This window comes from Desmodus rotundus, chromosome 8, assembly GCF_022682495.2.
Source record: "Desmodus rotundus isolate HL8 chromosome 8, HLdesRot8A.1, whole genome shotgun sequence".
NCBI classification, from domain to species: Eukaryota; Metazoa; Chordata; class Mammalia; order Chiroptera; family Phyllostomidae; genus Desmodus; species Desmodus rotundus.
Window position 1 is genome coordinate 13,770,569 of NC_071394.1, and position 144,179 is coordinate 13,914,747.

Sequence of the window (144,179 nt, forward strand, 5' to 3'; positions counted from 1 at the left end):
TTTGACCGAGTACTACGGTGTGTCAGAGGAAAGGCAAAGGGTTTTACCTAAAGAATTTCACTTAATCCTCACAGCATAGTCCATAAGCCCCATTTTACTGATGAGGAAACTGAGGCTTAATGAGGTTAAACGTATTGCTCACATTTTTATAGCTAGGAAGACAAATAAATTGCACCAGTCTGATGAAACTAATGTGCCTTACCACCACCCTGGGTTGATATATAAATATATATATATATATTTGTGTGTATATATATTTATATGTCAACCTATGGTGATATATTTATATATCAGCCATATTTGTATATATATACAAGCATATATACAAACTTATATTTATAGTTGTATATAAATATAAATATATATATTTGTAGAATGACATGTGACTCCTGCATCATTTTCTTGTGAGCTGATACTATATTAACAGTTACATTAACCCTCTGGGTACTGGGGGATGAAGTCCATATTCCCTGAGTGACAGAGGAGGCTGGTCAGAACCAAGCCCACGCCCTCCGGTCTGGCCGCAGCCTCCCACGCCCTGTGCTCTCACCTGCAAGGACTCTTTTCAGGCTGCCCAAGGCCCCAGGACAACTTTTGTGCACAGTGTTGTCTGGGTTGGTGATGTCCTTCTCCTCCTGGCAGACTTTTAGTTCTCCCAAACTGAGGGTGAGTATCACCCCCGTCCCTTTTCTCTAAGCTGAAAACAAACCGAAAGGGATACCACCTGACATGCTGGGTGGCCCCTTCGGCGACTCTGCAGACCTCCCTCAGAGCTGTCCTCATCACACTAAAATTCTGGGTTGCTGACTCCAGTTCAGGGCTCTCTTTCCCATCCCCCGACCCCATTCCCTTTCCTTTAGCACTCACTATCTGGAAGGACCCAGGAAAAAAAGGGGGGAAGGCTTGGAGGGTGGCTAGGGATGGACTCTGGGAGCAGCCTCAGGAACCCCTGGCTCGTAGCCACATCTCTGAGTGGCCAGTCTGGTTCCCATAGCATCCTTTCAGCAGCTGGTGAAGAGAAAAATTTAGACAGTAAAAAAAATAAAATAAAATAAAAAAGTAATCAATAAATTCAAGATATCTGTGGGTATCAATAACCACAACAGCTCTTATAGGAAAACAACTTCTAAGGATCGCTTTCCTAACTCAAAAAATTAAAATAATTATAGCTACTCTTGCTTTATATTATGCATTATAATTCTATGTTCTGCTGTAATGAAGTTGAGTTATAATTGTTAGGGCAGCCGGCCACTCAGCAGGGAGGTGGGTGGCTTGTGCATGTGGACGGGATGGAGATGACCCAGATTTCACTGTCTGGGTGGGTGATTGGGCAAATGTCTTATTTTTCTGGAGCTTCTGTTTGTTTATGTTGTAAAATGGCAGTAACAGCAGAGCCTCCTGGCATTGTCCGGGCAGCCGAATAACAGCATGACTGTGAAAAGCCGTTTGTAAACTGTAGCATGTTCTAGGGAAAAAATAATAAATGGTGGTATTATTTCTGAGCCTGTTAGAGGAATTTATATACTATAGGCCTGCCCGGGTTTAACCTGGAAATGCTAATTCCGGGAACTCATCAACAACACAGCAGGACACTTCTGCAGCAAAATCCTTTCGGAAACAGGGAAAGAATCCTACAGAATAAGGGAGAAATGGCAAAGCAAATCTCCCAGAGACTCTCCCTGAAAGACTGAGAATTGAAAAATTAACTTGGCACCGTTGGGGATGGAAATGTGGGCCGCTGCGCTGCGCGCCCTGTCTTTAGCCTCGGGACACTTTCCTTCCCCAAAGCCATTTTCGTCAAAGGTCATGTGTGAGTCTTGTCAAAGGCCAGCTTCCAATGGAATCATTGTCCCCCGGGACAGCGGCCCCCTGACTACATCTGCATTGGAGAACTCCCAAAAGCAAACGGCTCAGTGCAAACAAGAGCAGCCTGGGGCAGCTTTGCCGGGGCAGAGCTCACAGGTCCGCAGGCCCGCCGCAAGGCCGCGTCCGCCGCTCCGGGGCCGGATTAGGCTCCCAGACGCCCGCAGCATGACCCGCCGCGCCGATCCGGTACGGTAGGCGCCTCTCTCTTCCCGTCCTCCATTGCTTGAGCTCCCGGGTCCAAGCTGCTGTTCTGTCAGCCCAGCAGCCTTGCAAGGGGCCTCCAGATTTTCAGGAAGCCGGTCCCCGATGGGCTGCGTTTCTGTGCACTCAGCTGCGGCAGTTTCCAGGAGCGCAACGTGCAGAGAGCTTCACTCATTCCGAGTTTCCGCTGCCGGCGCACGTTTGGGTTTGTAAATCTCTATCTCGTTTCTGGAAAACGAGACGCTAGAACTTGCAGAGAGGGGCCGTGGACGAGTCTCGAACCTATGGCAAGTGGGAGTCCACGTGGGCACAGCCAGTTACACAGTGCTGTGAACTCTCTTCCCCCGGCGCCGCGAGCCGTTTTGTTTATTACCTGTCGGACAAGGGCTTTTTGCAAGAAGGATTTTTTAAAAAGCCATCTGTTTCGGTGAAGTTCCCTGGGATGCAAAGGAAATAGAATCATCTTGTAGATGGAGGGAGCCCTTTCGGCGCGGCAGGGTCCCCATGGGGGCTCCACAAAGGAAAGACGGCGATTCGCGTGCATAGAGCTGCGCAGCCAGTCTCTTGGCCTTTTGTACTGAACTATTTGAACAAGCCTTTCCAATGGGCCCGGCTAATTTTGGATAAGCGTTGAAGGGGCCTGGGGTCTCAGCTGAGTAGGAGGGCTTTTGATCTGGACTTGGAAATCTCCCAGGGCAAACAGAGCAGGTGGGGAGGGTCGGAAAGGGCAGTGGGCACCTCCTGTGTTCAGGTGCAAGTGGGGGGTCAAAGGGTTTCCGGGATGGCTGCCCTGCCACACTCTGGTTTCATTTTAACAGGTTAAGCCCAGAGCTGGCTCTCACTGATAAGGGCAATGAAAACAAAAGCCCTTCTAAGGCTCAGCAGAACAAGAGAGAAACGGGCTCTGGTGTTTGTTTATGTGTTCATCACACACCGGGGTCCACAGAGGATAGGAGGTTTCCCACATTTCCATTCATCAGATGTTTTCCGAGCTTCTGCTCTTCCCCTCCAGCTGCCATCTCCTCTTTTCCACTGAATTTTTTGAAAGACTGACATTTGCTATTTCCATGTCCCCACTTCCCTGGTACTCCACCCAGTTAACTGGCATCTGCCTTGGCTCCACACCTTGGCCAGGGCCAGCCAAGGCCTCCTGATAGCCAAACTCTCCCCCTCGTCTTCTCCTCGGCATTTTGAACTGCTGATCACCCCTCACCATCGTTTCTCCTCTGTCCCGGATTCTGTGGCACTGTGATTCTCTGGTTTCCCTCTGACCTATTTAATGCCTTTAAAGGACTTCGGTGTGTCAATGTCCCATTCTTCCTTGACTTTCCTTCCTTTTCAACCTGTAGCCTCCCTAGAAAATCTCATCCACTCCCTTGGCTTCAACCCCACATACCAGTCTGTAGCCTATCGTGTTTTTCTCCTAGGTATCACCCTCTTACACACAGCATTTCCTCTTGGACGTCCCGTGGAGCACCTGAAAGTCACCGTATTCAAAACTGAAATGTGTCTTCTCCCTCCTTCTCCCAAGCTGGTCGTTCAAGCCAGACATCAGAGTCATCTTAGGTCACGTCTTCTCTTTCACTTGTGACACCTCATCAGTCATCAAGTCCTAGCTACTCTACCTGCTTAATGCATTCATGCATCCTGTGTCTCCATCTCTCCTGCTACTGTTTTAGGTGAAGTCGGTACCACCCTAAATTCTATTCTGGTCCTAACTTCCCATTTGGAGCCAGTGCTGCCCACCCCCAGCCCCCACTCTTATTGCCGTATTGTGTTAAATGGCCTTTCTAAAGTGCCATGTGGTCATGTGGATCTTTTTTGAAAGGTCTTCAGTGGATTCATGTATTTTTCCTGTTGAGAATAATGTTGGTGTATACAGGTTATTGCCTTTTACTTTCCTCTTCAATCTCATCTCTTATCATTCACTCTCTCCCCATCTTCTGTGCACATTTTAATGTTATGCCCATTTTGTGCAGGTTTAGGCATATTAAGCTATTTACTAAACACGACTGTCCTCCTCATTCTTCTCTTAGGTCTGTGTCTAGCTTTATTTTTCCCTAAAGACTCAGCTGAGAGCCGTTTTCTCTTGGAGACAACCCAGGCCATCTGCTCCCTGTCTTCCAGAACTTCCTTTATCCCTTCTCTGAGAGCATTTACCAGTCTTCATTGCAACCATCTATTTCCATGTCTGTCCTACACTGGTCTGTAAGCTCAACAGCAGGAATCAGCTCTTTCTGTCTTACCATCCTTGGAACCTGGACCCAACTGGGATGCTCAGTGAAGTCTTGTACATTCTTGTGCACTTCTTGTCAGTGTCTCTTATGTTCGGGCATTGAATAGGGTGGCAATAATACACAAGTGTATCTGGAAATTGTCATCTATAATACAGTACGGTTAAAAAAGAAGAATGAAGATCAACCATGATTAACGGGAAAAGGCAAAGCCTTCCACCTATTTAACAAAGGAAAGGCTTACACGTCCTAGGTATTTGAGAAAATGTTCTAAGTCTCTGTGTTTGCCAGCTCCCTGTCCATTTCAGGTCTCCACTGGTGAGTTTCTCCTATTGCTACCTGCAACTATCCTAACCTTGCTAAAGACCGGGAAAAGCTGCATGAAAGGCTTTTTGCAATTTTGCTTTGGCTTTGTGAAGGCAAAGGCATCTTTTCCAGACTGCAACCTGGCATGGGAAGAGGCCTGAAGGTCAAGAAAGATTGGCTTCTAAGACAGCCTTTTGATAAGCTCTTATCAAAGGCAGAGGCTGCTATCTGTTGATATTAAAGAAGGTGTCCAGGGCCCTCTGAAGGAACAAGCAGTGAGATTTCAAAGGGCTTCCAGAGAATGATGGAGGCTTTGGGAGAGGCTTTGAGAGACTGGAGATGAGAGAATCCAGTTCTGATTTTCTAAAGAGGGAAATGTACATGCCGAAACTGTAAGACACTGAGGTGAATGATGATTAAGTGCAATAGAGAGTTGTTTAAATGGCAGGTTGTTCCTGTTTGAAGCCATGTTTTTTTTTAGATTTAGATATACATTAATTTCAGGGAAAAATTCATGATATGCAATACATGGCGCTTTTCACAACTTTCAGGGAGGTTCATACTTTGACCAAGGTCAAAGTCTTCTTTGGATCCCCTTGCTTGAGTTGCCATAAGCCTCAGGTTACTAATATCGAATCAAAGGGTTAATTAATTTAACAAATATTTGGGAGAGTAGATGGTGATTGATAGGAGCCAGCATAAATCCAATTATGTATATTTTTCTCTTTTAAGAAGATCCCTGTGTAATGTGTGGTATTGACCATGAACTTGGAGTCACAGGATCTGAGCTCATGTCCTTGCTCTGGCATTTACTGGTTGTAAGTTTATGTTCTCTCTGAGGGATAGTTTTATCATCTATTAAAAAGGGATAATGGGTGTTGGGAACTTTAACTAAAATAAAGTGTAGGAAAGCACCTGAAACATGGTTATACTCAATTCACATTAATCAATTAAGAATCTTGATTTCAGGAAGGGCCTAGATCTTGCGACTGGTTGAATGTGTTTATTAAAGGGGAGACGCCTAACAGGTAGATGAACAGATGGATGTCTTTGACAGTATGCTGTGGGGCTCTCTCTTCATTCTGATTTTATTAGATGTCATTGACATCTAATGGTAGTGGAAAAATACAGTAAAAATTAAATTAAAAAATAATGAAATATCATTGACATCCATGGACACATAGCACACTGGTCACATTTGCTCAGAGAACAGGCATAATTATTAGGAGTCCAAAGCTATCAATACGTTGTAGTCTATTTTGACTTTGTATTTTGGGAGAAGTGTGCAGAGATAGATATAAAATGTATTGTGCATGGGTCCTAAAAGTCAATTGCAAATTATTGGGTATGGGTTCATGAGAGAGAGGGGGGTGACAGGCAGTGAGAGATAGGGAGAGGAGAAGGGAGGATGAGTGGCAGAGAGAGATTGAGAGAGAGAGAGAGAGAGAGAGAACAGAAATTAGCTCACAGAGTCTGAGAAGTCCCATGATCTGTCATCTACAAGCTGGAGAGCTAGAAAAACTGGTGGTGTGATATAGTGCAAGTCCAGAGAATTACAGGAGCTGGCGGTGTCAGTCCCAGCTCAGGTGGAAAGAGCAAACTCAGCCCTCCTCTGCCTTTCTGTGCTATCTGGGCCCTCAGTGACCTGGATGATGCCCGGTCACCTGGGAGGGGCTTCTTCTTCACTCAATTTATTCAAATGCTAATCTCTTCCAGAATCCCCCTCACAGACACAGTCAGAAATGTTTTGCACATCCCCTAGCCCAGTCCGACCAACACATAGAATTAACCACAGAATCTTCACAGAGGTAAACAAAGTAAAGTGAGGTCATTGGGGTGGGCCCTCGTCCAATATGACATGTGTCCTTGTAAAAGAGGAAATTTGACACAGAGACTCACACGGGAAAGATGATGTGAAGCGACACAGGCAACAGATAGCACCTGCAAGCCCAGAGGAGAGGCCTGGGACAGACCCTTCCCTTACAGCCCTCAGAGGGAACCTGTCCTGCCAAACCTTGGTTTTGGTCTTCTAGTCTCCAGCACCGCGAGACAATCAATTTTTGTTGTGTAAGTCACATTGTTGGTGCTATTTTGCTATGGCAGCCCTAGCAAATTAATACAGATTTCACGAAAGCATAATCCCTTTAGCCTGGTTTCAGCTGGCAACATGCCACACAACATTATTTTGCTCTTCAATCAGCAGAGATTTTGCCGTTGTTCCTGGAATGAGGGATGACAGTGCATGGCCGTGTCTCAGTCAGCCAGGCATTTTCACATCCGTTATCTCCTTCGACCCGGACCCAGGCAGAAGAGATGGGACTTCTCATAGCTCTGTTTTAGGACTCGGGAGTGGAGTGGAGGCTCAGGCAGACTAAGTGAATTATTCACGGTTGCACAGCTAGGACGTGGTAGAGCTGACCCTCAAACATGGGCCTTTTGATACTATACTGTACTATTTCAATTAATTAGAACACAATGCCTTTCACCTTCATGGACACAGCACCCATCATCTTCCTTCTTTAATGTTCGAAAAGACCTGCATTGTGGTGTGCTGAGCTCTTTTTCCCCCCGAAACTCCCCTAAAAATGACTTTATAATCCTACTTGTTGGAAGATACCTGCTGCCCGAAGGCACCGACTCCATCCACGCCTTCTCTGTCAAATATTCATTGGGAATTCGGGCACCTGTGTGTATGTGCAGGTATTTTCTTCTCCACTCAGAAGCTTCGTTTACTAACAACACGGCCTTTCTCAGTACACAGCTTGACTACTGACTAATCTAACTGCAAGACTTCGGACATGTTGGATAGAATAGAGTTTTTCCGTCATTAATGCTACTCAGATGTTAATCCAACATAGTGACATGAGGGGCACCTCGCATTTTCCAGGAAGCTGCTTGACTTTAATCAGCAGGAATAAATGCAAGATTATTGCGCTTTTTCCTTGGGTGACCTGAGCTTGTTCTTGGCACCTGGGAGTGTAGAGCACTGAATGTCTCCTAGTGTTTTAGTGGCTTCTACCCAGGGGACTTATTAGTTTTGAACCTTGGGGATAATTCCATAAGAATGTAACCTTTTCTCTCTGAAAGAACAAAATGTTGCTTGTGTTTGGTTACTCTTGTTATAAATAAAATCAATGGTTCCCAAATTATGGAACCATGGGGGTCTATAGGCGGGGTTGTCAGATTTTGAAAAAAATAAAACAAAGACAACAAAATAGACAATAATAACAACAACTGAATATTTCAGTTCAATTTCAGTTTCAAATAAACTATGAATAATTATTTAGCATAAATGTGTCCCAAACATTAAAAACACTAAAAAAAAAAAAAGTAATGTCTCCTGCAACCCTACCTACAGGTTATATTGGGGGTAAAGTATTGATAATTTTTCAAAAGTCTATGAAAATTATACATTTACCAGAGGTTTCAGACCATCTCATGCTGACACCATAATTAAACTACCATTTTTGATGACTTGAATCCCAGGGATCACGCAAAGCATATACATTATCTCATGTAATCTTCAAAACCAGGAGTTGGCAAACTACAGCCTGCAGGTCAAATCGGGTCACTACTTTTTTTTTTTTTAATTAAGTTTTATTGGAACACAGCCACCCCCATGTGTGGCTGCTTTCACGCTACAATAGCGAACTGAGTAGTTGTGATACAGTACTTGTGTATGGCCCTCAAGACCTAAAATATTTATCATCTGGCCTTTTACAGAAAAAGTTTGCCTATACCCACTTAAAACCACCCTCGAAGGAGTCACTGTCAATCCCACTTTTAGAATAAAAGATGAAGGTCTGAAGAAGTTTAACTGGGCAAGGTCTCATAGTTCTTAGAATTCGAACCAAGGTCTGTTGACTTCCCCAACTTCTGCTCTTACTATAGCTGATCCAGAGGCTGATTGCCAGTTGCATTTGTCTTAAATGGGCTTAACAATGGGGAAACGGATTTGTAATTTTTATTAAAAATGTCCATCTCAAAGACAAGGAGGACTGGACAGTGTATTGGTTTAGCACTGGGGCTCTGGGGCCACACTCTTGAAGTCCCAGTTAAATTACTCCGTTTCTCTGGGCCTGTTTCTACCCTGTAGGTTACAGATGAGAGTGGTCCACAATTGTTTTTATTTCAAGAGTATTATTCCAAAGTAGGGACAAAGTAAAGAGTTTGGAAAGGTTGGGAGTCTCGACCGTGGTTGGGCAACAGAACAATTCTACAAGGAAGCTCCCAGAGCGCAGTGGCCCCTGCTTGGCAGAGAATAGCTACTAAAGATGCTTTTCCAGCTCCTTTGTAAGAGATGCCTTTGGCCTGAGCATGCCTTTTAGTCCTTGGCAGGCTACGTTTGCTTCGGGAAGGCGTGTTGTGAGATGTTACAGGACGTTCATCCAGTCTTTGCTGGACCCTAAACCTCTTATTACTGTTACTGCTGATATTTATAGTTCTAATATCCACCCCCAGTGGCTCCAAACTGACTGCAAATGTAGTCAGGCTGCCAGAGAATGACCTTCCTTAATAACATAAGACAAGCGATTTTCCTCAGCAACACCTCAATCTATAATTTGATCCTTAGGCACAAAACAAGGTGTGGGGGGATTAGTTTTTTACCAGGATTCCCCACCCTCCAAAGCATATTTTGGAATAAAATCTGTATGTAGTGCATATTACAATAGCTTTGATCTTTGGAGAAGATGGGGAGGTAAATTTGTTCCCTGAGAGATATGGGAATGGAAGGCTTGAAAAGACTAGAAAAATGTTCACCCTTGTAACAAACAATTCAATGACTAGTCAGTGTGGTGCCCGAGACACTGGGCTTTGCTAAAAGTGAAGCGGCATGAATGTGTACGGGCATCATCAACAGGACCTTATAATTTTTCCAGCATGTCTTGGAATCCAGAAAGTGGCATTATTTTCCTAGGCTTGGTGCTTAGCACTATTTTGGGGTCTAAAGAATTCTTGAGAACTTGGGCCAGGCTGGGGAGGGGTGGAGGGAGCAAGCCCCAGCAACCTTGCTGCAGGTTTCACGGAGAGTAAAGTTCCAGGGCAGTGACTGATCCCATTTCTCCTCTGCCTCAGTCCTGGACACTGGCTACATTTTCTTTCCTCTTTCTTTGCCATTCTCTTCCTTTGTTAATTTACTCAACCACTATTAATTGAGTGTCCCCACGTGCTAGGCACTGTGCTAGGCACGGAGGTAAATGGGAAGGGATGTAGACTTGGTCTTTAACCCCATGGAGCTTACAGTCCAGCGGGAAAGGCCCACATGGCAGGAGTTAGGGATAAGTGTGGCAAGACAAGAGGGAGGAGAGAGAGAGAGTGCCCTGGGGTGGGGAGGTAGTGTGATCAGGGAAGTCCTCTGAGCCGAGAAGTGAGAAGTCCGAGTCACAGTTTCCAGACTCAGCCAAGTAGTAAGTGGTAGGACTGAAGTTTGAGCCTAGATTTGCCTGACTCTAAGACCTATCTACTTTTCACTGAGTATTAACCAATATATATATGTATGTACTTGCTCTCAAAGTGTTTCCATTTAGCTGTGTTGTACTTAATGTGAGCAACAATAAGGAGAAAAACCATTCAGCCGTTCTGATAATTTATTATGGGTTAGCCAGGCTGTGCTTGTACATGCAAAGTGCAGCTGTGAGCGTCCCAGCTGAGGAGTGCTGAGAAAAGCGTTGTCAGGCCGGGGCGGGTGCTGCAGTAAGAGTCCGCCCGCTCTGCAGATTCATCACAATGCCCGCTTCACTCCCGCGGATTATGACCTTGATTAAAATGCAGGGCATGTGCAGTCCGACTTGGTTGTTCCTTTCATTCTTAGACAAACGTGAGTTTAATAAAGAGGCAAATAAGTCTGTCCAGGTACCAAGTCCTTGTGGAAAGGCGGGTGTTTTAGGGAGGTTAGGCTAATACTAGCAGGTTGCCATAGCATCCTGAACTTGGAGTCATTCGGCGCTCTGGGGTTCAAGGGTAATATCGCCCTCATTGCTAGTTACATACTGCAAACCATCGCCACGGGAAGTAAAGAAGGTCTGAGCATACTGGACAGCTATCTCTCTTGGGCATTTAGGTTTCTGTCTGTCTGTGGAAGGTAGCTGGTCCAGATACAAAAAGTTAACCACTTTCTAAGACAGATATTATAGAACTTGCAGGAGACGATGCAGTTCCTGTCTTGGAGGAACTTTCAGTTTAGTAAGAAGAATTTCCCATCTAATCAACTAAACAGCAGAGGCAAGAGGTGGTGGAAAGATCGGAGACGCGGAACCACTGGGTCTCAGTTTAAGTCCTTTCCCCGCCACTTGCCCTGTAGCCTGAAGCACATTATTTCATCTTTCTGAGTCTTGGTTCCTCTACTTATAAGACGGGATTTGATAAGTACTTCATGCAATTATACAATTATCCTAAGATGATAATTATTTTAATCATTGTTGCTGTATTTATTAATGTTATTATCAGAATATGGCAAATCTCTGTTTTGACACTGAGTGGGTGACTTTGGGCAAGTTATTCAACTTCTTTTAAATAGAATTATCCCAACTTACCTGTGTGATTCAAGAGCTAATTGCATTCTCTCATTATTCTGACCTCTGTATGTATTCTTCCTTCATAGCTCTTATCACTAATTGATATGTTATATATTCTGTGTCTTTTCCATTCAGTAAAATGTAAGCTCCACAAACAGGTATTTGGGTTCTTGCTCTAGTTGCTGGTTTCTTTTGGGCCTAAAACAGTGCCTGGAACACAATAGGTTCTCAGTAAAACATTTGCTGCATAATCCGGTAATGAATGCTAAATCTTCTGTTAAATGTCTACTGAGTGGAGGCTGCCGGCCCACGGTAGCTCTTACATTGCTTAGTATCATCACTAGTAGAATATGGTGCATATGGAGGGCGGAATCAATGCAGGAAGACTGCTGCAGCTCCGTCAGGTGCGACCTTTGTTCTCAGCCCTGGCATCTCCTCAGCTGTGCTGTGGTTGGGGTGAAATGACTAGGTCATTGTCAATAGTAAGGTCACATGAGCCTAAATGCAAAAAAAAAAGAGTTTCAGAATTTTAAAATCAATTCTCAGGAAGAAGTGGAAACAGCTGCAGAAAGGGAGGGAAGACTGGGAAAAGGAGAAAACAGCATCTTTTGCAAAATATTTTGTCACATGAGGCCACAGGCTATATACATCTGTGACTGAGGCTTACGCAGCCCCAAACCTGAAGGCGTGCAAAACCAGCTGTCTTGGTCAGATGACGCAGAAAGAGTCCGTGGGTATAGCGTGAAAAACTTCACAGAATCTGTTCTGTTTCTGAGCGGTAAAGGCATGAGAGACAAACCTCTCAACTGCCCTCCAAATGTGAGATGGGAGGACTTTTCTTTTAAAAGCAATACAACTAAATGTACCATGATGGTGTGGACTGTGGCAAAACCCCCTTAGTACAGGAAGCAACCTAAGTGCCCATCAGCAAATGAGTGGATCAAAAAATTATGGTACATTTACACAATGGAATTCTATGCAGCAGAGAGAAAGAAGGAGCTTATACCCTTTGCAATGGCATGGATGGAACTGGAGAGCATTATGCTAAGTGAAATAAGCCAGGCAGTGAGGGACAAATACCATATGATCTCACCTTTAATGAACATAATCAACAAAAGAAAAAAGCAAACAAAATATAACCAGAGACATTGAAATTAAGAACATTGTAACAATAGCCAGAGGGGAGTGGGGAGGGGATAGTGGGGAGAGGGATCTATAGGAGCTACTATAAAGGACACAAGGACAAAATCAAGGGGGAGGGTAAAGGTGGGGGAGGGAGGTGGGACTGGCTGGGGTGGGGTAGAGGGAAGGGGAGAAAATGCAGACAATTTTAACTGAATGAAAACTAAATAAATAAAAATAAAAAAATAAAAAATAAATGGCAAGTTTGCAAAAAAAAAAAAAAAAAAAAGGAAGTGGGACTGGTTAGGCAGACCTGAGTTTGAATGAACTTGTGTGAACTTGGGCAAATAAGTTAAACTTCTGTGAGTCTCTCAAAATGAGAAAGCAGTATGTACTTTGCAAGACTGTTGAGGGAGTTCAGTGAGATCCTTTCTGTAGATGTCGGTCACATTCCAGGTGCTCAGCCGATGGCGGCTGTTGTTATTAACAATTAACACTACGTGGGCTATTTGATTTAATCCCCACTACGACCCTGTGAGGAAGGTGCTGGGATGACTCCCCTTTTACCCATGAGGAACTGGAGCTCCAGAGTGGTTTCCTAACTCCAAGATCACACAGCCAGGGAGCATGTAAGCCATGACTCTAACTGAGCCTGGCAGCCCAGGATTTTAGTAATTAACAAGTTGTATAACATCTCTTCTAAAAGCAACAGAAGCTTAGCAGGACAACAGAAGGGCCAGGACTTCTGCATTCTCTTGCATAATACTCTAGTGGCAAGCTGAGGTTATTGGATTTCAACTTCTAAGCGGCTCTGTGTTTACGAAGGATTACGAGAGACCTATGAAGGCCAGGATAGGCAGCCTAAGGTCAGCTTGTCTTGGGCCTGTGTTCTAGATCAACCCAAAAGGATGTTACTTCATCTCTTGCTTAAGTCTGTCAAATTATTTTGTGAAAGGTGTTTCTCCTTTTCTTAGCCTAGCCCTGACTGGTGTTCTCTTTAATTGGCATAAATTGAATTGCACACATCAATTATATATCTGTCTGTACATTGGTATATCTATGCCTATATTTCCTTCAGGAGATGCACTGGTAAGAACAAGGTGTGTATAAGGATCCTTACCTTTCCTATTGATTTCTCCTGAAAAAATAAAACTGAGTTCTGGTTATTTAATTTAATTTGAGTAGCTCTTTGCTGGGCATTACAGAGAGAGGCCTCAGGTCCCTAACAGTTTTAAGAAGAAAGGAAAAGAACAGATGCCTGGATTTGGAAAGCACTTTATATGCTGTATAGCCAATCTTCCTCTGAATTTTGATACTTCCTAAGAGTTCCTGACCAGCAGCACCCAGCCTTTCCTGGAATAGTGGCTGTGAATTCTTGTTCTGTCAGAGAACTCTGGCAGCTCTCATTGCTAGGAAGTTCCTCCTATTGTGAAATGAAGCATGCTTCTCTGTAACTTTTCGTTTTGCCCAAGGAGGTACATGTAATCAAACCCATATGTCTCTCATTGCCCTTTGAGTATTGAAGGAAGACAACACACCCGCCCTCTGCCCCCATCCATGCAGGGCACCCAGGCTGCACAGTCCCAGGTTCCCCAGCCCCTGGCCAGGAGTCCCTTCTCGAAACACCAGTCAGAGTGAGCCTTTTGAAACAAAATCAGATTATGTCACTGCCTGGCTCAAACCCCTCCAGTAGCTTTCATCACGCCCAAAATGACACACTAAGGTTCCGCTATGACCTTCAAGGTCCTGCGAGAACCAGCCGGCCTGATCGCCTCTTCGCTGTCACCTGCTATTGCTCGCTCCCCACCTCTCACTCCCCGCCAGCCCCACTGGCCTCCCTGATCACACACGGCACTTCCCCTCCTCAGGGCCTTCCACTTGCTACTCCTTCTGAAGGCACCCGCTTCTTCCCTCACTGTATCCAGATTTGTGTTCCGTTGCCATGGCTTCAGAGACACCTTCAGTGCCGCTCAATTGAAAATAGTTTTTTCTCTCTATTCTCTTGCTCTGCTTTGTTTTGCTTATCTTTTATCAACTACCTGACATTGTATTTCTTCTAGTGGGTCCCTCTAGAATGTGGGGCCCATTGGACAGAGCATGTGTTCTGTTCACTTTGCATCCCCAAAGCCTGAAACATACTAGGTGTTCAACAAAAGCTGGTTGAATAAATAGACAAATGAATGAATCCGTGAGTGGATTGGGTAATATGGGCCCGTCATCATTCCGATCATGCCTCTCTCAATGCCCTCCAGTACTGAGGTCCTAAAATGAGACATCCAGGAGTGAACACAGTCCAGATGGATCTGGGCAGTGATTGTTTATTAAAGGAACCTAAGATGAAATGAGGTCATTTAGAGTCGTGGGCTCCTATAGAACTTGTAGGCAACAAAGTCCCCCAGGTTTCTTCAAGAAGAATTGTTGTCGATTCTGGACTCTCCTAGTGCAAATTTGTACAACTGAATCTTGTATTCTCTCTCAAGAATGTTATCCTAGACAGATCAACCTGGTTCTCTCTCCATTTCTGTTTCAACTCTTGATTTTAACCTGTTGAGAGATTTCTGGATTTGGATCAGTTCATGGAACACAGTACATGGTAGCTAGCTGTCACTGGAATACTGAGTCCAAGAACATACCCCGTATCCTTGATACAGGAGTCAAGAAGCTACCGTCTATATCATCTCCACAGACATCTGCTGATGCTTAGGATGCTCAAGAATGGACGTGGAAATCATAGTGCAGAAAACCTTCCACGTCCACAGTCCTGTTTGCCCAGAGAAACCACTAAGAGGAGTAGGAAAGAAGGACCCTGTCTCCGTTCCACACTCAGATCTCCTCTTGTGCATACCGACAATGCCAAGAGCAAAACATCTGTAAGACAAGAGGACCCCCTGGGGAGGGGTGGAGTAGAGATTGAGTGAGCTGGTTCGCAGGATCCTCCACATGTACCCATTACACGCATGAACAGTAGAACTCACGGCAGTGCGATTTAACAAACTGTTGACTTCCCGATCTCCCAATTAGAACATGCTTTCTACCTCCAAATCCCTGAGAGCAAGTGGTACTTGGCCCAGACTAAGCTGTCAATGAGCATTCGCTAATGTGGTTAGTGCTCACTAAATCTGCATGGATCCAGTAGTCCGTGAGTTTGTAAAACTCCAGATTTCCTAAGTTCAAGGCAGTTGTCTCAATGACAAGCATTCTGTTTGACCCGTTAGGAGCTTTGAAATGACATGGCTGTGATGCCCACTGTTCTTTTTGGTCACTTCCTCGAATTAGTAGCCAATTCTTCTTTTTTGGGGTCAAATAAGGTCAGCTTAGAATAAGAGTTTATCTGTGACTTCTGATATATTCTGAATTAGGAAACATTATCAGGTATTAAAGACTTATCAAACATTTATAGGATTCTCTGCTTTTAACAGACTCGAGTTTCTCCAGCAAATAGTTGAAATTCCCCTTCCTTTGAAATCTTGCCAGTTTTGTAATCCTCATTGGGAAGTCATGGAGAAAAGGCGGTCCCCCCCCCCCCCCCCCGCCCCCATTAGTAGGTACTTGAACACGGACAAGTGGCCTGATGTATTCGAGCTTGTTTTCTCACACGTTGACAATGACAGTGCCGTAAAGGGTTTTACGAAGATTAAATAAGGCAATCTATGTAAATGTCTCTGGCAGGTCAGCTGGCAGAGAGCAGGCAGTTACTAAATATTGGCTGCCACTTACAGAGTGTCTGCTCCATGCCAGGTATGGTATAAATTATGATACTTGCTTTTTTTCCTTTCCCTTCATCCTATTTGTCACTCGAGCTGTTTGATCTTCCTGCCAGAGGTACTTCAGCTCTGTGATCTTGCCTATGAGCGCCTTCCAGTTTTATTGATTGCAAAGTGGGACAGCTGAGCGAGACTTCATTCTTCTGACTCACAGGACTGTGCGCTTTTTTTTTAGAAGTGTTCTTCAAATGAAAGGCATTGTTCTTGTTTTAAATTGAATTATAATTGACACATAACATTATTCCCTTCCAAGTGCACAACATAATGATTCAGTATTTGCATATATAGTGAAACGATCACCTCCGTTAGTTAACTAACATCCGTCACTACACAGTTACAAGTTTTTTCTTGTGATGAAAACTTTGAAGATCTCTTTGAGATCTCTTAGCAACTTTCAAATGCGCAACACTAGTGTGGTTAACTATAATTATCATGCTACACATTCCATCCTCGTGAAATTTACTTTATGACTGGACGTTTGTACGTTTTGACCCACTTTATCCATTTCACCCACACTCACCCCCTGCCTCTGGCGTCCGGCAATCTGCTTCCTGTATCTATGAGCTTGGTTTTGTTGTTCTTGCTGTTTTTAGATTCCACATACAAGTGAGATCATGTGATATTTGTCTTTCTCGGTCTGACTTATTTCACTTAGCACAATGCCTTCAAGGTCCAACCACGCTGTTTCAAGGCATTGTTCCTAAGTTCCCATAACTGTCCCACAGACTCTGCTTGCAGTTTGTTGCCATTAAGATTCAAACTCTTTGAGATGTGTAAGTGAGAACTGGGTTGCTTCTTGGGCTATTTGATTTGAAAGTAAAGTGAAACAGGACACTCAAGGGAAGTGGCATCAGGAAGAGGCCCGGCATGCTCTGTGGAAGTCCCCGGAAGCCCCCTATTTTTAGGCATGTGGAGGGTTTCATCATACACAGGGGCTGGTTAAAATAGGTCCATACCATGACTCAAATGCTTCATTCTGTACATTGTTAGGTTTGGAGGGCAATTGAGGTGACTCTGGAGACAGCTTTGAAGGCACTGACCTGAGAGCTGAAGATCAAGGTTAATGTCCCTTTTCTGTGAAATCAGATGCTTTGGAATTTGCTTCCCTGCAGGGATAATCTCACTGGTTCTAGGTGCTCTCTCTCTCTCTCTCTCCACCCCCCTCTGTAGTTCTTTTGAGATATGGCTCTTAAGCCATAAGTTCCACCCTCTTAAGCTGTGCATTTCAGTAGTTTTGAGTACATTCTCAGGGTTATGCCACTATGTAATGTTAGAATGTTCTCATCACCCCACACAAAACTTCATACCCCAAAGCAGTCACTCCCATGTCATCTGACAGCCAATAATACTCGTTGTTTCTCTTGGATTTGCCTGTTCTAGATGTTTCATGTAAACGCAATCATATAGCATGTGGCCTATATGTCTGGCCACTTTCGTTTAGCATGATGTTTTCACTGTTCATGCATGTTATAGCATGCATCAGCATTTCATTCCTGTTTATAGCTGAATGCTATTTTATTGCATGAATATATTTCATTTTGTTTATTTATCAGTTGATAACTCTGCTATGAATGTTTATGTACCAGGTTTTGTGTGAACATATGTTTTTAGTTCTCCTGGAATTGCTGGGTCATACGGTAACTCTATTTGTACATTTTGAGAAACAGCCAAACTGTTTCCTAAATTGGCGGCACCCTTTTACAATCCTACCAATAATGTATGAGGATTACAATTTTTCCTCATTCTTATCAACACTCATTATTATCTCTTTAGTTTTAGTCATCCTAGTGGGTGTGAAGTGGTATGTCATTGTAGTTTTCATTTGCATTTCCTTAATGCATAATGATGTTGAGCCTCGTTTTATGTACTTATTGTCCATTTATATGTCTTCTTTTGGGAAATGTCTATTCCAATCCTTTGACCATTTAAAAGATTGGGTTATGTGTCTTTCTATTGCTGAGTTGCAAGAGCTCTTTGTATGTGCTGGATACCAGACCTTTGTCAGATACAAGGTTTGTAAATATTTTCTCACATTCTGTGGGTCATCCCTTTACTTTCTTGCCAACTTAGCAATAATGTCTTCCAATCCATGCACATAAACGTCTTCTCGCTTATTTGGTTCCTCTATAATCTAATTATTTCAGTGATGCTGCCTTGTTTTCACTGTACCAGTTTCACACGTCTTTTGTTAAATCTATCTGTAAGTATTTAAAACTTTTTGAGACTGTTGCAAGTGCAATTGTTTTCTTAATTTCACTTCAGATCATCCATTGCTAATGTATAGAACTGTAACTGATTTTTAAATATTTATCTTGTATTATGCAACCTTCTTGGACTTATTCATTAGTTTTAATAGTTTAAAATATGTTCATTAGAATTTTCTATATACAAGCTCATGTCATCTGTGAATTATATAGATAGTTTTACTCCTTTTGATTTGAATGCCTTTTATTTGTTTTTCTTGTCTAATTGCCCTGGCTAGAAACGCAATATTGAACAGAGCTGATGAAAGAAGACATCCTTGTCTTGTTCCTGATCTTAGGGGAAAAGCATTTAGTCTTTCACTGTTAAGTGTGATGTTAGCTGTGAGTTTCTGATAGAAGCCTTTTATCAGGGGAAAACAGTTCCCGTTTTTTTCTAATTTGTGAAAGTCTGTAGCTATCGTTTGATGGCCAGGGGAACCACAGAAGTGGCTGCTTTACTTCCTCCCCGAGAGGGAACCATGTTGCTACTCAGCCTGTGGAGATGCCGTTCCAATGGCAAGCATGAGCTTCCTTTTCGGTTTGAGCTCAAACATGTTTCTTGAGTTGCAGCTCAAATTCTTGGGGCTTTCCAATCAAAATAGAGGGTCCTTATTATTGTAGTTAGAACTTGTGCTCTCCAAGCTGCCTCCAGGGTCACCGTGCCCTTTGCCAAGTAAGTGCTGCCCATTTTCTCCTGGGGTTGGACAGAATGTGGAAAGAATGATTCATAACATTTCTAACTTTAATTTACATATAATTTCACCACAAGGAAAAGGAATTTTCCTAGGACCTATGTCACTACTAAGCACCTATTATGTGCCCAGCACTTCACTGAATGCTGAGAACATGATAGCGGATGATGCAGTCTTTGTCCTCTTGTGTATAATAATGGCTAATATTTGCGTGTTTTTATGTTTCAGGCATTGAGCTACTTGCTTAACATGCATTACGTCATTGGGTCTTCATATCAACCCTGGGTAATAAGAACTACCACTTTTTTTTTTTAATTGTTAAAAGACATCTGAGCGTTAGAGAATTTAAGCAGACCTCAGTTGGTCAGGTTCTAGAATCCAGGCTCTTTTTTAGTCTCTATGTCTAGTGGTTTCTTCCTCCTGTTCTCTGGGAATTTATGCCCTTATTGTTAACACATGAAACATTCAAATAAAACAGGGAAGCCTAGAGAGACAGGAGACCACTGTCTTGGGTAGAAGCTATAGGGTCTTGAATTGAGGCTGGTGCAGTGGGTGCCTCAGTTTGAAGGGGGAATGTCGTGAAGATGCTGAGCCTTGAGGAAGGATGTGGACTGATGAAGATTTGGATGAGTGCAATGGAAAGAGGAGGATGACGTCAGGGCTGAGATTCAGCATAAGTGTGGATGCAGAAATGAGCCTGGATGCTTTGCAGGAAGAGTTTGACTACAGTGATGGATACCATCACTCATGGAAGAAAGATCTGGCCTGAGGCAATTTGGGTCAGATTTTGGGATGGGTATACTACCCGGAAGGGTTGGATTTAGGAGAGTATTTAAATAGTGGGATTAATTTAGTTGTCGGTTGTTTTCTTTTCACTAATTGCACTCCTCGAATTTCCAGGTTTCTGCTAACATGCCTTAGGGAGAAGGGAGGGGCCCGGTTAGCTGGGGTCCAGGCTTCCCACCCCCACTTAAAGTAGAGCCACTCCAAATTTAAATGCTCTTATTCATTTTGAGATTTTATCGGAAAACAGGGTTTTAATGCTTTAAAAACCAGGGTTACAAACCACTGAGTTAGCCAATAATTCTGCTTTACAGATGAAGAAATGTGGGCTTGAGATGACACAGCCAATTAGTAAGAGAGCAAGAATTCGAGTTCCAATTCAAGTTTCTTCATGCCAAGTAACTTCATTCGCTAAACATTTATTGTCTGGCTATTATCTCCAAGGAGAGATGCAAAGCTCTGTGGAGTGCAAGGGTAACTGGTCCCTGCATTTGAACAATCACAAGGGATAGAGGTGCCTAAAAAGAGATTATAGACAAGGGAGGAGCAGAGTGAAGGAACCCATTACTTTGCGTGGGAAGGGGAAAGGCAGAGGGGTGGGAAACTGCACAGAGAGGTGGCCCCTGACCTTCGTGAATATGTTGGAGTTTGTCAGGGAGCTTAGGTGGAGAAGGGCATTTTAGGCCAGAGAAACAACACGTAATAAGGAATGAAGGTGTGGGTGAACACAACTTAAGGAATAGCAAGTATTTCTCTAATTACGAAACTTAATATTTATTCAGCATTCTTCTGTGCCAAGCACTGTGCTGGGCAGTTTGCTTGGATTATTTCCTGTAATACCCTTAAGAATCCCAGGACCTGGAAACCGATGAGAAAACTGAGTCTTAGGCTGGAGAAGGGTTACGTAAGTTCTCGCCGTTAAACCTGGTAGAGCTGGGACCTGGATCCAGGGAGCTCAGTCTCAGATTTAGAGTCCTATGTACTTTGCTAAGCAGTTTGGATTTTATTCTCTAGGTCAGTGATTTTCAGACTTGCATGGCAGTCACCTGGTGGGCTTCTCGAAACATGGATTCTGGGCTCTACCCCGGCCCACCCCGAGTTTCCGATTTAGTAGGTCTGAAAAGAATCTGCATTTCTGACAAGTTTCCTGGTGATTCTAACTCTGCTAGTCCAAGAATCACACTCTGAGAACTGTTGTGATGGGCAGCCACAGGAAGGTTTCGAGTGTGGGAGAAAAATAATCAGATTTGCATTTTAGGCAGGGCTCTCTGGTCGATGAATGGGAATAAGTTACAGGTTGGGTGAGAGAAGACTCACTGAAATGGCATTTGAAGGGGGCAGAGGACAAAAGAAGAGCAGTTAAGAGATGAACTTCTAATATACACTCACAGCGTGAAGATGAAAGGATGATTCTAAAAGTAAAAAGAAAATAATTTAGGTACTAACAGCACTCAGAAAGCTGTGATAAATGATGGCAATCATTGCGATTAATAAGTACAATAAGTATAGGTAGAGTGTCTGGTTAGAAACGAGGTGAAAGGACTGTGGTAGAATAGAAAGCAGTTTTAAGGTTGCCAGGAGCAGACTTGAAGCTGGCGCTTGTTTAGATAGCTGCGTCTCGGACGTGTCGAGTTGAGGCCCTCGTGTGGTGTGATAGAGAGACATCATACTGCAGTGGAAGGAAGACTAAGCCGGCTTAGGGCACCTGGTTTCTAGTCCTGCCTCAATCACTTGTCCTGCCCCTCTGGAGATGTCATGGGCTCTTTGAACCTGCACTTCTTCACCTGCAAGTGGAGCTGAGAACAGCTCCCCAGCCTGCCTGTGTAAGACTGGAAGGGGAAGGGTGAGAGTCTTCCACCCTGTGCTGAAATGTCGGGTAAAACATTCTTCTTTCTCTGGTCATATATATCCACCCACTCGTGCTCATGTATTCCACAGCCCACAGTGCACAATACACCCAAAGTTGAAAACTGTCACGAGGTTCATACACATTCTGATGGGCCGTCTTGTCAAATGGTTCCAGCCTTCTCCCATTAGCTGAGGTATTTAGCAGGCAGGTTTCAGGGCGGCTGAAAAAAAGTAGACTTAAGTTGAGTTTTCAGTTGTAAAATGTTTTATAACAAGGTAGACTTAGGGACAAGGCTGGGTTATTTCCTGGTGGTAATTCTTCTTGAAACTCAATCATGAATAAATGTATTTAAAGTGTTTAAATATAGCTCTTTAGCTATATTTAATATATAGCCAATATAGCTTTACTTAAAGTATAGCCAATATAGCTTTATTTTAAGTTGACTTCCTTTGTTGATTTTTAAAACTACTGACCAATGTTTTAAAGCTACTAGCCCGTCCCTTATTTTAGCTACTTAATTCTAGAGTGTTAGCAAATGGCTGTGTATATATATTAAATATATATACCCATGTCTTTCTTATAAGCCAATTAAAACTTAAGAAATGACTTTAATGAGTATGTATTTGGTCATCTGAATGGTTGAATATTCACTAACTCAGGAGTCATACTTTTACATCCTCCTGCCCCTCAACCCCCATACCCAATTCAATCCATTAGCAAGTCTTCACCCTAAATCTTCTGGGTCTCCCGCTCTGCACTATCACCATAACCTTTTCGGTGGGAGGTATCATGACCTTTTGTCTGGATTACTGACCTTGTTTCCAAACTGATCTATTGTATCCATTCTTGACTCCATTTCATATCCACATAGTACAGAGATTAGCACTTCAAAATCTGATTAAATTTCCACCTGCTTAAGCCCCTTTAAGCCTTTCCATGGCTTTTAGGATAAAGACAATACCACCTACTGTGACCATTGTGGCCCCCATGAGTTGGCCTCTCTACTAGCGTCTCCAGTCTCATTTCATTCCACGCTGACTTTTGCTTTCCCTCCACGAGTCAGACTGGCTGCCGTGGCATCGCAAGCGCGTGCTGAGGTCCACTCCGCACAGGGCCCTTGCGCATCCTGTGCCCTCTATCCGGAAGCTTTCCCTCCTCTCTCACCTCGTTAGCACCACTTCCTTTCCATCACAGCTCAATCGGTGCTCACAGTCCTCTCTGGCCCTGCTGACTAGATCAGTCCTAATCACAGTAGTCCCCCTTGTTCGTGGTTTTGTTTTGTACAGTTTCAGTTACATGCAATCAATCTCGGTCTGAAAATATTAAACTGAAAATTCCAGAAATAAAAAATTCAGAACTTTTAAATTCTGTGCCTTCTCCATGTACTCCTGTGTCTATTCGGTGATACGGAGAACTATGTTTGGTTCAGCTCCCTGCATAATACCAGTGCCCAGAACAGTGTTTGGTGCATAGTAGGGGCCTATGAATACTCGTGCAATGAATGATTATTCTGAGAGAGCTGAGATTGTTCTGGTATGGGGGCTTCTGCTTACATTCCATGGGAGCAAATGAAACGCATACAAATTTACCACATACATTGCAGTTATTGAAAGATGGGACAGTGTTGATTTCAGCTCTCAATTATGTAATAACTAATACACAAGCCCTGTTTGCATTTGAATAGTCATATGCTCTTTCTCAACTGGAGACCACCCCCTCCCCCCGCACCTGCTGACAGATTACTCATAGAACTTTGCATCTGTGGTTTAGAATCTCTAGTGGTGTCTACTTTATACACATTTGCAGTCCTGGGTTGCAGGAACGATTGAGCCGGCTCCTTTCTCTGTTAGCTGTTAGAACGTTTTGCTCAATTTAGATTGGCAAAAGATTGTTGTGTTTTCGTGCTGAATTTTCTTATAGCCCTCCACCAGAGCAGAATTGAAAAACAGGACTTAACTCAAAAAGTTTTAAAGTAGACCAGGAAGAATACACGTGGCTGTTGTCTTCTTACTTACACAGTGTGTGTGCTGTAGTTACTGCTAATTGGTACCACTGAGAATAAGGTGGTCAGCAATTGTGTAACATCGTAGTCTTAGAAGTATTCTGGGAATGGTGTTCAAGCCAAATCAAGGCATGTTAGTCCTGCATCAGGAGAAACTGGATACAGATAAAGTTTGAATCAGTTCATGAAGATTTCGTAATTACTGCAGGAGGCATAAATGACCACCCTCAACTCCATCTCTTTCAGATCTCACTGTTAACCTCAAGCCCTCTTACCTTAATCAGAGCTTGGGAACAAGGATTCACAGAACCATTTCATGAAAAGGTAGACTGTGCATTTGTATAAATGCAACTACTGTATTGCAATTAAGCAATACACACACTGCTGCTTTGTACCACCAGCAAAGTAAATAAAAGACCGTTCTGCTGCTCACAGTTTGGAGATGATTCCCAAGGAGGAGCAGCTGTGGCTTGTCATGAAGAGATCTAAACTTTAATGTCCAATTCGTAGTAAATGCTATTAATAATATATCAAAATTACATTATGAATCAGACCAAGCAATTCCACCTTTAGGGCATAAACCAATCAACACAGAGTAATTTATTCTAATGCTCCGTTGCTCTAAATGTGGCCCTTACATTGCTTGCATCAGAAGCCTATTGTGCCAGTTCTTGTCTGGCCCCAACCTCCCCCTTCCCGGCCCCTACCCCATTCACTTCATGAATCAGAATCTTGGGGAACAGGCCATAGGCGTCAACATTTTATACAAGCTCCGCCGTGGTTCTTATGCTCAGTAAAGCTTGAGAACAACAGAGCGATTTCTATGGCAGGAGACTGTCACAGATTTGTTTATTGTTCTGGGGTTTCCTCTGCCAGGGGGCAGTGTTTTCTGAAATACAGCTGGATTAGTAAACCACAATGAAAGTTAATTTTAGTTTTTCTCATACATTTTCTTGATTGCTGACCCAACCGTGGATGATCTTATACCAAGATCTTAAACCTCAGAGTAGGTGAACTTCTTAATTTGGTTTTGTTATAGAACATTTTGGACAATATTTCAGTCATTTTAGTTGGGTTTCTAGACCTGTGCATTATCGGGCTTTTGGTTTTTCTTTTTTTTGGACAATGAGCAGTATTCGTATTTTTTTGAGAGGTAATTGTATTTTGTAGTTGATTTGATGCCCAAGGTAGGGACTTTGGTCATCCTCCCGAGAATTAATGTATAGTGATATCTTGTAGTAAAATTCTGGTTGGATAGTGAGCATGTGTGCGTGTGTGCACTTGAGTGCTGACGTGCCTGTTAATGAATTCCACACGCACAATGACCCGGTGGAAGATAAGACTCTTTGGCAGAACCGTTAACAGCAATAGTGGCTGTGCTCAATCCTCTTAGATAATTGGTAACAAGCGCTGTACGGAAGCCAATTACGGATCAACTTGGCTATTACACTTACGGCTTTTTCTCCCTGCACAGCTACTCTGCATGTCCAAAAAAAAAGACAATGTTCAGCTTCTGAGTCTAATTTTATTTTCCAGGCAAGACTTCATTATCCTCAAGCTGAGTTTCCACAATCAAATGTCAGACAGAATCTCAAGCTGTCGGACTCCGGCAAGGGCTGGGGAGGTTGCAGAGACAGGGAGGCAGGTTTTTAAGAACATTTGGAGCGTGGTGGCGTATGATGCAGTCACAGGATTCCCTTTTCGGTTCATAATGTGTCTCTGTAAAGACAGTCTTGCATCTTGAAATTTAATATAAGTAGTAGAGAAATCTTACATGAGGTTAACATTTTTCATAAGCCTTGCTAAATACCCGACTCCAAATCATTTCAGTATGGCACACAGACTAAAGAAAGAGACTTCTATAGAAAAAAAATCATGAGCCTACCATCTCGCAAGAGTGCACAACTAAGGGGATTTTAGAACGGCGACTTAAACTTTGCCAGTGCTTTCTTTTTCTCAATGAGCTCTTACTAAATTCTAGAATATATAATGCGGCCCAGGCTTACTGTGCAACCCACTCTAATAAACCAATTCTTGCTTTTGTGCTATCCTGTTTTATTTGAGCAAAGCCCCCACTCCGCTGTGTGGTGAGTAGTGTATTTGTTTACGTACACCCATGTGCTCCGTGCCCCAATGGCGGTCACCGGGCTTGGCAAGAGAAAAACCAAGGACAAGCCTTCTTCCCTCATTTGAATCTCTTCCCTCATTTGAATTGTAAAAGCATACGAAATTTATATAACTTTCAGATTGAGACCTCTTGATTTCTTTTAGAAATTTCCTGGTTGCCAAATTGCTTAGGAAAGAAACTTCGACACTCACCATAGTTGCAAAGGGCGCAGTTTTGAGGGGCTGGATGATAATTTAACTGGAAATTAACCAGGGAAGTAGTTCTTTAATGCTGAGTTCTTGCACCATTGAGATTTCCTTCCTAAATTCAATCACTAATACAGCTTCCCTATCCACCCCACCCCCAACCCGTCCAAAAAACAAGTTGACAGTTTTTTTGGAAAGAGGAGGCAGAAACTGAAATTATTTTGTCCCTCCTCATAGGGCAGAGGGCTTTCCGCTGCTTAGCTGGCATTCCTGTGTTTTGATAAAAGTTACTTCTCTAAACTCTCACAGCACGGGGAAAAATAATGCTATCTCTTGTGTTAGTTACAATCCTGGTAGATTTCATCGTGAGAAATATTTGAGGAGTCAGGAGGAGCTGAGAATGTGGCACTAGGAACAGGTCGCTTAAAAGGCCAGAAAAATAAATACATGAGAAAGACAGGGAAAGTTATTAGGGTTATAAATTATAAAACTCTCCTTGTTTTTTTTTTTTTTTAAATAAAGCCGTGAGGTTGACAACACTGAATAACAACATTGTAAACCTTCAAAGCTTAAAACTAGTCTAAATCCCTTTCCAGTTCTGTTCCTTTTTTATTGGATAAAATACATTTGGTTTCTTTTTTAAAAACCATGTTTTTGTGAGGGAAGGAAAATGAACATGAGCTGTTACTGGTAACAGCAACACAAGAAACCCTCATGTTAGCAGAGGAAACCACATGAAAGTCTGTGTGTTAGGGGAGGGACCGATAAGGGGGTGGAGAAAAGGAGGGTGATGTTTCCAGCCTCTTCTGCTCAGAGCTACGATTCGTGAACCAACTGTGATGACATCAAGCTTTGGACAAATCAGAGCAGCCTGTCAACTTCCCAGGTGGGATTTCTTGTAGTTAATAGACGGAGCTCAGAGCCCCAAAAAGCAGTGCATTCAGTGGAGGCAGAGAACACACTGCATAAAGCCTTTCCCAGAACCCTCTGTCATGGCCCGGAGTGGCACGTTCCAGGCACGTCAGATGGGAGAAAGTGGGAGGACAGGGGACAGCTTTGATCTTTAGAATCGGTGTCTGATTTTGGTTTTCTTTTTGTTTTAAGAAAAAGAAAACACAACTCTTTATGGTACATTTTGGAAGTTGTGGGATTGGTGGTGATATTGAAGTCTTGTCTAGCTATTTTTGACATCTCCATCTCTTATTCCCTTAGGTGATATCTCTGTTCACTTTTGCTATTGGAGCCAATATCTGCTTAGGATTCACAGCGAGTCGAATTAAGCGGGCAGAAGGATGGGATGAAGGCCCTCCGACAGGTAAGGCTAGCAACTATTTGCATTTCCAATCTTTTAAAAATCAGTAGAAGCTCATCAAGAAAGTTGTCTTTAAATGATTTTGCAGTTTAACTAATTTAGTCCTTGTTTTCTCCAGAATACAACCAGCTCTGTGTATAATTCAGGTGAGAGAACATGGTTTTATTTAATTAGAGAACATTTTTGATGGCTTCATGATAACTGGCTATTTAAGTATTTTTACCTTGAAATTCATAAAGGTTAAGACAAAATTAAAACTCCTGTGTAACAGACAAGGCTGAAATAGAAATGGTGAAGACAGATGCTGGTTTAATACGGGAGACAGGTGACTCTGACTTACTGTTATGTGGCATTGGATATACCATTTATCTCCAGAAAGTTCTGACTTAGGCAAAAAGAGGAATGGGAGTAAAAAAAGGCCATGAGCTGACTTTATGAAACTTTAGAAATTTAGAACTGTCCGATTAAGATTTACCTAAAAGAGGAAAAACGTAACAGGAAGGAGGTGCTTAAAACCTGACCTCACTGTTTTTTCTTAAGGCATAAAAAAAGGCGAGTTTGAACAGTGTACCTTGACTTAACTAATAGAGCCGAGTGAAAGGGTTTCCTTTTACAATGCGCTGTGCCATAGGCAGTGTGGGGATTCTTATAAAGGAGCTCCTTGTGCAGACAGAGGGGGCTTAACTGACCGGGTCTTAAGTAATGAGTTGGTTAATTTCCTGGAAATTGGAGCTGCTGATGGTTTTATAAATAAAAATTACATATTAAGTAATGGGGACTCTAGGGGGCAATATTTTCTTGACTTTCCCTGACATCTCAGCATGCTTGTCTGCCTCCCTGTGAATGTCGTATTTCTCTGTATTTCTTGCCCTGATACTCGGACACTGACTATCACCTGTCTCCGCTTAGCCAGCGTGAGCTTTCGTGAACCAAGTGATGATACATCTATTGTTGGTGTACTGTCTTCTTCACATCAAGGGAATTCCTTTTGTGTCATGCCAGAATTATATGAGAAGTAGTTGAGTAAGTCATAGTGGGATGTGGTTGGGGTGAAAAGTGAGAAAACAAATCATAAAAATTGCACCCCCGGGGAACCAAGTGGACACAATGAGTTGTCTTCTGTTGGGAAAGGAGAGGAGAGTGGATCCAGGCTGGAGAATCCCATTTTTATTGGTAACAAATGCTCTCTTCAAAGACCTCTTTTTCTTGTTCCAGACAAGTATGACTCCCATTCACACCAACTGTAGCTGCACAGACGGGAAGGGCCATCCCATCCTTAGCGCGGCCATGTGAGCCAGCCAGCCGCTTGACAGCCTTGCTGGTTCTCTCCAAGGCGCCCTCACAGGAACTTTTTCCTGTTTTGTGTAATATATCGCTTTGGCTAAAACTGCTATTAAAAGCCGTTTTCTTAATGAATGCATAAAATCCAGCCACTCATTATTTTCACAGTCAACTTTTCATTTTTTGGAAACCGGTCACGAAAGTCCTGGACCTGGCACCCTGAATTCATGTAACTTGCTGTGTGGTCTTGGGCAAGTCACTTGTGAAGTCTGTTTCCTTAACTGTACAATGAGGAGCGGGCCTGGATGATTTCCAGTTTTTCTACTGGACTGAAAGAAAAAGCCCATGGTTCTGCCTACTCTGTTTCATTGCCTCTGATTTTATGTGCTTAGACTCCACTGGAGAACTTGAAAAGTGTAGACCCCATTTATGGAACCTTGAATATATTTTGCATATAATACATTGCTTCCGTACATGATAAGAAACAACTATAAGAACTAATGAAATAATGCAACTTCTTAGAAAATAATATAATTTATATTATAGTAGATAAATCTAACTGATCTTAAGTGTACTACAGAATGTTTGCTTTTTGAATTATTTGATTAAATCATGTATTATTTTAGGCCTCTATGGAATCTTCTAAAGTAATTTATTAGTGAAAATTCTACCTATAGGAAGCTTAGTCTTGGGATACAATGCCGTTTAAGTCTGAGTTGTAGGAATTTAGTATGCCAGCACACTTTTTAGTTTTGATTTTTCTATTAATGTAGCTTGCCTGCTGTTTAGGCAAGACCAGAGCTGTACTTTGGCAATTGGGTGAAAGCCTAGTGCAGAGACTTTAAACATTCTTTATCTTGTTAAACATAATATGTGCCTCGAAAGGGCCTCCCTCAAATAACACGTGCGGCTGGTTATTCTGTCAGCCAAGGTTTCACATCAGAAAACACTGGGTGAACTTTTCTGTGCATATGAGAACAAGATACTAGGAAGAAAGGCAGCTATGCCTGTGTTTGACGACACTTTTATGTTCAACGAAATCCCAGGAAGCTCAGTGCTTCTAGGTTGTTTCACAAAATAGAGGGACACAGAGGGCATTAATATGTGGCTGGCTTCAGACTGATGAGAGCAGATCACCCACTGAAAAGCATGCAGGTTCTTGTTTGGTAAACACGGTTCTTCAGAGTTCTCAACGATAGCTGGGAGCATTCTACACCCACGCAGCCCCTCGCTGCTGTACTATGGACTGGGGTGTTAGTTTCAAGGCTCTGGCAGTGCAAACACACTGTTATAATTAGTTAACCAGCACACTTGTCAGCTGGATTTATTGTTGGGACCTAGTGATCTATCAGACGTAATGGCGGAATGAGATGTCTTCTACCAGATCATAGAAGATCAATAGATTTAGTAGAAGGTCTGAAATGAGCTAGTTATAATTCCGTTGGGTAAATGTGATGGGCAATCAGGTAAATGAGACAGCGGAAATAAATTTCCACAGAAAATGGAAGTAATAAGTGCAATTTAGTTTGACGTCTCTGCCCCATACGTACATCTGGTGCTGCCAGCTTGATTCACCTTTAATGTTGCAAGGACTTTATGTGTATACAGGTGTGTGCGCACTTATGTATGTGTGCATGCACGTGTGCTTATGATGGTATTGTCTATTTTTACTAACGTTTGTGGTAGACACTCTCAGTCTCCAGGTGAAATTGGGATGTCCTCTGAAACATAAGTAACTTTATACTTGAAAGATGAAGGGAAATTTGTAAGCTTGCAAATATCTGGCTAATAAACTTGAGAGTGCAGTTCAATTTATTATCATTTTTAGTGGCTTGGAACTTTAAAAGTATGCAGATGTGCATGAAATTCGTGGGTGTAAATGTGAAGTGAATCTCGCTAACAACTCGATGAGCAAAGCTTCCCTTTGTGAATCATAGAGAAACCAGACAATGATAACAGGAATGCGAGGGTTCGTGCCCATTGGATAACTTGAGGAATCTCATTTTACAATGAAAATGAAAAGCCATTTAAAAGATGGGCCAGTACCATTCAGGAAGCTGCAAAGCTGGCAGAAATATCAGCCCTGCTCTGCAAGGAAAACTATCTCAGGGTGTCATAGGACTTTATGTTAAATTTACTGTAGAAACCAGGGCGTTTCAGTCCACGGACTGAAATGACCCAGATCCGAATCTAAGGAGGGCATAGATTTTTCAGTTCTTTGTTACATGGGGCTTTAGGGTAGTAATTTTTCATTTATCTTAAAACTATATGGAGTCCTCTATCTCGTTTGTGTAAACAGAAAGTTCAGTCTTCAACAGTGTTCAACATAGATTCCTGAATCAACAAAAAAGTCAACAGATCTTCTAAAACCATGTCTTAAAAAGAACATCTGAAATAATTTGGACCCTATGTACACAGTTTCATGAAAACAGCACTGTAGTTATATCCAGATGATCTAAACTTTCACCAGGCCTTTGCTAGCTCAAATTAGGCCTAGAGATCTGATTTTCCAACTGGAAAAATGGAGATAATGTTGCCTCTCTGTTGGAAAAGATTCTTGAAAGAAAATGCCATATTAATGCTGATGACAACAGAAGGTGTTAAGTATATAATGCTATGTTTAATTTATGTTCAATTAACATTTGAAGGCCAGTTTTTAAATTTTTATCTTATCGTTTTGACAATACCTGAGATTTAAATACGACAGTGTTTCACTGTCTGGCAGCAGATTTGCAAATAATTCAGACTTACACTGCTGGCTACCATCACAAACGCTGCTTGAATTTGTGATGCTGCTTGCATTTGGTTTAGAGGTTACATTCAAATTTTTAATTTTTAAATTGGAGTTTATAGAGATCTGCTTTATTCTAGTGTATAAGGTTTTCTACATGAGGGTGTTGTATTTATAAGTACATGGGAAGTACAGGTGTTTGTGAACTTCCCAGGCAGACCTATTTATTTAGAAAATGGTCTATGAAATCTGGCCCGGCAGCCATGAAGAGAAGAGAACAGTGATGCTGGCAGGAATGGGTGTTTCTGGAAAGTGGTGTATTTAGGAATCAGGCCTGTATGTGAGTGCTGTTTACTAAAGCATGAAGTCAAAAATATCAAGAAAAAAAAGACAACTTCACTACAAGAAAGTATGACCAGGAGGAAAGAATCATACATTCCAGAAGAGGCATAAGACATGTTAAATTCTAGAGCTGGGTGGCATCTTAAATGCCTCCCAGTTTCTCAGCCTCCTTTCCCTGCCCTTTGTGCTTCGGAGAGGATTGGTGAACATGGGAACATGTTCTGGTCCAAGTCTTGGGATTATTGGATTCAAGGTGGTACATGGCCCAATCCATCTTCCCCCTTCCCTTCCCGCCTTTGTCACCTGAATCCACATTAGCCAAGAATGAATTTTGACATCTGTATCCCTAATTCACACATGCCTGGGAATTTGATCTGGAAGCCGTTGGCAACCCAGTCTTGAGTACAATGCTTTTCAGAAGATACATCTTAGCCTTATGAGTGTAAGGGCCATTCTTTCTTAACAAAGCTGCCTTCAGTTTAAGGGTTGGCATGGAAAATTATAATTCAATGGAGTCAGCTATTGCGTGAGATTTAGTTATTTTCAAAAACAAAGTGAGGGACAAATTTAGAGAGTGATTAAGAAGATAGAAAACATCCCATTGATAGAAGGAAGAAAGGTTAAAAAATGGCTAAGAATTCATATAAGGATTTTGAAAGGAAAGAAAGAGATAGTGAAGAGATTAGAGGAGGGAAAAGCAAAGGACATGAATGGAAGGAAATTTCAAACATATTCTGGGATAACATAAAGAAGAGGAGATAGGCCAAGTAAACAACTGTACACACAGTATTCGGAGATTTCTTCACATTATCTCAGCTCTAAGCATAGCTAAACATATTTATGTATGTAGCTCATGGGAATTTATTAGTCTCCTGTTGGACTTCTAAGGAGCAAACTTAAAGAAATAACTCAATGATAAGCATTTTCCTTATCTTTATTTTCACTACAAAGACTTCCTTCCTTTTTTCACATCTCAATTCCCCTTCTCCCTCTCCTCCAGTTTCTTCTGGTCCAGTGTGTGCTGTTGACAGGTTGGCCAAAGTCAATAGAAAAATGTGGTGTATGAGCCGGAGGGAAGGTATTGCTTTGGAAACCTGACATTATTTCCTAAACTGAACTGGCGTGGTTTTGTATGTACAATTTCAACATCCCAGAATCAACCGAGCAAAAGCATTTCTCATCTCATGGTCTGGTGAATCTGTTTGCTTTAGTCGAACGGATCTGATGCCATAAAGGGTAAAGTGGGTGCTTCTGACTTCAAAGAGGACAGAGGAGTAAGGGATGAACAGGATGTTCAGATAAATGGCTTTGATAAACCTAGAAATGTCACTTAGCTTCTGCTGTCCCCTGTGCATCTGCGTTTTCTTGATTTTAAAACTAGTGCGTGCTGATTATAAAAAGTATAAACATGTAAATAAGGAAACCAAATTACAAATTGCATGTCATAAATAACATTTATTAGGATATTTATATTTTATCTTTTTGTTTATTGCCTTTTTTATCCCAGTTATAGATACTATTTACTATTTTAACACTGTTCTGTACTTTAATCTTTAAAAAAAACTTGTTTATATATTTTGTAGATCTTTCCATGTTAGCCAACATGGATCTGCTCATTCGTTTAAGGGCTGGGCAATATTCCACTTATGGCTAGAGTGATTCTTTCTTGTACATATATGTCTTGACAAATTTTTGCAAATATATATGAGAGATAAATTCCTAGTAATAGGATTTCTGAGTGAAAGATTCATATGCATTTATAAAAGTGATAGGTATTTCTAAATTGTGTGATACTTTACAACATTTTTTATATCTAGCAACAGGTATGACACTGCTTATACATTCTGTTCACCAGAAAGTGGTTATTTTGTAAGCGAGAATGAAGAGCCAGTTTTATTTTTTCCGGACAGCAAGTTATTCCAGCACTACTCGCGGATTAAACCTTCACTTACTGATTAAGTTTTCATTCTTCCTTTGATTTAAAATGTTACTTTTCTAATACAAAATAATATTGAATGTAAATTGTAATTTTAAAAAGTTAAAAAATTACAGTGTTACCTTCATTGTAAAATAAATTCTCAAATAGTTGGTCCTGTTTCTTGTCCCTGCCCCAACGCTGATCTACTCATTTTCTAGTTACCAAACTATCATAACTAACTTCAGAACATGTGTTACTATCTAGGTCTTCGCCAAAGTCCTCTCCCTTTTTAGTTTTCTCTATTTTCATATATTTATTTTTGATAAACTTTTAATATTCTCTCAAGTTTCAAGTAATCTTATTGTGAATGCATGGAATCTTTCGGTTTATTTAGGAAGAACTGATATTTTTATAATATGGATATTTTTATGTTCAGGATGGTATGTCTTTCCATTTAGTTAAGTCTTTTAAAATATCTTTGTGTAAAGTTTTAATGTGTTCTTCATGTAGGCTCTACACAGGTCCTGTTACATTTATACCTAGATATTTTATATTTTAGGTACTATTATGAATTAAACTGCCATTTAAGTTTTGAACGTATATTGCTTATACACCACAAATTTGTGGAATTTTTCTCACTTCTTCCCCCACTTTAGCTGATTCTTAAGATTTCTAGTTAAACAATTATCATATGACAACGCTGAAGGAGGGTTTGTTTCTTTTTTTGACAAGCCAAGGTTGTCAAATTCGTGTTTGTGCAACTCTAGTTACGAGCGTAGATTTAACGGCTGGGAGAGATTGAACAAGTCTCTATTCCAATCCCGTATGGTCAGACTGTTCTCAGAACATTTAGGCTCAATTTTCCTTATGAAAAGCTGTGGCTTTTAAGATAGGGAAAGGAGCTCTCATTTCTCAGTATGTGTATCGAAGTTCTCTTCTGTCCTGACGTCACTGGCATCCACAGAGACACTAACCTGCACAGATTCATAGTCACAATTGTAAGAAGTAATAAAACCGACAGCCAACACTTGTCACACTTTCTATATGTCTGACTACCTGCTAAGTGTGCTCTACCAGCGTTCTGCATGGATTGTTTCATTTAATTCTCATTATAACCTCAGGTGACTTTTATGAGTCCCCTCACTTTACAGATGGGGAAACTGGCACAAGGAAACTCAACAACCTGCCGAGGGACCATGCCCAGCAGGTGATGGAGCCAGGCTGCTCAGCCAGAGTGTGGCTGTGTCACGGCACTGTACCGCTTCCCATGCCACACCCCCCCATGGTGACATGACCCACTTCCCAGTCCCATTGTCTTTGTCTCTGTGTCTTGCAGTGTTGTCAGACTCCCCCTGGACCAACACCTCCGGATCTTGTAAGGGCCGATGCTTTGAACTTCAAGAAGTTGGACCTCCCGATTGTCGCTGTGACAACCTGTGTAAGAGCTACAGCAGTTGCTGCCATGACTTTGATGAGCTTTGTCTGAAGACAGGTATGCAACTTTTGAGTCCTCCGGCCTCAGTTAGATGGCTTACAGCCCCCTGCTGTTGTACACGCTGGCACTGACACCCTGCTTTGGCCGAACCAAGCTGTAGGTTTGGGTTTTGTTTCTGTTTCTTGAATGATTGTCAACGTATAATAAGTGCACCTGGCATAACCGTTGTTTCCCACAGGGCCCACCAGAAGGAGGTTTTTTGCAGCTATAGTCATTTCCTGGTTTTGGAAATACTTGTGGCCAGGCTTTTTTTTTTTTTTTTTTTTATCTCCATCATTTCTCTCTCTTGCTGTCAATTCCCACATTCACTGCTAGGGCACATGGACTGAAATTGTACACATTCTCAAAGCGTTGGTTTCCTTTTTTTTGGTATCTATTTATTTTGCACAGTTTCTAGCATTTCTTTATTTCATCTTATCATATGGTGACTATTGTTCTACCCTGATGCTATTCCCCGTTCTCTGTGCAAGTGGAAAATTGCTCTGGAATTCTACTTGGGAGCACGTGCTCAGGGTAGCACTCCAATCTCTTCCTGACTTTTCAAATATTTCTTCTCTACTAGAACAGTCTGTAGAATATGTAGACTTTTGAGTGAATGCACATGAGTTGAGAAGAAGCACCTTGGGAGACATTTACCATTCTGCATGCTCTGTTTGCAAAGCCCAGCACTTCATGTAGAACTTTGGAGATGCCTTGCAGGTTGTCCACCACGCCTCTGGGCAACATCACATTCACACTCTCTGAGGAAGATGACGACCTGGGGCTTCAGACCACTGGGTGCACAGATTCCCCAGCTCCACGGACAAGCTGTTACTTGTTTTTGGACTTTTATGATAAGATGATTCTTTCAAAAATCTACCTTCTATTATCATTGATGTTACTCTGCTCTTTCTAATGACATCATTAGAAACAGAGACATTATTCTTCTCTACTAAGGAAATAACCCTTAATTATATGAAAACTGACATCAACTTCTTTTCTAGTTCTGATTTATTTCTTTCCCCCAAATAAGAAAAGTTTTATAAGGTTGTGTTTTGCACAATACATTTTCTAAACATTTGGCCCCTTTTCTTGGGGGGGGGATTACTCTCCTTTAGAACTCCCCCCAGTTTCCTTAGTTGTAACTCTGCAAATTTAAATGCTGAGAACCTTGTAAACTGAATATATGGATGGAACAGATGTTCCAGCAGAGTCCTTTGGCTCTAAGACATTATTCAAGCCAGTGGTCTGTGTTTGCTTGGCACTGAAGAACTAACTAACATTTGACGTTTCCTTTCTACCTCGAGCACCTCATCCCTGACACATCGTCTCAGCCCTCAGGACTCCTGATCTCCGAGCTCCTTGCAAAGTTTAATGAATCTCCTGGCTCTGGCTTAGCTTTCTCCGAATGTAGCTCATGTCTTTCTTCCCAGGTTTAATAAATATGGACTACAGTAACATTTTTAAAGTCATTTATTCCCTGTGCACAAGGATAACGTATGCCAAATGTGGAAGAATCAAATGTCAAATAATAGCAAAAAGTTAAAGAAAACAGTCTTTGAGATTTCACTTTGCTGACACAAGCACTCTCTGGAAATAAGCACAATCAATATTTCAGTGTAAACTCTGACTACTTTGTGTGCGTGTTTAGAACGTATGGGTGCACGTGTATTTACACATGGGAGTATATGCAAGTACACATGTGAGGAGAGCCTTGTGAGGATGTGTCTGTATTTGTATATCTCTGTACACATCATCCTTTGAATGCCTACATAGTATTCCACTGAGCAGCTACAACCTACTTCGCTGAGTCATTGATTAGCACTTATATTTCCCCCCTTTGCTATTGTTAATATATCAATGAACGTTATTCACGCATATTTATATTTTTGTCTATTTTCCTTAAAATTAATTCCTATAAGTTGGATTTGGGGATCAAAATGTACACTCATTTTAAAGAATTAAAAATATATTACAAAATTGCCCTCTCAAAGTTTATATTTTTCTCAAAGGGCACAAGAGCTTTTCACTACTGTCTTTTCAGCAACTCTTATTTAAAAAAATTTATATGCCCATTTTGAAGCCTTTTTCTGATCTGATAGGTAGCTTTCTTACGGTCCAATAAGGTTAAATGCTTTTTATGTTTATTCCAATGTTTGCTTTGAAAATTATGCAATTGATTGACTCATACCTTGCTTATAGTTCACGCCGAACCCTGAGTTTTTTAAAAATTTCATTCTTATCTGAAGTCAGTAGTTCCTCAATAAGTCTAACTTATTAATAGTGATGCTCTCTGTTAAGCAAAGTGATTTTCTTATGGAATTAGAGGAAGAATAAAAGTATGTTGGTGGGTCAAATTAACCTTGAACTGGGGGGAAAAACCCATAATCTCCATCAGTCAAAGTAACCTTGGAAAAGTGGCTGTTTGGGGTAGAAGGTCTGGATAAAGGAACCCCAAGCATTTAATCTGCTTGGGAGGAGAAGGCAGTGAAGATAGGGGAATGGAATCAGAGAAAGGAATCAGGATGCACAGGTTGGTCTGAAAGAGTGGAAATGGACATGGACATGAAGGACAGTGTGGTGATTGCTGGGTGGGGAGGGGCATAAAGGGGATACATGGTAACGGAAAACATACAATAAATTAAAAATCAGTAAATAAATAAATAAATAAAATAATGGAAACAGTAGTGGCATGATTTTCTAGAATGGCAATGAATAGCTCTTTACCTGCTTTTTCACCTAACAATAGTATATCTTAGTAGAATATTCTTAAAGAACAGCATTGCTTTCTAAAATCATTGCCTTCCACTTTTGACATATTTTAAGAGATAATGACTTGAAGTGTCCTGTAGCTCAGAGAAGGCTTTCTTGACTGTTCCTTCTCAAGTAGCAGCCCCACCCCACCCCACCCTATCACCCTCCGCCCATGCCCTCCCGTTCTTTCCGTTAGCAGCGGCACTCAGCACAACCGACCTTATCATGTTTCCTTATTCACTTGCTTCTGGTCTGTCTATCCCAGTTGGAACGTAAGTTCCACGAAGACAAGTTCTTCACAACGTCCCCAGCATCTGGACCGTGGAAAACATAGTAGAAGGATTTATTGAATAAATGAATTAACTATAAAGCTTTTCAATGTGACAGTCCTGAATTTAAAGAGTCATACTTTATTTTCACGGTAATTTTCAATCAGATGCAATAAATGTTCATGGAATACCAAGCATGTGCTAGGCACAGTCTCGGGCACTGGAGATAGAATGGTGAAAAAGGTGCATTTTCCTGCCTTGGAACTTAGAGTCTTGTGGTCAAAAAAGCCAGGCAAAAATAAAACATGCATTTTAAAAGGAAAATATTACTTTTCTGAAAATGTCCTCTTGGGAGAGTTGAGCTGTGAGCTCTCAATGGAGTCCGCTCAGACAGAAATCCACCTCGTCCACGGGCCCCCTCAAACGTGGGGACTCTGACCTCATTGTAGGTAGGGCCCAATTTGGTCAATGATTGGAACTGTGAATGTTTTTAACATCCATTTAAGAATCTTTGTATCTGTTTAGGACTTTAACCTCCAGGTGCATCTTATAGTAGGTTGAGGCCATTTAGTTGCACAGTCATTTATTTTTAAATCAAGCTGATTTAAATGAAGTAAAGCTACTTTGGAGAATAAAAGAGCTGAGCTATAGTGACTACACCTACAATGGTAAATACCCCATTACAAACCTCAGATACCATACATTTCATTGGGTCTTTTAGGAGAGTTCACCGTCAGTAAGAGTTCGTTTTTCCCAAAGGAGCTCAATTGTGTTTGGCTTTGTACTCTGACTTAAAAATTAGACGTTCGTTCTATTTGTAAGTCCTCCAAATATCGTCTGGGCTTCAGGCCAACCCTAATTTCACAAGCAGATTAAACAATGTGGGATTTTCAGCTCTTTTTGTTGGCAACCCTCATAAGCAATTGCGGCCTCTTTCATTTGGTTTGCGCGAAGCAGTGAAAGTGTTTTCTTGTGCCGACTTCAGCTGGTGGCTGGGAGTGTACGAAGGACAGATGCGGAGAAGTCAGAAATGAAGACAATGCGTGTCACTGCTCAGAGGACTGCTTGGCCAGGGGAGACTGCTGCACCAACTACCAAGTGGTTTGCAAAGGTACCCGTTTCCCTGGAGTGGCTTGAGCTGTATGAGAACAGAAACTGGAGATGCTCCAAGACATCCTGGATATTGGGGATGTAACAGCTTGGATAAGGGCTCGAGAGGAGGCAGTGAGATGTGCCTTTAGATTTCTCACATTTCTTTCTTAGTTTTGCTTCCCTGAATGTCACCGATCTGAAATAACTAGGGAACACCCCCAAATTCCCTACTTAGATAGAGCCACTGTAAGGAAGAGATTTCTAAAGCTCCTGTCTCGGTCTCAGGTCTGGTTTCCTAGAAGCAGAGCCTGAGAGAGGAATCCCATACATGGGATTTACTGAGGGAATACTCGGCAGGAAAATTGTGTCAGAGAGCAAGGGAAGTGGAGGTGAGGAGGGGAAGCGAGCAAGAATGCAGCCTCACGTAGTTTCTGCTTGGGCTGCTTCACTGCAGGCTCTGGGAAGTAAGTCCGAGCCCTTTCCCTTGAGGCCAGGGGTCCTGACAGCTGTAAGCCGAAAACTAGCAGCAGCTTGAGGACAGGGCCCCAGCGGCTCCTGTCCTACCCCAAAGCCGTACGTGTGTGCGCTCTGACTTTGGATGCTTGACTGTAGAATATGATGGTTTTATTCTGATAATAAATACTGGTCAGTGGGCTACCAAAAATGTAAAAGATGCAGTTTCTGTCTTCAAGGAGTTCCAGTTGCCATGGTACCTACTTATAAAAGTTTATGGGAAGATCCAAGAACCTTTATGAAAAGTTTGCAAGTCACTTTTTAGTGTCTAACTTAAGTCCTTTTTCTTAGCGGTGGTGTGGAACATTCAAGAAGAGTTTCTGTTCAGCGCAGGGAATATAGACAATAACATTGTAGTAACTGTGGATGCTGTCAGACGGGCACTAGACTTACTGGGAGGATCGCTTCATAAATTATATGAATGTCTAATCACTGTGTTGCCCACCTGAAGCTAATATAATATGGTATGCCAACTGTACTTGAAAATTAAAAAATAAAAGTTAAACAAAAGATTTTAGGGAAAAAGCATATCACTTCTGAAACATGCGTAGTGCTCAGTTTTGGCAAGACGGTATTACATTAATCTTAGGTTTGGAAAATTTCCCCTATCTAAACAATCATTGTAACTGTGGATAACACATACCTTTGAGAATTTGTTGCCTCTTCCCTTTTTTTCCCTATGTAGTAACTGTACCAAGAGGCCACAAAGACTATTAGATGAGAAAATAAAGAAAAGGTCCTAGGCGTCCTTGGTCATTGAGTCATTAAACATTGGCTTTTGTTGACTTAAAACTCTAGTTTCAGGACTTTTGTGAAGCCCAAGTCTGCCCCCTGGGTTATTTCACGTGGGGTGAAGCTTCCTGTTTTAAGGACCACGTCTTGCACAGTCATCACTAGTTAGATTCTTGTTGACCAGGGAGGTTTCCGAGGCTGGTTACAAAGGAGCAATTTCATCAAAGTATTGGCCACAGATTTTACTTATGTTTAAGATTCATGATTTTTGTATGTTTCACAACAATTTAAGGTACAGTATTTTGCCATGTATAATGCACATCCATGTTTTTGGCCCAAACTTTCAGGAAAGAAAAATCTTCCGTTTTCATTTTTTAATTCAATTTTTTATTTATTCCTATTTAGAAAGAAACTGATGATCATGTTCTAGGGTATTTTTTTTGCATACAGATATCATTGTTGCTTTCTAGAGTTACACTTTTAATGCATAAGCATAAATAAAAGACTTAAAAACATTTATATATATATATAGAATTAGTACTACCCATGCATAATGTGCATCCTTATTTTTCCTTCAACCATTTGGGCAAAAAAGTGTGCATTATACATGGCAAGATACAGTAAATGGTTTTGATAATTTTTATTTCCTCTAAGGGAAGCCACAGTTTTGATCTGAGTTCTTTCTCTTCTCTGTTCTCCATGGGGTAACTTAGGAGAGGGAGGGTTATGCTCTGAGATCTTGGTGGAAGATAAAAGTGAAATATAGCGTTGATTTTTTTCCCTTTATTTTTATTGTTGACACTATTACAGATGCTTCTATTAAGATAGCATGCTTTTTATTCCTGAATTCCAGGGCTGTACCCAGATCCACTGGCAAATCATCTATTGCATCCATCATCCCTGCACATTCTATGCCCTGTTCCCCAATCTAAGGGAAGTTGTGCCATACTTTGTATGGCTTTGAGATGTTTGGTGGCGGAGAAGAGAATGTTCCATCTAATGGCCAAATAGTTTATTTCTGGAGGGAAACATAGTGTTTTATTCACTGACACCACTGTTGTTTTTATCTAGAAGCCATTTAGACTCCGAAGGCTTCCATAAACACCACTTGGGATTATTAAATCTTAGCTTTCTCATTGTGTATGAGTGTACTTTAGGAAGCCAAGCCAGACACGAGGCTGTGTTTCAGTTTCTTTTTAGATGTTGTCCCATTATACACGTGCCAACCAAGATGCAGGCCCAAGAATGGTACTTGTCAAGCCTCTGGATGGCATTTTTCATTTGATTCACCAATGAATTTACCCATTACTCTTCTAGGAGAGTCACACTGGGTGGATGATGACTGCGAGGAAATCAAGACACCAGAATGCCCTGCAGGGTAAGTGTATATCATGAAGAGTCTAAAAATGCACTTGGTTAATGAAATATCACTGGATATAGAGGGATAAATGGTTAAAAAGGAGGTCAAACTGAAATCCTCTTATACAGGCAAAGAAACATATGTCCATCTTAGCTGAAGATTTCACAAAGTGAATCTAAATATCGCTTAAGAGGGCAAGAAACTTTTTCCCGTTTTTTCCCCACCGAAGTGCGGCTTTTGCCTTTGTCAGGGGGTGGGGTGGGCAGAGGGAAAGATGCTAGAAACTGTCAAAAATGCTGCAGAAACTTGACAAAGCACCAAAGTGAAGTGACACCCCATAGCTCAGGTGTGACCAGCATAAGGCACTTATTATGCCTTTCAGGAAACTGTTGAAAATTCATGGCCCCTTAAAAAGCAGGGCAAAAATAAATTTTCAACAAGTGTGTTTTCATAAATGCATTTGTTCGAGTGCAAGTTTTGTTTGAAACATAGCTTGGGGCACGAAATCCAAGTATTTAGATACTGTCTTGATTTTGATATCCTTTTTAATGTTCATGAGCCACCTGAACTTCTTTGGATTTTTAGAATGTCAGGGCAGTAGTTTCTGACTGTCTAAAACATAGTTATTTTTGAGGAGAAACCATTCCAAGTGACACGAGCCTTGTTAAATAACAGCAATGATAAGAATGAACTCTGACTGGTCATTGTTCGAAATGCCTACTATTTAAAATATTCCTTGCTCTTTATGTGGCTTCAAATAAACTCCAGCCTATGCTTGCTGGATTATCATTCAGCTACTAGAACCAGTTTTGTATATAGGTTAGTACTCTCAAGTCTGATTCGACAACTATATATTTAGAATATAACAAAGGGCCTATTTTATCAGATCCTGCCCTAGATAGATGGCTAGTCTAGTCCTTTATTAATGAACTTTTTATAGGTTTTCAATAATTTAATTATTTTTGCAATTATTATATAATTAAACCTAAATTAATTTTTACTAGTGCTTAGTTCTAGTGGCAGGAATGCTACTGCTCTTAATTTCATATTCATTTGTTCATGTGATAAATATTGATGTAGCCCTACTGCGGGTCCAGAAAATAGAAAAATGAGTAAGGCGCAAACTGTGCTTTTTAACTAGCGAAGGAGATAAACATGTTAACAGAACAGTGTACTATGAAAAAATATATGTAAATGATAAAAGAGGTATGAATTAATATCTTAAAGGAATTCAGAAGTGTGGGCAACTGATATCATAGAAGAGGAAAACTTAAGCTGGGTTTTAAAGAATGAGTAGAAGTTTTCCAGGTAGCAAATGAGAGAAAACATAGTCTCAGCAAATGTAACAGCTTTTACACTGGGAAAAGCCTTGTCTGCCGTGTGAGAGGCAGCTGTGGAGGGAGTTCATTAGGGGGAGTCAGTCCCTTCCCTGGCTACTTCATGACTTTGGTCACTTAACTCTGAACTTCAGGCGCCACAAATGGTACGTGGCTGGAAGCCCGGGCTTGTACAGATCTCTTCATTTGAGGTTTCATCTTGGAAACCCTTGGTCCCAATTGTTGAGAATGACTTGGCTTCATGGAAACTCTGTGGCGACGATTTTTCTAAAGCTTTAATGTGGTACTGTTTAAGGTTCGTTCGCCCTCCATTAATCATCTTCTCCGTGGATGGCTTCCGTGCCTCCTACATGAAGAAAGGCAGCAAGGTCATGCCTAACATTGAAAAACTCAGTAAGTCACTTCCATACTGTGTTCTCTCATCTGTCATCCATGGTCTGCGAAGTGAGTGCTCAGCGGGGGGCTGGGAGATCTGTGGACACGTGGCTTGAAATGTATTTTATTATTCGCAATATGAAAGCGAAGGGTAACACATGCCTGTGAGAGTTTATGAAGTGGGTTCTCTGCACGGAGTGGTTTCTGTTGGTTCTCCCGTCCTGATCTCGCCTGCAGGGTCTTGCGGTACTCACTCTCCTTACATGAGGCCTGTGTACCCGACGAAGACTTTCCCCAACTTGTACACTTTGGCCACTGTAAGTACTCTTTTCAAACGGTAGAGAGTCAAGGGGCTGATTGCATCCTACAGTGACCGGGAGGGAGATTTTTAAAACGTGTTTCTTAGTGTTCAAAGAAAACCTGTCTGTGTCCCATCCTCTCTGCCTCAGCTGTTCTCAGTAAACGCCTTCCCCAGCCTTGTTGGCGGCCCAGTGTCGCTGCAGCTTTAAGACCGTAGCCCGTTTTCCAGTCCTGTTCCGTCTAAATGCACACATTAAACCTCTCTCAAATACCACAAGAGCTATTGTGTGTTTTCTGAGTTTTCAAGTAAAAATATTGACTTCAGGGCTGCTGTGTTTTCATTTTCAGATACTTCCAATTCTACCTTGCTTTCTTCTTTAAAAACATGCTTAATTTATTTAATTATTATTATTTTTTGGCTTGGGGTTAGAAATAGAACTGAGAAAAATGTATTCAGAAAGAGAAATTTTTGGGGAGGCACATAAATAAGTTTCAGTTAAAGGTTAATTTGTTATAATAAAAATTGTTGTCATCATGTTAAATTGCAGCAGTTCAAAAGACCCAAATATTAATTTTTAAATAATAATGTCAAGTTTCTTAGACGGCTTAAAATCAGATGCATATAAAGGTTTTATATATATAAAATATAAAGTTGGAAAGTAATTATTGCTATAAAACCTTCTATGATAAGAAAATTTATGATGGAACTAATGCGTGTGGATTATTATGTTGCTACTTTAGTGATAAATTTCCTTTTACTCAAAGGGGCTGTACCCAGAATCCCATGGAATTGTTGGCAATTCCATGTACGACCCTGTATTTGATGCCACTTTCCACCTTCGAGGGCGAGAGAAGTTCAATCACAGATGGTGGGGAGGCCAGCCGGTAAGTTTTGCGTTTTTGTGTGTGTCTCTGTGCATTGAAACATTTTGTCCCAAAATGGGTTACCTGCAGAAAAGCTGCATGTGATTTTTTTCATAGTTGGCAATGTTTCTTTCTTTTGTTATTTGTACACATACGTGGACGTGCTGCGTGTCCATAATATACAGGGTGGGGTGCATGTCGGTTTACAGTTGTGAGTATGCAAAACTGTTTATTCTTGAATTGTTTATTAATTACTGTGTTATTTTCCATACAAACAAGTGTAAGCCTACTGTGCCCTGCCTGTATATGTGTGTACATGTGTGTATATGGTATGTATATGTATTCACATATAGGCACACACACTGTGTTTACACATGTGTGTATGTATGTGCATCTATATGTATACTTTCATATGTTCATGTTTATGAGTGTGTATATACCTGTGTGTATGTTTATGTGACATTGTGATTATAAAAATGTGATGATGAGTATCTTCATTAGGGTGACAGTGGTAGAAACAATGATCAGGGATGAATTTCAGAAACACTCTGAAGAAGGAATAGTCAGATCTTATTGATTTACTACAATTGTAGGTACAATGAAAAAAAGATGTGAATGACTATAACTACCCCCAAATTTTGGCCCAGGTGACATGGGAACAGGAACAGGGAAACTTGCTCAGACAAGGGAACTCAATGAAACCTACAGTAAATTCATTCTTTTGTTTAACCCATTTTTTAAAAAAGTTTTGGAAGTTCCCTATAATAGGTGAAATCCAGCCCTGGCCAGTGTGGCTCAGTGGATTGAGCACAGGGCACATGCCTGGGTTGCGGGACAGGTCCCCAGTAGGGGGTGCACGAGAGGCAACCACACATTGATGTTTCTCTCCCTCCCTTTCTCCCTCCTTTCCCTCTCTCTAAAAAATAAATAAATGAAATATTTATTAAAAAATAGGTGAAATTCTACCTTGATTCTGGACCAACAAATTAATACTTTGAAAGAAATCGTCCTGTTTGCTGCAGATTAAATGCCTGGGCAGAAATTAAAAAAGGGTGCAGGTGGCTTTCTGCATGCCATTTTTCCTGTGACTGTGTGTAGGGTTAGGCAACTTGCTTTGGTCAGACGTGAGCAGAGCAGCAGCCTAAAGCCGTGACTATGTGGAACCGAGCTAAGTGCACAGGACCATGGGCAGGGGGATCAGGATCCCCCCAGGAGCACACCCCAGCCCGCACAGTGATCAGAAACCCGTGGGAGAAGGATGGCAAAGGTCCCATGTCGTCCGCTGTGATCAGGGCTGGGCTCCCCGGGGCCCTGGTTGGGAAGGAGGGCTGGGAGCCTCTGGGCAACTGCCATGAGATGTGGCAGCATCTGCACGCCTGCGTGTGTCTCCCGCCCCCGAATGATCTCATGCCTGGGGACGTTTGCCGCAATCTCTGGGCAGAATAGAGAGTGTAAAGTGAGGAAAAATGACCTCCTCTCTGAGAAAAGGCCATTTGTGAAAAAATATTTATATCGCATCATAAATCAGTATACAAGGATAAATACGGACTTTTCACTTAAGAAAAATAAACATGGGAAGACTTCTTGTGTGTCCGTAGAAGTCTTTCTTTATAGGCGAGGTTCTGATTCTGCCGTCCTTATTCCGGCTGGACTCCCAGGAGTCTGTGATGACCTAGGTTGGGAGCATAGAGAAATTTGTTTACAGGGTGGATTTCACAAACAAAGTTTATGCGAGAGCATCAGTTTATGTGTAAATAAAATGATTGAAATTAGAACTCCATCAAGCTCTTGCTAGTTGGTCTTTTCTATTAATTTTGTCGTGGAAGCCGGCTTGCCTGGAACCACAGAGGATATAGAGATAAATAGTAATTTTATCAAATTGGATCACCTTACACCAAATGTTGACATTAGGTTTCCTCTGGGTTGGCCTGACTCAGGAGATGAGCCCACATATTCATTAACTTCGGCAGAAACGGAGCAGAGGGAACGCTATTAACTTGCCCCATGAAGTGAAGTCTGTTTCCACTGTTTGCCTGTTTCCTTATTAGCTCGCAAAGTTGACACATTTGACCAAGTTTAGTACTTCCCTCGTGCTGACCAAGATTTGTGGTGAAACTGATTCGTGTTGCTGTCTATCTTGAATAAGATGCCAGAACAAGAACTCCAAGGAATACAGTACTATGATTTAAAGACATGCTTCACTGAAATTTGGCATATCAGAAAAACATACAGTCAGAGACTTTAAGGAAACGACAGTATAAGAGTGGAAGAAACTACAAATAGTATAAGAAAAGTTGAGCATTAATAAATATTCTTAAACATTTATATCATCTCAGAGGGTTGTACATTTTACAAAATCAGTGAAACAATAATTGGAGTAAGGAAAAATTTATAAAACTATAATAAAGTCATTTATAAAAAGTAAAAATCTTAGGTAATTAAACTCAGATTACTTTTACTGAGTGATTAAACCACGAAAGGTATTTTTGGTTAAATAATAATATAAGGGTCAGATTAAATGGCAAATAAGAACCACTCTTACCCTAGTTTAAAATCTAAAAGATGGGATCAGACATTTGTTCAGTGTCCATGTGAAAATTTGAATCTCACCACTAGGCTCCCCAAAATAATTTCTATAATTTGTTTTTATTTTTTTGAACCCTGCTATAGCCACTTCAGCAAAGCTGACTTTGCTTTGAATTTGTCAATCTTTAAAACGTGCTATTAAAAGCTGTCACTCACTGGGTCACCCTGCATTCCTCATACATTTTAAAAAATGGAATCCCTTTCATTCTTGCTGTTTTAAAATTGTATTTGCTTTTTTTTCTCATTACAAAAGGATGTTCGATCCTCTTAATGGAATTTTTTAAGTGTGCTTGTTTCTTTGAAAAACCTCTCTAGTGTAACTTTGCAATTTCTCATACTAAGGTGTCTCAGGGGCAATTCCCTGTTCTCTTTAAACCTGGGCTCAGCAAGGGGGAGAATGACTGAGACCACGAGGGGCCCGCTATACACCGGGATATGAGAAACCAGTCCCACATCCCCCCACACTGCCAGATGCAAGTCTTCTAAAGCCTGAATTTCCGGAGGAAGGCGTTTCTAAGAGGAGTAGATACGTTCTCATCACTTTTCAAGTTGCTAGGCCTACTGCTGCTTTCTGCCACTATTGTGTGATGCAGTGAATGGATCCTGAGGAAGATGGCATGCTCTAGAAAGAGACAGCCAAAAGAAGAATTAGAATAGGAGTGAACTTCCAGGCCAAAGGGAGCGGCTTGATGGAAAGTACAAGTCGATAGCGTACCACTTTTTGTCTATTTCATTATCCCCACTAGTGGGAGGCTTTGCTTTCTTTTCAGGAAAATTTTGTCTTTTCTTTATTCTGTTGTTTCTTTTCCATATACTGCTAGAAATCTGTATTTTCTTCTCTTTTGATTGTATCTTAACATGCTTAGGATGGACCCTGCTCACCTGATCCCCTTGCTACACTCTTATTTATCTTTCAGTTTTCACTTGAAATATCTGCCCCCAAGAGGCCCTCACTAAGCTCCTTCAGCCCTGGCTAAGCTCAGAGACCTTTGGGTTTTCATATTACTTCTGTCATAAATTTGACCATATCCTTTTGAAATTATTCACATGTCTGCTTTAGACTGTGGGCCCCTGGGGGTCGGGCTTTGATTTATGTATTTCATTAGTCACAGGACCTACCCCACAGCCTGACACATGGAGGTGTATCACTGCTGTGTTTGGGCTGACTGTGTTCTGCACCCCCATGTGCGTCTTGTTTGCCTGTGCTTCCTTCCCGTACTTCATCCCTCACCTTCTTTGGCCCTAACCGCCTGGAAAGACCCACCCTGGTCCACAGTCTCTTCTGCTGGATCATCCGACAACACTCATGTCCTTAGTTTGTTCTGACCCTTGAATCTCAATAGTCGATTTCCTCCTGCTTGAACCAGGGCCCCACCCACCCCTCTGGTCTCCCAGAATTCTATTTATCCTGGCTCCCTGCTTTGGAATGCTCAGGAATCGTTTTTCTGCAAAGAACTGCTAGAAAGACTATGATAGTGATTCATGGTTTCAAAAAATGTTTTTTGTTTATTTTCTTTTTCAAAACTTATTTCCTTCTCTTACAGCTGCATCCTTTACTTAATTTGAGAAAGTGCTTGGTTTCACATTTAAATCCTTCTTGTTGCAGTGGGAAAGCTTTTTTTAAAAAAATATTATTTTTTATTCCTGATAACATATCAAAAAGGTACAATATTATTCCCATGCATTTCCTTTTTAAACTAGAGCATCCAGGACATAAATGTTGGAAAACTTTGTTTTCACATTTGATGTGGAAAACTTGATCTAGAGATCATGCAGGGAAATGGATGAAACTTGGGGATTAAAGTTGGGTGTGTCTAAAGCCAGTGTCTTCTCAGCCCCCCCCCCTTTTTTTTAGCTGTGTTGTTTTACCAGTCTCTGAGGAAATTACATTCACTTTCAGAGAATCATGATCCCATTTCTCTGAATTAACAAGGAACTAGGAATTTGTCTCTCTCTCTCTCTCTCTTTTTTTTTTTTTAGCTCAGAGGCTCTTTTTTCACTTTTCTTCCTTTGGACCCATGATTTAGTGTCTCCCCCATCCCTGTAATTACTAGATTTAACTTCTAAATATAATAAACACATATGACCTGCAAAGGAGCCTTTATAGCTGCTTCTGATCTGATTTAACTTACCAACTTTACACTTCAGTCTAGTACCATTTGCTAAACCATGACCGGTCAGCTTCATTACTGCAGGAATTCTTTGGTTCGGGATTTTTAAATGTGTGTGTTTTATTTCAAGTGCTCTCTCTTATTTGTTCTGTTTGTTCTCTGTCTGCACTTCTCTGACCATCTCCCATTTTCTTTCAGAAAGCATGGTCAGCATGACATTTACCAAGAAGCAGGGAGGAATTATTTGCTTCTTTTTTTTTTTTTTAGAAAAAATAAAAACTTTGAACATTTAAATTGTCTTCATAGTTTACATTGGTTACCATTAAAGGTAGAGTTGGTTACCTTTTTTCTGATTACAAAAATTGGGGGACTACAGGGAAGTGTAAAGAACAAACGGTCCTGATTTTGCCATCGGGGTACTTTTCGCACATCCACTTCTGTCTTCTCGCCCAGGGCTGCCTCCTTCCGCCACTGCAAAGGCTGCTTCTGGGGGTCTTTTCTCTCTAGTGTTTCCGACCAGAAGTTATTTACAGGGCTTCCTGTGCCCAGATAATGGCGACATCAGCATGTGTCCCACAATATTGTACAACATTTTAAAGTGCAGGGTCATCATTTGACAAAATTGCTTTAAAAAAATCCATTAGAAAACCCCAGGTTGATCTTGTATTTCATATCTGCCAAATGTTGCCTAGTACAGCTTTCTTGAAAATAGCAAACCACTCAATTTTCAAGGAAGTTGTTTGGATATGAACAGTCGAGGCTGTGTTCCTGAAGTTAAAATAAGTATGAAAATAGATCACTTAACGTGAGAAACTGGTTTCTCCAGGATCTGTGTGGTTTTTGAGGCACCTGTGGGGTGTCCAGCATCTAGTTTGACTGCATCTTCTTGCTAGAGGGGGCGTGAATGAGTGGAACCCCATTTGCTAGTTGGAACATGAATGAGTGAAACTCCAGGACACATTTCGAATCTTGTTAGGCTGGGGCACCTGGTCATGCCAGAGTTTGTGCATAAGGTGGAATGTACTCTGGACCAAACCCTGGGATGCTGCTTGGAGCAACGTGAGATCCTTCTCTCTCCGATCCATCCCAATGCGACCCAACTTCTCCCATGCTGATGATATCCAGGATCTAACAGGGGCCATATGCTCTCCTGCCTTATCCCTCACTTGCCAGCTGCAACAGCTGCAATTTGAGGGGGCTGGGGATTTTCAATCCCCTCCAAAGAGCTGGGAATCTTTGCAGTGCTCTCCCAGGCCAGGCATCTCAGACCTTTCTGAGACCATGGCCAAGCTCCTCCATGCCTCATGCCTCCTGATTACCCCTTTGATTGCAAAAACCAAATGTTTTCTCTGAAGTCCCTCTCAGAGTCTGGATGCAATGAAACCAGGAAAGGGAGTGGCTGTGATTCCTAGACCATTTTTGCTTCGGTCTGTAACAAACAAGCCACACTTCTCCTTCCCGTTTGCCTCCTAAAGTGAATGGTTTTCTTCTCCCAGAGTTCTGTTTGATGGGACACTGGCCATCTTAAGTTGCTTTTAATGTTCCTAGAATAACTGGATTACATTTATTTCCTTTATTGCATAATAATTAAGACTAAAATTGATTAATTGTTTACCAAATGCTAAGACACTGTTTTAAGGACTTTAAATGTGTTAACTCCTTAAAGCTTAGAACGAGCCTATGTGCGAGGTAATATTATCTGTGTTTTAAAGGAGACTGAAGCCCAGGGAGCTTAAGGTACTTGCTGGAGGACTACGTGGCTGGTGAATGGCAGAGACAGGGCATAGAATTCAGCAACCTAGATGTAGAGCTCAGGTTCTTAACTGCCCCTATCTGCTGCCTCTCAACAGCATGGGGTGGAAAGAATATTTTAAAGGCCTTAATGAAATGCTTGGTTCACCTAACTTATTCCAGGAACTCATTTATAAAATTCCACTTACTAACAGGCTAAGTAAAAGATACAAGGGAAAATCTAGGATAAAAACAAAAAACACCTTTTTTCCTTTTCACTCACCTAGTTTAAAACAAAACAATGCAAAGCTGGGTTCCATGTTCCCCACATCTGGGAGCCACATCTGTGTACCAAGCTGGGATTCTCCCCTGTAGGCTTTCAATAGTAAAGAGCACATATGGTCTGCCCTTGGGTGCTTTGATGATGAGAATTCTGCCACAGGAGTTCAAAACCACGATCCGACAAGAAAGGTACAGAAGAGACTTTTGAGATGAAGTAAGAGTTAAAAATGCCACTAGAATCATAGCAGAGCTTTTGAAAGCCTTTGCAGCCAACATATCAAATAACATTCGTGGAAATAATGATTCTGATTTCCAGATGTGAAAAAATCATGGTTGCAAATAATGTGAAATTTATGGTGAGGTGTGGGTAAAGTGTAAGATAACTGATATAATGCATTTTAAAACGATTTTCTTCTTTGACCAAAACTCAGAACATGTTCTAAACCTCTCATATTTTCCTAATTAGCTGTGGATTACAGCCACCAAGCAAGGGGTGAAAGCTGGGACATTCTTCTGGTCTGTGTAAGTCACCTTTACTTTGTCAATGTTTGTAAAATTACAATTACGATTCAGTGTATGAATCATTGATTTGATTTGATTTCATGCCAGTTAAATGTAAAAGAACCTGAACTTCTGAATGTTTTCTGATTTAAAATAACCTTCTGGTTATTTTTTCCAGAAGTCCTCTTTCCATTCCCCCTTCCACCTCCTCCTCCTACCCTCTCTTCCTCTGTTATCTCTCTTTTGTGCCATCTTTTTAAATAGAATATAAGGAAGATTTTTCTTTTTCTTCTATTCATTCTTTAGACTTTGTCTGTCCCCTTTTATAGGTTCTGGTAACTTGTCAGTCAGGGAATGTGTGTTCCTTAGACTGCTTATTGCTGTAGTTTGTATTACCATTTTCTATAGATATATTACAACACACTGTATTTGTTTTGGTTCACAACTTTAAAAATCTAGTGTGGTCTCAGGCTGACGTAGTGGTTTAGAGATTGGCTATTCCAGCCAGGAGACAAGGGGGTAACCCCTCTGTTTTCACCCCCCTTTCCCACTGGACTTAAGGGTTTCCCTAATTAGAAAGAAGGGACCACTTCTCTCCCCCACAGAGGTGAGGGGGAGGTTAGTAGTTCTTGTTTGTAAGACAGAAGAAACTGACCTAACACAAGTGTCAACACGTTGATTATTTTGAAGGCCCTTAGTAAACAGAAGGGATCTGTTTCAACTTTCACGGGGATTTTGTTCTCACTGAGATGTTCTTTCCATCTTTCTATTTTTTTTGAAACCACCTAGAGCTGTTTCTGTGTTTGCCTCATATTCCTTAACAAAAATCTGAGTATGCCATAATAGTGGTGTGCTGACAGCCATCACAGCTTTAAATCCATCCAGAACGCTGCTGCCTATATTCTCCAAATTCAGGAATAAAAGTAGCTTTTTCAGATTTGAATGGCGAAGTTGAAATTGGGTTTGGTGATTGGAAGCTGAGACAGAGTATCCCTTTAAAAGTCATTTCTCCCTTTTTTAAAAAAGAGGTTTTCTGAGGCGAGAAGTCCACGTGGGCATGTTGAACACGACACTGCCTCATATAAATGGCACGTTGATTTACCGATTTAATCTTATGCATTACTTTTTTCTTTTTTTGCGCCTTGACAGTCCCAGATGCTTACAGAAGTGATTTCTTCTGTTGGACAACATATTTGCCTGGCAAAATGGAGAGGAGCCAACAACATAATTAATACTTAGTCCCACCCTTACCCCCCGAAACTGCTGCAAAGCTTCATTGAAAAGACCCAGTGTTCTGGTTCTGAATGGCGATTTTCTCCACCCTCGTCAAACCACTTGTGAGAAGGTGGCTTCTGAGCCCTCCAGCGATGTCTGTAGTTGTGCTTCTCTTCTCAGGCCATTCTTCTCCTGTCTCTGCATCTTGGAAGTGACTTGGATCCATTTTTTCCTTTTGTTTTAAAACGCCTTTTTATAACTTAATGAAAACATGGTCACGCTTCCAGTTATTTAATGGAATAAGAGTCAAGGAAATCTACACATAGTACATTTGGGAAAATTTCAAATTTAAAAGCAGATTCAAGCCATAGATTTAGGCCATCTTGTAACATGGGTCTGTTCTGCAACCTAGGGTCATCTTTGCTTTTGAAGTGACAGTATTTCATCTCAAAATCCTCCTCAGCTGACGCTCCATTACATTTTTTTTTGGTGTTAATTCATGTCCAAGGGCAATATTCCTTTTACATATGAGTGTTTAGGTTGATTCTAATCACAGCTCTGCCACTTAATAGATTGTTGACTTGGGTCAGGTGATTTAATCTCTTAATAAATCAATTTCCTCATTTTTGAATGGGAATAGTAGTATCTTCCTCATAGGGTGTTGTGAAGGTAGAAGGAGTTAACTTATTTAAAGTGCTTAGTAGGATACTTAGCACATAGAAAACAACCAATAAAGCTATTTTTTTATATTCACATTATTTCTCGCCACATTGACCAGACAGTGTCTATGCATGTCCAAAAGTAATTTGTTTTCCTTTATCACTAAATACTTCATCTAGTCCTTCATTTTCCATTCCTCCTCTTCTGTTTGACCATGTCTAATGTACAAGGTGTCGTGACAAATTCTGTATCAATCAGTGACGGTCAAGGAAACAGCATGAACCCCATTTTCCTTTCTGTGTGGACATCGGTCCTTCCTTTGTCATATTTACTTGTGTTGACTCTGAATTGTATTTTAAACACTAATGAGTAAGGGTCATGTCTTTTTGTTCTGTGGGTATTTCGTAAAAATCATCTAGAACTCCTAGGAAATTTAGAGACCACTTTGCCCAATACCTCATTTTCGAGATTGGAACACTAAGGCTTAGAGAGATAAAATGCTGTGCCCAAGGTCACACTTAGGCTGGATAGATACTCAGACCTCCAATGTCATCCTATGCTCTTACCCACTCCCCCTCGCCACCACATTCACACGCTCAGCCCCTGCCCAGAAAAGGGCAGTGAACTGCTTATCTTTCCAGGCAGAGAAGGGTAACTCCTCCATAATAGGAGTATCTTGTGTCTTTATTTATATTCCCACAGATGCCTTGAACATAATAAGCTTTTAATAAATATTTCATGAATAAGTATATCATCTCTTGGGACCTGTGAATTTAGTACTTAATGATAAAAGCGAACATTTTTCTAAACTCTTTCCAAGTGCCAGGCACTATTCTAAGTGCTTTATACATATGATGCTTTTTAATTTTTACAACCATCTGATAAGATAGGTACTATTATTACCATCATTTTATAGAGGCACAGAAAGGATAGGTAACTTGCCAGAGTCTCATCATCAACACATGTGGAGTCAGGATTTAAACCCAGACATTACAGCCTCAGAGCTGATGTTTTTGTTCCCTGCCCCGTACTGGCCAAGCGTCCCATCCAATGAAGGTGTTAAAGGGTGAGAGCATTCTGAACTTGACACAAATTCTAACATAGCATCAAATGAGTTGATCAGAGTCCATTTGTGTGACTTAACGCCACCTACGTAAAATAAAGCAGCTTCTAGGTAGGCAGTGAAGTAAGATAAAATAGAAGGGCATTCACTTTTTTATTTAAGTTAGGAAAGAATTCAAAATATGTAATTATTTTGTTCAGATACAGGGGATTTCTAAGGCTGAAGAATTAAATATCTTAAGTGATTAATCTGACCTTGCTATGCCCATTTCTAATTCAATTACAGGATATCTTAAACGAGGTCACAGTCATTCAGTAGCATTGGAATCTGTTTAAGTTAGGACTTATATTATGATAAGCATGATTTTCTGGGACAGTTTTAGACAGAGAGACCCAGAGGAGTGGCAAATCCCTGGTGTATCTGAGAAGGCTGGAGTTGGTGGTGGTGGTGAGGGGAGGCGGCTGGATTAGATATCCTGCCACCTCCAGGCTTCTACCACGGCTCTGAAAATTTGTCTTCTCCTTGCTGTCTCTTGCTCACATCCATAAAGAGCGGATGTTTAAATGGCTCACCCAGCATCCCGTGATACATGTTTAGTAGTTTCTCAGAGCAGTCTTAGGTTTGCAGCAAAATGGAGCATTAGGTCCAGAGATTTCCTACATACCCTCTGCCCCCCCCCCCCCATGCATGGCCTCTCCCACTATCAACAGCCTTAACCAGGCAGGCCTTTGCTACAAGTGATGGATCTACATTGACACATCATTACCACCCAGAGACAGGCATTTACCCTAGGGTTCATCTCAGCCACAATGTTTTTTTACTAACCACAGTTAAACTCGGGCTTTAGTTTGAATTCATCCTAAACATGCTCTAGTGCCCAGTGTTGGATGGAGGAGCAGAAAAGCATGCTGTGCTCCTTGTTAGGGAAGAATAAGCAAATTTCCCTGTAAATAAAGACATCACTCAGCTTGTGAGCATCTTCCTGAAACTCAGCCAAGGATACCGGGCTATCATGTTAGCCAAGCACTCTTAGAGTGAGCGCCAGATTTGGGGTAATGATATTTCAACAGAGAATGAGACTTAAACACATAAGTCATTGTGGATGAAGATTATACCCTTTTTGTCAGTCTCATAATTATATGTGCCCATTCCTGATAGATTTTTATAGAGCTAGAAGAGAATTTCAAGAATGCTTTTCTAACCCCCTTATTTATAGAGGAGGAACTTAAAGTTTCAGATTAAATCATGTTTCTAAAGGCATATATCTGCTTAGAGATGGAATGATAACTAAATCTGATCACTAATAAAAATAAGGCTTTTTTTTTTTTTTTAGCACTTACTATGGGCTAGAAACTGTGCCCGCCCTTTGCCTGTCTTGTCTTATTTCATCTTTACAGCCAACCAGTGCACTGTGCTCTGCTATTATCTTTATTTTACTGATAAGTAAACTGAGGCCAAAAGAGGTCGGAGGTCTAGAAGTCAAGAAAGGTCACACCACCCTCAAGAGGCAGATTGAGGATATAAATCCTGGTCTTTCTGCGGCCACGGCTAACAGTTTTACCCACCAAACAGCATCCATTCTGAGCCTGGGGTCCTTTCTGCCTGCAGTCGAGTCTGATCAGCAAGGCAGGTTCCTCCTTTGACGGTGAATCAGAGTTTCCAGTCTCCTCTGTGGTTGAGCAATGTAATATGTTGCAAATGGAAATGGAAGTTCAAACACTGATTTGAACAAGGCCCTTCTATGACAATGAAGTGAAAACAGATGGTGGTAAATAGAGAGCGCTTAGCCTGGGTGCAAGGGCAAGTGCTCGCCAGGCCGGAGTTTGTGGACGCGCAAACTCTCATCAAGCTCTGCTCGTTAATACCCTACAGACTCCCATCATGCTTTGCTTCTTTTACCCTGCAGGGTCATCCCTCACGAGCGGAGAATATTGACCATACTGCAGTGGCTTTCCCTGCCAGACAGCGAAAGGTATTTGTTTCCCTCTCCCTGAGTTTTCCTCTTCTTTCTTCAGTATATTTTAATTTTAGGTTAGAATTGGGTGAAAAACTAGATTGACTGTGAAATAGAAGCGCAGCGAAAGTTCAGTATTATTAGGTTTTGTGGTTCTTAGCCTTCAGTGTTACTTCCCTAAGAAGGATACACTAGACATAGGTTTGGGGGAGCATTTAATTGCATGGATTACTACAGCTGTTAATCCTGGCCACTACCCCGGAGCCTAAGGGAGTTCCTGGCTTTGATAACTGAACCAACAACATCCCAAGGATTAGGGACACATTAAGAATGCCTTTTAGCTTTAATGGAGTAGCTCTTTCAGGCTGCAGATTGCGTGGCCTGCGTGAATTGTCACTGGGCTCTATTATGTCGAGGATCAAAGACCTGAGTGTGTGTTTCAGATTTTCCTTTGTGACTTTTGATTCCTGAAGATGGTACCAGGCAGTTACCACAGTGGGGGTGGTTGTGGAAGCAATAAAAACAAAACAAAACAAAATAACAAGGGTGTGATGTTTTCCACGGAAAGACTAATAGCAGTTGGGAGATTAACCAGATATGAGAGGTTTTGTTTTTTTTAATTTTTTAAATGTGTAGGTATATTTGGTGCTCTTTGTCATGTGTGGTTTGGGGAGACTCTGAACCTACCTATTTTCCTGTAGGCCTTCGGTCTATGCCTTCTATTCCGAGCAACCTGATTTCTCTGGACACAAATACGGCCCTTTCGGCCCTGAGGTTAGTAGCTTATCATCTGTCTGAGGAGAAGCTGTGTCCCGGGCTATGTGATCTACTGACCCTATTTCATCATTTGTACAGAGTCTCTTTGGGTGTACGTATCCGAAAGGCTTATACATAGTCAAAGAATTACAAGACCAAAAACGTTTTGAAAAATCTTCAGCATACTTGTTTCTCTTGCAGGAATTTCCTTTCAGGTTGATTTGATATTCAGATATATTTTAAACGGAGTGCTCGTGGAAGGGTTGCCCGCCTAGCCTAGCAGGCAGGCATCGGTCAACAGGTGGAGGACGGGGAAGGGTTGGCATTTCCCACCACTGGGATAGGAATGAAAGGCCTCTGGAGATAAGGGCTGCACTATAAAACACTGCAATGGACTTCCAGCTGCCTTAAAGTGATCATGCAGTTCAGACATTGTAGGTCAGCTGAGTAGCTCTACTAGCCTTAGCAGGTATAATCACTGGGCACATGTATAGCATTGGACAGTTTTATTGAATGAATTTTGATGAATATACCTGTGAGGCCATCACCACAATCAAAGAGTATGAACATATCTATCACCTCCAAAAGTAAAGCAAATTCTTCATTGAGAGAAGTACTGTTGAATGAATCTGGTTAGCAGAGCAGCGTGCCACCCTGTATCAAACACTAAGGAGTCTTAGTAGAAGACAGTCTGTTTGTAAGGTAGTAGCCAGTACAACTTCAAATGTAGAAGGGGATGGTGATGCTTTAGTACATTTCTTTTTCATCTAGAGATGGAACTCTTCCAGTGTTTCAGCATAGATCATTTAAAAATTCCATGACATTTCTAATCTAAACCTTTTAATATTTTATGTATTTCCCACTACTCTTTCTAACTAGGGCGGTGAGGTCTACACCAACGTAATACAACTTGATTCTTGATGAGAAATAATTTCAAAAACTTTGTTGATGGAAATTGCCTTCAGTTCCCTTTTAGGCCATGAGAACACTGTTGTTTATAATTAAGTTCATTGTGTTCTCCACAAGGATGAGTGAGGCACATATAATACAGATAACACTCGGTTTAAGTATTCCTGAGCAACATATAGAATGTTTAAGACAATAAATACCAACGAGCCATAAGTATTTCTGAATGCTTTAACACTAATTCAGTCGGGACTTTTTTAAGCTCTGGAAACTAAGGGCTATTTAAAACGGCTCTTAGTTTCCCTTAAATCATTGAAGTCATATAAGTCTGATGCTGTGTTTCCTATCCCTTTGATGTTTAACCAGTGTTGCATGATTATGAAACACAAATGATAAAATGAGATAAACATCTGCACGCACGAAACACAAATCTCATTCTTGTCAGAACAAGCCTGGCCGTTTATCTTTTGGATGGCTTTCCTTGAGATTAAAGTGAACAAAAGGAACCACACTTTATTAAAACACTAAAAAAAAACCCAACAAAAAACAACCCTCTAAGCAGTTCCATGTGCCCCATTTAAAGGTTTGACTTTGCATAGATAATATCCCCTAAAAGACCCTGTGGCAGAGGCAAAGGAGGGATTTGGGGGGCAGCCTGGTATAACCATGCTTTTAAAAGCAGGAAGCTGGTACTTGAAAGAGGTTCGAGGCTGCGCAGGCTACATGGCTGGTAAGTGAACTTAGAGACGGAACCTCAGACCTTCTGGCTCCCAGACCAGGGTTCTACCCATGGGAACGTTTAACTCCCCTGCAGTCCAGGAGATGAGCCGAGTGGTCAGCTAATAACAATGTTCAAATTATATGGAATGTTTTATGTCAAAATCTGGCTTTTTACAGTAAGCTCTTATAATCTTCATTTCCTTAAAAGTTATATGGTTTAGTAATAAACATTCCTTGTCAATGAACCTTTCTGGATTTCTAATATGTATAGTTCAGTTATAACTACTTGCAAGTGTGTGTGTGTTTTAATCAAGAAGTAAACTAAAATATTTTATTTAAAATACTGACCGATGATACATGAAGTGTAATATAGGATGCTTTAATTTGCTGCAGCGATGGTTGTATGCTGAGTTTGCTCATAAATATACAAATGGAGATTTTATTTTGGTATTACTTTTGAATTAAGAGTTGGAAGTATTCATGCATGCTATGTTCTTTTTAGAATTAATACCTCTTGTAACTGGGATATTCTCACATCTCTACTGGGCGAAACAGTCTTGATTAGACATATTGGAATGTATCTTCAGTTACAATAACCTGGTAACCTGGTCACTTTCTTCTCTTAATACAAAGGATATTTCCAGATGTCAAATATTTTTTATTTGGGTCTAGACACCTTATTTTTACTAAAATTAAAAAAAAAACAGTTCATATTTTTAAAACACAAAACCAAAGCAAGCCAGCAAAACCTCCCTTCTGTTGTAGACTAACTGGTTTGTAGACCTACGCATCCATCACATACAGTTATTGTGCATGAAAAGATTATACTAGCTGAGTGAGAAAACATCTTGTATTTGAAATTTCATTGAAATGATTCAGCAAAGTGCTGGGTGCTGTAACACAGCTGAAGTTTGCACTTTGTTGCTTCATATTTGAGTATACTTTTTTTTTAGGACAATTGTCAAAGGCTATTCAATTAGATGACCAAACATTGGGCTGAGAGTTGCAAGAAATGGTGTGTTGCTCCTGGTTTCATAGTGTAATGGTGAATGTTCAGAAATACGCTTGCTTTCGATTATGGGCGCAATCCTTTTCTGTTTGACCTTCTATGCTTTCTCTGTGGCCCTTCGTTCGGCTGCTCTTCCAGGCCTGGAGGCAGAGCTTTGGCTGGCTAGTGACTACCTTCAGATGGCAAAGTATCCTTCTGAAAAGCAGGGAAATTTGCCCCTCTCCTTCCCATCCTCTCAATAACCTCAGGCTGAACTTCTCAAGTCAGACTAAGTATGGCTGGTCAGTGAAAACTCAGCTTCTGGGTACCTCTAACATTCGAAGAAGGAAATACATGCCATATAGTCAGTGGATGAACACTCATTTTGACTAAATCCTGTTGCCCCCGCTGCTCCTCTAACCCCGCTGCAATCGGAAGGGCCTCCGCCTTCAGTCTTCGGAATGTTGAGGTCTCTTGAAAAGTGGCCGGTGTCTGATGGGCAGACTTGAGCTCTCGCTGAATGTATTCAGTGACCATGAAATGGGGAACCTGTTTTTCCTTGTGCCTCTCTTCTCGTGGAGAATTGCCTAAAACTAGAAGCATTTAAAAAACAAAACAAAACCCAAAATGAACCCAACCAGAGTCTGTGGGGCTGTGTCTTTCAATTGCTCTGCCGGAGAGAGAGGATGAAACAGAAATGGAAGTGCCTTTGCAGCCGCTTGCTCTGGAAACAGTGAGATCGCATGGCAGGTGGCCTCCTTTGTGGATACACTAACATTGTGCCTTCTTCTGCCCCTCCCTGCACCTGAATGATTCTCTGGGCAGTCCCACCGAGAGAAATCAGCTAGGTAGACGGCAGGGCTTGCTGCTTCAATTCACCTTTGCACCATCAGCAAATCAGGGGCCTGGTTTTCTCCAGCATTTGGGAAGTCCCGAAAGGTTATCTTCCTTACTCAGTTTATGTGTTGACCTTGACCATTTCCTAGATTTTTAAGATAAGATGCATAGTACTGCCACTCCCCCCCCCCAAAAAAAACCCCCAGGGTTTCTGATAGAAAGAGTGTAAGCAGACTCTTTCGTGATATGTGTACTAAGATGAAGAGATATCAATGATTTTTTAACACTTTACCTAATTTTACAAGCAAATTAAAAAAAAAACACAGTTCTACTTACAGTTATCTCATGGCTTAGAGGAAGTTTCTGTACTGGAAACCTAAGTTATCAGTGACACGTTTTCTCTGCTGCTGTAAGTCCTGATTCGTGGAAGTACATTCGTGACCAAGGAGGATTGTGTAGCATTTATGTTTTCTTCTCTCCTTGGTTTTAAAATTTGTCCTCTTCCTTGTCAGTGAAGGTGACAATTGCGTTGCTGTGGCTGGTGGTGTGAACAGATAATGCTCAGATTCTGAATTGGAACTGCCTCCACGAGTCCCACTGTCCCCTTGAAATGAGCGTGTGGCTCATTTTCTATTGAGTTTTCTGCTAGTAATTCTTAAATGATGGGCGTTTCCTAAGCAAGGACCACTCTCTCCCTAGTGCAGGAGGTTTGAAATGCAGAGGTCTGTGTCACCTTCAGGTGCGCCCACCTGTGTCAGTAGGCTCCTCAGCCAAAAGAAACAGACACGACTCGATTCTCTGCCATTAGATTCCTATTCTCACTGAGGAAGCTGTGAGAGCAGCATCAAGATCCCCTTCGGGGGCTTCTCTCTATAGAGACCCCTGAGTAAGCCCTCATGCCAACTTTTTCTCACTTAAGGAGCCTTAGTTTCTCTGACTAAGACTCTGCTGACCCCACATGGCAAAGTGTGAGCTTTATTATCTGACCCAGAGGGACAGACGACTTCTGAGTCCAGACATCTCTATCCGCCAGTACAGGAGAGTAGTTATGGCTCACCTCTTACTCCGGCTAAGAGACCTAAGAGGAAGGTTACCCCTAAGAGGAGACAGGAAAGACCAGTTGCTCCTCCAAAGAAAAGAAGAAGAAAATTACATAGGACGGATCATTATGCTGTGGAAACTCGTCAGGACAAAGTAAGTTTATCTATTGTTCCAAAGCTTTGTGGCGGGCAAGTCTGACTTGAAGGTTTCCGTCAGTGCCTTGGCTTGAAACTCAGCTAAATGCGTTTCAGAAAAACTCTGGTGCATCTTCCCTGGCTTTGAGTCCAGAAGAAGCTGGTACTGCAGAGGTTAACAGCGACTTGAAGACCTCCTGAACTTTCAGTAAGGCAGGAGAAAAGAGCCTTCCACTCTCTTTAGAGTTCATTGCCCCAAACTAGTGTTCACAGTTGGGCTTGAATGAATGTTAAGAAGGTCATTCCTGGCTTTGTTTCCCCGTAGTCACAGAATTTGTTACAATGGTTGGTTTGTAGCCATGGTTGAAAGCAACCCAGCAAGATAGCTGGGGGAATCCTCAAAATATATATATATATATATATATATATAGATTAGAGCTCAATAGAAAATTGGCTTGAATGTGTGGTCTGTAACTTCAGAATTCTGCAAAGGCCTTTAGGTTATAGAGAGGAAGTAATGGGCAGATAGAGTTGTGTGTGCGTTACACATAGAGATAATGAGTAATGTCTCGTCTTTGCGGTATATTCGTAACGACCTCCAGGTTAAGTCATTCTCAAAACCTTCAGATACCTCCAAGGCACTCTCTCATTGTTGATGGTCTGAATTGACTACTAAGAAGTCGGCTCAGGATTTTAGCTAAGTTTTCTTGTTTAGTACAGGACAATAAGCCATTGGCAAGGGTTGATATATGTTGTGTGTTTCTTCATCCTGCCAAAGGTCTTAGAGGAGAGCATGGCTTTCTAGAAGCAACTACCACGTAGTCCCCCATCTGTTAGTCCCTTCAGATTATGCAGCATGCATCATTCTGAAACTTGCCCTTGTGACTTCTTCCTTGGGACAATTTGAAGCACTGACTTCTGCCATGAAGAAAACCAAGCTTCCCACTGACTTTACTGATGATATGATAGGAGGAAAGGTCTTAAGTCATCTGAGAAGATGCTAATGGGAGATCATATCTTGTGTCTGAACGAAAAGCGATAGGTAGATCCCTTCTCTTCTCTTTTCAGTCATCTTGGGTGTATGGATGCAGTTGTAGCCAAATTGTGAAATTCCTCCAAAGTACTGTCAAGTCTTTGTCTGATGAGATCTTTCTTAAAAATCTTTCCATTACAGAGATGAAAGTGAAGGGCAGGTCCCTAGTATGTAAAAGCATCCATGCTGTTAGATGCTTCCATTTGAAACAAGGAAATAAGAGATGGATTATGTTTCTTAGGCTTTGGAAGTGTTTTCTTCAGAGACCTAAGTTTTTGTTAAACTGAATAAGGAATCTTCTAGAACAAGATTAGTGGTTCACTTCTGTTTGTTAGGACTCTTATAGATTCGTATTTTACCCAAAATCAGCTTCAAAGGGACTAAATTGAGAAGCGGTAGCTTTTTTCTCAGAAGAGGTTCTTCTGTCAAGGGTCTGTTATTCCCAGACCCTGACAGTTATTTGGAACATTAGATGGATTGCATTGTGTTCGTGGTGTTCTCATTTAGCATCCAGCGAAGGCTTCCGTTAAGCTCAGAATTTGGTTTTGATTCACTTAGCCTTCATTTTCTTGCTGTGGTTCAAAGCCTAGTGTGACTTCACTTAGGGAACAACAGACTTAAACAATCCATCTGACTTTCTGCTCTCAAAACTTTTGGGTTTAAAGGACATTGTTACATTTTAGAAAGGCCATTTTATCTCTAAAAAAAGAATTGCCTTTAATATTTCTTTTATATTTTATATCAAAGTATCTTGAAAGGAGTTGGATGAGGAGAGATTTTATGCTTCCAGAAGAATACAGATAAGTGTGCTTACCCTAGATTTCCAGTAAGAATGGCAGGCAAATCTCCCTAGACAAAGCTCTGCCTCTTGGCCTGAAGTTTTCCTTCCAGAATGTTCTAGGAGGAGAAGATCTATGATAAACTGAAAGGAAAAAAAAACTCGCAGGGACTAATTTGCTCCTTTTTCCAGATGACAAATCCTCTGAGGGAAATTGACAAAACAGTGGGGCAATTAATGGACGGACTGAAACAACTAAAGTTGCATCGCTGTGTAAATGTCATCTTTGTCGGAGACCATGGTAAAGCTTTCTTTCTTCTTGGCTAATAATCGGATAGATGCGGAGAGACTGTTTCTGATGGTACTGCAGAAAGGGAGGCACCTCTTCCCTCAGAATCCCAGGTTGGGTTCTTCACCTCTGTCCCTATTTTTCAGGATGGGGAAAGGTACCAAGCTACGACTCCACACGACGAGATGACCTGGGGTGACCCTGAGTGCATTTTGACCAAAACCCAGGGACTTCCTGTATCTTCCTAGTCCTTGTAGGAAGAGGCTTCCTACAGAAATCCGTCTGTTATTAACATGTGACAGATGATTTGCTTGTTCTATGAATAGCTTCCTCTGTGAATGTGACTTATTAGATGATAACACCTCATCCCTGATAGCCACATCCCTGAAAAGAGCCCACAGGGTTTATGAGGCTAAAAAATAAATGTAAACATGATAAGGAAGCAGAGACATAAGATTCTTGTCAAAGAAGGGGCACATGAGTAAAACTACTCCCCTGCATCCACTGAAGGAATTCAAGACAAAAACCAGAGGACCTGCTTTAGTTTAGTAGAGAAGACTGTTGAAAGAGAGGAAGAAGCAGTTTAGGAGGTAGGTTTTTCTAAATCACTGTACAAAGTAGAAAAATGCATGACCCCATTCTTGAGGGGATCAGGAATGTCATAAACACTATATGATGATAAGGCTGACTGGAGGGGGTCTTCAGAGAGCATTCTTATTTCACAAGTGCTCCGACCGAGCTCTGCAGAGTGCCTCCCGCATTCCAGAACCTTCCGACTGAAATAGCGACCCTGGAATATGGGGCTGCTCTCCTCTAGGAGGGCATTTGGAGGAGGAACATTGGTTGACTCTTTGGTAGTTCTGTTAAGAATGAATGACAGGCAAATTTTCCATGTCAAAGCTCTGCTCTGGGCCTGAAGTTTTCTTTCCAGAATGTTCTAGATGATCTATGAGAAGGTTTAAAAAAAGCTGTGGGACTGACTTAATCTTTTGTAGGAATTCAGTGTAACCCTCTGCAAAATCATGCTCCACAAGTTTGAAGAGCTTCAGATAGGACAGAGACTGGAGCATGGGACACAGTTGATTCAACTGAAGTTGCCCAGAAATATCAAGTGCTTTTGGTTACATTTTGGAGCCAGTTGTCTAAGAAGTAGATGGGTCTCAATGAGTCACATGCTGGAGCATTATAAATCTCAGTTCAGTTAACACCTTGTCTTGCCAGTGTGTAGGCTTCTGAGATGAGTAGATTGCTTTGGTTCTGGGAAGCCATAGCATCTCTTGCTTAAAAGGTAGTATGGTATAGTGTTTCAGAGCCTGGGCTTCAGTGAGTTCCACTGGAGTTCACATTGCACCACTTAAGAGCCAGTGGACGTGGCCTGTGTTAGGTGACCTCTCCAAGTCTCAGCCTCCTCGTCTGTAGATTGAGAGCACGCACTCCTCCTACATAGAATCACTCTGGAGGGTGAAGGGTGATGGGGCTTCAGAAGCACTTTACATATGGTCTTCAAAAGCAAGAGAGTTGGTTCACTGTTAGGTTGGCATAAGTGACTTCCTAGAAGTGGAACAAATGGAGAGCCTTCCAGTCTTCTCTTAATAAGTGTTTATAAACTTCCCCATCCTGCGTTAACATTCTACTAGAACATAATAGCTGTTTATTGTTTGCATTTTTCTTCCTGAATGTTTAAAAATGTTAAAAAGCAAAACATATAACCCTTGTACTATGTTGGGATATGTTTATGTTTTTTTTTTTTCTTTCTTCATTTCAATTTGTTTATAAAACCAAAGGGCCTGGATCTGGGATCCCAGAAGGTGATAATTTGAATTTTACTAGATCCAAGACACTCTGGGCTATAATGTTTTATTCCAGAACCTTAGCACATACTTTATAGAATCCCCTATTTTCCCCTCTTAGAGAATATGCACCTGTTGGGCTATGCACACAATACATTAAACCTTCAGAGCTCCATGGCAGCTCATCAATTCTGAAATGACAATAGAGGTCCCTAGCAGCCTCCAAGACGTACGATTATAAGACCCGAGTTTGTTTTTGCTTTTATTTATTTATTTTAAACACTGACCAAGACATTTTCCTTGTAGGGGAAGGAACCAAATCTTGGGTCAGGCGAGAGATTTGTTGGTTGAAAAAATCCCCTACCTAGACTTTTTTCTTTTTGTCTTTAAGTTTCTAGCTTTCAGTTTTGACTGATTACATTGTTTACAGCGTTATTTTGTTTTTCAGTTTGGGTGGTCACGGGGGCTGACAGTTTTCTTTCTCCGTCTCTTGTTGCCAGTATTGTTTTGTAACATCCAAGGCCACCAGTGGAGCCGGAGCGAGGACTGGTGATTATGTACTCGAGTCAGGAGATGTATTAGAGAGAGAGAGACAGTTGGGAAAATGCCATTTTGTAAGAGAGACATGGAACTGTATATTCCAGTTATTTGACCACCCCCAGCTGGGAAAAAAAAAGATCTTCTTCATAATTACTGTGAAAATAGATTTAAAAAAAGATTATGGTTACTTCCTTTGTCTTGCTGGAGGACAAAATGATAATTGAGATGATGCCTTTTTAACCTTCTAAGGCTGCAAGATAATATTAAATCAAAGTCTGGTGAAAAGATCATATAAAGAAGCATCAAAAAATGTAATGTCAAATTAAGAAATCTCAAAAGAGAGACATCCTTGCATGAAGGTGTTAAAAACTAATTGAAGAGATGCCTGGATGTTATCTTTAGTGGCTGTGTTACGATTTTAAGATCCTCTGAAAATCCTTTTTTACCCCGTCCCCGCAGGAATGGAAGATGTCACATGTGAGAGAACTGAGTTTTTGAGCAATTACCTGACGAATGTGGATGACATTACTTTAGTGCCTGGAACTCTAGGAAGAATTCGATCCAAATTTAGTAATAATGCTAAATGTAAGTCAATTCTTAAAATACTAACTTGTTACAGTGGTAATATTCTAAAGTAGGTATGGGCTTGTTCTCTGATGCTTTTCTGAATGCTTGGGTACAAACCCTAGCTCTGCAGCTTCTTAGCTGAGTGACTGCGAGTAAGCCATTTAAACTTTAAGCCTCAGTTTTGCATCTGAAAAATGGGAATGATAATAACAGCTACTGCTTACAGTGGTTGTGAAAATGAATCGTTGTATATTACTTAGAGTGGTTCCTGGAACATGGAAGCATTATATAAATATTTGTTCTTGTTTTTATCATGGAGAAAATATACTTCATTTGAGGGATGTGTATAACCATAACTTCCGTTTACAAGAGAAGGACTTTTCCAAAAGAGGTTCAGCCTTGCTCTTCAGCTGAAGCTAGGGAGTTTGTGTCAGGGTTAGCAAATCACATTCAGACCCTAAACATTCCCCCAAGTCTGGTTGAAGGAGACTCTTCATCTTAATAAAAGCGGTTGACACACCCCCAGGAGGAGAAACGATCAAGCCCTTGGGAAGTGGCAGCTGCTTCGAAAGATCAGAAATAAACAAGAATAATCTTATCACTTAAGTTCTACATGTTCAGGTTACGAGATGCCACTGACAAGAACTTGAATTTATGGCCTAAGATGTTGTAGGGGCTGCCCACCTAGCTTTTGAGAAGCCCATAGCTTTACTGGAGACATGCTGGATTTGGAAAAAAATGCTTTTAGAGTTTTTAGCCTTGAGAATAAGAAACCATTGGCACCAAGCATCAAGCTTTGGAAAGTTAAGTTTTTCCCAAACTTCATGCCTGAGTCAACACGAATGGGAGCTGTTCCAAGGTCAGCTCCAGGCAACATTGTGAAATCAAAACATCAGTGTTTCTGCCTTCTCTTTTTTATATCCTTTCTGTCCCCCACGTCCCCCCTTCTCTGCTCACTTGAGACAGGCAGGCCCTTTCCAGAGAAAGGATGCAAGTCACTCAGCTACCTCTTGAGTTAGTAAGTGCATTTTAGGACTCAGGCAAGAAAGCTCATGTCTATTTTGAAAGATACCTCAGACCTCAGTCAAAGTAATGGGGAGGTTGTTTTGGGGGGAAGAAATAATAACTACCAAATCGTTATGTGATTATTTGTGTATGTGATTTCATGTTGGGAGAAACGTTAGAGGGGGCGGTTATGAGCCCAGACGATGGTGACAGGATGTCTGGACTGAAGTCCCCGATCCACCAGGTGCTCACTGTGACCTTGGGCAAGCTACTTTGACATGTCTGCCTCAGTTTCCTCGTCTATCAAATAAGGATTGTTGGGAAGAGCAAATGAGAGATACTTACCTCTTAGATTAGTGTTCAGCATGTAGCACAGCCAGGAGAACGTTAGCCTTGACGATGATGTCCGGGCAGCATCCCCATTTTAGCTAGGTACACACACCATCTTATTTCATCCTCCTCATGGCCCTGTGTGATCCCTGCCACCCCCTTTTCCAGGCAGTAGAGGTCTAGGCTCAGAGGGAGGTGAAGAAACTGGCTCCTGGTACGACAGCTGGTCAGTGGTGGAGCTAAGATTTAAACCCAGATTCTCTGGCTCGGAACCTCTCCTGTGCTGGGGGCCTCTTCCGCTCATACACCATGAGAGCTGTTAGCAGGAGAGGACTCCGTCCTTCAGAACTGACAGGTTGGGGTTCCCAACACAGACTCAGGCATTTGGCACCTCCGTGCTCTTTGTTTTCCTTTGTGATTGAAGACCACGAACTTTCTCCACTCCTGTTGAGGATGGCGGCTTAGAAGGCCACGGAGTGAAGAGGTTCAAAGCGTGGCTTGCTCAGTCCATGAGAGGGCCCCAGTGTGTCAGCACCTCCACTTCCTAAGTGCCCATCAACGTATGAGGGTTCCGGCGCCCGCCTCCCGGGGTTGTTGTGGGTGACCAGAGGGAAGGTGCCTGCAAAGCTCTGACAGACAGAGCGCACACGGTGTGGACAGAGTCTGGGTAAACCATTACTGCTCCCGTGATCACGGTCACGTGCGGCTTCACAACAGGGAGGCACTCTGAGGGCTGCACGGTTGGGCGATTGCACCATCGTGCAGACATCACGGAATGCACTCACACGGCCTCGGTGGCTTAGGCCTCCCCGCACACCCGGGCTACGCGGGGTGCCACTGTCCTGGACGCGGTCCATCGTTGACGGAAACCTTGTTACACGGCATACAACTGTACTCGTTTGCTTTCCATGAAAATATGCAAGTGAAACTGAACTGCAATTTAAGTAGCACAGCCACATTTTAGCTTTGGGTTTCATAGCTCTAGAACCAAGATTCGAAAAATTGTCCTTGAGTCGTGGGTGTTCATACCACAAGGCAGGCTAATTCATGCCTTTTCAACAAATATTTATTTACACTTATTAACAAATGTTTACTGAGTGAGTGCCTACTATGTGCAGGACCTGGGATCCAGCAGGAAATGACACAGACGTGACCCGTTTCACTGGTGTTTCTATTCCAGGGAGGGCTGCATCGTGACAGTTGGTGTCTCTTCTGAACTCCGCTGTCCTTTTCTGCTGATTCTATAATAACATACTAAAGCAAATTTTTTGAAAACAAAACAAAGTCCAACCAACCTACAATCTCCTCTTTCTCCCTATGTCCCCCAGAAGGGGACCTTCAGATAATATAATCCTGTCCGCAGTTTATACACAGCCATCATTTACATAGTTTTGCTTTTAGCTAGTTCAGAGTATTGACTAAAATATCCTTTGTTGGCTGGTAGTGAAAATAAAGGAGGTGCATACATGTGCGTGTCTGTGGCTGGAAGGGGCAGCTCCCTATGTAATTAGACCGGTGATAATACTGAGGAAACAAAACTGCCTTCAGGAAACATAACTCAATGGATTAGACATTCATTTTGAAGTGGATGATAACTTGTTTCAAAGATCTACAGATAAATAGGAAGTTACATTAAAGGTCCCAAATGCCCAGTTTAGCTCCTGATGTTAAATTGCAAATAAACTAAATCCAGGCTCCAGAGGGACCGTATTGGACTGTTTGGCACAACTGAAAGAAGCAATTTAGTTAGCGGTATGGCGGTGCTCTAGAAGGAGGAATTCCCTCTCCGAGGAGGAGACTCGGACCCAGCAGTGATATTTACTATATGAATCGTTCCACTTACTTAACTGCTTTTCACTTACTGAAATAGTAAGTACCCATACACCATTTAAATCCATTTTAAACAGAACTAATGTAATGGTCCTTCTGAGAGGGACCAAAAAAAAAAAAAAAAGGGAAAAATTGAGTCTCTTGCTGCAAAAATGTTTTCTTTCATTGATTATTGTCACCTCTTTTGAAATTTTTCTCCTCTTTTTGAACAGATGACCCTAAAGCCATTATTGCTAATCTCACGGTGAGTACTTACTGCAAGTCACCAGGCCCCCGCCCCTGCAGCAGCTTCCACGTGCTCATCTCTGGTGTTCACCTCCCCTGGGGGGCGGGAGGAATGATTTCCCCATTGCCCTGCATCCTGTGTATTTGTTCCCCTGAGAGCTTTCAAAACTCCTGGCCTGGAGACAGCTGCAAGCTCCCCTAATGGTCTTGGCAGTGATACAGACTGACAGTATTTGATCTTTCCATTAGTACTGAAAAGTATTCGTTCAAGATTAAAACAAATCCTCACTCTCTCTGAACCAGATCTGCCCACCACGCTGTTCCCTCACTCCCCCACCCAGGACAGAGACCTTAAAAGCACACGAGGATGTAATCACTTCGGCCCAAACATGTGTTCTCCCCCCTTTCCTTCCTCCGTCCCACCCCTTCACTTGAAGCTGTTGGGAAAGGCCTTGGGGCTTGAATGGCTCCAAGGGATGGTCCCGTGAGTCAGGAATTTATCTTAAAAATTCCTTACTCTCTCCGACAACCTCCCATCTCCATAGTTATCTAGTCCTCTTTGAACCTGTTTGTTTTCCATCTGTGCTATTTGACAGGGGGCAACAGATTCCAGTTACTCACTAACAACTTTTTCTTTGGCTTAAAACTTCTTGCAGCTTTCTAGAGACTATCTAAGCTTTATTTTCTGGAAGACACTCCATCTGAAGTCCAATTTCCATTTATATTTCAGTGTAAAAAACCAGATCAGCACTTTAAGCCTTACATGAAACAGCACCTTCCCAAACGTTTGCACTATGCCAACAACAGAAGAATTGAGGACATCCATTTGTTGGTGGAGCGCAGGTGGCACGTGGCAAGGTAACTTGGGATTGGCTGGCCCTGTTTCTCTTCTTCATAACCAGCTCTTTGGCACCTGGCATGCCTACGAGGTCCTCAGCTGTCATAAGAAGAAATCTCAGTTGGAAATCTCACTGTTCCTGAAGGTTTTGTATGCTAGATAAACAATTAGCGCTGAGACAATACAATTCTATTTTCTGCGTCTCAGCATCTCTGTGTCTTTCTGGGTCTCTATCCTATTCAGTTTTTGAATCTATATCCTAGCCTCTGTTCTTCTTACCTGAGTAAGTCTGAAGTGTGACTAAGACACTGCCTTCCCACTCCGAACTGCTTTGGTCTCAGTTAACAAGACTTAGCCTGTAGTAGTGTTTATAGAGGAGTTGAGAAAGTGTTGTTCATCTTTAACACCTCTGTTACTGTGGGCATGCTTTATTTGGCATTAAATATCACTGTTTATCTTTTTCTGAACTACAAAAGACTCCAGTATTGAGGAGACTGTTTCTTGCTCTTGAATTTTTTGTAGAATGCGTCCTCTGGGAGCTCTAATCACTTCCAAAGAGTTGATCATTTTTTAAGGTTATCCATTTTCCCCCAATCCTGGCAGCAGCCCCTTCCCATTCACTCTTCTTAGAAATTTAATCTTTATTGTATTTTTTTCCATTACCATCTAGTCCTCTTATGCCCCCTCCCCCCAGCACCCACTCACTCTTATTCTGACTTCCTCCTTAAGAAAATGTTGAGCATCAGCATGTAGCAATAACTAGACAGCATCTATCCACGCTGGAGCCAGGTACGTCCATGAGTTTTCAAGGGAGAGAAGATAATGAGAAAGTGCCCATGCTCCGGGCACTTGTGTCTGTGCAGAGCACATGGCGAGATCCATGACAAACACCTGAACGTCCTTCTGTTGCCAGGGGCCCACGAAGTCAAAGGTGCAGGGTCAGGGAGAGGCATAGGAGGCCAAAAATTATTGAAACCATTCAGAACGGACATGGGGAGTGTTCATGGAAAAGTCAGAAGGATAGGACCAGACGGCTTGGCGGAGTGTGTCCTCTGCAGGCACACTGATGTATGAGAGAGCATACTGGGTGCAGCTGGTAGGTTCATATGAAGTAACCCTGGTTGTGGAGTGAAAGTGAAAGGAAAGATGATGATAGTTGAGCAAATTAGCAGAGACCAAAGCCAGAGATTGTAATTAGCAGTAACTCTTTTAAACTCCTGCCTGGTTGGAAAATTATATGTGCATATTTTATTCACTCAAAGTGAAATTACTTTTCCTAAGGGTGAGGACCCAAATGATTATCTTTTTATCTTTCTCCAAACACTTTACTTCCATGTGATGTATCCTATACATATTTAGGAAATATTTGTATTAATATGCATGAAAGTTTAGGGGAAAGTGCTACGTAACACTTAAAAGTCATCTTGTCACAAAGAAGGTCAAATAGTATTTATGTGTAGAGAGAGGTTGCTATTTTCTATTTCTTATTGAGGTAATTATCTGGGTGAGGCTGGGCTTTTGTTAGATATGTCTCTATTTCTGTTAAGTTTACCACTCAGTTATAATCTTTAGTTGTTTTATATCATAGGTAAAGTTGTATGCAAATGTTGTAGAACACAGATCTTCATTCATTGATTAAACATCATGTATTTAAAAATTGCCTACTATATGTTTGGCGTTGAGCCTAGTGAGGGATATATAGAAATGAACTCGCAAACATGGTCCTAGAGTGGAGAATCTTATGATTTCGGAGCTGAAGCTCACGGGCAGACAGAACATTGCCTACGACTGGTGCTTTTTTTCACGCAGGCATGAGGTACAAGGAAGGCACCGTGACTTCTGTTCAGAGGTCCTCATTTGCCCTGGGCTCATTGTCAAAGCAAAGGCACTTGGGAGAAATAAACAGCATCATCTTTTCATCTCCACAGGACTGAGGCAATGAAAATAGAAATAAATATGCTTGTGAAACTTCTTAGAGATTCTTCGAGCACTGAAATTGGCTCTTTATCACAGTGATTTCATGTGAAATCCTGACTGATTATGCAATTGTTTCGATGTAGGAAACCTTTGGATGTTTATAAGAAACCATCAGGAAAATGTTTTTTCCAGGGAGACCATGGATTTGATAACAAGGTCAACAGCATGCAGGTATGAGAATTGAGAACGTGTTTTTGTGAATCTCAGGAGGGGTGGGGGATGGTGGTGTGAGTAAAGTTACACCGTATTCACAAACAGGGGAAGAGATATACAGAATATTAGCAGTATCTAATCGTTTATGTTTTCTTATCTTTGGAAGACTGTTTTCGTCGGTTATGGCCCAACATTTAAGTACAAGACCAAGGTGCCTCCATTTGAAAACATTGAACTTTACAATGTTATGTGTGGTAAGTCACTTATTAATCAACACTAATGAAACACCAATCTTGAGTTAACATGAACTTCCTCAATGCCAGAGAAAGAAGCGAGATGTCTTTTTTCTGGGACCACCTCATCCCCCTGCAAAAATATATTGTAACTTGCCGATTGGTTCAAAGAACAGAATATCATTCCCTTCTATGGATTCTTTGTCTTCCTCCCCCAGTTGCCTAATGAGGAGTTTTCATAGTGTTGCTGTTGGCAGCCTGGGGCTGATCCGACACAGCATTACAGTTTGACACCACGGGTCAGAGACCTGGGGAAGCAAGAGTTCGGCACAGAGCTTTCTCCTACTTCCATCTCTCGTTTTGCAGTTCTGTTAAAATTTTGCCAGCTTGCCTCCTGGCCAGCTATTTATGTGCTCCTAATTATTTTTCTTCCTTGAACTTCTCGTTGCTGAATGAGGACAACTTTTCCTATTTAGTCAGGGAGTGCCAGTCTGGTGGTTAGAGGGGGAGTCTGAAAGTCGGGTCTCCTGGGTTCTTTTCACATCTTGGCTGCTACCTCTCCCCTGCCCTGCCTCTCAGCTTAGGCAAGTCACTGTGTGCCTGCTTGGCAACCGTTCACTTGCTATGAAATCAGCCTGTTCATTTCACAGCGGCACTTCAAGGCGCAGGGCCAAAGGCTCCTCTTGTCCCCGTACTGCTGTGGGGGGCATTACAGGGCAGGCCGGAGGTTATTTATTGATTATAAGACTCATTGCAAAGTTTGGGTTACAAAGTTTCACAGAGACGCAGAAAGGCATGACACTGATAGCCTTCGGGTCCCTTCATTTTCTTCTCTTGGGGTCTGTCTCTCTGAGCAGCCAGTGCCCGTGCTGCTTCAGAAAGCTGTGGCGAGATGTGGTCAGGCTAGAATGCTTCGGGGAGTGAGAAGGGAGTGACTACTCTCTGCCGTTGGTTTTATCCAGTTCCGATTTGTGTTCAGAGTTTTCAAACACTTAGAAGGTGAGAATGGTGTTGGCTCTCAACATATCTTATCAAAAAATATTTACGAACCACGTAGCATCTTTTTCTTCTCATCAGATCTCCTGGGACTGAAGCCAGCTCCTAACAATGGGACGCACGGAAGTCTGAATCACCTGCTGCGTACGAACAGCTTCCGGCCAACCATGCCGGAGGAAGTCACCAGGCCCAGTTACCCAGGGATTATGTACCTTCAGTCTGACTTTGACCTGGGCTGCACCTGTGACGATAAGGTAGAGCCAAAGGTAAAGATAATCGTTACGTTTCTCCTCGACTAGGCTGCCGGGTATAAGGCAGTGTTGCCCACCGGGACTGCCTGTGATCTGTAAATGGTCGGCATCTGTGCTGCCAGAACGGTAACCGCTGGCCAGATGTGGCTTTTAAGCACTTGGAACTGAATTTTTAATTTTGTCTAATTTCATCATTTATGTTGAAAGAGCCACCTGTGGCTTGTGGCTGCCATGGTGGATAGATAGCGCAGGTATAGAAATTGATGGGCAGAAAGTAGAATTTGCGAGGTTATTTTGTGGGTTCGGAATTCCCAGCCAAAGACTCTTTCTTTTTTTCAACCTGGATCATGTGTTTATCAGTCATGGTCCCAATAGGAAACAGATGGCCCGTGCAGAAGAGGCTTTTAAAGAGAGTTTAAAGGGACTGTTTCAATCATGTTTAATGAGAGGACTATTCATGCAGGCTGAGCAGGGTAGAAGGATGTCACCGAGGGATGGGGAGGCACCGTGGGGCTACCCGGGGAGCGGTCCTAAGCCTAACCAGGAATGGGAGGGGGCAGTTATGAGGACATGGAGAGCTATGCAGGAGGAACCTATGGAATTTGGTAGATAGGTGCAGCCAATAAACCATAACCTTGTAGGGAGGAAGCCAGAGGAGTAACCCCCCCCCCCCATTGTTTTCCTTTCATTCCCTGCTGGTGCCTCCTGTTGGTGAAACCCAAGAGGAAGCCCGAGGGCAAGCTTGCATTTTTGCTTATTTCGATGCTGTCCTGAGAGGTCAGTTTCTCAGGGCACAGAGTGAGTAGGGAAGGGTACAGCACAGGTGGGGGTCGGGGTGGTGCACATAGGGGCTACCCAGCACATTCTGTTTGCACAGCTTTGAATACCAAACAAACTACTAGTGTTAAGCAATAATTTGTTCATCAAAGACCTTTATAGTTTCCAATCAGTGCTTCTGACCACAAGAAATAATGGTATTACCACACTGAGTTGATGTGATTCCAACACAAAGCAAAGAAAGAGATTATTTTTGCATGTGTGGTTTTATTATGGGTAAACCTGTGATCTTTCTATTATACCTTTAAGAAGAAATGTAAAAGAGTTCTTCTAGTGTCCCATCCCCATTCCCTATCATTGCTACCTTCTGGAATTACTGGGGGTCTGTGAACCACAGTTTGGGAAGCTTACCACTGGAGCAATTCAGTTTGCTCTTCCTCCCCCACCTCCCTTTCTTGTCCTTCTTACTTTTGCTCCTGACAAGAGCCAATGAGGATAATTACTCTCAGACCTCAGCTGGAGAATTTGCATTGCCAAAGTCAACAGGAAGTGGTTTTTGAAGTGGATTCCAGAGATAACCTTAGAGGAATCTATTAGTTGTATCTTGTTTTCGGAATTATCGTTCTTCTAGAGAACAAGAAATATTGTGGATATGTTAGAGGAGTAATGGCTCCTCTTTATTTTGTCTACGGGTTTCTCCAAAAGACTACCCTCCAACCCCTACACTTACCAAAAAAGTATAGGGATTAATAAAATGACTGCCTCAAAACACACACCGTAAGAAAACATAACAGATTCTGTGGAAACTCCATGAGTACCTTCCCTTCCCCCAATTGCACTGCTTCCTTCCTATTCCAAAGGAACTAGTACCCTGAATACAGTGCATACTTGTCATGGGGGCTCTATACTTCTGTCCTATACACCTATATGTCTTGACTGATATATTAATTAATCTTTAGTATAGTTCCCTAAAATAACCTATAATATAGTTCAGCACATTATAATTTTTATGTAAGTGCTATTAAATTAAATGTGCCCTGAACTCATTTTTTTCATCATCATGTTTTTTGAGATTTATGTGTGTTAATACATGAAGTTGTAGCTCATTCACTTTTACTTTCAATAGTTAATATTTAATTGAAAAAATATATAATAGTCATTTTATTCATTTTCTCATTTGAGAACATTTGGTAATTTCCAATTGTTAGCTCCTCCAACACTGCTACAATAGACATTATTGCAAATGTCTCCTTTTTTAAAGATTTTATTTATTTATTTCTAGAGAGAGGAGAAGCGAGAGAGAAAGAGAGGGAGAGAAACATCAATGTGTGGTTGCCTCTCACACGCCCCCAACTGGGGACCTGGCCTGCAACCCAGGCATGTGTCCTGACTGGGAATCGAACTGGCAACCCTTTGTTTCACAGGCTGGCACTTAATCCACTGAGCCACACCAGCCAGAGTGCAAATGTCTTCTAGTATACGTATTCTAGATATGTCTCCAGGATATACAGTGAATGATAGAGTTGCTGAGCCATTACTTTTTAGAATTGCTGAGACATTACCTTTTCAGCTTTGGAAAAAGTTATTCCATAAATTCTTTTAGAAATCATTTGAATGTACTTGGGGATTACCCTGAAATGTTGAGGCACTATTCTAATTAATTTACATATATGTGCCCAAATAATCATCATTACCAGCATGGGAGGTTGGTACCATGATTATTCAGTTTCTAGAAAAGGACGCAAAGTCATGGAAAGATGAAAAAACCATGGAACTACTAGGAAGTGGATTTCAGTTTGAGATAAAACAGCAATTCCTCTACAGAGTTTATAATATTTATGGCATTTGGGATCTTGTTTTGAATTTACCAGGCTACTAAGTGGAGACAAGGGTACAGGAAAGAAGGACATTTCTAATTTGCTTTCTTTTCTCTTTCCTTTTCTGGTTTCCAAACATGAAGAACAAACTGGATGAACTCAACAAACGCCTTCACGTAAAAGGGACCACAGAAGGTAAGGGGGTGATGGAGAAAGCAATGAGAAAAGTTTTGTTTTTTAATCATGAAGAGACTTGTTTACTTCATAGTGTAAGCACAATATTTTTTTAAAATTCAGATTTTGGATTGCGAAAATGATTTCAATATCCATCTGGCAAAGGGTATCGGTGTATTCCATGTACACGGATGCCAGCTGTGTAATAGATACATTCCATTCCATTTGTTTTCCTAATAACTTTTAAGCCCTTTGAAATACAAACATCCAATTGTGTAGCTGGCGGGTCACACGTTAAGGTGCGGATGGTACTTCTATGAAGGGACTACAAGTCACAATTATAAATAATAGCAGCTGGCACCTACCCTGTAGCTCAGTTACACGGAGAGGCAGCGTGTGTATTGTGCGGGGAAAGATGGACAGAAGGAACCAAATCAGAACTCGCTTTTCACACAAGGACCATCTTGCGCCTTAACTTATTCTCTTATTTGATGTGCAACGATACCGCGTGGATTAGTCAACTTTTACAAGCGTGGGATAAAAAAGCACTTCAGTGATTTATACCAAGAAAGGTGTATTTTTTGCTCACATTTCGGTGTGCTGATGGCAGTAGGCTGTGTGTGGTTCTGCCTCAGGGGCACTCGTTATTCTGGTCTCCGGGCAGAAGGAGCAGCCCTTCGCTGGGACCTGCAGAGGGAAGGAGCAATGGCAGACCGTGCGATGGGTCTCAAGGCTTCGGCTTTTACGAGGCATTTGTTCACTTCACAGCTCACTGGCGAAAGCAGGGTACATGAAAACAATGGAGTAGGGAACTCTGTCCCTGGGCCAGGGACACTGCCCTGTACGTCATATGGCAATGGGTGGAAGGAATAATTCAAGACAATAATGCCTCTACCCCACAAGCTCTTTTATCTGGTTTTGAAATTCGAGAAAATTAGAAGAAATTGGAAGAGGAGGGAAGTGCTCCAGTGCAATTTATTACAGTAGATGGGATAGTATCTTATAACAGCAAGGGGATGACTAAAAGTATATTAAAGAGTAAACAGGGCTCAAGCACAGCAGCCCGTCACGCAGTAAAGAGGCACAGAGTCGATTTCTCCCCAGAGCAGTACTTGAGTTATTAGCTTGCATATGGTTCTGTTTATCACATGTGCTGTTTCCAATCTGATTAAGTAAAGGTTAAGGAAACCAGTAGAAGATTTTATTTACTTATTTTCCCTCTTTATAAAGATCTTCGTCTTCTTTCTTCTTCCCTTTCTGCATCACCCGCCCCCCACCTTCTCCCTTTGATCGCAGAACACACAGACTCTTTGACATGTAATTGGATGAACGCAGCTTTGAAGATAGGACTTGGTGGGCGGAAGGTACACACATCCTTCACAAACTGTAGAAGTGATTTGAAATGTTTGACATCTACCCTCTAGTGGACTAAAGTGTCATTATAACTAATAACCTTGGAATATTGCCAGGGTCCAGGGGTGCAGAGGCTGATGATTCAAATTTTTCAAATATACTGAGATGTTTCTCTTGTAAAAGTCACTCATGAAACAGGGAATTATGATGACTTCGAATTGACTCCCATGTTTTTGCTGATTCAAGCTCTAGCTCTTCCTTGGCACTAAAACATTTCCATCGGGGGGAAAAAGAATCTGCATTTACTTTGTTGGTGGCAGTGTGGCTAAACCATTCCCACAACTCAGCGTAAACAGTGGCCTCACACTTCAGAGCATGAAAATAACAGGCGTCTTCTAGGTGAGTCAGCCTCTCATAGCTGGGAGGACCTATTGTTAGTGATTTATACCAAGAAATGATATCCATTCTCTGCTTGGAGGTGAACCCTAGTGTCTTATTTCAAGACGATTTTACATCACTGAGACTTAAAACTCATATACTGTCATGGACATGGACCCGCGTGGGTCTTTGTTGAGTGTTTGCCCTAGGCTGGGAACAGATGTCTCTGAAACATCTGGTTCTGTCAGCTGCATCACCAACGGTCACCTAGATGTGACTTCACATTGGTGACAGAAAGTATCAGGGGAAGATCCTGATAGCAAGCCCATCACCGGGGTCTGTTCACGGCCTATTGGGATAGCCTTTGATGATACAAGAGAGACTTTAAAACTATTACATGAAATAAAAGTAATTACATTTCATTGCCTTACTATGTGCAAGGCATTTCCTTGTTTAGTGTCTGGAATATGGATGAACCTCAGCATTTGCTCTCTGGTCTCTTTCCATCTCTCTGTCTCTTGGTCTTTGTCCTTGGTCTTAAGGATCCTACCTGAGTCATTTCTTCAGCTGCAAAGAGACACTTTCTTGATCAGAGCTCTTCCAGGTCATTATGGTGTTCCCTAAGTCCGCTCCCTCAAGTATTTGGTATCTGCTCCACTGGAGTAGAACTTCCCGACTTCGAGTCACGGTGTGTGTGAGTTCATGTGCGTGTCAGGAGTAATTGCTTCCCTTTCTGCATATCTTTGACTACATGTTCAGGCTTTTAGGCATTTTTCAGACCTAAAGTTCTATACAAATGCAAAGTTCTATTATTTTTATTCCAGATTTTTAAACAGGCGTGCAGGTAGCTGATTTTTTTTTTCAGAATAAACTAGGCGCTGTGCTCATTCCACTTGTAACATTCATATGTGGCTATTTTAATATCATAGGCCATAAAAAACACTCACACATCTATACAAAACACATATGTAAAAAACTGTACATAACAGCAGTGAAACAGCCCAGGAGTTGTATTTGAAGTAACAAAAAAAGGTCTATGAAATTAACCTTAGGCAATATTTTGCTATAAACATTTTCCTATAAATATTTAAACTATTATAGAATCAAGCCCTTTACTAAAATGAAGAAGAAAAATGTGTAATCTTTAAAAATAGTGATCTAAGCTGCTTACTCTAAAGCCTTGGTATTTCTGGGTATGTGGTTCTGGATCTTCATTGCATGGCTGCTGTTTCTGACTCACACGTATGTAACGTCTTGGCAAACTTACTGTGCAATGAACATTCATTTCTTTGACACATTGAATAAATGGACGAGTGAATGAACAAAGTGGAAATTTAAAATCTCTCATAGCAAGCGATTGTGGCACGCGAGACAGGTATGATCTTCACTGTGAGAATAATTGCACCACTTATTTTCATCTGAGTCTTTCTGTATTTACATTGCTATAAAAATGCTTTATATTTTCTTAGTCAGGTTGACATCCACTATTATCTTTGTGAAAAGGGGATTAAAAATCATTTTAATGCCTATATATGTTTGGCTCTTTGTCACACAATAAAAATTCATTTGGATGAGAAAAATGACTTAAACACTAGTAATTCCTGTTGACTTTAAAGTACAGACTGAATATGACTAGACAGGGACTCTCCTGTGTCATTCTTTTCAATTCTGGAATGTTTCTTAGTTTTTGTTTTTTCCGGAGACGTTAGCTGGGCTGAAGATGTTACTTGTGCTAAGGTGTTTCTATGCGTGAATCCTTGCGTGTGTTTTAGGGAAGACTTGGAAGAAATCAAAATCTAGTATGATTGTTTCTCATTTGTAGTAGGATTCAAGGTGAATCAGATGAAATAGAGATTGAACTTTAATAACCTCTACCTACCAATATTTCTTTGATAAAACACTACCCCTATAACTACTATAACTACAACTACTTTGGGTCAAGACTGGCTTTACATATTGGTCTCCAGATGTGCAACACCTCAGTGAATTACGAGTCAGGTGGGTAAGGTACAGAATCACAGAGCTGTCAAGAGATGAGCTTTGACTCTAGTTCCATATGACACCGAAGGCCCTATCCTTTCCTTCTTATGAAGTGAAACATCCTTCTTATTCTACGGATTGGACAAAGAGACTGTGTCAGGAGAGAATGCCGTGAAAATAAGAGTTTGGAAGTTGTTTCGGAAGTGCTAGATGCTTTGATACATGTTGCCGTCCTCATTCGCATTTCAGAAGGCATGACTCAAGCAGAACTCCTACCCAGGAGTAGCTGGATCTTCCTTGTGATTTTCCCTCCATTAGAATAACCCAGCAGTCAGCATCCAACCGGAGCCTGCTCAGAACGCTAAGGGAGGAACAATGAGCCGGGACGGTGGAGGCCTAGACTCTGGGTGTTGCAATGTAGCAGAATTTTCTTACACAAACATGAACCTCCAGTTTCTCTTCAGTTAAGTGGACGTGATAATGATCTGCTTGGTCTATTTCTTGGGGTTATATTTGGCAGGTCATATTAGAAAGCTTGTTCGTTATGACTATAAAGACATTTATTGCTATAAATATTTAAACTACTTATTTAAAAAGTAAAACAAGCATTCAGCAAATATTTACCAAGTAGATATTTATTCAACAAATGTTTATCAAGAAGATAGTATGTGGTTGACATTGTTGGAGGTAGAGAGACAATGGTGCAAAAAACTGATGAAAATCTCTGCTCTTATTGTAAGTATTTTATTGTGAGATTTAGCCAGTTGATGAATTGCAGCGTGGTGCTTTAAGTGTTGAGGTAAGAAAGAAGGGGACACAAAGAGAGGCACTGAATCTAATCCCCCAGGAGGAGGACGTGGTAGTAAATGACCGCAGGCACTTGCAAACCGAAGGAGGAGAACAGAGGTAGGAGAGAGAAAGATCTTGGGTACAGATTTTGTGGTTAAATGTAAGAGAACCTTATTGTGGGAATGGACGTTTTTAAGAAAACAAAAAGGAGACGTTTTCATGTGGCTCCCGAATCAGCCAGCTAATCTGTGAGACCGTGAGTCAGGAAGCTGAGGCGGGTGGAGAAACACAGACTCGGGTCTGGACGGCCGAACTGTGGACAACACAAAGAACGAGCGCCAGGCAAGTCCACGCCACTTAAAAAAGACTTGACTCACAGTGTTTTGCCAAGTGTGGTGCCTGGGGGAGAACCTTGGCATGGACCAAAAATGCCAGAGACTGATGTAAACAGGGAACTGGGGTGTGGGATGAAGGCTCTGTCTAGAATTCCATGGAGTAGGAACCCAACCTGGGGAGACATGGACTATATGAGATCCGTGTCAAGAAATCACGACAAACATTTTGAAAGCAGAGGCTCTTAGGCTTGTCTCCAGGTAGCTGGTCTCAAGATGAAGAGCTTATGTGTCCAAAGACTGAGATTCGGGTGCACTCTCAGTGGTTCAGGTGAGGGACATTTGTTAAACAGAAGCACAGAAGGTGGTCTTGCCCAAGATGTCATAAAGAGGGACAGAGTCAGGCTGTGACCACGACTCTGGTTCTTTGATACCCTGAAAAACTGGAAAAGGAAAAATCTGAATTCTGATCCTGGATTTTAAAGTTTGTATTTGTTCCTGCAATGACTGTTTCATCTCTTTCGCAGAGGAAATGATTATGCTTCAGGAAGACACAAGGAGATCCTTTGGGTCAGTTGGGGACCTTGGTTGGGTTTTAGGAAACTGTCGAAATGGCTACATTATTGTTTCTTCATGCCACATGGGCCCAGTTTGTGACTGAGAAAAGTTAGTCTGCATGGTATATTTGTGCTTTAGCCGTGTGCCACTTGTGCATAGCTTGGAAGCTCTGAAGCACACAATTCTGAAGAAAACTGAGTCTTTTTACATGCAGAGCAGAAAAGTGACTAGAGATGCAGAAGCTTCACTGGGGAAATCTTTCACGAGAAAGTGAATCTTAAGATGCTTCCTCCTCATTTGTCCCCTCTTTCCTTCTCTTCCTCATGTCTCTTCCATGAGGGCTGAGCTATGTGACCATATTATCTGTCACCCAATTTTGGGTGTGAAAAGAGGCACTATTGACAATTATGCCAGAGCAGCAGGCAGAAACCAGGGCGGAGGGGTCCACCTGGCTGAGCTTCCTGTGTTTTGTGAGGATTGTACTGATGCCACCTCACCGTCATCTGTGACATTCATCATGCTCTGTGCTCTCATTACACTCTGTAGATATCCCTGACACAGTGTGCCATTTTGGTCCCTCCCCTTGAACCGTGAGCCTTTTGAGGGCAAGAGCTCTATCTTAATTATCTCTGCCTAGTGTCTCTATGCTACAGCCCACGGTTTGGCACAAAGAAAGTACTCAGTAAACGTTTGATGAGGGGGTACAACAATGAAAAATTTGAAGGTAGATAGGTGATAGGATTGGTGGAGAAGTTATTCCTGGGAGAGAGAAAGGGAATCACATGGATAAAAGCATGGAGTTCCTAATGCTTACGAGCTGAGCATTGTAAACAAATCAGCCTTCTTGGAATGGAGGGTTATGTTGAGAAATGCCAATAAATGAGGAGGGCTGGAGGGGGAGCCAGAGCTGGTGGAGTCTATCGATTGTCCAAAACTGTTGTTTGGAGGGGTGCTGCAGAGAGAAACGTGGCTGCTGCAGTCCCTTAATGGGACAGACTGCGGGCAAGGTTTGCACTGGAATCCAGAAGAATGTGTTTGTTTGATAAGCATTAAAACACGAATGATAAAAAGAGAAAAGCGTCTCAAAGAATTTTGATACTTCTGCTTCCAGCTGAAACAAGGAAATTCAGAGGCAACAAAAATGAAAACAAGGAAAACGTTAATGGAAATTTTGAACCTAGGAAAGGTTTGGTTTGAGTTTTGAAGGAAAGTCTGACTTGGTTCACTCCCTCCAAGTTATGATTTGCTGGCTACTTTTTGTGGGTCACATTTCATTTGTACAGTACTGTCATGTCATGTTCTAAGACGTGGGTCCCCGAATTTGGCAGCTTAGCCAAGGCTTCCACATTCAGTGCAGCGCTGAAACCAAACTACCCCGAACAGGCTTGTGCTGTGACACTGCAGATGGCTTTGCCTCAAGTCAGCAGTTCTCCTTGGGGAGGGTCTCGCAAAGTATTCTACGAAGAGTTTCCTCTGTCACTTGCATAGATGGGTAACACTTTAATTAAAGCAACATGTATAAATAATTTAACAAGGGATTGCCAGAGCTGATTTTCTCTAATAAAAATAATCATAAATTTTTTTTTGATGATCACTTAGGGAATTGTGAATTGCCTAAAACTCAATACCTCAATCTTTAAATATTTTGGTCTGTAAGGCCCTAATTTCCAAGAATCTATGGGAGTTCTGACTTTAGCCCATCCAAACTGGGCAGATCGAGCTCCAGGCGGTTATTGCGGGTGTGGAATGAGAGTCGGCACACTAAACGCCTGTCTCTCCATCCTACAAAAGTAAGATTTCAGACCTTACTGTTTCCTCACAGAGCAGCTTTCCCTCGGAGTTCTGAACCTACGTTCTGTGGTCTTAACAGAGTTCGTCAGTAACTGACGGCCTCCTTCTTCTGGATTTAAAGGATGCTCTGGAATGCTCACTGATTTCATCTCTACATGTTTCTTTAAGTTCTTACCGAAAGAGTTTTCCTCCCTGTGACAAAGCTGCTTACTTTAAATGCTCATTACTACTCACTGTGTATGCTGAAACAATGCGCATTTGAGTTGCTGTTTGCAACTGATGATCAAAGGGTGCCTTCCTCTTAATTAAATCACTGGGGAATTTGATGAATCTTTTCAGGGGCCCAGGGAGTTAATTCCACAAAAAACAATTCTACTGACTGCTTGTTCAGCAGAATCATTTGGCAATTTGCTAACCACGTTTCCTTCCTCTACAGATTAGAATTCTTTACAGCCGAAAAGAAAGCATTAAAATAAGTACGGCATTTGCATCATAGTTTTGATCATTGTAAGCCTTGACCCACATGCTGAGGTGATCAGATAAACCACAAAAGTGTTAGGAAAATGAACTTGATTGCATTAAGGAGAAGGAGCTCTATGTCATTAATAAGTCAGCCCACATATTTTGGACAACTGGACTCTCTTCCAATGTTTCTTTAACGTTTGATGTAAAGTTTACTTTGTGTTTCATACAGTTTATTTTTTCTTTCCTAGAGAGACACCTCCTCTATGGACGGCCTGCGGTGCTGTATCGGACTAGATATGATATCTTGTATCATACTGATTTTGAAAGCGGTTACAGCGAGATATTCCAAATGCCACTCTGGACATCATACACTGTTTCCAAACAGGTCACTGAGAAAATGGGGTTCTGTGAAAACCTTCATGTGATCACATGCCTTTGCATTCATATAATAATTGCTTGCATAACAGAATTTCATCTTAGAAAAGATTTTAGTTGTTTCTGATGGAGAAAGTCCTGTGTGGGGTGTATTGCAAGATATTTAGAACTAGACGTGATGCAATGTTCTACTAGCTTTGTGGTAATATGTTCAATGTCAAAGGGGGCAAACTAATTATTTGTGGTTTTTTTCCACTCTGCTTGTTATTGCCCAGTAGTTCCAGAAGTCATCAAGATTTGTTTGTTTTAATAGATTTTATTTTTTTAGAACAGCTTTAGGCTTATAGCAAAAGTGAAGTGGAAAAGACACAGAATTCCCATATACTCACACTCTGTCCCCAAACACATACAGCTTCTTCCACTATCAGCATCCTGTTTTTTTTTTTTTTTTTAAGATTTATTTATTTATTTATTTTTAGAGAGAGAGGAAGAAGAGAGGGAAAAAGAGAAGGAGAACAACATCAATGTCTGGTTGCCTTTTGTGTGCCCCTTACTGGGGTCCTGGCCTACAACCCAGGCACGTGCCCTGACTGGGAATCCAAGCTGCGATACTTTGGTTCACAGGCTGGCGCTCAATCCACTGAGTCACATCAGCCAGAGCAGCATCCTGTTTGTTTTTTAATAAAAGTTTGATTGTGGAGTTTCAGTTTTGATGAAGTTGAGATAAGTTTATATCAAGAATTAGAAACATTTATTTGGCAGTCGACAATATGTTTTTAATTTCTCAATAGAGATGAATCCTTCCACCACCCCACACGCAGCTTCTTGCTAATTTAAACTGTGTCCATGTAGGCACGCTCTGGGACAAGCAGTATGTCTACGCAGTTTTGGTTTTAGAGAGAGCAAGTCTCTATTATTTCCCAGAGTGTTAGTTTTTAGGTGTCTTCTGTGGCATCTTATTTATTATTTCAACAGTGGGATGCCTGCTTTATTTATTGTCTTACTCAAGGCTTTATCAAGGGAGTTCTGCTGCTAAAACGTTAAGAGTTTGAACATTACTGGTTTACTGTATTTAAAAGCTGAGGTCCTTCTCTATTTTTTAAGGAGTCAAAAAGATCAAAACTTGAGCTATGGTCAAAGCTAGAGGGGTTTGGTTCCCGCTGTAACAGAACGGTCTGGTTTCAGTATTTCACTGTTGGTGTGATGCTCTCCCTGTGAAGGCATTACTGAGCACCTCTGACTCACCACGCAGGCTGAGGTCTCTGGCATCCCCGAGCACTTGACCAACTGCGTCCGCCCTGATGTTCGTGTCTCTCCGAGTTTCAGCCAGAGCTGTTTGGCCTACAAAAATGATAAACAGATGTCTTACGGATTCCTCTTCCCTCCTTGTAAGTTACAGAGTATCAGCCTCTGCCCGTTCCAGAGGGATATAATTCTGTGGAGCCTGGAGTGAGCACCTTGGCATTCAAGGCTTCAGTGGTTTTCAGGCTTTCTTCAGGAGAGCTGCTCCCGAGATGGAACATAGGAACTTCTATGGGATCCTTCCAAAATGGGCCGGGGAAGAGACCAGCTTTCACAAATCCTGTTCTCCAGAGGAATTCTAAAGGGCAAGGGGGTAGTGTGTGTGCTCCCTTATATCATTTAATGAGAATCTAAAAGTGAAAGAGTAAATCATTAAGACGTCATTATTTAAATAATGTCGTGGAGGTGATCTCTTAAGAATACGTGAAGCCCTTTAATTACTTTCTCATTACCCTGATGAATTTTTTTTAAAGTCTAAATTACAGTAGTGAAATCAAGGACTTCTTTACATAATATTTAGTAGACCCAAGACTGAATAAAAATTTTTTTGAGAGAATGATTGAGTAAATGAAAGAGACTGAGTAAGAGAAGAAGTAGGAACTTCTATATAAAGGAAGGATTGAGTAACAAGGGAGTAGATCCTTCCCCTTCAGGGTATTTGGACCATTTAGAAGACATTTGAAAGAAAATTGATACAGATTTTGATAAATAATGGAGACTGTTTGTTTTTCTCATGTTTAGATCTGAGCTCTTCACCAGAAGCTAAATATGATACATTCCTTGTAACCAATATGGTTCCAATGTATCCTGCTTTCAAACGTAAGTCCAATATTTATCTCATAAACTGTTACTTATTAAAAAATTTCTAAATTTACCACTTAAAGTTTCTAATTCTACATTACTTCTTGCATTTAGCCTTTATAAATTTTGAATACCTTTCATGTAAATTTTCTAGCTTTAATCCAAAGCATGAATCTGTAACAGAGGCAGGCAGATTCTTTATCCATTGTTTACAGCTAAGAAATTGAAACACAAGTGAGGACCCAGATCATGTGGTAGAAGCTGAACTAAACCCAGTTTGTGTTTTCCTTTAAATCTGGTGTTCTTTCTACTTCCGTGCTCATTATATGACTGGTGACAAAGGGGCTTCTCTGTATTTTGGAGGCCACTTGACACTTAACAGCATCTACATTTATTTATCGAATGTTCCAGTGAAAGCCACTAGTGCCTCTCTCCCTCCGGATGGCGGCGATGATGTATTCTGAACACTGACCCTGAAACCCAGTACGAGCTTGTCTCCTGAATCATCAGAGGATTAGATCCAGATGTCTTTAGAGCTCTGCAGATGATCTTAGTTTCTCTGAACACTCCTTATTTCTCTGTACGTGACGTAAATATCTGTGGATGGTAGTGATGCTATGACTGATACAAGCAGAAGAAGCCCTGGGCCAGAAACTGGGCTCTAGTCCCAGGAGGGTGATCACGGGAATGCTGTTTAACCTCTCATTTGCAAAATTAAATGATTGGATTGCATGACCTCTATGGTTTATACATAGATTTATGACTTAATTATCCAATGTTAATTATCCAAAACAATCCCATTTCTATTTCTGATAACAAAGAATTCATTCGTTCACCCATTTATCCATCCAGTTACTCATCCATCCATGTATTTAAACATAGAGCAAACACTGTGGAGTAGCTCTTACCTCTGCTTAGTTCATTTACAGTGAGCAGACCTGTATGCCTACAGGAAAGGTGGGAAAAGAAGGCATCTCTACCTGCTTGGGAGTAGGAAGCATCTCTACCTGCTCCTGCACTGGGCTGTGTTACAGGACTCTCAGGGCTGAAATAAAGTCTCAAAATAGGACTCACAGGGACAAATGACTGTAGAGTATCATCTACAGTGGCAAACCTCCCCAACTTAACATTGGTGAAATGGCTAAGATGGTTTAGAGAAAAACAAATGTTTATTTTATGTCCTAGGTTAGTAAATGAAGGTTTATTCAAAGGTGGAAACCATGCTTATGAATGAAAAATTAAAGTATGCTCTTAAAAGGTTTCTTGGTTTGTTCTCAGGTCCGACTGAGGAATGTTTTGGAAACCCACATCGATACATTTGTCATAATGTGCAGCTTCATTTAATTTCCAGGAATCGGGGTTTCCTGGGTTTCTTTATTCTTACCGATGCCTCTTTGACCAAGTGGTAGTAAAGGAAACACTCGGTGCCACCCTGAGGCTGGCACCGCACGAGGCCATTCACAGGGGGCTCACCGTTCTGTGCTGGGGAGCGCTTTTTTCTCAGCCACATTTCTGCGCAGTTGGCCTCTCAATTGTTCTCATTGTTATTCCTCTCCCTTCTTGCCTCTCTAGTAGCTTCAGTTAGCATTTGAATGTCTGTCCCACTGCCCTCCTTTCTTTATGGCAAATACTTACCTATAGTGTTTTGGCTCTGGGGACCTGCTCATTCTCACTCAGAGTGGACTGTTGGGAGGTCTCAAAAGCAGTTGAGGTGCTATGAGAAAATGGCCAAGTGCTTTTGAATAGGGGGAGGTAAGAAGGAATAACACCCACGCCTCATCACCCCCATGGAGAACAGAGTGCAGTGAGTGGAATCTAACTTTTCAGAACCAACTCATTGTTTGCCTTTCTTCTGTTATTCTCTTTTGCTTTTCTCCTTTTTTTTCATTCAGCTCCTTTCCTGCCCCCCGGATTGGTTGTAACGGCAAAATGGAGCTGGAATGGACAATTAAGTCCTCTATAGTGGGTGACCTTGAAATAGACAAATGAGTGATGGAGAAGAAACCTGACTTGTACATATCAGGGAAGGAGTTGTCCAGGCAAAAGGAATAGCAAATGCAAAAGTTTAGTGGGAAACAAGTTGGCCAGGTTGGGGACAGGAAGAAAGCCATGAACCTGAGGGGAAAGGGGTAGGAAGTATAGCCAAGAAGGTAGGCGGGGGCCACAGTGGAAAGTTGAGATTTTATTCTTATTATATACAGTAAGAAATCATCTAGAGTGTTAGAAATGGGTGCTGGGCCCTGGCCTGGTAGTTCAGTTGGTTAGAGCGTTGTCCAATATGCCAAGGTTGTGGGTTTGATCTCTGGTCAGGGCACCTACAAGAATAAACCCATGAATGCATTAATAAGTGGAACAACAAGTCCATCTCTCTCTCTCTCTCTCTCTCTCCCCCTCCCGCCCTCCCTCTCTCTCTCTCTTCCTCTCTCTCTAAAAGTCAATAATAAAAAATTTTAAAAACTCTTAAAAATGGGTGTTGGATGGAGTGTGTGATACATTCTGATTTGTGGTGTGAAAGGATCCATTTATATGGAGAATGGGCTACAGGGACCTAGAGGCTCTTACCAAGAGTCCCTGAAGGAGTCTTCTGTAGTAGTTTGTTGCAGAGAGGGTAGTAACTCAGACCAGGGCAGATGCAGTGAGAATGGTGAGAAGTGGTTGGATTGGATGACTGGGGTGTGTCTTGGAGGTGGCACTGACAGGACTTGTTCACATACTTATGAAGTCAGGAGAGAAGCCAGGGATGACCCTGAGGGTTTTGACCTGAACATCTGGGTGAATGTGAGTGCCATTATATGATGGAGGAGCCAAAAGCTGGAGCAAGATGGGGAAGGAAGATCCAGCATTCTGTTTGGATGAATTTTTGCTCCATATGATTTCTAGGTATTCAAGTGGACTGTGAGATGAGTGGCCTGGTAGCATGTCTGGAGCTCTGTCAGGGGCTAGAGACACAAACTGGGGAACTAACATATCTGTGAGATCATGAAAGATTAAAAAGGAGATTAAAGCCCTTTTTCAATTTCTCACAAATACTGTATTTCCTCTTTTGTACATACTATCCCCTCTGCCTGGAGTGTTCTGTCTCCATCTCATTGCCTAGTAAACACCCATTTGTCCTTCAAATCTCAAGTCAGTAACCACTTCACCTGCAAGTCCTTCTATGAATGATTGGGCTAGGGATGACTCCCTGCCAATGTTTCCATAGCTTCCTCTTTGCTGGTCCATAAGTGATACACGCACAGCCAATGCTTTAGGATGGATTCTTCTCAAGAATCAACAGCTCTATTGTCTCTTGGCTTGTGATATTTGGCTTGTACAAGGCACTCTAGAGAGAATTTAGCCAAAGCGAGGAGGTTTATTCACGAAGAACTGATTTTGTCTTTGCACAGGGGTTTGGAATTATTTCCAGAGGGTGTTGGTGAAGAAATACGCTTCCGAAAGGAATGGAATTAACGTGATAAGTGGACCCATTTTTGACTATGACTTTGATGGCTTGCATGACACGCAGGACAAAATCAAACAGTAAGCTCTTCCTTGTCACTGAGGGCGTGTTTTTTAAAATTCCAGTGTGTCACTCAACACTAGTTTTCAAAGATTTATGTACTAGAAAAGAGCTGACACCCCTTAAATCTTTTGCTCTTTGAATCTCCTTGTGATTTCTTCAGTCCTTTTGGCCCTTTGAGTAAGCATGGCATTGGCGGTTGGAATGGAATTGGATTTTGTGGTAAATAGATGCACTTTTCCACTGCAGGGAAGAAAATATATCAAAAGATTTAAATTTTTTGTCATTTATTCTATAATAACTCATCTGTGGGAAGATAATTTTCACTTATCTTCATGATTTGGGGGGACTTTCAGAATCCCTTAGATTTTCGGAATTAGTCCATCTCGGTAGGAAATGGCATATAGACTTTCATTGACTCTAGTTTCTATCCCTCTCTGGGATGTTATATAATAGGATAAGAAAACTCTGCTTACAGGAAACTTAAGTCTGGTGGAGAAGGCAAGAAGATACGAATAATTTAATTTTAGACACATGAGACAGGGCAGCGCAGAACATAAAATGGTTTAATCGTGATTTATAGATTAGAGAAAATGCTGTTTTTTCATATAAATAACCAATAACATAGAAGTTATCTTACTTCCTTTCCAGTTATTAATAAGATAAATTTTATAACTGCACATTAATTTATTGCTATAGTTTTTATAGTTTTGTTATAGTTTTTAGCCAATTATGTTATCAGTTTAATCATAATTTTGATATTTTGAAAATGATCAAAATTAAGATAACACAACACCAGGTAAGGAATTTCTGTACTTTGTTCTGCTGGAAAAGATGCTTTTATACCCCTAGGCTTACCACTAGCTCTCAATCCTTAGTATTTTCCTTAATAAGCAACTTCTCTGCACCCAGTTCAGGATTTTACTGTGGCTTGAAAGGGCTATTATTCCCCTAGCTTCAGTGTCTCCTCTCTCTGGCTTATTTTATACAACTCTGAAAGTTATCCCCCTGAAACGTGGATTTCACGGTGACAGCCCCTTGCACAGAAACCTTTGGTGGAGTATCATTTCCTAAAGGATAACATCCGAACTCCACAACTTGGCCCTCAGAACTCTCCATAATTTGGAATTTATTGACTCATCCAGCCTTACATTTCTGCTACATTGATCTATGTCCAGCGGCCAAGTCTGGATTCAAGCTGTTTTCTTTTCCTGGAATATCTTATTTACTCTGCCAGGTTGAGAGAGAGGTTGGAGTCCAGGCAGCAAAAACATTATGTTCAAAGATAAAGAAGTTGGCTAGTGCTTAGAAGAGAAAAATGATTCAGTTGAGTGGGAATTGATTTTAGTGGCCTAGGCAATATTCACTGGTCACCACTTCAAAGGGAAAGCTACTACATCAGTTGTAATTACCTTCCTGTCTCAGGTACGTGGAAGGCAGTTCCATTCCTGTTCCAACTCACTACTACAGCATCCTCACCAGCTGCCTGGACTTTACGCAGCCTGCGGACAAGTGTGACGGCCCCCTCTCCGTCTCCTCGTTCATCCTTCCTCACAGACCCGACAACGATGAGAGCTGCAATGTGAGTTCAAAGAGAGCCTTTAAGATGTGCTTACAGAATTCATCTTTACTTCCCAATTTATGCCCCCCCTGTTGAACTAGAACACGCTTATTATATAAAACATTTGGACTATACAAGCAAATGGAAAGAAGGAAGGACCCAAGCAAAACTCTGCCTAACACTTGGGAACTGTGTGTTCCAATGGCTTTTTATTTTTCAATGTTAGAGTGTGGGTTGATGTGTGTGTTTGCATTTAATGTACTTCTATTTATGTGTTTGAGTTTGACAAATGAGAAAAGTGCCCAAATGTTTTGGAAAAGGCTTATAGATTTTATAAAAAGAAAGAGGAAAGTAGCAAGATTTTGATAATTATTGAAACTTGGTAAGAGTTTGCAGGAGCTTATCATATTATTCTCTCTATTTCTGTGGATGTTTGAGAATTTTTGTAATAAAAACATTTTTTAAAATGCACACACAGGGGAACATATACTTTCCAAATAGAGTTCATTTGCTTCTGGTTATGAAGGTAGGTGACTCCATTCTCAAATAGCACAGATGACTCCTGATTCTCTCGTTTGAACATGGAGGCAGGACAGCAGGATGAAAACTCCCAGACAGGCAGACAGGAGCCATGCCGCGTGCTCCTGGCCCCGAACTAATTCTGCACTCAGGGACAAGTCACGGGTCATTCCAGGTCTCGCTAATATAGTTGAGTGTCTGCCCTCCAAGGGTGATTTTAGAAGTGATAGTCTTGATGCTTTTGTTTCATGTAATAAAAGGAGCAGGGATAAAATCTACTGAAGAGGATTTTTAGTCAACAAGCCCAAGTCAAACCCCTAGCTTGTGTAAGGGACTCTGGGAAAAACATACTCACGACTCTAGGCAGCCTTCAGTGGGGGGAGCCAATGAAACAGGCACAGAAATTGCTACATTAAAAGGCAAACTGCCACTTCAATAGAGATCATCGGCTTCACGGTCAGCTCGGCTCTTGGACAATGGTTTCAAGTATAAGAGAAGATTGGGCTATGAATATCCAAAGCAAAGTAAGAGATGCAGGAAAAAAAGAAATTTAAATATGGCCCAGAAAGCTAATTAAGTTTGGCCAGAATATCGGAAATGAGAGTAATAGTGGGAGGTAGGATTTAAAAAAAACTCTTTTCAATGACAGTTGACATTCCATAGTATATTAGTTTCAGGTGCACAACATAGCGATGAGATATTTATACAGCTGACGAAGTGCTCACCCCGATAAATCTAGTACCCGGCTGGCACCGTGCCTGGTTATCGAAGTGTTGTGGACTGTATTCCCTATACTGTGCTTTATGTCCTCAAGGCTGTTTTTATAACTGGCAATTTGGAAACGGTTTTAAAACTTGCTTGAAATCAAATTTAAAATTAAAAAAATTGTAATAGTAGTCACAGTAGCAGCAATAGTAGCTCTTACCATTTATTGCATACCTGTGACCATCCAAGTACTCTGCAGGTCCTTTACATGTATTACTTCCGATTCTCCAGTTACCCTATGAGGCAGGTGTGTATGCTCTCCCTGACCGCCTTTTCTTAGCTACTGAGAAACCTATAGCTAGTAAATGAAAGGTACGTGAGCTGGTTACCTGGTTAGTCAGTAGGAGAGCAGAGCTTTGGATTCAAGGCCTCTCACTCCAAAAACCCATCCTCTTTCCAGTTTATCAGATTTCCATAGTGGAACCATGGGACCACTAAGGAGTTTTTCTTACTGCACAGGCATTAAAAAGCCACGGAAATGTTTGAGCATAAGAGCAATTTTGTAAGCTCTGCTTTAGGGAGGTAAATTTGAATTGAAGCTGGCCAAGCATGGTGCTCAGTGACCTTTGGCAAGATTCCCTTCCTGGGATTGAGGTAACAACTTGAAATGAGGTTGTGGTCTTGGAAATTGGAAGAGAAGGGTGGAAGGCAGTGGTATTATACCAGAAGGATCATTACGATCTTATAAGTAATTGGATGGGAGGTGGAGAAGCAAGGGAACTGGAAGAGAGGTGAGTTGTCATCAACTGATTGGCTTGACCTTCTCAATTTCGATGGGTTATAACCATAAGAGTAGCTAATGGTGCACCAGAAGAGTATAACATGTCTCTGTATAACATGATACACTTTATTTGAACTTTAGATTCACTAACAACTTGTGGTGGGGATGTAAAATTTTTGCAAAACAGAAAACACCCATGTTATGGAGTGAAATTTAAAATTGCCATGCATTTTTAAGATGAAAGGGAGACTACAAAGAACATTTCAGACTCATAATAAGTCATCTAAGGTATACCTAAGTTTCTAGGGAATACATGTTCAAGTTGCTCTGTCATTAGGGGAATTTGGTGATGGGAGAATTTTAAAATGTTATTCTAAATTCAGGTCAAAGCAGTCCATTGAGCTGCCACAAATTTTTCATCTGACAAATGAAATCCCCTAATGTCCTGATAGGTCTTTCTCTCCTTCCTGATTGCTGATTCTGCATAGAGCTGAGAGGTGTTTCTTGTGGAGTTCATGGCCAGCAACCTTCTCTTGGAAGAACTCCTTATCCACATAGAATCCTGCCCTTGCTTTGACGGTCACTTTAAAACTGTCAGAGCTTGCATTCACAAACTCAGTTGGGATAAAGTCAGGGAGAAAAGGCAGCCAAACAGCAAATTTTCATAGTAATAGAGACAATAAGCAAATTCATGGATTGTGCTTTTGGTTGCATTAATGTTCTGAGTTATTTATTCTTAAAGTATTTCCTTTCCTTCTTCCCTCTGTTGGTGCACATGACCTTTAATTTGAATTTTATTAGTTTTGCATTTCACACCAGAGTCTCCCTCAGCAAATGCTTCTGTGGATCGCCAGCTAACTTCATGTAGAAGACATTTTTTTTTCCATGTGCAGCATAGCTAGTATTTCCTAATAATTGCTTGGGGGCTAGATTTCAGCAGGTGAGAACCAGATGAAAATATCTCTTGCATGAATTGGGCAAATCACTTCCCAAGGAGAGAAACAGCGAACGACAGGTTTCCCCCCTGAATTTTTATACTCCCTGCTGGCCATTATTTAATAAAAAAAACTTTTGCACCCCTTGTCCATGCAATCGGATGACCACATTTTCAAGGGAAAAAGTATACTTAGCGACCATTGAAAATCAAATAAATGAATTGAATATGAAAATTCTCCCAAAATATAGCTTCATGCTAACTCTGCTTACTCTGAGGGGGTCCTGCAGGGTTTGGAGACCTCCTACTTTGTTAATTATATGGTCACACTGAGGATTGGTCAGTACCATTGTGGGTAGAGTTATATTTAGATCTTTCCTTTCCTGTGAATCCCAGAGATCTTGGTTAGCTTGGGTTAGGAGGGTGGGGCATGGAGGGTTAAAGTCCTTACTTCCCCAGTGTGCAAAGCAATTTCTTCCTATTTCTTCATTTTGCCTGGGATGGCCAGGCATCAGTTTCCTGAACCAACACCCTCGTGGTCCATATTTAGCACTGGCACAAGCTGCTGTAGCTCCCTGTCCAGGTCTGTGTGGGTTGGAGCTTTCCGAGAAAACCCATTGCAGGTTCTTGGGCTTTGGTTCATTGAGAGCACTAGTGGTGAAAGTGTTGGGTGAGGGCGTGTCTGAGCGTCCTCAGCCCTGGGACATGCGGCCATCCTTCAACTTGTGAAAGACTCTTGGGAGCCATTGCAATTGCAGGGGCATTTGGGAGTGAAATTATTTGGGAAGGTCCTCCTGCTTCATGTCTACTAATGAAGGTAGGCATTGCTCTATAATTCTCTGAGCTCTCAGATATTCTTGCTCTTGACTTCCTTCCAAAGTGAAAGAAGTTATTTTTAAAATGTAAGGACTGCTTCTCCTGAATTGCTTTTTAGTTTCAACCTGGATGTGAAATAACTTGATTGGGGTGGGACATCTAATCTGATGAACTTCATCTTGAATGTGTGCTGATGAGGCAGTGGTTGGCAAGTAGCCAAGACAGAGATTTTCTTTCTTTTTTCCATGATGTTTCCATGCTCTCGTACCTTACCCTCCCCTGGAACTCCTCCTTCTTACCTCCCAGGGAGCTGCCGAGCTAAGCATTATTATCTTTGTGAACCAATGGAGAAACTGAGGCCTACAGAGGTCAACTAGCTTGACCAAAGTCTCATAGCTGGAAAGTGGTAGAGCCACAATTGCCACCCAAGTCTCTTGGGCCCCAAAGTGCCAGGTGTGTCAATTAAGCCGCCTCAAGTCAAACTCATATTCAGCTGTCAATTCATTGCAATCAAACAGATGACGTAGTTGGCATAGCAGGGTCTTCTGAAAGACGAGGGATGCACACACATGATTTTGTGCATTGGCACGCTCTTCACTTCCCTTGGGGAAGCAAAAGAGCATTCCAAGTTACTTGTGCTCTGGGCTCAGTGCTGTAATTTGACAGCAGGGAAAAGGAACAAATTACTGAGTTCTCCAAGACCTTTGGTTTTCCTAATTTTGATTTATGGTCTGAGAACTCATTGAATCAAACGCCCTTTCACACCACATGTCTTATTTATTTAGTGCAGCTAATTGCTGTTGAAAATGCTTGCAGCCAAGGGCAGGCATTTGTGGCGTGTTACTGATAGGAATGCGGTAGAGTGGCGGGGAGGTCAGGAAGGAGCCGCACACCTTGGCCCTGGGTGCAGGAGTGCGTCAAGGTCATTCGTGGACGTGGAGCAAACTGACCGTGTGGAGAACCTCCTCCGGAAAATTCTGACTCCGACTGCGTTCCGTTTCCATTGCAGAGCTCAGAGGATGAGTCGAGGTGGGTAGAAGACCTCATCAAGATGCACACAGCTCGCGTGCGAGACATAGAACATCTCACCAGCCTGGATTTCTTCCGAAAGACCAGCCGCAGCTACTCGGAAGTTCTGGCACTAAAGACATACCTGCATACGTACGAGAGTGAGATTTAACTTTCTGCTCCTCTGCAGGGCCGTCTTGTCAACCGGTGTATATTTTTATATTGTGTTTGTATTTATTAATTTGAAACCAGGACATTTAAAAATGTTAGTATTTTAATCCTGTACCAAATCTGACATATTATGCCTGAATGACTCCACTGTTTTTCTCTAATGCTTGATCTAGGTAGCCTGTGCTCTGCGTAGAGCTTGTAATAAATACTGCAGCTCGTGTTTTTAGTGGGAGCTTCTAAGTGATGCTGCAGCTTTGAGATTTGCATGGAAGAAATACTAATTTTCCAATGCACAGTTACTACATGTAGCCCTGTACTGTATTGAAATACTGATTTTGTAAAGTTGCATTTATTTACTGTTAATTATAACAGACATATTTAAGCCTTATAAACCAATCTTAAGTATAATAAATCACACATCCAGTTTTTTTCTGGTTTTCTTGGGCCTTTATTTTACTCATGAATTAGAGTGTTGGCTTCTGGTGTATTCACGGCATGAAAGGTATACTTTGCCTCTATCGGGCCCTCTTCCCTGTTGAATGTAGTTCGCATAGTCAAAAGGGCATGCTTGATGTTCAGCTGCAGTGGCCTGCATGAGGTAGTTTAGGTACATATCGATGGGAAGCCCACAGGGCAGAGGGAAGGGGGACCAGAAAAACTCCTTCATCCCCTTTCTCACTTACCTCTTTTTAAAATATGTTGAAGTTTGGAAGAATAATTTCTTCTGATCCAGTTGGTTCAAAGCTCTAAGTATTAGACTCCGTTGAGACTGTATTAAGCATACATTCTGTATAAGGTGTCCACCTAAGATCCATGGAGGATATACAGAGAATGAAGACAGTGGGATGAGTTATAGATATAAAAGAATAATTAACCAGTCAAGGTAGGTAGTAATAAGTGCCAAGTAAAAAATTCTAATGATGATACAAAGACAGAATGGTCTGAATGGTAGGCGGAGCGATTTTAGGTGGACACAGTTACGGCTTTAATAACGAATCACAGAGTAAGGAGGTCATTCAGACGTTTTCAGTCCTGATTGTGTCATGGGTGAAGGCTCCCTTTAGTGTTGTGACATCTATTAACAGTGCTTAATCCCCCTTTTTAGAGAAGAGAACAGCATATTGTTTTGTTTTCATTGTGTTAATTTTTATGGTTTTCCCCTTTGTGATCAGTGAAATGGGCTTTAGATTTCTAGAAATTAAAAAAAAAATTAAGAAGGAAGATGTGTCCAATAAAGAATACATTACAGCAAAAGTAGGACAGGTGGTACAGGGATGTGGGAGAAATCACGAAAGTGGAGCGGGAAAAACCGGCATTTGGGAGCCAGCTACAGAAATGCCCTGGGAGAAGAGAACACGTAATACTAATGACAGCTGTATTTATCGAGAAGCCACTGTGTTCCAGGCCTGTCTCTGGCACTTTATGTGCCTTGTTTCACTGAAAGGTGAGAAGCTCAGGCGGGACTTTATGGAAAGGGGAAGAACAAAGATGGGAATGGAGAAGAATGTTTGAATTGGACTTTGGGGTTGGATAAAAGCTTGGTAGACATGAATTGGAATATGACTCCTTCTTTATTTAATAGTCAATAATGATTTATTGAGCATCTACTATATGCCAGTACCTACACATGCCCCAGGGGATAAAATAGTAAATAAGATAAACATGGTTCCTAAGGTTGGAGAGCTTACTTTAAGGGGAGAAGGAGACCGCTTCTAAAATCCCCATGGTGTAGCTGTGACATGTGCTTTGAAATAATGAAACAGGTATGTCTGATGGGTTGGAAAGAGATGAGCCCTGTCAATGTGTTACAGCGGAGACTTGGATGATTAGAAGAGCTGCCTCATGAAGAATAGGGACAAGAAGTGAGAGCATGGCCAAGGCCTGGGGGTTGGAGAGATCTTGGGATCGGTGGCCATCTGAAGGAAAACAGTATGCCAGCGCGCAGTGGAAAGATTGATAGGGACCAGGTCAGTAGATCTTCTAGACCCTCATTGCAGTATTTCATTTGAATTCCATTTAGATACAATGGAAAACCATTGAAAATTCTCAAGGAAGGTGTGACAGGATCTAAGTTTTAGGTACATTGACTTTGATATGCAATAATTACATAATATAATCTAAATATAATTCTGCATAAAATACATCTGATGACAGAGGGTCCACCTATGCGATGCAGTAATTCTGTCTCCCATCAGAATTACAAGGGAGAAGGGTCAATTCCATTTTCATAGTTGCAAGCTCCTTGCTTAGCTGTATTTCTAAATCACCTCAGATTGAACTCTTTTCAAAATAGGTTACACCCAAGGTTTGGGGGGACAGCAGTTGCAAATTTAGTTGCGTACCGCTGCTCTATTTTTGTCCTTGGTCAAGTCTTTATTTCTCATAAATAAACTCCTATCCAGAGAGAACATCAACCACTGTGTATTTCAGGTGAGTGGCTTTGCAGATAAACACATGTCATTAATTGTGAGGTTATTTATGAAAGTCTGTGAATGGACAGGGACTCTATTAAAATGAGGTCTGGGAGACTATTTTAAGTTGGGGTATTTTTTTTCTTTTTAATATTGAGACCTTGGTCCATTCATGCTTTCATTGAGCAAGTTGCCAAGTGCTCACTAGCACGGTGGTCCTGCTTTAGTGGATGTTTTCAGAAACTGCCTTTCTAAAATGAACTCATTGAAATAGTGTAAACCAGGAAAGCAGCCACATCGTTTCTAAGTGCAAAAACATTCTGAATTGTTTTTAGGAGAGTTGGCTTTAAAAAAAAGATCTCTGAACAAAAGTGGTGTTTGGTGCCATTTGGGTTTGCATAACTCCCAAAGAGTCACAGCCCACAAATCCCAGAACCCGTTTTTCCTTGTGGTTTTGTGGAAGAAGGGGATGATTCCTCCTCTTTGTATTCATCTTACTTCATCTGTCTCTCACTACCTCTTTGCTGAGTCAGGACCCAGCTGCCTTGTGGGTGGGAAGTGGTAAAGGCGATGGGAATTCTCCCATAGCCATAGCAGAGGGGTTGCGTGGGACAGTGAGGAACAAGATTTAGATGTTTGAGTTTGTAGGCTGGGTAAATACAGATTGCTGGAGGCCCAGCTGAGATTGGCCGTATTTCCTGTTTGGGCTGCATTTCTTTTAGTGGGGAGAGGGTGAGGGACTGCATTTCTAGAAAGCTCTGTCGACCATAAAAAAACAGAATTGCCTAGGTATTCCATCACCAAAAGGATTTATTTGAGGGGAAAAAAGGATTGCAATCCAGTGTGTGGAGACATGGCGAATCACATGTGTGCACTTGCCTGGACAAAGATGGAGGGTGTAGTTTACAGAGGGGAAGAGAAAGTTAAGGGGAGGAACTGTTAATACCACAGAGCTCTGTCCAAATCTTAGAGTTCTTCCTGGAGGGCTCTCCTGATGACAGAGAGTGAGAACTTCTCCCATAAGCCCTAGCTCCTCCTAGAGACCCTCCTGATTGGTTATGTCCACGTTAAAGTCTCTGTCATAATTTTATCAGCCTATGACCTTGACCCCTCTTGGCAAGGATGCCCAGTTTGGGTTGCAATGTGAGGATATGATGACCCTACCCCAGAAAATTTTGCACTCTGGCTATTTGGAATGGTCAAAACTCCAATCCGTGTGTGAGCTCTGAGTACTCTTCCTTCAGGTGGTTCTTTCCCTGCCTTTGGATAGTTTTCCCATCCAGAGCCTCGGGTGCTGATAGGTGTTCCACTGCACCCTGAGGCCGTCTGCAGCCCTCTGGAAGAGGAAGACCACTAGAGATTTAGACAGAAGCAAGGAGACAGGCCATATGAGGCAACGGTTAAAACCTAAATTTTCTCATCTGCAAAGTAGCAATAATAGTACCCACTTCTCAGAGTTGGCATAAGGATTATGACAGGAGACCTCTCCAAAGCATAAGCTGGGGAAAATTTCCCTTCATTTTTACCTCCATTTCCCACCAAGGAAGGCATGCCCCTTTAAGGTGTTTTCTTGGCTTTGGGGCATTTTCTGAGTGGGAGCAGGGAGCAAAAGCAGTTTGAAATTAATGGATTTTCTGCCAATTGGGAAAAGCTAAACTGACTGAAGAGATGAAAAGAAATGGCTGTTAAGAGTACCAAGGACGAGTCTGTGGATCTGAGCAGGTGGTTACTACACTTCAGGATGTGCTGCTGTAGGGTCCTGTTAGGCAGGTGGAACCTGAGGCCCTGTGTGTCCCGGCCGCAGCTTGGGAACAGGAGACTGGCAAAGTTCAAGGGGCCTGGAGCCATTCAGAGTGAAGACATACACGCCTGTTACACTTCTCCCATTTTCCATTGAGCAGATTCTGGTGTGACCCTGGGGAAAGATGGGAGCCTCGGTAAAGACTGAATTCAAACATTACATAAGCCGCATAAGCTGGAAGCTGAGATTAGAAATAAAATTTATTGCAGGAAAATAAAATTGTATTTCTGGTCGAGTGAGATACATCTGGCTACACTTGGAAGTCAGGTGTTCAATAAATATTAGTTAAGTGAAATCAAGCCAGGAAAAAAAGGAGAAAAAAAAATGGAAGGAGCAGCCAGAGAGGTAAGCGAGAACGTGGAAAGGGAGAGAGATTGTGAAACCCAAGGATCAAGACACATTCAAAGTGGAGGAAGTGGTCGGTGATGTCAAATGCCAGAGGGAAGTTAGACGGGAATCTGAAAGCGTCCATTGAGTTTTGCAAGAAGGTGGTCGGTCATCTCTGACCTTCCTGGAAGCGCATTTAATGAAGTGGTCTGAAAAGCAGCCAGGCTGCGCTGGACAAGGGGAGAATGGGAGACCACACTGGGGGCGGTGAGTGGAGACTGCCCTTTGAAGAAACAGGAAGTAGGAGGAATAGGCAAAAATGCAGGATGGGGGTAAAGGGAAGGAGGCTTGTGTTCTATTTAGGATGGGGAAAAGCTATTAGAGGCTGTCGAGAAGAAGCAATGATCCCAGAAAGGCACTAATGGGTAAAGCAACTGAATTGTAAAGAAATTTGAAACGGGAAGCCATCGGTGAAGAGAGCAGCTGTAAGAGATTTGCCCTCTAAGGAAGGAGCTAATACAATCACCTCTTGGGATGCACGTTAGCAAAGAACATAGGTGTACATCACACTTTGCAAAATGGGGACCTGCAGGCTGGACGCAGACTACAGATGGCTTTGTTGTGCCCACATGATATTTTAAAAATAAATTAGATGCCCAAATATAAAAAGCAACGTTTCACATGAGAATCCAGATTTTTTGGCCTCTTTTAAAACATAAAAATAATTATTTACTTCGTCATTGTTTGTAGGCTGTTGGTCCCATCAACAATCAGCTGGCTGCCCTTAGGGCACGCATCTCTAGAGGAGACAGCGACTGGTGAAGGCCTCCTGTAAAAGCCTTTGCCATTCAGTCTTTAATTACTCAGTTCTGCCCTTACAGCCCGAAAGCAACTGTACGTTAGTGGGCTTTGCTTCGTTTCAATAAACGTTCTGTGTGGACACCTACATTTGAGGTAATTATATCAGCTCCTTTATTTGAACTGAAAGCAATTACAGCTGACTCTTCATTCATCAGCTGTTTTCTATTTCGTGGTTCAAGAAGTACTGCGCTGCCCTGACAGGTGTGGCTCAGTGGGTTGGGCATCATTCCACAGACGGAAAGGTTACCGGTCTGATACCTGGTCAGGGCACATGCCAGCCGGGTGTCTGGCTGGGGATGTGTAGGAGGCAACCAATCGATCTTTCTCTCCCTCTCTTTCTCCCTCCCTTCCCCTGTCTCTAAGAGTAAAAAATAAAAAAAAAAGAAATATTGTTCTTCTTCAGATTTTTCCCCCCAGCCATTAAAAAATGTAACTATTTTTAGCTTGTTGGCTGGGCCAAAACAGGCGGCTGACTGGGCATGGCCTTCGGACCATGGTTTGTGGCCGCTGCCGGAGGTTGCCAGCTGCCCCCATCAGTCCACTCTAGGTGGGCTACGAGTTGCCGTTTTAAAAATTGTTTGTGTTTTTATTTTTCTCACACTTACCCGAGTGCATTCATCTGCTTTGTCTGCCTGTAGGTATTTGAATTTGATGGCCATGTAGGATAACCAGGTGCCTTCAACTGAAAGACTTGTATTGGTAAAACCAGGAAGGTCTTGGGAAAACCATGATCAGCTGGTCATGCTAACCATGTGTTTTTGTTATTTTACATTTCTATTAGTACTTTGCCATCAAAAGAACATTGCTTTTTATTATTATTTTATTTTTTAAAAGATTTTATTTATTTATTTTTAGAGAGGGGGAGGGGAGGGAGAAAGAAAGGGAGAGAAACATCAGTGTGTGGTTGCCTCTCACATGCCCCTCACTGGGGACCTGGCCTGCAACCCAGGTATGTGCCCTAGACTGGGAATCAAACCAGCGAGCCTTTGCTTCACAGTCTGGCGCTCAATCCACTGAGCCACACCAGCCAAGGTGAACATTGACGTTTTAATGAACTGATTCAATAATCTTTAATAATCTTTCACTCTTTCCTTTCTTAGGGCTTCATTTTGCCCCTCCGTAATATCTTAAGCCAGTGTTAGACTTTAATCTGTACATTTATCTCCCCATGTCAAAAAGGAGGATCTTGTCTTGTTCATCATTATTTTCAGAGAACTTTGCATAGTTCCTCACACAGAGTTGATTATCATAATGTGATAGATGAGTGGCTGATGAAACTTACTCTCTCTTCACCCTCTGGCAGTCCCAAAGACACTGGGACAAATTGGCCACCTGAAAATCCAGAAGTAAAGTACAATAATGGACCCATTTTATAGATGAGAAAGCTGAAGTTCAGAGAGGTGAAGTCGCTTGCCCAAGATCATGTGTCTGTGGCAGAGCTGGGATCCCAGGCGACATCTGTTCAAGGTTAGGTCCAGAGTTCTCAGTCATTATCCAATGCTCTTTCATCTCGCCTTTAGCTACACCGGATGTGAGGGCCTTGAGCTGTCCATTCCCAGCAGGAAGATGGTTGAGCAGGTTCATAGCAGTTTGGGTTTTTTGTTGCAGTGGGAAGGAGGTTGATTCAAATTCTATCCCTTACTTGACACCAGAAGAAAATCTCTTTTCTTTTCCCAGTGGGAAAGTATTTTAAACTGGGAGTTAGGAGGGAGAGAGGAGGCGAAGGCTGATCTCTCTCTCTCTCTCCCTGCTCTAAAAGCACAAGATAAGCTCAGCGCTCTCAAGGTCACCGTAAACAGCTCTCTGTGACTTGCACAGACCCACATCGCATGCAGCAGGTCCTCGAATAACATCCTTTTGAAGCAAGTAGGATAAAATATTCCCCCAGACTGCTCCACCGAGTCGAGCCCTACCAGAACAAATTACTCCCTCAAGTTAAACCCTCCCAGAACAAATTGCTCCAGGCCCTGCCAGAACTACGGCAGTTACCAATAGTTACACAACAATGGTCCAGGAACTACCCTCCCTTCTTTTAGGTTTGTTTTTCAGATCTAAAGCCAAGCCACCAGCCACAGAGACAAACTCAATACCAGGTTGGGAAATTTCCTTTCTGCATCCCATAATAAGTGCTGCACAACCCCAGGACACTTGGCTTTGTTGATGTGCACCTGGACATCAGTGTTCCAAAAGAGGAAAAGCCTGCTAACCTACTTCCTGATTGGTCAACCCCAGCAACTTCCATGTCCCCAAGCCATAAAAATCCTAAGCCCACACTCGGTGGGCAGACCCTGGGACCCTACCTTAGGGTTCTCGCCCTCTGCAGAGTCGCAATAAACTTGGCTTTGCTTTTGTCAGTGTTCCTGGTCTCAATTCTTCTGTATCAGGAGGCAAGAACCCAAACTTGTAGGTAACAATTTTATTCAACGTTGTCTTATTATAAGGTTAATGAGATTCCATGGGCTCTTAACTCTTTTTTTTTGTATCAATTAGCCTATGGTAAAATTGGTTTGAGTATATGTCGTTTTGCTTAAAGTTGTGAGACTTATCCACATTAAGTGAGGCCTTAACTGTATATCTGTTGACATGATAAATAGTTCTGTTGCTCTGAATTCAGGTAAAGCATCCCTTTTTTGCACTTACAAACCAGATGTTTTTTTCCCAAGGAGATACATACAGTTTCACGAGATTGGAATATAAAAGGGTTGGTTTGTCTTCGACAACACGCGTACTTATAACCCACCCCCATGATGGCACAAGTCCAAGTACTGGGGGCAGAATGAACACCTAAATTCAAACCTATTTTGTTCCTGAGCAAATTTTATTGACAATAATAATAATGAGAAGGTAGCTTTTATAAGCTCAGAAATGAGGATGTTCAGGGGCTGGGTGATATCTGGGGTTCGGTAGTGAAAATGTGCCTTTCGTCTATGTGTTATACCTGAAATAGGCCAAATAAGAGTGACTTCAGGGAGTGACCCCAAGCCTTGAAGTATCCTCAGGAACAGGAAACAACTGGCATTAGTATGGCCTTTCCTTCTGGGCCCCAAGAAGCAAAGCCATCTGGGGACTGTCTTAGGGGTGTGGCCAAGTGGGGGAACCGGAGGCTTTGGTATTGAGTGAACTGTCCCACTAAAAAGTGCTCCCTTCTGAGACTTGACTTGGGGTGGTGAACACACAATACAATATACAGATGATGTGTTATAGAATTGTATCCCTCAAACCTATACAATTTTATGAACCAATGTCACCCCGATAAACTCAATTTTAAAAACATAGAAAAAAAAGTGCTCCCTTCTATTACATTTTCTATATGTCTCCAGATCTTACTTCCACGCCACTTTTGTTGTCTTTATCATATTAATACATTACCTTTAAAATGTTATTAGCAGCTGTATTTGAGAATGTACTGGCAGGAAAACACTTGTTGCTGTTCTAACGACCCGTCCCCTCCACAAGCCGAGCTTCTGGAGTTGGACTAGTTTAGTTTATTAAAAGTCTTGGCTTCCACAAATTGTGGGACAATGACACTCCTTACCCATGGTGGGTTTCCACTTGGGGGGACTAGAAGCTGACAGCTGGAGCCCGTAAGATCTTGGTGGCCAAGAAAGTATGAGGAGGATACACAGTCTTCATATTATAACACCTTTGCTGTAATAATAGCTATGTTCCACATATTAAAATAATTTCTGACCTTGAAATAGAAAGAGTTTTATATAGGAAGCATAAATTGGCATTTCGTTCAGTGCACGAAGATGGTTGCCTCTGGGCTTGCATTGCTTCGTCTTTCTCTTCTAGTCCTCTCGAGCTCTTCTTTTCGGATTTCTCCCTGGGGAGGAGGAGAAGATGGCTCTTTTCTGTTATTGGTCTGGACTGGTAAGAAACAGAAGGCCTGCTGGATGGGGATGGACAGAGAGTCCAACGAAGGCATCATTTGCAAGGGTTAAGGCCAACCAGCCACACATTTGAAAGCTCTTGCTTCAATTTCTAACTTTTTGCTGCATGACCACCTCCACTAATTCAGCTCTTCTGTGTCCCACCTGGTCACAAGCCTGGCCGCCCACCCGGTCCCTGTGCTGTTCTCACTAGCTTCCTCTCAGTGCCTGGCTCCCTCGGCAATGCCGGTTGGTCCTTGACCGACTTTAACCTGGCCACCAGCACCCCTCAAGTGCTGTAATGAACACATACATAACTAATACTAACCCAGCCGCTGGTCCTGTCTTATTCCTCTGGACTTTCTCAGTTACAAGGACAGAACAGAGGGTCCTGAACCTGTGGGAAGCTGGGGGGAGGCCTTGTTCACTTCTTTTTTTGAATACCCACGAGCCAGCTCACTCAGCTGGTTTAGCAGAGACAGGGCCATAGCTCCAGAGGCCCCCACTGTTAAGCTTGTAAGTTCCTCACTTGTAGAGGCTGGTGGAGGAGGGGAAGGCAAAAGAGAGAGAATGTGGTTTGATTACGGTATAATTTTCTTCCCTCTGGGAGCATTTCAAGCGTATTTTACAAATGTCAGGGAACCAATGACTCATCAAACAGTCGAGTGTTGGTTTTGGAAAAGGGAGAGGAAGTCACTGCTTTGGAGCTCAGTGATGGATTTGCACGAAGGTAAGATCTTATCGCACCGGAGGGACTGAAATGTTGGCAGTAATCCCTTGCTTTTTGCGGAGCCTGGGGGAGGTGCCTGCCACATCCCCCAGGTCCCAGGACTGGGGTGACGCATTTGTAGTCAGAAACCATTTAGCCTGAGCCTTCCAATGGCAACACTTCCTGTGTCTCCCAGAACCAAGGAGCTGCGACTATGAAGTGAAACCTCCATTTTCTTAGGACAGAGAGGAGACAACGCTCACCTTCTGTCTGTCCCACAGTGGTGGCGAAGGCGAGATGAGCAGAGCATGTGGCTCTTGGCTACTCTGGGCAAATGTGAGCTGCAGAAGAAAAGCAGCTGTGAGAGAGAATCTTACCAGACTTTTCTTATCTCTGTTTTACTTACCGAGCTTGGGAAGGGAGAAGGCGTTAATGCAGAGCTTGCGAGAGTGACACAAGCAAAGAGAAGGGAAACAACAACTGGTGAGGTTGTTCAGCGTAAATTGCAGTCCCTTAGGTAACACTTACGCATGTGAATTCATGTTACCTACATGTCACAAGTCGCACAGGTGGCCAATGAAATTGATGTGTTGCAGAGACCAAAACACCTATGACTCTTTCTCTCCTTTTTTCCCCCTTTCCTTTCAGTCTTGAACAAAGACCATAATTTTCTGACCACTTCTGAGTCCTTCAGAAAGTTTGGACCTTTCCTGCTCCATCTGTTTTGTGGTTGTTTCTTTTTTAAAATAATGATGAGGTGTGTGAAGATGCTTGTGCATGTTTGGTGGGCGATGGGGTTTTGGAATAAAGTCCTGTGGTCATGGGGTCTGTTGAACCCCCTCTTAGAAGGTCCTGGTGGTAGAAATTGCAGAAAGGGAGTGGGGCAGGGACCTCAATAGTTGGCAGCCAGTGTCGGAGGCTCCGTTTAGGATGTGGCTTATACATGGCAACTTGGTCCTGGCTTTTGGCCTTCATGGTAAGTCGGGGATGCCAGGAAGAGGGCCGCTCAGTAGCCTGTAACACCTACATGTGAAGAGGGCTCTTTAGTTGTCGTCTTCAGACCCACTCTTTTCTCCTTGTTCCTTTCTAGTTCGCCTTTTTCTCACATGGACAAGAGCAAAAGACGTAACTTGATTTTCTGCTTTTCCAGATGTACAGCTAGAGAAATCCACACAATGGGACACAGTGGTAGCACAGAAAATTCACAGTCACACCCTCATATGGGTCCCCTTTATGGCCCATCCGCTCTCTCCCCTGCTGTCCACAATGACCAGTCACTCTGTCCCAACACCTGACCATGTTTTATGTGCTTTTGCTCAGAGCTTCTGACGTCTCCTCCTACTTTCAGAGGAAACTGATGCCATCAGACCAGAACATTTTCAGAGGATATCTGTCCCTTGACCTCCTGTTATTGGGGTGTCCCTCCACCCACAGCCAACCTCTCTTTGCGCTTTAGGTTCTATGGGCTCTTCTGTCTTCACAGTGGTGTTACACTATCGATGAGTCCACTCAACCGGATCTTTCCATAAATAGTTAAACATGATTAACTCTCTTTAGTCTGCAAATAAATTCCTTTTATACTGGTATATTTCTCTCTTCTTCTGACTATTCTTCTTCTAATATTCTTCTAGCCCTTTCCAACGTAAAGAGCCCAACTTCTCACAAAAATGACTTACACTTGGGGCTGCCCTTTCCCTTCTACACTGTCTGGCTTCTGTCCTCATGCCCCTCCCACGAAGCTCGCTAAGGTCATGAATGACCGCGTTTCAGTTCACATCTTTTTGACCTCAGTATCTGACACCACCGGTTCCTGCCTCCTCCCAGAACACTCCAAGATGCCCCCTCTCTTAGACTGCCGCCTCCACCTTGGCTGAGGCTTCTTTCTCTTTGCAGCATCTCTCTTTTCTAAGCTGCCATTAAATGCTACAGCGTTTCTCAAAGAGGGGTCTTGGGCCCCCTTCTCTTCATTTTTCTTCCTCTCTATTTTCTCTCAGGAGTCTGTTTGATGTGCATGGCTGCCATCACCACCTCCTCAGAGATGACCTCCAAACTCAGTCTCTGGTCTAGATCTCTTCTCAGGGCCTCACAAGTGTATATCCAAATTTTTATTCAGTATCAGCACCTGCATATTTTAAGGCCACACCATTATATACAAGAAAATGTATAACCTTTTTCTAAGCCCAGTTTTACTTTTAGTATTCTCCCTTTCGGTGAAAGATGTGACCAACCAGACAGAATTTAGAAGTCGTTTTCGCCATTGTCTTCAATTTACCCCACCATCACTAACGCTGTTAATTTTACCTTTTTCTTTTCCCTTCTCACACCTCGTCTGTCTTCATCCTAGTGCAAGCCGCCCCTGCTTCTCACCTTCCTGCCAGAGCCCCAGTAAGAGCTGACTATCTGGTCCTCTTGTAATCCACTCTTCATTCTACAACAAGAGAGATCTCTTCAAATGTGAATCTCATTATGGGAACTGATCTTATCCCCCTCTTCCTCCAGCAACTACCTACTTAAAAGTCTTTAACACTCCCTTGCTCTCTGTAAAACAAACAAACAAAAAAGAACCCCAAAAAACAGAGATGCTCAATATGGCCAACAGAGTCATTTCTTGTATTGTCCCTGCCTCCCTCTCCAGCTGAATGTCCCACCATTTCCTCCCTCACTTCATGTGCTCTGGTCACACAGGTCTCTTGTTTCTCAATTAGGTCACGTTCCACATGGACACAGGGACTTTGCACATGCCATTTCCTACTCCTCCTAGGAGAAAACTCTCTTCTTCTGCCTAGTTCACTGGAACTTACTCTTAAGCTCTCAAGATAAACATCATGTCCTCAAGCGTTTTGTGACCTCCCAACACAGATCAGGTTCTTCTGTTATGTAGTAGTACAGTATCACAGCGCTCACCTTTGTTTGGGAGAATACATTCATTTGGGCTCAGTATCTGTCTTTCTGACTTGACTGCAATAGAGAGCAGTGGTTTGCTCAGCATCGCATCCCCAAAATCCAGCACAGTATTTCATATTTGGCAAGCGCTTAACAAGTATTTGTTGAGTGAACGAATCAGAAGTTCTGTTGGATTGGTCCCACTGTCCTCATTTTAAAGATGAAGAGACAGAAGCTTACCCAGTAATAAATGGTGGAGTTATGTGGCCAACACAAGTGTATCTGACTCCAGAACCCAAACAGTACCTGTTATTACAATAGTTTGTGGAGTTACTAGGGAGGAACACTAGTCACAGTGCTGTGCATGTGTGTGTGTTGTTGCTATTGTTTTAAAACACAGAACTAAAGTACAAAATAACTTATGAATGGCTCATGTCACCTTAGTTATACCACAGGTTGTCCTTAAGAGAAAGACCTAGATGATGTAGAATTCTTTGTTTAAAAGGGCCCATGTGATCTTAACATAGCTTTATAAGGATTGGATTAAGGAATGTTGACCATATGTCCTGATTTACACTTCTTGTCTTGGTATAATTATCAATAGGACTCTTTTTAAGTCTCAGAAGTATTCCACATGAGGCCATCCATGATATGGTCATCCTTTTTATAGGTGAGGTGACTGGGCCGGTTAAACAGGTCAAAGTTAGGAACCTTAGATTTTTAACTCTAGCTCTGTCTTTAAATTTGACTGTGGCAAGTTACTTTAGTGAATTTGAAAGGCTGGGTTCTTCTTAGTATGCACTTTTTGTGATTTTTGTGAGATTTTTAAAATAACACATTAAAGATAGGTAGGTTTTCAATAGACATGAATCAAAGGGCCCTCTAACCTTAAGGAACATATAAGCTAGACCACAGAGATATCAAAAGTGCATGAACTGCCTTGGCTGGTGTGGCTTAGTGGATTGAACGCAAGCCTACAAGCTGAAAGATCGCCAGTTCAATTCCCAGCGCACATGCCTGGGTTGTGGGCCAGGTTCCTGGCTGGGGTCATGTGAGAGGCAACTGACTGATATATCTCTTGCACATCGGTGTTTCTCTCCCTCTCTTTCCCTCTCCCTAAAAATAAATAAATATATATATTTTTAAAAATGCATGAACTCTTCAGGAGCACAAGAAATTTAGTTGGAGGGGGCGGAAATAGGTTTAAGAAAGGCTAAAAATGAGATGTTAGGCTGGGAAATGATTGGACTGAGGAATCACTTATTCCACAAATATTTTAAACACTTATTTTGTGCCACATACTATGCAGAATATTGGGGTACAAAGATAAAAAGACTTAATCATTGATTCCATGGCTATCTGTAAGTTAATAATTGTAATAAATGCAACATAAATATTAGAATGGCCATATGTTCAAGAAGGATACATTTAAATCATAACAAAGGAACTTCTAAGCCTTTCTGGGTGAGTAAGGATGAGTACCCATCATAGGGGAAGTATTGAATCTGAGACTGAAATAATGAACAAATGACTGGGCTGGATGGAGAGTATTCAATACCAGGGCCCATGTCTTACTCACCTCTAGAGCCCATTATGGTGCACAGCAAATGAAGACCCATAAAATATAGGGGTCTAGTGGGAGGTGGCTACAAGGGGAGGTAGAAGATGATGGAGCAAGAAAGGAGAGGAAGGAAATGATGATAATGCAGAGGCTGAACTTGAAGCCTGCTTTGGCATCTTCCACATCCTGCTTGAAAGAGCTGCTTCTGCCTTTGAAGTTTGCTAGCCTGCAATTAGGAGAGTGTAGCCATCAGGAGGCTCTGACTCAATAAGCAGAATTAGACATGTCTATTTGAATTACTTTCAGAAACTTAAAAGATTTGATTGTGTTTTGGTCTGAGGGACAGGCTGCAGATTTAAAGGCGTCTTGATATTTTCTGGAACCTTTTTGCTCATCTTTAATTGAAAAGGATATTTACTTGTAAACGGAGTTCTCAGGGCAATCCAGCTATGCTTCTCTGTGACACATGCTCTCATTTCACCTTGGCAGACTGGTTTCATTAGAAATAATCCGCCGTGGGGGTAATGTTAACATAATATTGCTTCTAAACTCGGCACAGTTTGATGAAAGATTTGGATGTGCTTGGTGGGTTGCTGTTCCAATTTCAGACGTTTGCTGGCATTCCCTGAGAGTCTGCCAAGAGCAGGAGATGACAGCTAAATGGGCTTTTCATACGCTGAATGTGGCAGTGGGGGTTAGCCTTGTGACTCTCTTTAAAAGCCTTGGGGGAGTGATGATCGAAAGTCCTGAACTCCTCTGAGAAACGTTACTTCAGACGAGTCCTTGCCAATTCCAAATGTACCAATTACAATGTAAAGATAAATTAGGTGATCTCCCACATTTAGTCACCGTTTAATCCAATCTTTGGTGCAAAGTGACCTTCATTATCCCATTTGATCTTCATAGCAGTAACTCTGGGTTGTAGTCAGAGGTGGCCTTGCTCTGGACATTTTATGGAGTTTACAGATGAGGTCTAGGTTTAAAGAGAGTAACTTGTCTGTCTTTATTTGCACAGGTAATAAAATGTTTATGAGGTCTGGAAATCAACTTCGTCGACTCATTGCCCGTCTAGTGCTCATTATACTTAATCATGAGGTCTTGCTCAGTAAAGTTCTAAAATACACTCATTGAGTGGATGACAAGTCAGTCTTTGCAGTAGGTAAGGGCTGTACCACAGATTTAGGTGGACAGGCGTAACAGAGATAGAAAAGGCACTGAAGGCAGTGGCCTTGCTCTTCAACGCTTGACCTTTGGTGCACCTTCCTGTCAGCACAATGGTGGCCTTACTGATCCGCTAGTCCAAATGTGTGTCACCTCATTATACACACACCAAGAATCTCCTCCCAAGATATACACAGAGGGCTCTATAAAAAATGGGGCATGACTGTAATGGCGATCTTTTGTGGGTAGAAGTTCCGTTTCAGTAAAATGTTCTGCTTCCCCAGCTTGATGGTACAAGCGAAGCTGCCACTTTAATTCCTTTAGTATTCAAATGAATTGCATCTCAAGGTGCTTTAGCCAAATGACAGTGCTGGTCCAGATTCCTGCACCTGTCACAGTGATTCTTCGAGGGAGCGTAATCCGACGCCCCCATTGTTGTCTGCTGCCGCTGGACCTGCCGTTTTAGAACTCTTCAGTTTATTCCCATGCGAAGGCATTATTCTCCAGGTGCTCACAGCAGCTGTGGGATGGAGAACTTCAACATCAGCTGCATGTTCAGCTACAATCAGCCCTCTTCCAATGAGCAGTAGACCTTGGCTTTGAACCTCTGTCTTCTGTCCAGGCCCCATATTTCTTTGCAGTGAGCCCCCTTTGGAAGGTCTTTGGTAGATTTAAGTTGAGAGCATCCCATTCTATCCCAGAGGATTTAAATTTGAGTATCAGAATGGAAGTTGTTGAAACCCTACCATCCAGGCATCCCTTAACATGCACACAAAATTCCCCATGTAGTCACAGTAAAACCTTCAGCTGAGCAAAGATTATCGGGAGGGGGAGGTTTTTGTTAAAGACTCCCAAATGATGGCAGTTACTGTTCACTTGCTTTACCTATGTATCTGAGAAAGGAATTTTAAATGATTCTTTCTGGAACCAAGAAGTCAAGAGTTTATGTGCTCAGCATCTTTTTCGTAGCAAAAAACAAGAACAAATTAGTCTGTCTATCAAAGCAATTTAATATAACAGTGGCCTGGACTATTGAAAGAACTTGAAAGCCTTAATAGGACATGAATATTTGGAAAAACTTTTGTATGAGAAGAGATCTTTGTCCTGACGTTTGAATACTGAATGATCTAAGAGAAAAGCCTAAAAAATCGTATAGGAATGACAAACTTATGAACACCTGACTTGTCAACCCACACTCAAGCTACATTTCACTCTATTGTCAGAGCGAGGGAACATACTACGCCATCATATATTGGAATGGGCAATAATGAGGTAACAGGACAGGCAACCGATCTCTGAACCCAAGAAGAAATCTGAACTGCGTGTTGACCCTAATTTCAGGGCTACTATATGCCTGATGTGAAAATGTTGGGTCAGTGTTCTAGGGGAGGAAGTGCCATGAAGTTAGAAGTTATAGGGACAGCGGCAGTGCAGGTGAGCAGCCAATGGCAGAGGGGTTCAAGACCAGTGATACTGGTGCCTTCAATGACAGCGGGGAGTATTCGATGGTGGTGACGTCGGTGGTAGCTGTGCTGGTATTCTGACTGTGTTTTAATTCATTTCCCTCCTTCTGGAATATCATTTTTCCAGCTTTCCCATCAATTCTGTGAGCCACCAGTATTCTTCCAATAAATTACTCTTTTTATGCTGAAGTTATTCTGCATTACTCCCTGTCATTTGTAACTGGGAATTGTGACTAGTGCAGATACTGGTACCAGAGTATACGCGGGCATAGCGCAGGAAAATATGAGGAATACGGGGACACCTGAATCAGTTAGAATGAAAAGCAATGGAAGTTCAGCTCAAATTCAGGAATTAGAGTCCAGATACTGATGACACGTGGTTGAGAGTCTAATAGTTTAGCTCTCATTCCTGATCTCTTTGAATGAAATATGCATTAAAGACAAGGCCCTGGTGGACTCAGCAGTTCAGCGTCCTAGAATGGAATCAAGACCCCTAGAAATTTGAATCTATGGGTTAGGGTATGCATTATTTGGGGTCTCAGCAGGAAAGAGATGGTTCACGTACACGGGGCATTTGAAGAGAGTTTAAGAAAGGACTTGTTTACAATATTGTGAGTAGGCCGGAGGGCAGTCAACAAGGGATGGTGAAGTACCTTACAGATTACAAGATCCCTTTCTTATACCTATAGGAGTGAGGAGAAGGAACAACGATAAGAATTTAGAGGGAGCTACATTTGCAGCTGTAGCTGTGGAAGGTTTTCCAATAGTTACTGTCGGCTTTGGGAAAAGAATTCAGCCACTGCTAATTCATAACTTGGCAAGTTTGGGATCAGGAAATAAATTCTTTCTTTCTTCACCTGATTCTCCCCTTTGTGCATCCAATAGGCTAGACCCAACCTGAAGATGGAGGGTTAAGTTCACTTGATTGATGTAGTAATTGGAGATCACCCTTCTGGGCAAAGAGCTAGTTGGAAAAGAAAGTCTTATGGACCAGAATGGGCAAGTGAAAACCATCCGTCACAGGGCAGCTATTTCTAGATAACTTTAAAGAGACTGACCAATTTAAATTCCTACATTCTTGGCTCAAGAAACAGCCTGAAGGGAGGTATTTCCTTTGACTATGGAAAGAGAATATCTTATCTCTTAGAGGCTTAGGCCTAGGGTAGCCAAAAACCAAACAAATAGCGGTTCTGTGCTTTGACAAATTATAATATCGGTGCAATTCAAAGTTTCATCAGACTTCTTCTAAAGTTGGGGCAGTGAAATAGGGCATGACCCATGGATTAGAATGGCAATATGTGGGCGAATTTAGCGTCTAAATTCACAACCCCTGTGAACACCCATGGGCCACTTGAAACAGCTCTTCAATTTCAATTTGGCTGGAGGGCTCTGTAACTCATTTCCTAACTCCTGCGGGGGAAGCTAGTTCCCCCTTTGTCCTCTCTCCTCCAACCTCCTTCACCCTCAGTGTATAAATAAAGTTTGATCTTAGAATACCTGGAATGGGACATTTAAAAATTAAATCTGAGAGAAGAGATCTTATATTCCCAAAGTATATAAGATTTTACTAATTTGTGTAGACAAATTCTAAAATATGTGTGCAAAAATGAATTCTGAAGGGGTTAGATTAAGGATGGAAGATGTTCATTTTATTTCAGGCTGAATTTATTGATATTGGTCCACTTTCTGGTTATTTTGGGTTCAATGTACAAGACTGAACAGCTGGGAGCGGTTCTAATTGTTTGTTCACTTGGTTGACTGAAATCTGGATGTACATGAAAAAGATGACACTTTTATTGTAGGGTTGGAATCTGAAGGCTTTTACAGATAAGCAGGTTGGAATGGATTAATTATGTCTGACTCACCCACTCATTGCCTCGTCATGGTCTTCTAGAAGGCCAACATTGCAACTTGACTCCTTCTGTTTTCTTCTGTTTCCTTCTCCATTTTCCATAGGTGTTGATCCCAAGAGCTTTTCTAAATAAATATCCTGAAGATGAAATGCCATCTCAGAGTCTACTTCCCAAAGAACCTAACCTGTAACACCAGTTACAGCTCATCTCAGTTACAAAAAGGAATGTAGACTCAATTCATATTTCTTTCCTTGCAGTGTGTGTGTACTTTTCTTCCTTCCCTGTTCTCTTGCTATATCCCATTTTTATATGTAGATAGATATTATGTATTGTTCGGGGCTGAATTTTAGTTTAGTCAAAGTGGCAGAATATCAGAAAGGAGAATGAGCATCATCCCAAGATCCTGGACCTGCAGTGGGTTACAGTACCAAATAAAGCATGGTTTTGCCTCCCATCAGGAGATGGTGAGAGATTAGTGGTCCTGGGGATAGTTTCACTGTGTTAGACAGAAAGTGTTTTTGGAAACGTTAAGAAGGGAAGAAGGATCTGGGAAGATGTTAGCCAGAGTGCAGGGTGATGATGGGCATTAGTTATTTTGACTGCCCAGAATCTGAACATGTTCGTTGTATTTTGGGGAAAGTCCTAAGAGAGGTGGGACATTATTCTTTCTACAGAACTGAAAAGAGTGGGCCATGGTCTTCTTCAGTCTGCCACCTATTCACTGGGTCATTGTCATGTGACTCATATTAGCCAATCAGATTCTCCAGCATCAAACTTTGACTGTTGAGGGAATGAGGCAAGAAGCACAATAAATTAAAAATTATTCCTGGAGCCTATGGCAGATCTATAAGGCCAGTGTCATTTTAGCAAGAATTTGGTGGCTGAGAAACATTCTGTCTATATTGGTGGCATGCCAGAGAGTCCTGTATCTCTGAGCAGGACCTTGGATAGGTTTCCCTTGGTTCCTGCTACATCTGGTTGTCTCATCTTCTTGCCAGTTCTGTGCAGTATCCAAAACCTGTGCAGTCAATTCTTTTTCTGCTTAAGTTAACAAGAGTCTGTCTCTTTAATTTGCATCTCAAGACGTAACTAGTATACAAATATCCCAGGATACTCATAAGTTCTAGGAGTACAGATATCTAATGGTATGAGGTATTCAGGCACTTGAACTCCAAGGCAAATCAATGCAAGTTAGATGGAGACAGAGGGGAATGAGCACCCCATCCACTACTGAAACTCTTGGATTAAATAACTTCCCTGTTCTTTGCCCTAAGAAGTCTGGGTCCTTACAGTAAGACAATGACTACAGTGGCCACGGAGTCACCATATAAGCAACAAAAAGAAGCAACAGGGACCTACTGTTCTTCTTTGGCCCTGATTCTGTCCTTTGTAGCCTTTATTCTGCTTTCCTGTTCATCTAGGACACCAGGATACTTTGTGTTGACAGGAATACCTCCTGACACCCCCACTGCCTAAAAATGAACAGGAATTTGTTTCATTTACGCTTAATTACCAGTGCATCAAGGAACCAGCTATAACGGAGGCTTGGACTGATCACAGAGGAAGGGGCCCAGGGCCATCGTGGAGACCTCCTTTCCAGTTCTGCAGCAGATACAAAGCAGGCAGAACTAAGAAGTGCGCTGGGTCCCCCAGGCAGGAACTTTAGAGCTACAGACATGCTGCCTGAGGGAGCAATTTCTTGACTGATTCGCTCAGATGCATTTGCAAAGCTACATGCCAGACTTGTGAATACCATAGCAAAGGGCAAGAAAAGAGGTTGCTTGGTGAATGCTGACAGGCTGCCAAGGCAACCACAAGCTGTTACACATTTCTTCTTAACATTCTCATTACAATAAGTAAATAATAAGTCTCCTCCTATTTAAATGGCAGATGTGGGAGAGCGTTATGTTTGTTTAGGGAAGCCCATAAAAGGAGAAAGTTAACTCATCACGTCTGGAAAGTAAGGAGTGGGTTCATCCACTAGGAGCCAGAAAGGGGTTGAGAAAGGAAGTCTGAGTTCTGAAGACCACCTGAGGGACCAATAAGGAGTAGAGCAGAGCTTCCCCCGCAGACTGAATTGGGGGCACTGTTAGCAAAATACCAACATTCCCTCTGCTGTGGATTAAGTGTTTGTGCCCCCTACCCCCACACTCAAATTTATATGTTGTGATGGTATTTGGAGGTGGGACACTTGGAGGGTAATTAGGTTATGAAGGTGGAGCTCTTGTGAATGAGATTAGTGCCCTTTCTTTCCTTTTCATTGAATTTATTGGTTAACAAAATTATATAGGTTTCAGGTGCACAATTCTACGACACATCACCTGTACCCTGTATTGTGTGCTTGCCCCCCCCCAAGTCAAGTCTCCTTCCATCACCACTTATCCGCCCTATACCTTCCTCCACCCCCAACCCTGCTAATAGCCACACAGTTGTCTGTGTCCATGAGATTTTTCTCTTTCTTTTCTTTTTTTGCCCAATCCCTCCACCTTCTCCAAAGCCCCCTCTGACGATGGTGAGCCTGCTCTCTATCTGTGAGTCTGTCTGTGTTTTAAGAAGAGGTGTGAGAGAGCTCACTCTCTCTCAGCTATATGAAGACACAGCCAGAAGATGGCCATCTGCAAACCAGGAAAAGTGCTTTCACCGGGAATTAAATTAGCCAGCACACTGATCTTGGACTTCCTAACTTCTAGAACTGTAGAAGTGTTTGTTGGTGAAGCCACCCAGTTTATGGTATTCTGTGTAGCAGCCCGCGCAGACTAAGACAGCTTCCCCTAGGAAGGTAGGAGGCATTTCTTGGTGAGGTGGGAAACCATTTATTAGATGAATGTAATTGTAATAATGGCTTGGATATAGTATTCAACTGAACTACAGTACTACGACACCAGGAATTCAGAAAACATGCAGAGTCTTAAGAGAGTTTCAGACAGAACCTCCGTCATGTTACCTGCTCAGATTCAGCACCTGCTGCTCGCCAGCCACTGAGCTCAGGACTACAAATGTGTTTTCTCATTTCATTCCCATACCTGTGCTCTGTGGTCAGTTCTGTTGTGCTCATTTTATAAGCCAGGCTCAGAAAAGATAAAGTCCCTCGTCAAAATCTCTTGTTCTGTGTGACAGGATAAGTCAGAACCCGTTTTTTTTCTGATACTGAAGCCCAGGCTACTTTTTACTGGAGATGGAGCAAGAGATCCATAAAACATCTGCCCACAAGATAGGCATTTGGCTGCTCAGGGCTCAAGCCTGTCCTTCTGAGGCGAACAACCACCAGTGTGCGTGTGTGTGCATGTGCGTGTGTGAGTGCTTCACCACATGTCTGTGGGTACCACGGGCAGATTCAGATCCCCAGGCATCCCTGAAATCTGATCCGTCCCCGTGGGATCTTTCTTATTCCTCTGTTCTTTGGCCTCACGGTTTACAGAAAACACAACATCAATCCGGTTTACCCTGGAATGAGTTCTGAAAGAAAGCACATTATTTTACATGCACGGGGAAGAGAAGATAAGAGACTGAGGTTTGAAACAAACTTTGTCTGTGAGAGTGCTTTGTTTTGCCACAAAGGCCTTTGTCACGTGGTACTTTAAAAAAACCCAAACAATCAAACCGCGGAAATCAAGAGTGGTTTTAAAGACATACGGTTTCAATCACCCTTGTTCCATAGAATGACAGAAATAGGAGATGAAAGTGACCATGACCTGCTTGGCCATCTAGCCCTTCTGGAGTCAGTGCAGATGGTCCCCTGCAGACCAGGCTGCCTGAGTCCTTGTCAGCAGGACTAAGCACTGGGGGACCTCCCATATCCCTCCTTCAGGGGGCCGGTGGCCACCTAACAGTTCTTCCTGCTTGGAAATTTTCCCAACCGCAAGCCAAAGTTTTTCTTTGCTCCATTTTATCTCATTGTTCGTCCTTTCTACACTTGAGCCTCCGAGTCATCCTTGGGTCTCTAGCCTTCGATCTTTCCAAAGTCTGGCAGTCCAACGCACTTCCTCAGTGCCCCGGCGTCTCTGAAGGCTCCTCGGCACTCCACCTTCTCCCGGATGAAACCCAGGCGCTGGCGCACAGGGGTGGGCTTGGGGGGTGATGGTGAGCTTGGCCCAGTTTTCCCTAGGTCTTTTCCTCATAACCAGTATTTCTTAAAAGTTGCTACTGATATATCTTAATGCCAGAGAAGAATGAACGCATCTCTCAGAGGGATTGGCAGGTAGCCCAAAATGGCTGGAAACTTCTTTGACATCACCTATTTTGTCTTAAACATTCATATCTTAAAGGCATCTGTTTGTTTTAACGAGAAAGTATTTTAAACACTAATCAATTCAAACATTCAACCCTCCAGGTCCCCCACTCTGCAACCCCAGCCCTACGAAATCCTCAAGGGAAAATCGTCATTGTAGGAGTGTGCTGATTTCGAAGCCTGCGACCCAAATACCCCCGAACGTACTATCACAAGAACATACACTCCAGTCTGCAAAGTATGGCTCCAAGAAGTAAAGAGCCTATTGGAGAAGGGTGAGAAATGAAGATTCTAGAATAAAATAAGGGTTGAGAGAGAGTGTAAGTAACAGAAAATGGCTATGCCCCATTTTTCAGGGACTCGATAGAGATCAAATCCTGAATCTGGACAAGTTATTTAATATCTATGATATTCACCTTCTACACTGGGGAAATGAGGGTAACAAACTCTCTGTGGCGTTTTAAAGAGAGAATATTTGTGAAAACACTTAGCACTGGTTCAGTGTCATTGCCAGTAAATAAAGGTCACTTGCCTGTCCTTTCCTTCAGGTTCTGGGAGAGAAAGGGATAAGGAGAAGAAACTGTTCAAGTCCCTTTCTGGGTCGTTTATCTTCCTAGTCGCCTCTCCTGCCCCACTTGTTTGCTGGGACCGATGAGCCAGTCGTGGCCAAATGAGGCCATTTTTTAAGGGTCCTCCCCTTACCACTGGAAAGAACCTGGAATTAGTCTTGTAGCCGGGACTGTGCGGGGGGCGGGCCGTGGGCATCTGCCCACTCTCTGAGCTTCGGTTCTCTCCACTGTCTGGGCCTGGGCCTGGGCTCCCCGAGTGCATTTCTGTTCCTTTGCTGAGACTGGAGCCTTCTGTCAACACTCTATCTATCCAGCTGGACCCTGCATCTGCAAAACTCTCACTCACCCCTTCTCCCCAGTGCTGAGCCCAAATGGTGTTAATTTGTCTGTCCATTGTCTCTTCCTGTGCTTGTGGGCCCTGAGATCTGCATAACTCTCACTCATTCTCATGAGTGTGGAGCCATGGTGGCCAGGCCTTTGTTAGACAGACAGATGGATGGATGGATAGATAGATGGATAGATGGATAGATAGATGGATGGATGGATAGACAGATAGATGGATGGATGGATAGATAGATGGATGGATGGATAGACAGATAGATGGATGGATGGATAGATAGATGGATGGATGGATAGACAGATAGATGGATGGATGGATAGATAGATGGATAGATGGATAGACAGATAGATGGATGGATGGATAGATAGATGGATGGATGGATAGATAGATGGATGGATGGATAGATAGATGGATGGATGGATAGACAGATAGATGGATGGATGGATAGATTTTAAATCAGTTCAGTGTGTGAACCCCTCTGACCAGATGCTTCCACCTGGGTCTCTGACTTTGCAGCCAGTGATGCTGAGGAGCAGGGAACAGGCGGGACTTCTGTCCAGCAGCAGAAGTGGCAGCACCCATGGTGTACTGGCCTCAGAAGGACTGCTCCCCTCCCCGCCTTTCCTGGCTGTGCCTGCAGCCAAGACCTGGTTGAGATTCTGGACCTCCACCCTCTCTTTGCTGTTTCTGCTTATTTTGGAGCTTGTTTCTTGGGCCTTCACATTAATTCCTGAGTTTATCCAGGCCTTTCCGTAAATCCTTTAATGCTTTAGGTAACTGGAGTTTGTTTCAGTTGTTTGCGTTTAAGAACCCTGACTCAACAAATCCTTTAATCCAGGCCCGCCGACCAACCTGAATATTAGTGCTGCCACCTGCTGGATTAATTGAGTCATGTCTGCACCTCCAGGCGGGACCTTGGCCTCCAGGGAGCAGAAACTGGATTGCTTTTGGGGGCGACACTGTATGTGTCCCCCAAATCTCCCATAAATGAAAGACTTGTTTCTTATGTGCCTGGAGCACTATGGGGAGAGGAGAGTCATCTGTCGGCCACTTTAGGGATTGCTTCATCAGCAGAGAGCCACCTCACCCAAGGCCACCTTGCCCAAGGCCGCATCCCAGCTTGGTTCTCAGCCAATGACTGGTGGATGGGGCCATCTCAGCCCAAGTGGGGACAACTGTGAAGGGCCAGTCTAGCTCCAGAGCTGCCTGTGAGGTTTACTGAGGCTGGCCCTAGACGGGCACTGCAGCCTGCCCCCTCCCTGGGTCCAATCCTGCACCCACCCTGTCCCTTTCCCCAGTGTTGATTTTAAACTCCTAAAAAACCTCCCACATGCTGATCTCCACCTCAGAACAGGCTTTCTGGGAAACAGTCTCTAACAGCCTTTTGGAAACTAAATTGTCAGGACCTAGCCCGGTTTCTAACAAAGAATACGCGTCAATACGAATCTGCTGCATAAAGCCACCCTTCTCTTGCCAGAAACTGAGCTTCACGTCTGCTCTGGATCCACCTCTTCTCACCTCCTCCTGTGTCTCTACAGACCTCTCTTCATCCTCTTCTTCAGGCTTCTTACTACCGCCAGCCCTTAAATATATGTGTATCTCTAGGCCTTTTCTTGGACTTTCTACTCCAGCTGGTGTGAGCCCTTAATGCGGACTGTAGTTTTAAAGGGCAGGTGACAAGTCCATGTATTTGTTTTATTCCCAACACCTGTCACAGTGCTTGGCACTCAGTAGCCACTCAGTGAATCATTAATTTGGGGGCTGAAAGTTCATATCCTCAGCATTTCTCTGTTGGGGAAAAGGAAGTTCACTTAGCAGCAACATGGGAGAAGTTTTGAAGAGGAGTTTATGCTGAGCTTCCCATGCGACCATTATTTTTTAGTATAGTCTAACATTTTTGCTTCTTGGAGCCCTTCCTCAGCCATCTCCTTTTGCCTTCCTTTTATTCTTAATTCACCTTAAAAGGCGAAAATATTGGTGTGGCCTAAGTACTATTCTCAGAGGGAAAAACTATTTTTAACTGATACCAGCAATGCAAATTAGAGGTGTAACAGACAAATGTAACCAAATGTAACCATTTTAACATTAACCACGATTATTTTGTTTGCTTTGCAAAAGAGAACTACTTATACCACCGCATTTGGTAGATACAACACTTCCTAAGGCCATTCTTACCATTTCTGTTTTTCAGTTGATGAAACTCAGCGAATATAACCTCCCCACCCCAAATTACACAGCTAGTAAACAGAGGGCCAGGAATCAAATTCTCATCTGTTTCAGTCTAAATTGCATGCTCTTATTTTTTTAATATCATGTTGTTGAAGTTAAAACCTAGAGTTTTAGGTACCTCTGGGATGCCAGGTATGGGAAGGTGGGTCAGAGTCTAGCTTAGGCCACTTTTCAGGAAGACCTGCCCGTGTACCAAATCTGAGCCAGAATTCCTTTTTCAAAGGACTCCTGAATGAGCCAGAAACCAATATTCATGCAGAAGGTACACTAAATTCCTAAGCCTTTAAGGACAGCATTTTTCATGGGGATCAAAATGTCAACTAAGGTAGAAAAAGCAAAATCAGTTTATATGAGGCCTAGACATGCCGCCTCTATGGATTCAAATTTGAAAAATTTACCCAACTTCTATGGGGCCCAAGTGCCACAATACAGCCATTTCTTTAAAATGGGGGTGGGAGAGAAGAGCCGATTTGCACCCTGATAGTGATCGGGCCCCGAATAGTCCGCTTCTCCCCACAGCGCTGTCTTACCGGTAGAGCCCTCGGGCCAGCATGCCGGCTCTGATTATGTTACACTTTTCATTTGGAATGAATCTTCCTTTCCAGGTTTCCAAGCCTCTCTGTCTAACCATGTTCCCGGCACATTATTTGATCATAGCCCAGAGATCTTAACCTGCCTGAAAAACACGGTGGATGGACTTCCCAGGAATGCTAACCCATCCTGGAAAACAACGTCTGACCTTAAGTAACAGGTTTTTTTTTTCCCTCTTGCCCACTGTCATGCACAAAATAGACCTCGATAAGCTGCTGAGAGTGTATTTGTGGGGGTCTGGGGGTGGGTATTTAGGGACTGGAAAAGCAATTTCAACTTATTGATGGAGGAGGGAAATGCCTGAAAGGTTTTGCCTCGGTCTGATTGTTCACAGATGTGATAGGCACACTCATTATTGATAATGTGGAAGAATTGGCAAAGTATTAGGCAAGAAAATGCAACATTATGGACTCCTGATGAGGCAGTTTGGATAATACTTCTTATGCATCTGGGCCCCCTGCTCCCCTGCTCATCATCTGAAAATGACCCTTAAACAGATTTTTAACCATCTCAGTGGAGGTGCCTAGGTTGTTACTGTGGTTTCTGTTTCCCCTACATTAAAAAAAAATCCTCACTTGAGGATATGTTTATTCATTTTAGAGGGAGAGGGTAGGAGAGAGAAAGCGAGAGAGAGAGGAACATAGATGTGAGAGAGAAACAACGATTGGTTGCCTCCCGTCAGACCCTGACTGCGGATCAAACCGGCGACCTTTTGGTGTAGGGGATGACACTCCAGCCAACCAGGCCACCCGGCCAGGGCCCCCCTACATTTTTATGGCTTAAAGCTCTAGAGTGCTCACTACCAGATAGGCGCTGTGCTAAGTGATTTATCGAGACCACTTTACTGAACACTTCCAACGGTAAGAGGTGGGCACTAACCGTGACCTGCATTTCACAGGAGGACGCTCAAGTGTACGTGGGCTGAGAAACTTGTGCGGCATTCCAAACCTAGTAGAAAGCAAAGGCTGTCTTCAAACCCAGGACTGTCTAACTCCAGAGGGGGCACTCATCACGCCGAAACCAAACGGTCTCCACCTAGAAGCTGCTGAAGGTGCTTGCTTGCCAAGGAGTTTCCAAACTGTCTCCAGGCCCCAGACTTCCAGCTATGGCTTCCCTGCCTTCCGGGGGAGCTGGATAGATGGCTCTGTGCTTTTCAGACCAAACGTGGGGTGAAACTTAATGACCTGGGGAGCCAAGGAGAAGATGATTTGGACAAACAGGGGCGTTTCCTCCCTCGGGGTGTTGTTGCCCGAGGAGGGCTGCGCTGCTTGGCCATGGAGCAGACAAGGACCCAGTCTGTGCAAGAATTTATGGCATACGAAGAGCTGGGTCTGCTTCCTTCCCTGCTTCAGAGAAAAGCAGAGGCCAGGCCACGAGCTTTGGGGGATAAAATATAAAATCCAATCTAGAGCACACCCCAGCTGGTCCAACGCCCTCTGCGGGTGTTGTGATGAAGAAAAACCATCAGGGTCTCTCGACGGTCCAGGGATCGGTTCTTCTTAGCTTCCTTCTTCAGTTCAGACTTTGTTTCTTTCCGGAGTGGGGCACTCTCATTAAGATGCTTGAGAGAAAACACTGGCGTTTTCTCAGTAAGAACACATATATAGGGAAATACAACTTTGACATTTTTTTAAAGATCTGGAACATACAGGTAGTGTGGGGGCAGGAGAATTTTCAGGATGCTTTTGGTGGCATGTAGCAGAAAAATAAACTCAAACAGGTGGAGTCAATAAAGAAAATGTGTTGATTTACATGTCTGTAAAGTCTAGTGCTGGTGTGTACTTCAGGCTAGGTTTGATCCAGCATAATAAAGTTCTCTCATGGTTTCAGGTGGCTGCTGGCAGCAATTCAAGCCAACTGTCTTCTTGTTTACATGTGGGAGAGATATACAGAAGATTCTCTCTATGATCAAACTGAAGGATTTAACAGTTTGATGGGTAGAGATATCACTTCTGCCATCACATCTCAGGTTGTTGCAATTTCAGCGGATCTGTTTCTCCTGTTGCTAACTGACATTTCCACTCTTTTAGTTATCCAACTTTGGGCAGCTCATAAACTCTCTGGGCTCTAATTTCTTCAATGGTAAGGTTGGGGTAATGGAAGCACCTACCTTCATAGGGTGGTTGTATGTGGTGGCTTAGCACGGCGTTACCCTAGTAAGGTCGTTATGTATTATTTATTATCTTCTTTGGATAATAGCTGTGTGAAGGGCTTTGTAAACTGAAAAACATTCTGTGAAAACCATTCTGTGAAGGGACTGTTATTGATAATAAAAGAAATGTTATGTTCCTGTAGCATTGTATTTTTATATTTCATAATGTACAGTCATTCTGTCTAGTGTATAATATTCTATCCAATCGATGTATCATAACTCATGTAGGATGTGGGAATAAGTGATCCAAACGGATCTCCCACAACACCCAGGAAGTGTTGGCATCAGGATACGCACACTATTTATCATCTTTGACCTCAAAGCTTATGTCATTAATTAATGCAATATCGCGTCGAAATAGAAATAATTTTGCGGCAGTTATCCAAAATCTCTGAAAGGTAACTCTGCAAGGACCGGGCATAAATCTGAAACTGTCAATATTCTCAGCCAAATGTGTGTTTTTGTGTGTGCGTTGGGTGTGGGAAATAATAAAATAATAATAAAAAAGTGTAAAAATAAGTTCTGCCTGGACGGGCTGACCAAGGGAAAGTGGACAAAGAGCAGTCCTCAGCTGGGAATCAAGGCTCCATTGCAGCCATAACCCAAAGTTTAGGGAGACTCCCCTTCAGCAAACACGGGAGTGCTGACTTATTGATGCCGGGCTGCTTACAAGCAGAGGACCACATGCGCATCTGGGCGGTGTGGTCAGTGGTGTGGAACACCCTCGAAATAACATCTGTTCTCCTTCAACTGTTATGCTGTTATTCTTAGGAGGTTTACTCCCCGCTTTAGGAAGCCACAGCCTGGGTAATATCTTTCAATAATACAGACTAACTTGGCAATGGAATAAGGCGGACCACAGTTCCAGATTCTATATGCAACAGGTACAAAAAACGTCAGCTCTTCCAGGAAACTGATCCTCCAAATTCTCTTGATTCTCTTTGTTCTTTGCAGTTCTCTAAAACGTCCCCAGCTCCACCCTCCTTCCAGCTTGGGCAGCCTGTACAGAGGCCCAGACCCCGTCATCCGGGTCACGTCTGTGGAGTGGTGGTTAAAGTGATCAGCAGCATTTGTTTTGTTAGTACTCATCAAATGCAGAGCGCTCTGTTGGGCGCACCATGGCAAGTAGGAGAAAACAAAGGGAGATGATTAAGCTGCACTAAGGGTCGAAAAATAAACAAAATCCCACCCCATGTTGTTAGGAAGCACGCAATTTGTTGGGGAGATTACAAAGTCAAATGTCTACACGGAGACTAGGCAGGCAAGGTCGGTGAGGGAGGAAGGTCATGGGGGGACCGTGGCACTTTGGAGAGCAATTCCTCAGTGTGAAGGGGCACCCACGCCTCAAGGCCTGAAAACCCTTGCTGTTCAGGAGTTTGGGAGAGGTTAGCCTTATGTTTCAAGAGGTAGTAGAAATCTAGAATATTTTTAAATTAAGGAAAATCTTCAGATTTTTAATGTTGGCAACTCATTTGAAGTGTCATTTTTAAAGCACTGTTTTAGTAAAAATAAAGACATATGTGAGTTGGAATGCAGTCTGCCGGAAACCATTTTATGATCTTTAAGGGGGAGACAGACAAGAAGAACAGATGTTGCGAAGCATTTGGACGGGTGCTATGATAGGGGAGGTCTGGGGGCTGTGTGAGCAGAGGCAAGCGCCGGTCTCGATAAGGGAAGCCAGGATAGGCTTTCGGGCGTGTGTGAGCCATGTCTGTACAGTACTAGCTAATTAGCGGGAAGTGTAGTGGAATACGAGTTCTTGGCTAAGGAGACCGAGTACCTGAAGGCAGGGACGTGTGTGAAGCAGGATTTTCTGGGGGTAACTGGACATGATTTGGGGGATAAAAGCACTGCATACAAGTTAGGGAGTTGTGAGGAATGAAGCTTGAATGTGAAATTGATGCCAGGTCACAAGGGGCCTTGACTATCCCATTAAGGATGTTGCATTCTTCGGGCATTGGGATATTTTTGAGTAGGTGTAAGCAGAGGGTTAGCATAGTCAGATTTGAAGTTTAGAAAGACCATGCTGATGGAAAAGGCCAAAAGCTGGGCAAGGTGTTTGTCTAGAAGCTCCTTTAGTGATTTGAGTGACAGGTGAAAGTGTTTGAACTGTACCAGTGGCAAAAGAAATACAGAGAACAGATCCATTCAAGAGATTTAAGAGGTGGCCTCAATGGGACTTGAAGAGAAGGGTGAGGGAGAGTGACGAATGATGATGAGCCCAGGTTTCTGGGGGGGAGACTGAGTTGATGGTGCCCAACAAGGGAAGAGGTGCAGGAGGAGTAGGTTTTGTGTTTGAAGCTGCGAATTTCAGTTTTGGACATGATGCATTTGAGATGGATAGCAGAGATGCTCGCTGACAGTTTCACCTGGAGAACTGAGTTTCAGGAGTAAGATGTAGATCTCCAGGAACCAGAGGTAGATTTGGGTTCTTCGGCTGCATGTATTATTAAAGACAGGGGACTGAGTGCACGTGGCCACCCAGAGGGCAGAGGATTGAACCCTGGCAAGATTAAACCCAACCAGGGACAGAAGGTAAAAATGCAGGCATAGAGGTTGCAGGAAAGCCAGGAGAGAAGGATGCTGACCAATTGCAGAGAAACTCAGGAAGACGGATGTGGTGTAATGAGCCAAATGCTGTGAAAAGACTAATATATAGAGATTGATAAATATTTGTGTATCGGATTTAGCAACAAGATGGTCATGGTTGACCTTGGCAGTGGCCACTTCAGGAATGATGGGGGAACAAGCCGGCTGAACATTGAGAAATGTGAATGGAGGTGAGACAGTGGAAACAGTGAGTATTGAATACCCTTTTTAGAGTGGTTAGGCTGTAAAAAGGATGAGAGATAAAGGTAATAAAGAAAGGACCATAATGTTAAAAAGGAGGGGGATTTTTGAACCCAAAAGAAGCGTAGAAATGCTTGTGTATCGACACAGAAGAGCCATTAGGAGTGGGTGGTCCAGCTGCTAAAGAGAGGGTGACTGTACAGTGAATGGCTGACAATAGGTGGCCAGATGGTCTTGTAACATTGTTTCATTCACAGTCTATTGTCCCCCTAGTGCTTTGGTCATGTTCTTCCTGCTTCCTGCCCTCTTTAGTTTTTATGGCATGCTTGCTGGCATTTTAGACACTTTCTCTGGTTGTGGTGATGTCTAGGAGTGGCTTATAAGGACTAGAGGCAGGAAGACACCACTCTTATATTTCCATACATAGGACTGCTGCTTCTAAACCAAGAACAAAGAAGATCTATGTAACATGGATCTTTATACCCTTTATTAAAAGAATAGTTAAGAATTTTCTGTTTTGCCCAAGTCTAATAAATGCAGCGGGAAGCTTAGTCCCAGGCCACCAATAACCTGGAAAAGGTGGCAGTAAATGTGCCCTTGGTTGCCATCATTATTTTAATTAAATTGCAAATTGAAATGCAAATTTTGAGTACCATTTTTTCTAAGTGACTGGGGTTCTCTAAAGGAAGGAGGAAGTGGAGAAGTTCAAGACTTGGTCAGGGATTGAGAGATGATTCTCCAGTTTCCATCATGATATTTTTATAGCTGGCATTCACATAGCCCAGGAGCTCTGTCTGGGTTGAATTTATGCTAAACAGTTTCAATTGGCACACATGCCAAAACCCTCTCACTCTTGCCCTCACCCACACTCCCGGCCTAAGTCAGGTTGCACACTGAAATCTTAATGAAACTTTCATCAAAGTGTGGTCCCCAAAGGCCAAGCAAGATGAAAGGGCAGAGAGGCAAGGTGTTAGAGGCTGAGTGGGTCAAGGAGAGCATCCATGAGTGGGGTAGAGCAAGGAGAGCATCTCAAGGTGGGTGACCTAGCAGAACTCAGGGTGAGGAAGGGTACCCAATTGGATGAGGGCAGCCTGGTGTGGGAAATCAGACCCAAATGGGATGAGCATGGGAGTGTGGCCTGCGTGAGGTGTCAGTGTGTGAGAGGACTGGAGGGCATCTATATGGGGGAGAGAGTGGATGAGAAGATGGCACATTTGTTACATAAAGTGGGTTTGATCATGTCAGTAAATATATTGAAGATAATGCGAGTTGTCAGAGAAGAGAGTTACAAATACAGAACGGAAGAATACCTGACTTAACTTGATGGTGTTGAATTGGAATTGAAAATATAATTGTGAACTCATGGTTTTCAATGTATGTGAACATAGAAAGAAAATAGTTGTATATGTGTGTGTATATACATAGACATTCCCTTTCTGTCCACCGAGGGGGCCTGGGAACAGAGACATACCTGTAGCAGGAAGCACGCCCAGCACTCAGCCCTTGACTTCTAAATTTTACTCTCCACGAAACAGATCAGGGTGACTTGAAGAAATGACTGATTCCAATTCTGATGCAGGGAAAATACGATGGGAACCTAGAATATCTTCAAGGAAGCAAGGGAAGGCTTAAATAAGGATGAAGACTTGTCAAAGAGACAAAGCTGCTTCCAAAGAATTAAGGTCATGAAAATCAAGAAAAAAGTAGAAAAGTCAAGGTCAAGAAAAAAGAAGAGAAACTGTCAAGACTGAAGGAGTCTCAAGAGACTTAATAACTAAGTGCAATATGTGTTTCCTTTCAGCGTAGAGAATATAATTGGGACAATGAAGCCTGAAGATTGATGCTAGGTTCCCATGGAAATTAACATCCCATTTTTGATGGTTGCATTGCGGTTATGTAGAAGATATCCCTGTTTGTACATATGCACACTTGGGAGTTTGGAGCAACATACTTGCTAAATATCAAATGGCTCATAAAAAATGTTCTTTGTATTGTATTTGCTACTTTTCTGTAAATTTGTGATTATTCCAAAATAAAAACTATATACATATAATTTTTTTTATCCTCACCTGAGGACATTTTTTTTTTCATTGCTTTTAGAAAGAGGGGAAGGGAGAGAGAAAGGGAGAAAAAGAAACATTGATGCAAGAGAGAAGCACTGATTGTTTCCTCCCATATGTGCCCAAACCAGGGATCAAGGATTGAGGACTGAACCTGTAACCTAGGATGATGCTCCAACCAACTGAACCACACTAGGCAGGGATATATATATTTTTATTAAGACTTTTAAAGTTAAATTATATTTTATTATGCTATTATAGTTGTTCTGATTTCCCCCCCTTTGCCCCTCTCCCCACCATTGTTCAGGGCCATGGGTCATACATCTAAGTTCTTTGGCTACTCTGTTTCCTATTCTGTACATCCTCAGGGCTATTCTGTAACTACCTGTTTGTATTTCTTAATCCCCTCACCTCTTCACCCATTCCCCCATGCCCCACTCCCATCTGGCAACCATTTAAACACTCTTCCTACCCATGATTCTATTTGTTCTTCTTTGCTTAGTTTGTTTTTTAGATTTAATTGTTGATAGATATGTATTTTTTGCCATTTTATCATTCATAGTTTTGACCTTCTTTTTCTTAAATAAGTCCCTTTAACATTTCATGTAATAATGGTTTGGTGATGATGAACTCCTTTAGTTTTTTCTTGTCTGGGAAGTACTTTATCTGCCCTTTGATTCTAAATAATAGCTTTGCTGGGTAGTGTAATCTTGGCTGTAGGTCCCTGCTTTTCAGGAATTTGAATATTTCTCACCAGTTCCTTCTAGCCTGCAAAGTTTCTTTTGAGAAATCATGACAGTCTCGTGGGAACTCCTCTGTAGATAACTAACTGCTTTTCTCTTGCTGCTTGTAACATTCTCTCTTTATCTTTAAACATTGGCATTTTAATTATGATGTGTCTTGGAGTGGGCCTCTTTGAACCCAACTTGTTTGGGACTCTCTGTGTTTCCTGGAAGTGCAAGTCTATTTCCTTCACCAAATTAGGCAATTTTCCTTTCATTATTTTTTCAAATTAATTTTCAATTTTTTGCTCTTCCTCTTCTGCTTCTGGCATCCCTATGACGCGGATATTGGACCTCTTAAATTTGTCCCAGAGGCTGCTTATCCTATCCTCATGTTTTTGGATTCTTTTTTCTTCTTGTTGTTCTAGTTGGTTGTGTTTTGGTTCCTTATGTTCCAAATCATTGATTTGAATCTTGGCTTCATCCACTCTACTGTTGTTTCCCTGTAAATTGTACTTTATTTCAATTAGTGTATCCTTCATTTCTGACTTTTTTTTTTAATGTTGTCGAGGTCCTGACTAAGTTCCTTGAGCATCCTTACAACCAATGTTTTGAATTCTGCCTCTGATAGATTGCTTATCTCCCTTTTGTTTTCTTTTTCTGAAGTTTTGAACTGTTCTTTCATTTGGACCATGTTTCTTAGTCTCCTCATTTTGGCAGCTTCCCTGTGTTTGTTTCTCTGCATTAGGTAGAGCTGCTATGACTCCCTGTCTTGGTAGTTTGGCCTAGTGTATTAGATGTCTTGTAGGTACCAGTGGCACAGCCTCCCCTATCACCCAAGCTGGGTACTCGAGGCGTGCCCTTCATGTGGGCTGAGTACACCCACCTCTTGTAGTTGAGCCTTGGTTGCTGTTAGCAGATCAATGGGAGTGATTTACCCAGGCCAATTGGCTGCAAGGATTGGCTGTGACCACTGACCACCAACCTCCTCCCTCCATGGAGGATCAGCTGTGCAGGGTCAGGGTATGTGGTTTATAGCTGTCCACTGTATGCACTGGCCCTGGGATTTCCTGAGTGGTGCAGGCCAAGGTCAGCTCCCACCTGTGTTTTTCCTGGGGCCGCCCTGCCTGAGCTATAAAGCAATCTGTAGATGGCTGCTACTTGTTCTGGACTTGGAGATTCCCAGGTGAAGTCAAGCGGTGAATCTAGGCTGGTTGCTATTAGTGCTTAACCTGGGGCTCACTGAGGCCAGCTGTTGCTTGTTGGACAGGATTCAGGTAAGTATCCATCATTATGGTACCATACAGAGTATTTTTGCTGTCCTAAAAATCCTCTGTGCTCTGCCCATTCAGCCCTCTCCGCATCCAACCTCTGGCAATGGCAACTACTAAACTTTTTGCTATCTCTGTAGCTTTGCCTTTTCCAGAATGTCATACAGTTGGACTCACGCAACATGTAGCTTTTGCAGATTGGATTCTTTCACTTAGTCATATGCATTTAAATTTCCTCCACATCTTTTCATGGATTGATAGTCCATATTTTTTAGCACTGAATAATATTCCATTGTCTGGGTGTACGACTATTTACCCATTTACCTGCTGACATCTTGGTTGCTTTCAAGTTTTGACAATTGTCATTAAAATTGCTATAACCATTCATATGCAGATTTTTTTGTGTGGCCATAAAGTTTTCAACTTTTTGGGGTAAATACCAATGAGCACAATTGCTGGATCGTATAGTGAGATATGGTGAGAGTATTTTTAGTTTTGTAATAAGTCACCAAACTATCTTCCAAAGTGCTAATTACATTTTACATTCCTACCTGCAATGAATAAGAAGTCTGTTTGCTCCATGTGCTCACCGGTATTTGATGTCGCCTGTGTTCTGGATCTTGGTCATTCTAATGGATGTGTAGTGGTATTTCATTGTTGTCAAAACAACAGAGTTTTAAAGAGAACACTCTTTGTGCCATCCCCAGAGATTCTTCAGGGAGTCCACAGGGGTTTCTAAGAATTACATATTTTAATAAGTTCATGGTAAAGTTTGATGCAAGCAAGGATAGGGTACTTTGAGAAATGATTAGATAAATAATGCGAACAGAAAAGTTATCAATCAAAGATAGACATGCAGATCAAACCCATTTAAATCCAACCACTGGACCAGGAGGCGTGAGAAACTTAGACTTTCGCTTAGAGTCCTCATACTCATAGACCTCCAGGCAGGGCTACTAATATAATGAGGGTTCACCTTATGACCTAAATATGCTCATTTTTTTCAGATGAGGAAACTAAATCATAGACGGTTTAAATGAGCTTCCTAAGAATGCATTTTGCAGATTTCTGGGCCCTCTGACACCTAAACCCAGGCCTTTTCTCCATGTATTATTATTAATCTCTTCCCTATTCTTTGCTTGTAATGCTAATGGCCCAAGTAAAAGGTCTCCACGTCAACTTTTTCCATGTCTCTATTCTCTTTCCCCCCCTTCACTAGATTTTTCCTGTCTATGGCTCACTGGCCTTGGCAGCTCCCCTGGGGATACTTGTTTGGGGCTGGAGGTGCCGGTGATGGCGACACCAGGGTGTGCTTGGATTAACTCTTTGGATGTACTGCCCAGTCTCATTTCAGGTCAGCTTCACAGGCTCCTTGGATAACACAGCAGTATTTAGCCTTGAGTGCTTTCAAGCAAAGGAAGGCAATGGCATGAACTTCAAAGTGAGCTTTGTATGGTGCTGGTGCCATGAGTACTGACCATTTATTAGTGTTTTAATAGTTGTCAATTCACCTCAAATATACATGGAGGCCAGAACTAGCTGAAGGTGTAGGAACAGCCTGCTTTCACCCTTGTTTCCTGGAAATTTAGAACATTTCCCAGGTTCAGTGCTCTGAAGTTCAGGGGCGATCTGGAGGTCATGATTATTTTCAAAGCTTGAAACAGACCTGATATGTTCTTGGGTCTTTTCTTTGATCAAAATAGTGTTATTTTATTTATGTCTCATATATGTTATAAATACTTTCTGATTCAAGTTTCCACTCCATAATCTTTTTTAAAGCCACTTTTTCCAGATATAATTTAAATACAATAAATATACCTTTAAAGTGCAATTAGATGAGATTTTTACAAATGTAAACACCCATGTAACTATCACCCCAGTTGAAATATGGGATATTTCCAGTAGCCCAGAAAGTTCCCTCATATGTTTTTGTAGTTACTCTTCTCCTGTCCAGGAGCACTCATTGATGACTTCTATCACCATTACTTTCGCCTGTTCTCGAAGGTCACAGAAACAGAGTCACAGAGCACATACTCTTAGGTCTAGCTTCTTTTGCTTATCATAACTTTTTGGAGATTCAGCTACGTTTTTGTATCTGTCAGTAGTTCATTATTATTCTTTTCCTATTTTCAATATAATTTATTTAACTGTAAGGTTACATAATTTACTCATACATTTTTATTTTTAAATAATTTATAGAAAAGAGGTAAAAATTACAGAGTTCTTACAGATCCTACACCGAGCTACTCCTTATGTTAATCTCTAGGAATTGTATGCCTTTCCACAGACCCACGTATTCACATATCATCTCTATTTATTTCTGTATATATCTGTCTGTATTTAAATAAACAGAGTTAGATATGCAGATTCTAGCATAGACACATACAATAGAATAAACACGAGGTCACACTGATGTCCCTGACTGCAATCTGGCATTATCACCGTGTTCAGTCTAAACCCCGCCCCCTTTGCGTATTTGGAACTTCTTTCTTTGACAGGAAGAAACCTGGCTCTAATTCTCTACAGTTTCTGTGGTACATTGTCGCATCCTAGTAGACATGTTAAGTAGCTACAGACCCGTTATCCACATCCCTGTGAAAAACACATTTTTCAACTAGATACAGTGTACAGTTTGTCTTTAACTTTACTGTATATAGCAAACACTTTTTTTTTTACAATACATGTATATTTTTAATTATCTTTTTAGTGATTGCTATAAGGCTTACCATACACAAACCTTAATGTACCAGAAGCTACTTCAGGTTTATACTAACTTAATTCCAATGAGATATAAAGATGTTACTCCTACATAGTTCTATTTCTTCTTTTTTTGCTATTATTGTTATATATGTATATAAATGTAATATATGTATAGCTATGTAATATATATATTATAACTATGTGTTACAAACCCAAAATGCATTGTTATAATGACTACTTTATAATTTTATATCTATTAAAGAAATATGAATGAAAGCAGTGAAAGGTTTATAGAGTTTGTTATAGTACCCTTCTTTTTTTTTTTTTTTACCATTTTTCATTCTTTTCACTTCCTGTGGATTTGTGCTTTCACCTGTATTGTTTTCTTTCTCCAGTCCAGCTTTGACTCCAGCTGTCTCCTTTGTCCTGTTGTTGTCAAACGTATTACTTCTCTATAGGTTATAGTCCCGACAGTGCAATTATATATTACATATTAGTTTATACAATCGTGTTTCCAATCAGTTAAGAGAAGAAATGTGCACTCATACTCTTTGGTAATTACATAATTACCTTTATCAGGGCTCTGTTTTTTTCAAGCGGATTTTAACTACTGCCTGGGATCACTTGCTATTAGCCTGAAAAACTTCCTGTAGTGTTTCTTGTGAGATAGGTCTACTAGCAATACACCTTTTCATTTTTGTTCACCTGGGAATGTCTTTATTTTGCCTTCATTTTAAAAGAAAATTTCACTGAATATCCGATTTCTGGTAAGTCTATTTAAAAATGGCCTACCTTCAAAACATCGTGAAATAAAACAACCAATCATCATGCTCGTGGATTCTGTGGGGAAGGAATTTAGGAAGGGCTCAGCTAAGAAGTCCTGAATCGGAGCTGCTTCTGTGATCCCAGTGAGACATCAGCCAAGCGGCCGCTACCTGAAGGCTTGACCCGAGCAGGAAGATCCACTTTACTACGCTTTTCAACCTACTGCACTCACAGGGCCGGCAAGTTAGTACTGGCTGCCTGCAGTCGGCTCCGGTTTCTACCCGTGTGTGCCTTTCCCATGGACTCCTTGAGTTTCCTCGTGAGCATGGGACTGGTTTCCCCAGGAGTGCATAATCTAAGAAGCCAAATTGGAAGCTACATGCTTTTTATGAGCTAGCTTGTTAAGCCACTCATTGTCACTTCTGTCGTTCTCTGCTGATCACACGGAGCCAGCTCTAATTCAGCATTGGAGAAGACTGCGTACAAAGCGTGACTACCGGGAGGCGTGGATGTTTGAAGTCTGGGTGACCTGCTACTTTTCTAATAGAAGGGCCTAATGCCATACGATTCCCTTTAAGAAGTGCTTTAGCGATATCTTGCAATTTTAACGTGTTGTATTTTTATTATCATCAGGTTTGAAATATTTTCTAGTGTTCCTTATGATTTGTTCTTGATCTTTGGGTTACTTAGGGACATTTTGCTAAATTTTCAAATATATTGAGATTTTTTCTAGATATTTGTTGTTATTGATTTTCTAGATATTTGTTATTGATTTGAGTTCAATTGAATAGTGGTCTAGTAAGAAAATATATTCTATAAGATAGCAATCCTTTACTATTTATTGAAATTTGTTTTATGGCCTACCACATGGTATATCTTTGTTGATGTTCCATATACACTGGAAAAAAATGTGTATTCTACAGTTATTTGGTATAGCCCTCTCTAAATGTAAATTATATAGTTGGTAGAGTTGTTCAAATCTTCTTTATCTTCATTATTTTTTCATACACTCATATCAATTATAGAGAAAGGTATGTTAAAATCTCCAACTATGATTGTGAATTTGTCTATTTCTCAGTTTAATTTTTCAATTTTTTGCTTCATGTGTTCTTGAAGCTCTAATATTAAGAGCACATGCATTTTGAAGTACTGTATTTTGCCATGTATAATGTGCACTCTTTTGCCCAAATTTTTGAGGGAAAAATAAGGATGCACATTATACATGGGTAGAGTGATTACGTGCCACAGGTATAATAATAGGTATAATAATCCTGTGTATAATGTGCACAAAAATGTGGTTGTGCATTATACATGGAAAAATATGGTATTATGTTTTCTTGATGAATTAATTCTCTCTTGATGAGTTAATATGTCTGTTAACCATTTTTTTCCTTGCTTAATTTTTATCCCAGCTTTAATTTATTTAAACTGTTTATATCTGCCATTTTATATTCTGGATCTGACAGTTTCAAGATCTGAAGTGTTAGGGAATCTAAATTATTTTAATTACTTTTGCCTTTACCTGTTTGTCCCTCAATCAGTTTGAGGTTATCTTTCATTTCCCTTTTTTTATTTAAAGAAAAAAGAGCCCCAGGGATTTCCTTTTCCTTTTCCTCCATTTTTACACAATACTGTTTAAATTTTTTTTTTAATTTTAGAAAATAGGCTTTCAGAAGTGGAAATTCATGCCATGTCCTTTTAAATTTCTTTGTATATCCTCTTCCTAAATTGATTTTTTCCTCCCCTAAACCTGACTAAGTCTAATGAATTCAACAGGGTTATTTCTAAATTTCCCCTTAATTGCCCAGTTTGCATATATTCTTCTGTTATGTTATCTTTTTAAAATGTAAGACATTATTTCTCTCTTTTTTTAACTTAGGTTATAAACAGACTAAAGGCAGATATATACACCTCTTACTTTTCTCCTTCAGTACTGTGCCCAGATTCTAATATGTTGGTTAAAAATTTTTCTATCTCTCATATTTTCCATCAAAGTGGTTTACACATAGCTGGAGATTTGGAGATAATGTTTGTTTAATGAAGAATTGCTGAAGTTAGAAGGAAAATGGGGAATTCAGTTATCTTCTTTGCAAATATTCCAAATATGACTATTTGTGGAAGCGTTTCTGGTGGTATGAAGAATGGAGATAAGGAGTAGGATGTTTTCATGCTATTTTTTTTTGTTAACTCCCAAAGAGCTATACAAATGTGGGACATAAAAGAGCTTGTTTTCAAAACTCACTTTTGCCCTAAAGAGTGACTCTTAACCTTTTTTATCACATGGCACACATAGACAAATTACTGAAATTCTGCAGTACGCCAAAATATATATTACACTTTTTGCCAATCTCACCAAAAAAAGGGTATAATTTTGATTCATTCACACTGGGTGGCTATTGTTGTGTTAGCTGTTGTCATTTTTTTAATTTGACAATCTAGAGGAAAAGAGGTCAGTGCCCCGACTAAATAAATAGTCAGGTATTGCATGTTTTAGAAATTATTGCGGCAAAACGGTTGAAAATCGCTGCTCTGAAGTAAATCACTTGAAATTGTACAAAGTAGATGTAACTGTGATGCACCCTAGTGGCCATTTTCTCTCCGAGTAACGAACAGAATTGGAGTCGTATTCCGCCAACAGGTCTGCCGGGTATTCTGAAATGCAGAGACGATTATATTTTTAAAGTCAAAGTTACTTACTTGGAAATCCCACAAGGTTTGCTTTGCCTAAGACAGTATTTTAATCACTCATTAAAAAACATAGTATTGAATGAAGAAGTAAAACCCATTTCCTTTCAAAAATCATTTATACACACCAAAATCTTTTTCCCCTGACAATATACTGACATTGCTGTCTGACAGTCATGAAATTGAATTACGAACGCTGCTCCCAAAGAACTCACAGCATTATAGGGCTGCAGACATATAAACAAAAACTACGACTCGCTGGAATAAATTCAGTCTTACAGACTTGTATAAAATGCAAAGGGAGGAGAGAGGGTAGGTTGAGGATGGTGTAAAGAGGAAATAATTTTTTGATTCAAAGTTACTGGGGTGGATATACATCTTTTAGTAGGAGAAGGGCATTCCAGGTAGATGAAGGGCATCGTCCCAAATCTTGGAGGTGTGAAAGACGTGGCCAGTCAGGCCCTTCCTGTAGTAGCCTGAGCATGGGCTACACGTGGGGCCTTGGCAGAAAAAATTGGACGGAGGCGAGTACAGGATTCAGATAGTGCCAAGACTTGGATGTCACGGAAGGAGGAAATTTTGGTTCGTGCGTTGGAAACAGGTGATCCACGTTGTAATCCAAAGAGTGACTGGAGTTTGGTTGCAGCAGGAGATCTTGAGGGCATTAGTAGCACCCGTCTATTGTAATATTCCAGGAAAGAAATCATGAGAGGGCCACCCAGAATGGTGCTGCAGAGAGGGAGCGCGGGAAGAGCCCCAGAGACTGTGCCACACTTCGACTTGGTGACCAGCTGCTTGTAGGAGGTGGGAGGAATGGGAGAGTGAAAAATATCACCTGTCTGCCTGGATAAAATACTGTTAACCAAGAGAAGAAATATAAGGGGAGGAGCAGACTGGGGCAGGGGCGATGATCATGGAGATACTGAGTCGATTTGGGGGAAAGTTCAGTATGAGACATCTGTAACACATTGAGAGAGATTTTGCTAAGCATCTGGGAATATAAGTCTGAAGCTCAAAAGAGAGGGTCTGCAGTAGGGCTGCATATGTGGGAGAATGCCCTACTTTTTGAGTGTGGCTGATTTGATGATTTATATCTAATGAATAAAAAATAATGGAAGTGATAGTTCGTGACTTCAGAGACTAGGTTACCAAAGGCTTTGTGGATTCCGGTTTGCTTCCTCTCTCGGATCACTTGTTCTAGGGAAAGCCAATTGCCATGTTATGAGGGTGCTCACCTACAAAGAGATGCACACGGCACAGAAGTAACTCCTCTGGCCGTCAGACAGCAAGGGACTGAGGCCTCTGCCAATAGCCAGCTTGGCGAGACTGGAAGAAGATATTTTTTCAGCCCCTTTGAAACATGGAGGCCCAGTCGTCGTGTCCAACATCTTGAATGCAGACTCACGAAGGACTCTGAGACAGAACCCTCAGCTAAGCTGCCCTGAATTTCTGATCCACACAAACTGTGCGACAAGAAATATATATTGCTTTCAAACACTAGATTTGGAGATGATTTGTTAGAATGAACACACAAGCCCACATGCAAGTACAAGGCTATAAGCTGCTTCTCTGCTACAACTGTATTACTACAGAAGAGGAGGTCAGTAGATAGAAAGTTTAGTTATCTTCTCCACCCAATGGTAATGAACTTGGATTTGGTTGAAAATGCAGTGGTGAGCTGCTGAATGAACTATCCATCTGTTTCGTTGTGCAAACAGTAGAGCAGGGTTAGGGAGGAAATGAGGAGACCACAGTTCAGGCACCAGCTGCTTGCATCGTGACCCAGGGTGGAGGCAAGGGGGGAGACACTCAAACTATATTTTGAAATCGGTAAAGATAAGAGAATAAATAAAGGAGTAAACATTTTCACCATTCTCAAAAAGCAGTTAAGCAAAAAGGAAGGGGCATAAGTATGAAACCAAACAAGATAATAACCTTCTGAAGACAGTGGGAGAAATGGTTTGAAGTGGATGGAAAGGACTCTGGCCCAGAGTAACTCTTAAATCTGCGTATACACCTCTGTGACTGTTTTTGATCTGTTCTTGAGTGGGCATGCTGGCCATGTTTAAAGTAACGAATGCTGCAGATGGGACGCATATTTGCATCCCCAGAGGCAAACTAAGGAGTGGAACTGAGGTGAGCATGGAACTGCTATATTTTGATCCAGGTTCTTACATCAAATATATTACCTCATACAATTATCATAGCAACCACATGAGAGAGGTCTATTATGATTCTCACTTACGGGAAAGTAAGCTGAGGCTCAGATGAAGGAGGGACTTGACCACGATCACAAAGCTTGTAAGTGCAAGTGTAGGGTTGAACCCTACCGATATGTCTGACACCAAAGTCCTTACTCTTGACCACTAAGCTGCACTACTCTATGCAGCAGGAACTCAATTAATTTTGAAGCAATGAACGAATAAGTGATGAGATTTCAATTTTGCTCCCCCTCCAACCTCTGCTCAGAGCCCAGCACCTCTCTGTCACTTCAAACTTGGCCAACTTTGGCAGCTCTCGGATTAATATTGGCATTCTCAGGATGGGTTGTTGACAATGACAATGGCAACCTAATCTCAAGCAATTTTGACTTAGGGAAATCAGGACCAGAGAGGAAAAATATAAGGATTTTCAAATGGGGTCAGTAGCTAACAGACTTAATGTAAGGACACGTGACTATCTATTTTGGAGAATTCTCAAAATGCTTGAGGTAGCAATGGGGTGGGCACTGAGGGGTTCTGCAGAAGTAGTTAGAGGTCAAGAGGAGAAACTTTGATTATAGACATAAAATTCAGTTCACTTGTATTTGTAGATAAGAAGGATCTGGTGACTTTGAGTTAACAGCAGTGCTGGATTCAGAGAGTAATTTGTACAGAACTGATAAGACATTGATCTGAATAAGCCTGAGTAGAGTTGACTGTAGAGGCTCAGAATTGGAAGGGCTCTTAGAGGTCACATACTTTAGCCCTCTGGCTTAAATGTGAACATTTCTCTTAGTAGAAATGACAGTCATTTCCCTCACACTGGCCTCAGAATAATAAGAAATTATGTTCTGTTTACTTCAAAATTCAGTTTTCCACAGAATGCAAAGGTTTTATAAACATCTCGCACACGTTTCTCTGACATTAACTGGAATTTGAGGTCAAAGACTCAGCTTATAGAGCGTCGTTTTTTTATATTAGAAGTGTAATAATGATAGTAGCGATAACAATAGTTATTGCCGTAACTATTATCATAACTTAATTTCATAATTTGACTATGAATTAATCATTTGGTGTTTACACCATAGCATCAAATATTGTTTTTAATGAAGACTTTTGAATTTAAAAAAATGCCTAATTCTATAGAATTCAAACTCTTTCAAATTCAAAAGACTTTACCAAGAACAGAATTCTATGCTTGTACATACACTATCTTATTCAATGATGAGATAGGTCTTAGGATCTATAGTTTGTGTGTAAGGAATACATATACCCTCAAAGTGGTTAATGAACTTGTTCAAAGTTATACCAGTGATACATGGAAGACCCAGGACTAGACTCTGTGGCCTATTGTACTTGTCTTCCCAGCATTCATCCCACCTTTTAAAGATATCCCTTCGATTTCAGGTTTTACTTGGGAAATCAGTGCTTCTCCACGTGTCGATTTTGGGTTGCCTTCAGCTAGGTCGACCACATCTCCAAAGCCAACAGATTGTGCCCCACCCAATCCAGCCAATCATAGTGCTGCTCATAGACCTATTGCATTACCCTAGTCTCCCCACTGTACACGCAGTTTCCCTCCTTCTTTCTTCCTCCTCACTCTCGCCAGAGCAAGGAATTTTAAGCAATGATAGGAGGAATTCTGCAAGCTCCCACCACAGCATCTATCCATCTATCTGAGTCTGGACATATTTTCTTTGCCTTGCCTCTTATTATTACAGATAAACTATCTACATGCATATCTTAGGCCAATTTTTCTGTGTGTGCATTAGATCCTGGCTCCAATTCCCTCCCACACGTGATTCAAGCATTTTTTTTCCTCTTTGCCTAGCTCATTCCCATTAGTACAAAAATTGTATAATGTCCCCCATATTAAAAAAAAAAACAAAAAACCTCCTTATAACTAGATCATTCCTTTTACTTCCTTTTACTGTAAACATCTTGAAATGGTACCTGGAATCACTATCTCTAATTTACCCCCACCGATTCTCTATTGAACTCAATCCATTCACGAACTTACCCCATCACACCCACGGGACTGCTGTCGCCAATATTTCCGTGACTAGGGTAACAGCACATCTCAGTTTGTACAGAGAGTCCTGTTCTCCAGGAACAATGTTTCACTCTCAAAGTGTCTTGATTGGGATGGCAAGTTACACGTTTGCCCTGCTCATGACCTGCTCATTGATAAATCCGGCGAAATCCAACAGTTCTCAGTGCTCAT

The 144,179-nt window shown here is 41.9% G+C and overlaps 1 protein-coding gene across 2 annotated transcripts; it reads left to right on the plus strand.

Moving 5' to 3' along the window:
* Window positions 1-1,768: 1,768 nt before the first annotated feature.
* Window positions 1,769-98,178, plus strand: ENPP2 (ectonucleotide pyrophosphatase/phosphodiesterase 2). Of its 2 annotated transcripts, none has more exons than XM_024572063.4 (25): window positions 1,769-2,052; window positions 27,103-27,205; window positions 34,811-34,966; window positions 38,957-39,082; window positions 41,626-41,686; window positions 43,301-43,398; window positions 43,618-43,697; window positions 44,446-44,565; window positions 51,721-51,776; window positions 56,600-56,665; window positions 57,349-57,421; window positions 64,033-64,141; window positions 66,919-67,044; window positions 70,404-70,435; window positions 71,147-71,274; window positions 73,315-73,402; window positions 73,551-73,638; window positions 74,695-74,879; window positions 77,602-77,653; window positions 85,527-85,663; window positions 86,906-87,041; window positions 87,697-87,774; window positions 91,143-91,275; window positions 92,681-92,837; window positions 97,581-98,178. In XM_024572063.4, the coding sequence occupies exons 1-25, from the start codon at window positions 1,807-1,809 to the stop codon at window positions 97,749-97,751; spliced, it is 2,805 nt and encodes a 934-aa protein (XP_024427831.2). In that variant the 5' UTR covers window positions 1,769-1,806; the 3' UTR covers window positions 97,752-98,178. The 2 variants fall into 2 exon arrangements, with proteins under 2 accessions (XP_024427831.2, XP_045037580.2); XM_045181645.2 differs by lacking the exon at window positions 1,769-2,052 and adding an exon at window positions 26,786-26,906.
* Window positions 98,179-144,179: the final 46,001 nt, after the last annotated feature.

Coding starts and splice junctions, on each gene's coding strand:
- ENPP2 (XM_024572063.4), top strand. CDS start 1,807: ATGTGTGAGTCTTGTCAAAGGCCAGCTTCCAATGGAATCATTGTCCCC. Junction 71,275..73,314: donor CGCAGGTGGCACGTGGCAAG/GTAACTTGGGAT, acceptor GTTTCGATGTAG/GAAACCTTTGGATGTTTATA. Junction 85,664..86,905: donor CATACACTGTTTCCAAACAG/GTCACTGAGAAA, acceptor CTCACCACGCAG/GCTGAGGTCTCTGGCATCCC.